General features: G+C 37.1%; 1 protein-coding gene across 1 annotated transcript; it reads right to left on the bottom strand.

Annotated features, from left to right (window-relative positions):
- Positions 1-65719: 65719 nt before the first annotated feature.
- LOC145682424 (uncharacterized) lies at positions 65720-141117 on the bottom strand. The gene is made up of 7 exons (XM_081754055.1): positions 140832-141117; positions 133424-133582; positions 126177-126553; positions 85674-85779; positions 79294-79494; positions 76382-76591; positions 65720-74633 (listed from the first exon to the last, which is right to left on the bottom strand). The coding sequence occupies exons 1-7, from the start codon at positions 141003-141005 to the stop codon at positions 74079-74081; spliced, it is 1782 nt and encodes a 593-aa protein (XP_081610181.1). The 5' UTR covers positions 141006-141117; the 3' UTR covers positions 65720-74078.
- Positions 141118-144179: the final 3062 nt, after the last annotated feature.

Below are 144179 nucleotides of genomic sequence, written 5' to 3'. Positions count from 1 at the left end.
TTCAAAAAATCCGGATTTCGAAAAAATTCTGGAATTCGGAAAATTCCGGAATTTGAAAAAATCCGGATTTCGGAAAAAATTTCTTTTTGTAATCCTAAGAATTTTGTTCAAATGCAAACGAACAAATTTCCTTTTTGTAATCCTAAGAATGCATGATGCAAGTTAAGCTGAAACTTACATCCTAAAGTATACACTACTCAATCTTTCCATGGTTAATGAGATGTAGTCCAAAAGTACGATGTACTCCTAGTATTTAATTTTTGTTTTACTGCGATATTTGCTATACTGCTGTTACTTTTACTATTAAAAATAACTACTTCCAAACTAAGGTACTCTTTATTTACGGACAAGGGTACATGCACACAACTTCAAAAGTACTTTACTAATTTTTATCCCCACGCTACTAAATAATATTCTTCACGTTACTTCTAACAAGCCCACTTGCATACTTCAACTTCATTCTTGCTCCCACGAACTCTGACTCATGCCAAAGCCGGCCATCCTCTTGCCCATCACAGACTCTTGACAGTAGTCTCACACTGTTCACAGACTATTTGCTATTACACTCTTCCACATTCTTCACATATTATTGACTATTACACTGTTGTTAATGGACAGTTATTCAAAATGAATCCAAGTGTGGAATGTAAATTCAACGACATCATCTGAAACTAAACAAAAGTTAGACGAGTTTTTTCAAATGTTCGGGTATCCAAAGACTTTAGTATCAGATAACGGACCTCCATTCACATCATTTGAGTTCACGACAGACCTAAAGGAAAGAGACATCAAGGCAGTGATAACCCGACCATACAACCCAGAAAGCAATGGAATCGCTGAAAAAGCTGTGCAGACAGTAAAGCAGCTCTTAAGAAAACAGTTTTTAGACAATAAATATGCATGGAACCGTAGATTAGGAGAGCATAAGCTGAAAGAAATATTATACATGCTTCGATTCACACCGAGTAAGGCAACAGGGAAACCACCAGCGGAATTGATGTTAAATTTCCAACCACGCACAATGTTTAATGTTGTACAGAAGGGAGTGTTTGAACGCGGCAAGAAAGACAGGAAAGAAGTGGAGCAACAAGCAAAGAATGAAGTGGTCTGGGTGAAGAACTATCGCGATCGCTTTCCTAAGTATATCAAAGGTGAACTGGTCAGGCAGATGAGCCCAGTCGTGTTTTTGATAAGAATACAAGGAAAAATACGGAAGTGCCATCGACATCAACTAATTTTTCCGCAAGCAAAGGGAGACCAAGAAGATAACATGCCAAGAAAATGTCAGCAGGATATATGGTTTCTTTGCCGAAAGAACCCGCTCGCAGACGCAGCAGTGGAAGATATACAACACGTACAACTGCCTAGAAGTCCAACCATAAATTCAGAAAGTGACAGAACATCAGTCAGAGAGCAAGATCAATACCTACCAAGACAATACCCAGAAGATGGCAGAACACCAGTACGAGACCCAGATAGGCAGCTACCAACAAGATATCCAGGAGATGGCAGAACATCAGCAGAGCAGCAAGATTGGCAGCTACCAAGAAGATCCGGAAGGATCAGGAGACTACCTAATAGATTGTAAAAAAAAAAAAAAAAAAAAAAAAACGGGGAAGAGTGTATGGAAGGAATAATATGTGAAGAATGTGAAAGAGTGTAATAGCAAATAGTCTGTGAACAGTGTGAGACTACTGTCAAGAGTCTGTGATGGGCAAGAGGATGGCCGGCTTTGGCATGAGTCAAAGAGTTCGTGGGAGCAAGAATGAAGTTGGAGTATGCAAGTGGGTTTGTTAGAAGTAATGTGAAGAATATTATTTAGTAGCATGGGGATAAAAATTAGTAAAGTACTTTTGAAGTTGTGTGCATGTACCCTTGTCCGTAAATAAAGAGTACCTTAGTTTGGAAGTAGTTATTTTTAATAGTAAAAGTAACAACAAACACCTTTACATAATGAAGATGTTATCATACGTAGTTTTCCAGAAAATCGTGAGAAACGAATTTTTATGAAGTTAAAATATGCGTTGCTTGTTGCCAGTGTGATGCAATTGATAACTTTTATGCTGGAATAGTATTATTATTATTATTATTATTATTATTATTATTATTATTATTATTATTATTATTAATAATAATAATAATAATAATAATAATAATAATAATAATAATAATAATAATCGTTTATGTACTGTAAAAGAAAAATATGAACCGTTAAGTAGTAGATTTAATCTGTTGTTTTTTGATATCTTCTAACAGTAATAACAAACTGCTTGTAAATACGCAATGATTATCAAGGACAATGGCATATTAATGTAAGGACTACTCTGCAGACTAGCAATAAATAACAGACAAACAATAGTTGCAAAAAAAGTAACTAACTTGGGCACGTCAGGGGACATCCATATTGCGCATTATGTTCGCGAGAATATAGGGACGCATTGAGACTCTAGCAAAGAGCGTGGTGTTATCATGTTCATTTGGCTAATTTTAATAAGGTGAGCCTGATGTATAAAGTTGTTAAAGTCATATTATTACTCCAAGGGCCGTACGATGGAGGCATTAACGTTAATGGCAGTAATGAGCACTTACTTGCTCTAACGGTTAACCTCATTTTTGAGATGATTCTCAGAAGTGGGCGTGTTGGCATGCAATTAGAAGACCTATATCCATTATTTAAAAAGCACACGTTATGTGTGGAGTACTAACGATTTGCGTCACTATCGAACACTAACGTAGCACTTGCGATGTTTAAAGTCGAAATTGAGGTCTGACATAAGTCGCTTGTCAACTTCACGGACATTATTTTTCCTTGAATGCGAGAATTTTGCGCCCGGGAAATTTGCGCCCAGGAAATTTGCACCCTACCACAAAAATAGGGGAAAATGCGCCCGCAATATATTTGCACTGGGATGTTTGCGCCCTACCCCAAAAAGAGGAAAAAATGCGCCGGCTATATATTTGCACTAGGATGTTTGCGCCCTACAGTTCAATTTATTTTTGTATTGTGTAAAGTAACTTCCACTCACACTTGAACTAGGCTTGCCTCTCATCGTCTCAGTGAGTTACTCCATCCGTTATAATATTCCGAACAAATGAAAAAAATACAATTTTAGCTCACTAAAGGGCAATCCATACAAATACAATTTTTCATTATACTACAAAATTTACAATAAAAGTATAAATGACTGATATACAATTATTTATTAATATAATCAAAGAGTATAATTTAATCTACAAAAGGCTGTTTGGCTCTATCCAGATATCTCTGTTCACAATCCTTGCGAGTTGTTTGGCTTTCCAGGACACAAAATATAGAAAAGAAAATGTAAAGTGTAAGTAAAATCAGTTCAGTAATATCAAGAAAACTATGCACAATGTGTTTACTTGCTGGAATTACACTTCAAACACCCAATTGCGTTCAGTCGTTCTTTCAGAAAAAATGTTCCGGGGGCACACTTATTCTGGAGGGGTCACTGCTGGTACTATTCTATTTATTATTATATATAGACGTATTACTTTGGTCTCCTCCGAGGGGGCACTCTGAGAGCTCTGGGGAGGCCAGTGTTCCCCCAAAATCATCTCTGGAAGAAGCAGTGATTGCGTTGATCCGTTGTTCTTTTGGCTTATATTGAAGTTTATTCTCCCCTTATATAGCCACAATGAAAATAAATCACAAATGGCATGGCTGTGGGGGGAGGATTGTTTATGCTGTAATGTCAGCCCCTCCGAGCAAATGCGTAAGCTCGAATAGGTTCTTTTATTTCGCAGGGCTCAAACTTCCCGGGGGAGGTACATCGCAGGCGCAATTTTCCCTGTTCTTGAGGTAGGGCGCAAATTTCCCATGCGCAAAATTCTCGACACTGTTCGAATGACCTCGGAAGACTATATCTTTTTCAATACTTTTTTATATTCTTTTACTCGATATTTCTTCATAGCTTCTTATTAAAATACTTACTAACATATCCTCATTTTATTGTACTAACCAATCAATATGGGTATGTTGTCAGTAAAATATTTAGATTGATCGAGCCCCTGGTGTGTAACCACAGTATTTCATATTATCCCCCCACTAGGAATCTTGGCTAAACGAACCAATGTTGCCAATAAAATAGTTTACAATGATTGAGCCCCTGGTAAATAACCACAGTATTTCGTGACAGACCCCCCTTCCTATTACCATATTCTAGTTACGTGCCTGACTCAGCTAATTCTCTACATTCTTTACCAAGCACGCATTTTCTAAAGCGGAAAATGCTCTCTAAATACCTAAGCTCATTATTTTCAGCAGATGCACAAATTGGGTAACATTCTATCTACATGAATGTTATATATGTCAATTACTGGAAACCGCTTCTCGCTATCTATTACCATATTTACTATACAATGATTAACGTTAAAACCGGAAATGGTTGATTTGTACCGCTTCCGGTTTGAATATTACATTCATCAGGGAACTCGATTCTTAACTATTGACTCTGTACATCGTGGCCAAAATTGATGGTAATCCAACAGATAGTTCTTGAGACTGTTTCACTGACGGACAGAATGAATATATGGCTATAGAGTTTTGATAAACTAAATTCGTTAATGAGTGATGATGGAACAAATACAAGAAAGGGAACCAAGAGTACCACCGGAAAAATGTTCGAACACAAAATTAGTCATCGAAAACCCACATGTCCTGGGTTAGAATACCATGGATGAAAACTCTACCACTGAGTCATCAATCACCCGCTTATTAGTTTTATTAATTATTATATTAATATAAATTAATGAATGCCTGCTTATGTTAATTATTGAACAATTACATTGTATACTTCGTAAAGTCAAAAATTATAAATTTGTATTTACTGTACATAGGTATGTTGACAATAAGCGAATGTTATTAGAATTGTTCAGATTTCTTTTCCTTCACTGCCTTTCGTCTGGTTAAAAAGCAGTTTGCAGTGCTTTGGAGCAGCTGCAGGTAGGAACACGATAATGTTTGAGATATACCGGCGACTTTTTTGTGTGTGAAAATAAGACCTTCCTCATAAAGCAGTAAATAACTGTAATAAATATACTCCATAGTTCTGGATAATCACAATAACATTTTAAAACATTTTTCTAACCAGAACAAAATGAATTATTTAATAACTATACTATTTAATAACTGTCTTTTCTCAATGTCTGATGAAGAGGACGTTAGGTCCTTGAAACTGTAACAAAACTCGTATAGTTATTAAATAATTCATTTTGTTCTGGTCAGAAAAATGTTTTAAAATGTTAAATAACTGTAGTAGCAATTGTCTACGTAAGTGATAAAAACATATCCAACTACAAGAAACTAATACAAGTATATATATTCATTATTGTGTTTTTCTTTTAACAGCTACTAGTAGGGATGGCCAATTCCAGAATTTTTACTGTCCGGAACCAGGGGCGTCATTTCAGACCGCTTGGGAGGCAAGAGCACCACCGACATAAGACTTTCATGTTTTGTAAAGTATATGTGTTCCTCAAACTCTTGGGGGGGGGCCAATTGCCCCCTCCTGCCCCCCTAAATGACGCCCCTGTCCGGAACCCAGAAAGTAAAATCGGAAAAATTCCGGATTTCTTCTGAATTCCGGAATTTTTCCGAATTCCAATTTTTTTCTGAATTCTGGATTTTTTCCGAATTCCGGAAAGTAAATTTTCCGATTCCGGAAAACAAAATTTCCGGAATCCGGAAAATTTTGGCCATCCCTAATATATATATATATATATATATATATATATATATATATATATATATATATATATATATATATATATATATATATATATATATATATATATATATATCAATATCAATATCAGATAGATATTCATTTAATGGAAGTTCCAGTAATAAGATATAATTGTTTGTTTAAAAGTTGCTGACAAGCAAAGGAATTATTATTATTAATGGAGAATTGAGAATAAAAAATTTTTGTGAAGTGTATTAGATGTGTCTAATTTCCAGGCTATGCAATTGCTAGTTCTCGTGGTGCATGATAGTGATGACTTATCTTATTATTCGAATTGTCGGCATAAATGTAACGTATAAAAGAGAAAATTATGCATAAAGTAAGAAAAATATTTATTAGTAAACTGTTACAATGAAGTAATATCAAATTTACAGAGACGTTGTAATTCCGAGTTATCTCTCGTCCTCGTACCGTCCCTCCTTCCTATGTACGTGCAAAGTGCTTTCCATTATTCAAAATTGTCACATTTTACTTAGATAACTTATGATTTAAATTTGGAAACTTTAAAGAACTTTAGCTTACCTCGTCGATTATATGGCTTCTTGTAAATGTTGGCTACCAGTTACAATGACATAACATGCATTTTTATAACTCAATCGCAATTTCTATTTTGAATGAAGTCCAGGAGCAGGCATGAACATTTGTGCAATTCTTTTATCCTTCATTTGATTCGGATTCCATGTTAAACAGTAAGTCCACGTCTCAGATAGCCTCGCTGCTGAACGAGACGTTAACTCACAATCTCCTCTCGTCCTACATACAACGTTCTCGAAAACGGGACAAGCCCGTTTATTGAAATGTGTGTACTTTTGCTCTACAAAATTATGAAGCACTTTAGAAATAAATAAATGTTTTGTAACCTAATTTGTAGATTTCTTTCATGCTATGCGGGAAAATTGAAGTTTTAAGATAGATTTTCAAAAGTCGCTACATTTTTCATATTTTTTGTCCGTCGCCACTTTGTCGCCAAGCAACGAAAAGTCGCTACGCGTAGCGTAATTTTACTAGGGTTGGCAAAACTGGGAACAGGACAAAAACAGGAGAGAAGTTCAGACAATGAAGGAGGGCTAAATATACAGATGGTCGGGGCTAAATAAAAAGGTGGGAAAAGTAAAAAGTGTATATGAGAAAAGGAAAAAAGTGTAAAGCAAGAAGTAGTTCCATGAACGAGGAAATGTATCCTCGTCGCCAAAAGTGCCTTTACATCGCCGTGACGGGTATGTGACCGCGCAGTACTCCAAGGAAGGGATGGTTGCATAAGAAATTGTGATTAATTTTGAACAGTTTTTATTTTGACTAGGGAAATAACGTAGATATAGGGAGCAAAGGAAAAGATTTGAAGCATCAGTACACTATCATCTCTGAAAAGATTCGTATTCTCAGTTTTTCATTTTATTCTCTTACATGTTAAGTTAATAACTGCTGACAACTGCTACTACCGCTGTTCACTCTTCAGGAATTTAACACGACATGTTCGCAGGACACTTTTCTAAGTCCTAAATGTATGCGTGAATTATTTCATTCGTCTCACTGTCCTTATGCTGAACGTATGTTTCGCTGTCGTCAAGCAAGGGTTGTAATAAATGTAAATAAGGTTCTTATTATTAAATAAAACACAGAAGTATCTATTCCATGTATAGCACAATATAATAAGTAATTAATCAACACGATAATCACTAACGCCCGCAGGATTTTTTTCGGACGGGGGGGGGGGCAAAAGACCGATATACAGTTTTTTGATTTATTGTCCTATATACATTAAAAGTCATAGTTTATCATTGATAGTGTATATCCTCTTACTTTTTAAAATCGCCAGTTTAACCTATTAGTCAGAACATACATCTCCAGATATAATGTAGAGGGAAAAGAAGGAAAGAGATATGAAAAGTGGCTTAAGTAATTTTACTGCACCCTGGATAATCCATTACTCATACCCCTCCTGTCCCACGCATTTCAACTGCTGCGTTATATATATATGTTTCCATGTCAGAAGGGCCCGAAAAAGGGCTAGGATAGAAAGGCCCGAGTCAAAACGGGGCTCGGTTTTAAAAGGCCCCGCGTCAAAAGAGCAAGTTCAAAAGTGGCCCCGCGACAAAAATGCCCGAGTCGAAAATGCACAGTGTGAAAATGTTCCCGTCGTCAAAGGGGCCCGGGTCAAAGATCATCGCGAGAAGAGAGTCCGAGACAAAAGGGCCCTATGTAAAAAAACGGACAAAGTGGACACCGCCTCAAAAAGACACGGGTCAAAAGATCCTTGCGAGTAAAGAGGCCGAGTCAAAAAGGCCTTATGTCAAAAAAAGCCGGGTCAAAAAGGACCCCGTTTCAAAAGGGGACAGATCAAGACGGTCCCGCGTCAAAATGACCCGAGTCAAAATGACCCCGCGGCAAAAGGCCCCGAGTCAAAAAGGCCTCGCGTCAAAAGGAGCCAAGTCAAAAGAGCCCCGCGTCAAAGGGGTCGGCAAATACAATTCTACGCCTAAAAAACCTGAGATCAGGAGTGAAAACCAGGAGAAAGATACATATGACCAGTGGCGTAACTAATTTTATTGTGCCCTGATCGTTCATCCAACTCATACCTTCCCTCTGCCGCCCGCATTTCAGCTCGTATATATATATATATATATATTTCTATGTCAGAAGGGCACGGACAAAAGACAAGAATAGAAATGCCCGAATAAAAAGGGTCGAAAGGGCCCTGCGACAAAAGGATCCGAATCAAAACAGCCCCGCTGTCAAAAGGGCCGGAATCAAAAGGACGTCGCGACAAAAAGCCCCTATCAAAAATGTCCGAGTCAAAAGGGACCTCACCAAAAAAAGGACACGGGTCAAAACGGACACGGAAAGGGCACCGCGAAAGGAAGCCCGAGTCAAAAAGGCCTCCGTTAAAACGGGACGAGTCAAAAGACCCCTGAGTCAAAAAGGACTGACTCAAAAGGCTCCGCGTCAAAAGGGCCCGGCAATATAATTTCACGGCGAAAAGGCCTGAGATCAGGATTGGAAATCAAAAGAAAGAAAGAGATATGATCAGTGGTGTAACAAATTTTACTGCGCCCTGGTCATTGATCATGTATTTGATCATACCTGCCCCTGCCCTGCCCCACACAGAGTTGATGTATATATATATATATATATATATATATATATATATATATATATCTGTCAGAAGGACGCGGACAAAAAGGCGAAGACAGAAATGCCCAAGTAAACTGGACCCCGGTCAAAAGGGACCGGCGACAAAAGGGTCCAAGTCAAAAGTGCCCAAGTCAAAAGGTCGTCGCGTCAAAAGGGTCGTATCTAAAAATGCCCGGTGAAAAAGGACACCGCATCAAAAGGGCATGGGTGAAGACTGTCTCGTGTCAAAAGTTCCCGAGTCGAAAGGGCCACGCTACAAAATGTCCCGAGTCAAAAGAGGCCCCGCGTTAAAGAGGCCATGTTAAAGAAGACCCCGGGATAAAAGGCCCGGTAAATACAATTCCACGGCTAAAGAGCCTGAGATCAAGAGTGGAAATCAGGAGAAAGAAAGATATATGACCACTTACGTAAGTATTTTTACTGTGCCCTGGATCGTTGAACATCTATTTACTCATAACTTCCCTCTGCCCAAAGCATTTCAGCTGGTGAATATATATTCTATGCCAGAAGGGCGAGGACCAAAATGCCCAAGTCAAAAGAGCCCCGGGCTAAAGGGCCCCATGACAAAACTGCCCTAGTCAAAAACGGTCTCGCGTCTAAAGGGCTCGGCGACCAAAGGGGCCGAGTCAAAAGGATCCAAATCAAAACGGCTCCGAGTAGAAAGAGCCCGGGTAAGGAGTCGGCGACAAATGAACCCGCGTCAAAAGGGCGCTGTTTCAAAAGTGCCCTGGTCAAAAGGTCCGGAGTCAAAACGGCCGCGCACCAATACCGTTCGAGTCGAAAGTGCCACGCGTAAAATAGTCCCGACTGAAAAAGGCCCCGCGTCAAAAGGGCCCGGTTCCACGGCTAAAAAGCCTGAGATCAAAGCACGAGAGGAAATCGAGCATGCACAAGTGTATATTGTCCCTTTGGTAAGTTGATGGTTTTGTGCAAAAGAAGGAAAAATATATGTAGTTATTAGTAGCAAATAGGAAATTTGAATGGTGATATAAGTTTTGTTTGATTGTTGATTGTTCTGCAACAAATGCTATTACTTAAGTTATTCTCCATTAAAGCAACGTTGCACTCCCGTCTTTCGGAGTCTGTATTCTCGTTACTTCATATATTATTCATTTTCCCCTTAGTTCTAAAATTCGATTTCTAGCCCTAGATCAAAGTATAGTATGAAAAATATTCTGTTAAAGTGATTAGTTTAATTTTGCAGTCAGAAGGCACATGTGGAGCTGTATACAGGGTTAGTGAAAAGTATTGGGACAGAACAATAATAACGACGTGCGTGGATGGAGGCAAAAAATGTTACAATTGGCATTATTGCATTCACTTGGAGTGGGGTCACCTTCGAACCGATCTTGAATTCCGCCATATTGCATATCACACAATATTATTAAATATAAAAGGTTATGTTTTTAGACTAACTTATACCTTAATATTCCTACAAATGAGAATGTGAACTCGTTTGTGACACATCATCTGTTTGGGACAGAGTATGCTCTGTTTTACAGGGTGTCCGATGTTTAAAAGTAAATTACAGACATTCAGTAAAGTGACATCAACATCATCCCTATTTATCGTATGATCATACTTCAGGTCTCGTTTTATCACAATACAGCAGCCTTTTAAATGGTAAACTCCGCATAAAACATTGCGACAGCTAACGCCGTGCAGTTAGGCCACCAAATATACATCTTCTTATCACATAGTCGTGTCAGGTAAAGAGACCCCTCTCTCACCTCCTTTCTTCTCTTCCATACTAAAATTAGCTAACAACATGAGCGCAATTCTTATTTCAAACTATACATGTATTAGTATAGATAAAAAGAAATAACAAAAAAGAGACGAAACAAGATTCATAGGTTGATGTAGGGAGAAACTGAAACACCCACAATGAAAAATTGAAACCAATGAATGTCTATTATACAGATTCAGAAATGAGCAGACAGAGAGAGAGAGAGAGAGAGAGAGAGAGAGAGAGAGAAGAGGAAAGGAGAGGAGAAGAAGAAAAAGTAACGGGAGAACAGATAAAACTGTGGAATTCAAACGTAGTAAGAAAATAACTTAACATTATAAAGTTCCGTTTCCAGAAATCCAACAGTAATATAGAAATAATGTTTGTTTTTACATAGTTTTTCAGAACTATTCGGACATATAGACGATCCTTTAAATATTTATTATGTTACTTTCATAATGGATAGCATACTCAATTTCAAGTAGAACTGTAGATCTCCGAGACACATCTAGGATAATGTCAAAGGTTTAACACACATGCTTTGTTTCCGCGTGATTCGACTGCAAATTCGGTAGTGTTCGTTGGACGTAATGATCCAAAATACATTCTAATATACCCAGTAGAGAGCGTTGGTCATATCTTCCATTTCAGACTACTAATGCGAACTGAACGAAAAAAACGAAACCAAAAGAAAAGAGAAAGAAAGAAAAAAAGAGAAAATTGAAGAGTGCTATTTTATTGCTAAATATCTATCAGATATAACCTATATTAAAAGTCCAAACTGTATCGTAATGGAAAGCTACAAATGTTGGAAAGGAAAAGTTCATGTTTCTCATAGATGTAGCATCTTTCAAATTTCAACATTAATAAAACACATTGAATTATAGGACGGGAACAAATATTGTGTCGAACTAGTAAAATAAAATTTTGTTTTCAAATAACCAGAGAGGTACCATTTTCTAGTCTTTTCCGAAGAGTTATCTGTTCCGAACATCCAGCATTAATTTAATCTCTTCCGAATATAACGTAATTTGCACAGAGAGAAAGAACACGCTAAGAGCTCATACGCATCATCGTGTCAGTCGTATGATGTTGGTTAGGTTATAGACCACCACTGGATCGAGGAATTTAAATCCGTAGTGAACCAGTAATTCGACTGAGATTCGGTAACCCAGAGGATAAAAAAGAGATTTTACTTATTTCCTTGCGTTTAAACAGTATTTCTGTCAGATATGACTAAGGCCGTTGATGTTATCCCCAGAGCACGAAAAACACGACGCCGAAGTTAACAGTTAATTAGATTCCCCGGACCAGGCTTCTGCTCCGTTTTAACTTTGGAATATGAACTGCATGTATGTGTGAGAGGGAGAGAGCTAGAGAAGTGAAATATGCAAAGACAGATAGGAAAACATCAAGAAAGAAAGCGAGAGGGACGGGACGAATATAAATATGAAGCATACTTACTATTGCAGTGTATGATATAGAACGCACACACTATTTACTCGAACTATCGCTAGTGATGCCTTGTAAGTTCTCCATCAGGAGATGAGTCTCTGTTTGCAGCCATTATTTTATGCGAAAAAATCATACTACCTGATGGAGTATCGAACCAAGATTTTTCATTTGGAAGTCTGACACGTTACCACTACATCACCGATTGCTTTAGCCAAACTTTGTTTAACAAATGGTGTAATGTTTCTTTCTGAGAACGATAACATGAAAATTGCATACTGCAGATCAATGATGTCTTTGGAATGTCCTGGTAATTCCTGTCCTCTTTCCCATCCAACATTCGTAAATCGTCTCTATCATGATACAGGTGTTTGCTTTCACATTGTTATGTATTGCTTGTCCAGTATGATAAGTCGATTCTTCACAATCACTATGCTACGAGGGTCATCCGGAAATTGGTACCCGTTTGTGCAATAAAGACACAGCAGTACATATTAACAAATATACAGATTTTTATTGGAAAGAACATACTTTACACTACTTCTCCACATAATCACCAAGCAAATTTAGGCATTTGTCATACCGTGTGACGAGTTTTTGTATTCCAGCGTCATAGTCCTCCGCCACCAGCGTATTGAGATACGTAGTCACGCCTCCTTTAAGTTCGTCATCACTGTCAAATCCTTTTCCCACCAGAAAGTCGAGACACATCAGGAAAATGTTCACAGAGTTCATCAATTGTGACGCGCCGATCGTTCCTCACTCATTCGTCTACTGACCTCAGCAGTTCGTCTGTAATGATAGATGGTCTCCCTGAACGCTCCTCGTCGTGTGTACTACCCCTCCGCAGGTTGAAGTTGCGACACCAGCGCCGAACAGACGACTTGTCCATCGCATTGTCTCCATACGCCTCCTTTAATTGGGGATGAATTTCACAAGGTCGAACGTTTCGTGCATTAAGAAATTTAATCACGGCCCTCACTTCACAACTGGCGGGGTTCTCAATTCGTTTAATCATTATAAATGAGCACAAACATAACACAGGCACTGCTAGCATCACGCAACCTCGCACAGAGCAGGCAGACAAGCCACTGACACGTTATGACCTTGCCCAGCGGCTTTCCGAGTCGTCAGCGCTTCAAGCGGCGAAAACGGGTATCACTTTCTGGATGGCTTTCGTAGATAGCAATATTATTCATAATGCCATTGCGTTACCCCTACACTATCATGCCATCTAAAATTTCAAGCCGAATATTACTTTCTTTAGCCCTGATCTTTGGAACGAATCGGCTTCTTCCTGTAACGTTATTTGCAACAAAGTGCACAACAAAATTGATTTGTTCGACGGCCTAGAGAGAAATAAGTGGCCACTGATAAAAAAAAAAAAAAAAAAAAACTTACAATCGAGTAATCGAGAAAAGAATGTGAAATTAAAACATTTTGCAGTAAGTTCTCCGTGCAAGTTCAAAAGTAAGCAAATAATAATAATAATAATAATAATAATAATAATAATAATAATAATAATAATAATAATAATAATAATAATAATAATAATAATAATAACCTATATTATAAAATTGAAAGTAACTATGTGTGTGGCTCCTAATCTCTTGAACCACCCAACTGATCTCTATAAAGCTTTCAACATAGATAAGTTTCGGATCTGGGACTACTTTTGTCATTTCAGTTTGACGGTGCAACGTAGGGGCCGGTGAGAGGGAGGAACATGTAAAAAAAAAACTGAAAATGAAAGTGGCTGTCTTTGTGATTTCATCACTCTTGAACCACCCGACCAATCTCGATTAAATTTTCAACACAGATCAGGTTCGGGCCTAAGATAGCATTTATCTATTTACTTTGACGATATAACTTAGGGTTGAGGAGAGGGAGAAGTTAAAAAGTGTTAAATAAAAGTTGATAACTCGCGAAACAAATGATCCATCACGATCAAATTTTCAACCTGGATGAAGTTCGAACCTGAGATTGTTTCTGTCATATCACTTGGACGTTGGAACTAAAGAGATAAAGAGGAGGAGCGACATTTAACAAAGAACGAAAAATTACTGGTATAAGTGGTGTATCTGTAATTTTTGGATTCGCTGAGATTAATAGTGACACATCTGATGCTGTTTAAACCCAAATTCAGTCCCTCTAGTGGGAGGAGGGAGAGACATATAAAAATTATCGAAATAACCAATATCAGTGTCGAATTCACAGTTTTCCGGCTCGCTGAGATCAACAATGACACTGCAGATGCCGTGCCCCACAACATAGGGATGGGAGAGGATATAAAAAACACAACGAAAATGGCCGATATCAAAGAGGGCTTTAGTAACACGAAACAGTGACTGAGTAACGGACCATATTAATATTTTTTCTCAATTTAACCCAATGAAGCGAGTAATTGATGCTAATAATAATAATAATAATAATAATAATAATAATAATAATAATAATAATAATAATAATAATAATAGACTACTATAGTGTGAATGTACACATTTATTATTATTATTATTATTATTATTATTATTATTATTATTATTATTATTATTATTATTATTATTATTATTATTATTATTAGTCCCGTACTTTTGAACTTGCACGACGAAATTACTGAACATATGTTTTGTTTCTGTAATTTTTCCTGGATTGTATGCATTTCCTTCATTTATTAGTGGGCACTAATTTCTCTCTAGGCCGTCGAATAAATCAATTTCGTTGTGCACTTTGATTCGTTCCAAAGATCACACCTAAAGTAAGTAATATTTGGCTTCAAATTTCAGGTGGCATGAAAGTGTTCGGGTAACGCAGTGGCTTTATGCATAATACAGCTATCTAACATAGGTTCAAATCTTATTCACGTCAAAGTTAATATTTTTACAATGTGATTGTGAAGAATCGACTTATCATACTGGACAAGCATTACGTAAGAATATGAAAGCAAACACCTGTATCACGATAGAGACGATTTACGAATGTTGGTTGGGAAAGGGCAAGGAAATTACCAGGACATTCCAAAGACATCATTGATCTGCAGTATGAACTTTTCGTGTTGTCGTTCTCAGAAAGAAACACTACACCATTTGTTAAACAAAGTTTGCACGGCGTTAGCTGTCGCAATGTTTTTGAATCGGAGTGTACCATTTACACTTCCCTATTTTGTCCCTGAAGTGAGAAATTTTGAGAGAAATCAGAATTTTTTCTGAATTTTAATTTTTTTAGTCCCTTTGGAGCCCCGTGTAAACGTAGACATCTTAAAATCAACTGCAAAATACTGTATGTGTGTACAAAATTTCAATTTTCTATCTTGAACAGTAAGGGCAGGAAAAGTATTTCATTTATCAGTAATCCCCACAGTGCCCCAGACTACCGCAAAAGACCCTGATGGCAGGTAAAAAATTTCCTGAGATATCCGTGTTTATTCTAGGATCATGGTTTGCCATCATTCTCTTGAGAATAGAACTACCTTTCAAACGGTATTATTCACATGTCTCTATCATGTATCTAACGCGGGAAAATCGCGAAGAAAGAAATTTTTCATCAAAATATCCTTTTAAAATTTTGCCCCTCTGGACCCCTCTGTTTTAACGCAGGGATCTGAAAGAAATCTGATAAATACTCGTACTATTCAGTGGAGTGAATATTTGTCCAAATTTCAATCTTCTAAGTGCAAAACTAAGCCTGCCATATATATATATATATATATATATATATATATATATATATATATATATATATATATATATATATATATATATATATATATCCATAATACCCCAGATTCCCGTATAAAACAGGATCTTGTGTAGAAGTTTCCTTGAGACATCCCTATTTATCCTAGAATCGTGGGTCGTACATAATTCTCTTCAGAACTGGCTTTCAAACGATACCATTCACATGTCTCCATCGTGTATCTAAGGCGTGAAAATCGCGAAAAAAAAAAGAGATTTCTTGGTTAAAAATATTTTTTACTTTTTGCTCCTATGGACCCCCAGTGTTAACGCAGAGATCACCTGAATAAATCTGATAAATTTTGTTGGGTGGACTGCATGTTTGTGCAAAATTTCAATCTTCTAGTTGCAAAAGTAAATCCGCCAAAAAAAGAAATAAATATCGGCCTAGTAAAAAAAATATTTTTTAAAGTTTTGACGTCATCACCTCCTATGTCTCGACGCAGAAAGGCGTGAAACCATACTTAACGTGCTCTACAATGCTTCTAGGCTTGGAAAACAGAAAACCCAAAGTAAAAAGCTTTATTTGTTCTTTTTAAATCGAATAATGAAGACACTCATTTAGTAGCTAAAACATATTAACAATCCACAAGAACTGTCACTTGTTGAAACCTTCATATCGAATTATGAATGGATTTCAGGTGCTGTACTCAACAAACGAAAGTCAAGCCTGATGTGTGCAAACACAGCTGACCAACTCATGGCAGACACGTAGACTACAACTTTCGTGCCACAACATGCACTGTGGTAGTGGTTGTCCTTATTCATCAAAGTAAAGCCCGCCATGTAAGTCTTGCAGGCCGAGTATACCTTTTAAATGTTTTTATATTCAGTCGTCTTTGGTTCCATACAAAACTATTTTCCTGCCAAAGAAATATCTCAGTATCATACGGAAACACACAATGCAACTGCTGTGGCATACTCACTCCCTAAGGGTGAATCACGCGACAGTGTACTTATCAAAATGTGTTGGTGGCCTTGGCCTTGAAAACATTCAACTTCAGAGCTGCTCACACATAGCTTGTGCCAAAAGGACTAGATCAGGAGAGTAATGCTCTCGGAAGTACGAACGAGAAACACAGTTCGGATTGGTTGGTGTTATCAATTTCTTGCCAGTTGGTGTTATCAAATAATTGTTGTTGTTAGTCTTCGTGGCCGAGTGGGCTAGCGCTATATGCTACTAATGAAATTCCTTTTGGCGTGAGTTCAAACCCGGCTCGAGGATTTTTTTACATTTTTAAAATATTTTATAACACTTTTTAAATTAAAATAATGTGAAAATAATATTCAAAAAAGTGATTTACTTACTTTTGTGCAGATAAGTAGTAGTAGCAATGGGTTAGAAACCCCGCAGGGCTCGTTTTGTTCCCCTTGTACTCCTCCATGATATAAATTTTGTGACCAACTTAAAACAACTGGCTAGGATAGCGTTTAGAACAGCTGGCTAGATTAGCGCGCGAAAAAAAAACGTACTTCTGGGAGCATTACTCTCCCGAGTGGGTCGTGTGCCAAACACTGCTCATGGAGTCCCTTTCCAGCACAATAAAAGGGCGAAAAAAATAAAAGAAAAGAAAAAATAAAGAATACAGAAAACTGTTCCTTATGCAAAGAGCGTTTGAAAACATTTCAAAAGGTACGCTATGACTATTATCAGTTAATTGGCAACAACCGATATCACGGACAGATCCAGGAAGTTTTGAGGGGGGGGGGGAGCATGTCTGAAAAATAAATTTGAGACATTTCTTGATATGTGGTTGGCTGACCAAAAATGTGAACTGGAGTGCTTCATAATACGTATTTATCGCCCTTCTGGAGGCTGCATTGAGGAAAGCTATGTTGTTCAACACGAGAGAATCCAGGATTACAATAAAAAACTTTTTATTACCATCTTGTTATTATTGCATTATTTTATTTTATTATTATCATTATTTTTCTTAAATTAGATTATGTAAAGTAAACTATTTTTAATTTAATTTCCTATTAACATAATTCATATTAACTCTTTACTAATATCCTTATTTTTATACTGCATAAGTACTATCGTGAGGTCAGATTTAACACCATTATTTGTTTTGAAATTAAAATATGTTAATACGTGTTACCATTGGCAGTTGATTGTGGACCGTTTACTAGTGCTATACTTTAATAGACTTAACTAGTTTTGGGGACAAAAGATATTTTCAAAATATTTTTGACTAATGGTCTTTTGGTAATAGATTATTACGAAGCGAAAGAACATACTTAAATGAAATAAAGTTTTTTGTTATCCGAAAATAAAGTAAAGCATTCAATTATTAGTGCTGAGAAAATGTAACTTGTCATTCAAAAAGCTGACAATTGATGCTTTTGTGTTTGATTAGTTGCTTGGCTGCAGGCCCGTATCCACAAAGGAACTAGGGTGCCGGGCCCCCTTAAAGTTTTATTGTTCCCCCTAACAAGGACGTACCCAGAAATTTATTTCCGGAGGGGCGTAAAGCGTTTTGGAGGGGTTCAAATACAATTTGAGGCTAAATTATATGAAAATTTCTAAAATTGCCCCTAAAAGTAGATTACATTTTTTAAAGTCGGGATTTCGGGGGGCGGACCCCCAGGACCCACCCTGCGTATGCCCCCTAAAATATTCACGGTAGGCTTGCAAATGAACTGCTATACTATAATGATGAACTATAATATGGTTGGATCGGCCCCCTAACTTCTACCGCCCCCTCATATTTTTGGGCTGGCTACGGCTACCTACTAATACACACAATGATTAGTCTTAAGGGGCCGTCCACATATTACGTAACGCTACTTTTGACCAATTTTTATCCTCTCCCTCCCCCTTGTTACACTTCGTAATGCAAGGATGAACCCCTCCCCCGTTCGTTAGGTAACACTTTTGGATTTTTGTTTTCTCACCAATTTTCCTTATTTTGGGAGTTATTATAATAAAAACTATTTTTAATAGCAGAAATTTTATTACAAAATGCTCTTTTTCTGAATATATTTGTAGTATTTTTCACTAATAAATCAAAGTACCGACACGTATTAGAAAATGGTAGGATGGTAATAATATTTTAACCCCATAAGATTGCTTAATTAACAGTCCTAATTCTTCAAAACTGCATACTGTCGTTTCCCAAGGAGATCATACCTATCCTTTTCGGTCAGATGATGACAACGAGGGTCACTACGAAAGTTTTGAGATACGCATTGTTGTGGCACAGTATTTGAATTCCAACAATTGCGTTCGGTAGTGGTATCCAGAGCAAAGAAGCGAAGCAGGTTTCAACGGCGTATCGCCTTCACTTGTTTGCTGATGTGAGCAGTATTCGGCTGTCTAGAATGGAGCTCGAAAGGGAACCTTTTCGGGCAATGATCCTTTACGATTTCAAAAGTGGTTTGAACGAGACACAACGCCTTGACCGTTTGCAGGGGGCATTTGGGGTCCTTGCTAATTCCCGTGCTACAATTTTTCTGTGGTTTGGTGAATTCAGAAGAGGCCGGACATCGCTTAAAGATGGAGAGAGAGCTGAACGTCCTGCAAAAGCTGTGTCAGATGAAAACATTGCCGCTGTGGAACAAATGATTCGAGAAAATCCTTGAACAACTTTCAACGACATTGAATCTGCAGTGAACATTGGATCGCCAGCAACAAAAATTCTTCATGTTCATCTTCGGTTCATGAAGGTTTCATCTCGTTGGGTGCCGCACACTTTGACTGAACAGCATAAGCGCATGCGTGTGTAATGGTGTGAAGAAATGCTTGCAAGATTTGATGGAGGCATTTCTCGACGCTTCTCTGACATTGTTACTGGTGATGAGACTTGGATCTATCAATTTGACTCTGAAAATAAACGCCAGTCTACAGTTTGGATCTTTCCAGACGAAAATTCACCCACGAAAGTGAAACGACCGCGAAGTGTGGGGAAGAATATGGTCGCAACTTTCTTCTCCAAATCTGGCCATGTTGCAACTGTTCCACTTGAAGAACAAAGGACTGTTACTGCTCAATGGTACACTACTGTTTGACTAACAAAAGTGTTCCAGAAGGTTCGGGAACGGCGTCCAAGAACTGGATTGCGTGGGATCCTGCTTCATCATGACAACGCGTCCGCACACACGGTCAATTTCACAATTCAGATTTTAGAAGCTAGGGAGGTCCAACTTATGTCTCATTTGCCGTATAGCCCTGACCTGGCCCCGTGTGATTTTTTTCTGTTCCCCAGGATCAAAGATCGCTTGCGTGGGAAGAGATTTTGCAGCCCTGAAGAAGCTGTAGTGGCTTACGAGAACGAACTTTCAACACTTGAAGAAAAAGGCTGGCAACACTGCTTCCAAAAGTAGCTTTCGAGGATGCAAAAGTGTGTACAGTGTAATGGTGAATACTTTGAGAAAATGTAAGTGTTAAATTGATTTTAAGTAAGTTATTTCACATCTGAAAACTTTCGTAGTGACCCTCGTAGTGACAAGGAAGATGAAGGTGGAACAGGATCTGAAGAACTAACATCGATCTCTTTTTCAGGGATCAAGGATGCTTCGTGAATTTGAAATTCGCGAGTTTCGACGATGCAAAGTTGCCTTCCTCGTCGACCACAGATTCAAAGTGGCTGCGCGTGTGAAGAAGTAGGGACATCTCGTTTGTGAAGAAGCTCTCGAGCATCTTTTTTGGACTTAGGACTTCAGTTTACCTCTTTTCATATTCTTCTTGTACTAAATCAGTGCGAGAATGCGAATAAACTCAATTTCTTCAGAAATATTCAAATTCAAAAATCAAAAATTTAGTACGAGATAATATCCGACGAATTAGGCTTTTTAATATCTTATTTTGATCTACAAATCCTGGATCGTTCTATCGCGGAAAATATAATTTCACGAAAAAGAATTTCTTCTGTTTCCTATGCAAAACCCCTTAGAAGAATAGAGTGAGTAATGAAATCAAAGGTTTCAGATAGCATTCTCAGAAATAGAAATACTAGTGGGAACATGAGGGCATTTTCAGGTGGTGGTTACGATCACTAACAACTAACTCCGGAAAAGTGTGTTCCCTAAATCCAATGCTGCGATAGCCACAAAACGGAGTTTTATTGTATTGTAATACATGCAGGATTCGCCACCATTTACGCTGGTGTCTAGTGCGTCTTCGAATCTCTTCTGTATGATTCAATTTATATAGGCTATAGTTCGCAATTTTTCCAAAACAATAGGAATATTTATTTATCTATATCTATATCGATATATATATACATATATATATATATATATATATATATATATATATATATATATATATATATATATATATATATATATATATACGAGGGTTGGAACTTAAATATTGGCAACACTGCTGTGGAGACACTATGCAATGAAATGTACTAGTGGCGCTGATAGCGCACGTTGTTAACATACCTACCTAATTTCTGAGCAAGTAGACTCGCCCGTCCCACGTCACCGGCAGACTCACAAGCGAGGGATGCACAGTCACTTGTGAGCGAGCGGTCTAACGTAAAGGTGTCACTATGTTTTCGAAACAGGAACAACGGAGTTGGATCAAGATTGAATGTGCCATAGGTCGTACAGCACGACAGTGTCATCAAGGGCTTCAAGAGGCGTGTTGGGAATCGGCATTGCCGTACAGAACAGTGGCACGGTGGGTAAAAACCTTTAACGAAGGTCGGCAAATTGTGGCGGACATGCATCGGGCAGGTCGTCTTAGCGTCTCTGAAGAAGAAGTGCAAGCTTTTGCCGCGTTAGTGAACAGTGATCGACGCATGACGATTCGTGAGCTCGCCCACGAAACCGGATTAGGGCATTGACGGTCTGCCCTGGAGGAACGTAATGCGTTAGGATAACACACCATAACTTTCACCACACTGGGGCTCTGACGCACTTTCGACTTTCGCGGCGACCCATAATGACGCCATTCGTTGGATTGGCGTTTCAGTGTTGGCTCGTAAGATCTGGCCCATGTCTCATCCAGTGTTATGATACGGCGTAAGAAAGCCTCGCCTTCGCGCTCATACCGCTCCAAGCGCGTCTGAGCAGCGTCGTAACGCATCCATTTTTGCATTTCCATCAACTCATGCGGAACCCATTGTGATGCAGTTTGGCGCATGCCCTGGCGTTCCTTCAGAATGCGAAGCACAGTCTTACGCGCTAATCCGGTTTCGTGGACGAGCTCACTAACCGTCAGGCGTGGATCACTGTCCACTGTCCACTAGCGAATTTGACACCTTTACGTTAGACCGCTTGCTCACAAGTGATTTGTGCTTCCCTCGCTTGTGCGCCTGCCAGTGACGTGGGAGTACTATTTGCTCTGAGGTTAGGTAGATATGTCAACAACGTGCGCTATCAGCGCCACTAGTACATTTCATTGCATAGTCTCTCCACAGCAGTGTTGCCACTATTTAAGGTCCAACCTTCGTATATATATATATATATATATATATATATATATATATATATATATATATAAATGAAAGTGACTATGTTTGTAACTTAATAACTCTTAACCACCCGACCGATCTCGTTCAAATTTTCAACATAGATGAAGTTCTGACCGGGGATGTTTTTTATCATTTTACTTTGAAGGTGCAACTTGAGGGAGGGGGAATATATAAAAAATGATTGAAAATGAACGATGTTAGTGTCAAATGCATAAATTTCGGCGTCGCTGAGATAAACAGTGACTCTTTCGATGCAGTTTAAATCCAAATTCACCCCGCAACTTGGGTAAAGTGGAGGATGACATATACAAAATGTTCGAAAATGACTGATATTAGAGTCGAGACCATGGTGTTAGGGGTCGCTGAGATGAACAGTAACGCTTTCGATGCCGTTTAAATTAAAATTTGGCCATGCAACTTGGGGAAGGGGAGATATATATATATAAGTGATCGAATATGACCGATATTTGTGTCGAATCCATAGTTTTTGGAGTCCGTAAGTTGATGGTGACAGTTTTGATGCCCTATATATCCAAAATGAAACGTATTCTCCCCGTATGGAAAACGGGTATTCTAGCTAATTTATAAAAAAGAAAAAAAACAATAAAATTATTTGATTAAATATTGCATATAAATCTGAGAATAAAAATAAAAAATACAGCAGAAAAACTGTTACGTAGCGAAGACCTAAAGCCCCTCCTCCCCCTTATCACTCTTCATAACGCAAGGCCGAGCCCCCTTCCCTCCTTGCCTCGTTACGTAATATGTGGACGACCCCTAAATGTGTCTTAATCACATATCCATTAGACACAGAACAAATATAGACACTTTAGTTCTTCTACTGACAGTCAGTACATATAGTGATTTTTCTTTATTGACCCTTATGCACATTTCGGTTGCACATAGAACAAATCCAAGAACGTTTTATGTCATCAATTCAAGGACAAATAGCACATCTCCTTCTTTTAGCTGGAGAATCTGTTTGCGGACAGTCTTCATTGATGTTCCTATCAGTTAGTCGTAACAATGACTGCCGAAGCCTACGAGAAAGTATCCCGCATTCGCCCCTTACTTTTAGGTGATCTTGAGCGAGAGTCATCGTAAGACTCCTCATGAAGTCTCGTCTCTGAAGTCTTCTTGGTTCGTTGGAAATATGGTAAAAAAAACAAGGCTATTTAAGCATGCAACGTCCAGTATTCTGTAGAAAATTGCAAGAAACCACCTTCTGCAAAATCTGCCAGTTGCGAGTTCTGCACACATCTCCGTAACACTCCCGAAGAGAACCACAGAAAAAAATGTAATGCAGGAAACGTATAGCGCAAGTACTATCCTGGGGAAAATTTCGACCCCAGAGGTCCGAAACTATCGAAACAACAAAGTGCATGGACACGAAGAACAAGTCGCTACGAAATATCAAGATCAACTGAAAAAATGCAACCGTTAAGTTTTACGACCCACGATTATGCCGGCTAGGCTAAAGGAGGATAATGAGAAATGATAATGAGAAATGAATGAAATGGTGGAATGAAGAAAGTGGGACGAAATTGGAGAACACCGAGAAAACCCACACACACAGTATTTATCCAGCACAAGGTTCACTTTGCGCGGGCTGGGATCAAACCCAGGTCCCCATGCACCAGAGGTGAATACTCTATCACTGAGCCACCGCGGCCCCCTAGCAAGGTCAACTGAGAATAGACGACTGAAGCCACATTGTCCACATAGCCATATATATATATTGTCCACAGCTAGAAATGTGTTTGCGGAGGTCAAATTTGATCCCCCACGATAGTAGTTACGAGTTAAGTATGTAGTGATAACTTAGGAAAAAGATAAGTAAAAACTTAGATTTCTTAATAAAAATAACTTTGTATACTGTTAGTATATATATATACATATATATACAGGGTTTGTCCGGGAAGTAATAGGACTGATTTTATTCCGCCATGACTGCACTTCGGAGCGTGCGCGCACTGACTGAATCCAGTAGAGGGCGTTCCTAGCTAACGAACGATCGGCTGGTCAGTTGTCTCCGAGCACACGGAGAGCCAGGACAGGCTTTTCCGCGCTACGTGTTTCTGTGAGTGGTGCAAGCCGAAAATGCAGCGTTCGTTAGAGCAGAGGTACGCGATTAAATTCTGTGTTAAACTCGGTAAATCTGCGACAGAGACGTTTGATATGATCAAGCAGGATTACCCAGATGATGCTTTAGCAAGAAGTGGTGTGTTTCGATGGCACAAGGCCTTTTCGGAGGGCCGGGAAGAGGTCGCCGATGAAGACCGTGCTGGAAAACCTTCGACTTCGACAAACACCGACAATGTGACTCGTGTGCGCGAAGTTTTGAACTCAGACCGTCGACTAAGTATTCGTTTAATTGCCCAGATGTTAAATTTACCAAAAACTGTGGTTCATGAAATTGTGACGGAGCATTTGAACATGCGCAAGGTGTTCGCGAAGTTTGTCCCAAAAGTGCTCACTGACAACCAAAAATTGCGACGAGTGGAATTGTGCCAAGAAAATTTGAACATATGTGAAAGTGACCCCCAATTTTTGAAAAAACTAATCACAGGTGACGAATTATGGATCTTTGAGTATGATCCCGAGACAAAGAGGCAATCTTCCGAGTGGCACACGCCGGCGTCTCCTCGCCCAAAAAGAGAAGAATGAGCAAATCCAAAGTGAAAACGATGCTCATTGTCTTTTTTGACATCAAAGACTTCGTCCCATATGAATTTGTTCCTCCTGGACAAACCGTCAACGCCAAGTTTTACGTGGAAGTGCTCAAGAGACTCAAACAAAGGGTCAATCGGGTTCGACCAGATATCGGAGCTGACTGGAAGCTGCACCAGGACAACGCTCCGGCTCACACCGCCTTTCTTGTGAACAGCTACCTGACCAACGCCGGCAACCCAACGCTTCCGCAGCCGCCCTACAGCCCAGATGTGGCCCCCGGACTTCTTTTTGATTCCTCGCCTGAAACGCCCGATGAAAGGCAAGCATTTTGAGACGACAGAGGGGATCCAAGCAGCTTGCACCGCGGCTCTCAAGGCTATTCCGGAGAATGACTTCCGTGACGCCTTCAACGCTTGGAAATCGCGCTGGCAGCGCTGCATCGACACAGGAGACTATTTTGAAAGTTTTCAAAGAATTGTAACGATTGGCTCAATATTTTTTTAAATCGACTCAGTCCTATTACTTTCCGGACAAACCTTGTATATATATATATATATATATATATATATATATATATATATATATATATATATATATATATATAACGCAGCAGCTGAAATGCGTGGGGCAGGTGGGTATGAGCAAATCGATCACCAATGGAATGAATCGATCCAGGGCACAGTAAAACTAGTTAGGCCACTGGGCATATCTCCTTCCTTCTCTTCTCTTTACATTATATCTGGAGATGTATGTTCTGACTAATAGGCTACTATATATATTAAATGACTTTTAATATATATAGGGCAATAAATCGAAAAACTCTATATTATTGTTCTGCCCCAATGCCCTGTATAGAGATCCACATATATCTTCTCAGAGCAACATTAAACTAATCTTTTCCACAGAATATTTTTCATTCTATACTTTGATCCAGGGGTGGAAATGGAATTTTAGACCTAAGGGGAAAGTCAATAATAGATAAGGTTTGATTCAGAAAGTCGGAAGAGCAAGCGAACTTTGATGGAGAAGCGATAGAGATTGTTGCAAAACAATTAACAAAATTAATATCACCATTCAAATTTACTATTTGTTAATAATAACTACAGATGGTTCTCCTTCTTTTGCACAATTACTTCAACTTACGAAGGGGATATTATCCCCCCGTGCATACCTGATTTTCACTCTTACTTTGATCTCAGGCCTTTTGCACGTGAAACCGTATTTACCGGGTAACTTTGACGCAAGGCCATTTTGAATCGTGCATTTTTGTCGCGGAGCACTTACGCCCAGACCTTTTCCATGCTGGGCCGTAAGACTCGGGCATTTTTGAGGTAGGGTTCTTTCGACCCAGTGTGCTTTGACGCAGGACTCTTTTAACTCGAATCCTTTTGACCCGGGCAATTTAGACGCGGGGACATTTTGACTCGTGAATTTTTGTCGCGGAGCACTTACGCCCAGACCTTTTTCATGCTGGGCCGTAAGACTCGGGCCCTTTTGAGGCAGGGTTCTTTGGACCCAGTCTGCTTTGACGCAGGACTCTTTTAAATCGATTCCTTTTGACCCGGGCAATTTTGACGTGGGGGCCGTTTTGACTCTGGCCTTTTAGTAGCGGGGCTATTTTCACCCGTGTCCTTTAGAGGCGGGTCCTTTTGACCCGGGCTCTTTTAATGTACGGCCCGTTTGTCGCGGGGCCCTTTCACCAAGCCCTATTGGCGCGGGCTGTTTTGACTCGTATCCATTTGTAGCGGGGCCGTTGTGACTCTGGCCCTTTTGTTGCGGAGATCTTTTGACTCGGAGATTTTTCTCGCGGGGCCTTTTGACCAGGAGACCTTTTGACCTGTGCTCTTTCTTTACATTCGTTCAGCCGCGTAACTCTCAGCCGGTGTCTTAAGCATTCAAAACCGGCGAGGTAACATTATTGCGAATGTTTCTTTATTTTTTCTAGGCTTTCTTGACGCGGGGCTGTTTATACTCGGGCTCGTTTGATGTAGGGCCCTTTTGACTCGGTTCTTTTTGTCGCGGGACCATTTTGACCCAGGTCTTTTTCACGCTTGATCGTTTTATCCCGAAAAATTTTAACTCAAGCCTTTTCGACCCGGGCCATTTTGACGCGTGGTCATTTTGACTTTTTTTTTCGCGGAGATTTTTGACTTGGACATTTCACACTGGGCTATTTTGACCCGGGCCCTTTTCACGCGGGATCGTTTTGACTCGGGTACTTTTGTCGCGGAGACCTTTTGACACGGGCTGTTTTCTAGCGGGGCTGGTTTGAACCGTGCCCTTTTGAGTTGCATCCTTTTGACCCGGCCTCTTTCGAAGTAGGGACCATTTGTCGCGGGGTCTTTTGACTCGTCTTCTTTTCACGCGGGGCCGTTTCTACTCGGGGCCTTTTGTCGCTAGGCCCTTTTGACCTGCGGACTTTTCGACTTGCGCTCTTTTAACGCGGGGCCGTTTCTTCTCGGGTCCGTTTGACGTAGTAACCTTTTGACTCGGGTTCCTTCTCGCGGGATCTTTTTGAGCCGGCTCTTTTGACGCAGGGCCCTTTTAACTCAAGCCCATTTAACCTGGGCCCTTTAGACGTGGGGCCATTTTGACTCGGGTCCTTCTGTCGCGGAGACTCTTTCACACAAGTCTTTTGACTCGGGCCCTTTTGTTGCAGAGATGTTTTGAACCCGGGCCTTTTGTCGGGGGGTTCTTTTATCCGAGCCCTATTGACCTGGGCTCTTTTCACGCGGAGCCCTTGTTACTTGGGCCTGTTTGACGGCAGGTCCATTTTGACCCGGGTCTTTTTGTCGCAGGACACTTTTGACACGAGCTCTTTTGACGCCGGGCCGTTTTGATCCGGGAACGTTTGTTGCAAAGAGCTTTAGAAACGGGCCTTTTCGACTCGGGCATTTTTGTAGCGGGGCCCCTTTTGGCACAGTTCGTTTGGCATAGAGCCCTTTTGACTCGAGCTCTCTTAACACAAGGTTCTTTTTTACTCCGGTCTCTTTGTCGCAGGACGATTTTGACCTGAACTTTTTCACGCTTATCCGATTTGACCCGGGCCCTTTTGAGGCGGGATACTTTTGACCGGCGCTCTTTTTACGCAGGCCCCTTTTAACTCAAGCCCTTTTGACGCGGGGTCGTTTTGAGTCGTTCCCTTTTGTCGCGGATACCCTTATGCCCAGACCTTTTTCACACTGGGCCGTTTTGACTCGGGTCCTTTTGAGGAGGGTTCTTTCAACCCAGGCTCTTTTGACACAGGGCCTTTTAACTTTATCCCTTTTGACCCGTACAATTTTGACGCTGGGCCATTTTGACTCAGGCCTTTTCGTAGCTTCGCTCTTTTGACCCTTGCCCTTTAGAAACCGGTCCTTTTGACTGCGGGATCCTTTTCACTTGTGCCCTTTAGAGGCCGCTCCTGTGACCCGGCCTTTTCTGACCCAGGGCCAATTTGTCCCGGGCCCTTTTGACCAGGGCCCGTATTGACTCGGGCCCTTTTGGCTCAGTTCCCTTTTGTTACTGAGATCTCATGACCCGGGGCCGTTTTAACTTGGGGCCTTTTGTCGCGGTGGTCATTTACCCTGGCCCTTTTGACACTGAGACATTATGACCTGGGTTCTCTTGACGTGGGGCTGCCTTTTCTTGGACCCGTTTGACGCAGACCTTTTTGACGATGGGTCGTTTTATTCCTGGCTCTCTTGACGCGGGATAATTTTGTCTCGGGCCTCTTTCACGCCGAACTGTTTTGACCTGGGCCATTTTGAGGCGGGGTCGTTTTGACCCGTACGCTTTTGACACAGAGCCCTTTTTCTCGAGCCTTTTGGACTAAGAACCTTTTGACGCGGGGTCGTTTTGACTCTGGCCCTTTTTTCGCGGAGAGTTTTGACCCAGGCCTGTTTGACGCAGGATCTTTTTCACTCGGGCTCTTTTGTAGCGGGGCTGTTTAGATCGGTCCCTTTTGAGGCGGGTCCTTTTGACCCGGCCTTTTTTGAACTAGGGTCCTTTTGTTGCGGGACCCTTTGACGCGGGGCCGTTTCGACTCGGGCACGTTTGACGCAGGGCCGTTTTGTCACGGATATCTTTTGGCCCAGGCTGTTTTTACTCGAGGCTCTTTTACCCGAGCCCTGTTGACTCGCAGACATCTTAACCTACGCTCTTTTAATGCGAGGGCGTTTTTACTCTGGCACGTTTGACGCAGGAACCTTTATACTCGAGTCTTTTTGTCACGAAATTCTTTTGACCCAGGACCTTTTGAGTCGGGGTCCTTTTGACGCAGGGCACTTTTGAACCGGACACTTCTGATGCGGGGTAGATTCGACTCCCGTCTTTTGTCGCGGAGACCTTTTGACCCAGTCCCTTTAGACTCGGGTCCCTTTTGACTCGGGCCCTTTTGTTACGCGTTGTTTCGACCCGTGCCCTTTTGACCCGGCTCCTTTGATGCGTGGCTGTATTGACTCGGGCCCTTTTGGCACAGGGCTCCTTTCGCGCAGAGAGCTTATGACCCGGGGCCGGTTTTACTCGGGGCGTTTTGTCGCGGAGGCAGTTACCAGGGCGCTTTTAACCCGGGCTCTTTTAACTCGGAGCCATTTTGACCCGGTCCCATTTGACGCTGGGCCGTTTTAACTCGGACACTTTTGTTTCGGAGACCTTTTGAGCAGGTTTCTTTTGACTGGGGCCCTTTTGTAGCGGGGCTCGTTTTGACACCGGTCCATTTGACGTAGGGTCCTTTTAACAAAGCCCGTTTGATGCGGGTCCGTTTTGCCTTGAGCTCTTATGTCGCGGGTCCTTTTGATCGTTCCTGTTTTGACTCCGGCCCTTCTGTCCTCGCCCTTTCGTCTTGCCCTTTTGACATAGAACCATATATATAACGCAGCAGCTGAAATGCGTGGGGCAGGCGGCGGGTATGAGTAAATCGATTATTAATCGATCCCTGGCGCAGGAAAATTAGTTACGCTACTGATCATATCTCTTTCTTTCTCTTCTCTCTACATCATGTCTGGAGATGAATGTTCTGACTAATAGGCTACAGTGGCGATTTTAAAAAGACGATATATGCTATCAATTACAAATGTCATGAATTTTAACTTAATATATATAGCGCAATATAACGAAAATCTCTATATCGGCCTTTTGCTCCCCCCTCCAGTTGGAAAAATTTTGCTGGTGTTAAGGATTATCATGTTGCTTAGTTACTGTATTATATTGTGCTATACAAACAATAAATACATCTGTGTTTTTTTTAATAAGAAGAACCTTATTTACATTTATTACGGGCCTTGCTTTACGACAGCGAAACATATTCACGTTCAGCGTAATCAGTTTCCATTCTGAAATAAGGACAGTGAGACGAAAGAAATTATTGACGCATACATTTAGGACTTAGAAAAGTGTCCTGCGAACATGTCGTAGTAAATTCCTGAAGAGTGACATGCGCTAGTAGCAATTGTTAGCAGTTATTAACTGAACATAGAAGATAATAAACTGAAAAACTGAAAATACGAATCTTTTCAGAGATGACAGTGTACTGATGTTTTAAATCTGTTCCTTTACTCCTTATACATACGTTATTTCCCTAGTCAAAATAAAAACTCTTCAAAATTATTCACAATTTCTTATGCAACCATCCCTTCCTTGGAGTACTGCGCGGTCACATACCCGTCACGGCGATGTAAAGGCACTTTTGGCGACGAGGATACAACAAAGAGATGTAAGTGTAATGTAAACGTCATAATCACACTTGACAGCTTTTCTCTATAACGCACCATGAGAAGAAGATATGCACTAGAAGGTTGTCACTGGCGAAACCCGCATTATTCTTTTTCTTCAAGCCCACTTTAGCCAAATATTATTGACAAAATATCGATAAAATTCGGCTCCAAAGGTCATAGAAAGTCCATAAAGGAGATATTTGTCGTATTTAAGCCAAAAAAAAACGATGCCCCTTTTCTTCCTTTTTGCGAAACAACATAAACATGTATAGTTAACATAATCAATACAAACAGAAAACACATAAAATGACTTACCTATTCGCAAAAAAATACCCTGGCTCTTTTTTGGGGTACCCAAGGTTAATTAAAAATACGGCACTTTTAAGGGAGGCACACTTTATTGACTAATATATCAATTACACAGATTATGCATTACACAGTACTAGATATAGTCAAAAATTCATTAGAAATGTCCTAATTCAGTGATAGGCATATTACGGCCTGCAGGACAAATAGCGTTTCTTGAAAGGTTCTATCATCCGTCCTGCGATATGATGCCTAATCTGGAGAACGAAAAGAGGAATGAGGTTTCTTCGAAAGAGCTGTATTAGAAACAGACCAACAGATGAGCTTTTAACTTCACTTCTACGGAGGGGTCATTTCAGACTTCGCCTGAGAGGGGCAAGAGCATCACGGGCATAAGACTTGTGCGTTTTGTATTAGTATATTAGTAGATAATCGATTAAAGTATATGTATTCCTCAAACTCTTGGGGGGCATTGGCCTCTTCTGCTCTCCCTAAATAACTCCCCTGCTTCTAAGAATCAGAAAATGATTAAGACCTCAATCATTAATAGGGATTAGTATTATAAGAATTATATCAAATGTTCCATTAGTAGGAAGGGAAAATCCTGACTACATTGCTGCTTGGGTAATTTGTTGGGTTACCGCACGTATATATCTGGTAAAATGTAAGTAGGCCTGCTATTGTCCTTCGTCTACTTCCTCTCACACTGAAATTTTTCGCGAAGACTCGTTCCATCTGTCCTCTCTACCAGTAGCACACGTGAGTATTAAAATATGTATACAAAAAAATTGCGCCTATTCTGAAATGATACGAATTTGGGTGTTTGAACTCCTTACCATCTTGAAGAATGTCCTTGTACACCAGCCCTGGCCACGGCGAGCAGATAGTGGAAACTCTCCTCGTGAACGCTCACGAGCATTCTATGAGCAAATACCGTTGTTCGTGCTTCGTGAATCTTCGGGTTTTGTCCTTAGAGGAGCGGAAGTGTTGTCAACCTTGGCGGTAATCACTAGCTTACCAAATAAAAAAAAAGTATGTATGGTAACTGATTGCCATTTAGTGTATAGTGTTTTTTACAATGTGGTAACCGTTAACTATAGACAACACAAACTGGTAACAGCAATCACATGATAAACTATGTACGTTCCTTTTCTTCTTTTTTCTTTCCTTTTGTTAAAGAAGGATGTGGTGGAACCAAACCATCACTTACATTTATAAAAATTTGCCAGTTTGCCCAATGGAAAACCAGTTTTCAATTGCCAGTTTTGCATAATAATTCCCTCGCCCTCCAAACTACAGGAACGAGTAATGAAAATGATACGCCCAACAAAATGTAAGAACTACACGGGTCTAATAGTCAAATCAATTATGCAGTGTTGCAAACCCCGCACACCTTTGGTGTATCACGAAAACGGTTAGAGATATCGCTTTCGAACAAACGCTATTAGGATTCCTGAATCTTGCATAGATTTTCTATGGTGTTTCCAGCATTATGTCATATGGGCACTTTTCCTCCTATAGCAACTGCAAAATTTTCAATTTTTTCCCCCTTTACTGTGGCAACCCTGTTACTCACTGGATGCTGTGCGTTCTTTGGTTTACTCTTTCGGTTACTCCTTTTCATTCCGTAGTATTATTTTTCTTGCCTTTTTGCTAGTTTTGCTCTACGGACACTTTAATTTCTTGATCTTTGAAGCTTTATAACTTCCTTATTTGACAACACTGACAGGTGCGGTTTCGCTTGTTGGTATTCACATTCTGTACTAATTCTTTTGATGGCATAAACTTCTATATATTCGATTTAAAAAAATACAACTTTGTACTGAGCTGGCAACACTGTTGACCTGGTAACATTGTGTGGTACCTCAAAAGACGTCCCCCTTCCACAAGTATCTGGATCCACCACACTCTTGCTAATCTCTCTTCTGGTTTTCGATTTATTCAGGGCTGTCCAACATTACTGAACCACCCTGTATATATATATAATATATTATCAAGTTCTTAATCCGAGTGTAGGTATGTTGTTTCGCTTTATAGGAAAAGAGATAATCTATTGATACGGAAAAAAAATACTGTAGCACTTGTTTGTAATTATCTAAGTATTATCTCCAGAAAATTAGCTTATGCATGTATGTGTGTACGAATAGGCTTAGCAAGGGGTTGGTTGTTGAGATTAGAAGCCACTATTACACTATCAATAGGAAGAATAGTATTTCTTACTCCACTTTTAAAGTGGGGCCGCGGTGGCTCAGTGGTAGAACGTTCACATCTGGTGCTTGGGGTCCCGGGTTCGATCCCAGCCCCCGCCAAGTGAACTTTGCGGTGGACAAACACCGTGTGCGTGGGTTTTCTGGGATACGGACAAAATCTCGCGGCCGAAACATCGCCGCCCAAAATCTCGCCGGCCAAAACCTCGCGGGACAAAATCTCGCCGGGCCAAAACCTCGCGTGGCCAAAACCTCACCGCGAATGAAACTTTTCTCTAAAATTTACCCAATGTGTTTCTTAATATGCAAGTCCACATTACAAATAATAATAATAATAATAATAATAATAATAATAATAATAATAATAAGAAGAAGAAGAAGAAGAAGAAGAAGAAGATACAAAACATCGTGTGCGTGAGCTTTCTCGGGTTATTCCCGTTTCCTTCCATTTTCTTTATTCGATCATTTCCTTCATCCTGGTCATCTACGTCTCCTTTAACCTACAGGACATAATCAAGGTACGTCGTAAAAACTCATATATTATTTCATACTTTCATAAATATTATTAAATTTTTGTTAAAATTTTAAGTTTTTGGATGTTCCAAAGTTCACGAAACTAACCTCGTTAGTTGTCATTACTTTCCTTATGCAGACTTTCTTTCCCTATAACCAGTTTAAAAACATCCTGTCGCCCTACCTTCACATTGTAATCCTCTAATACAGAAATAGAATTTTCATATGGCATCGCGGGACTTGGTCAAACACCCGTGATACTTCTTCTGAAACAGCGTCATTTATACCGTCATCCTTATCATCTTTTGGAACATTTAATTTTGGTGAGGCGAGATTTTGGGTATGGCGAGATTTTGGGGCGCGAGGTTTTGGCCCGCGAGGTTTTGGTCAGGCGAGGTTTTGGCTCCGCGAGATTTTGGCCCGCGGCGTTTTAGCCGGCGAGGTTTTGGCCAGGCGGGGTTTTGGCCCGGCGAGATTTTGTCCCGCGAGGTTTTGGGCGCCGAGGTTTTGGCCAGGCGAGGTTTCGGCCTGGCGAGATTTTGGGCCGCGAGGTTTTGGGAGGCGAGGTTTTGGCCAGGCGAGGTTTTGGTCCGCGAGGTTGTCGCCGCGAGGTTTTTGTACCCAAACCGGGTTTTCTCGGGGTTCTCCAATTTCCTCCCACTTTCTTCATTCTATCATTTCATTCATTACTCATCATCACCGTCTCCTTTAGCCTAACCGGTATAACCGTGGGACGTAAAACCCAAATATTTCATTTCATTTTTTCCACTTTTAATGTTACTTTCATCGCAAAGAATCAAACAGAATATTAAGAGAGCCAAAGAGATTTTCCATTTTTAAGAGTGACCATTAGTGGGTACCATTAGTTTTTTTTTTTAACAAGGAGTGTCTTTTTAATAAGGAAAAATATATTGTCCCTGGCTGGTTGCTTGCCGGTAGCTTGTTAAAAGTGAAAAAGAATGTTAAATCATATCAACGACTGAAGCTACACGCTTGTCTTTCTTCGATAGTTACTGACTGGTTTTGAAAGTCACGATGTTGTAGGCCTACTGTAACAGCGTAAACTTGGAAGGGAACGTTCCAACTGAATGATACGAACAATTATTCCCAATGTCTTGAACATGAAACGTGGATTGCACGGATAACGCTTAAAGTGGGCTGGACTGCACTGGAATTTCCTTCCGGCAAATTAGTGTTTGGTCGGAACTCAGTTCTTCTGTGTAATTGTCTCTTAACAACATTTGAACATTTCTTTTAGATAATAATATCTAACTAACTCTATGGCCTATGGAACCCGAAGGTTCAATGCGGCGTTTACAACATATTTCCACTAACTTCTGTCCTTAGCCAACTGGATCCAGTTTTCATACTCTGTACTCTTATTTCTGCAAGATCCATCTTAATATTGTCTTCCCATCTACGTCTAGGTCTTCCTAGTTGTCTTCTTCCAATTGGGTTTTCAGTTAAAATTATGAAAGCGTTTCTAATTTCTTCGATTCTGGCTACACGGAATGGCCACCTGAGCCTTCTACACTTAATGACCCTAACAATGTTAAGTGAGCGGTATAAACTATGCAATTCCTCGTTATGAATTTCCTCCAATCCCCATTTTCATCCGTCTTTGGTCCGAATACTACTACTACTACTACTACTACTACTACTACTACTACTACTACTACTAATAATAATAATAATAATAATAATAATAATAATAATACGCATTATTATTATTATTATTATTATTATTATTATTATTATTATTATTATTATTATTATTATTATTATTATTATTATTATTATTATTATTTTCAACCTCCCGTCGTTCTGCTATCAATCTAGCAACGAAAGGCGTTCACAACTTAGCAAACGTGAAGCGAGTGACAAGTTACAGACCGAGTGCTAATGTAATACAATGTCACGAATTGTGTAAGCAAGCTAAAAAAGGCCTGAAACAATTCGTTTCCGATTTTTGCAGTCGTTTTTACGTCTGTAAGCTGACATGTTTAATATTAGTTTCTTTCTTTCTTTCTTTCTTGTTCATTTGTTAGTTACTTCAACGCTAACTGTAACCTCTATCATGCGTCTTCCTCGATCAAAAAACGTACCAATTTTATTTCCTGCAGTGTTTTCGCGTCACTGCTTTCGAAATGGGGAGGGGGAGAGCACACCTGCACATTTCACGCTTGCGTCTGCTCAATGCTTCAACATCGTGCGAATTTGTGACCAGGCTTGGCCGTAGGTTTTTTACCATCATGTGTGGTTGGCAACACTTATCGGATGCAGTGGAAGGGGCGGAGCTACCAACACCTGTGCTCACCTGTTCTTATCTCCGGTCGTTGTCGCTCACGCTTCGGCTCCGGGAGCCAATTCATGGGCAGGCCTGATGTACACCATACACGGCTAGGAACTATATTATGCTAGAATAAGGTTGCCAGATTTAGTAAACGAAAAACCGGGACATTAATCTCAGGCTATATATAAGATGAGGGTTTCTGCTGATTTGGTCAGAATCAATTAATTATCTGTCTTTCCCAGTTACCAATCACAGTTTTTAAGTTCATTCTACACACAGTTAACACAAATGAAGCCCCACAAGGGATATATAAAGAATGTGAAAAGGTAACATAAGAGATACCTGGCGTCCCTTATTGCGAATTCAAATTTGTTCTGTTTAACACGTCCTAAATATTATGCGAATTACGACACACTCTCCCATTTATGATTGAAGAGATACTATTATCTTTGTTGCGTCATCACCTGACACAGAAACATTATCCTAAGAGAAATACAAAGGACACCGCACAATTCTTACGGAATTTGGATTTCGGTGGAATTGCTTGAAACCGTGATATGTTTTAAATATTGTGATTCTGAGGAAAAGTTTCAATGGACACAACCACCAATCACTGAGTGTTTGGCCACTACACTGCCACTTTTTTGAAAACAGCAGAAGGTAACAGTATTCTGGATTTCGGTGGATTTGCTTGAAAACGTGATATGTCGTAGATATTATGACACTGAGAAAAAGTCTCAAAGGGCACAACCACCAATCACTGACCGTTTCCTCACTACAGGGCCACTTTTTTGAAAACAGCACAAGGTAAGAGTATTCTGGATTTCGGTTGAATTGCATGAAACCGTGATATGTTGTGGATGTGATCCTGGGAAAAGTCTCAATGGGCATAACCACCAATTACTGACCGTTTGCTCACTACAGGGCCATTTAAAGAAAAACAGCAGAGTATAACGATGTTCTGGATTTCGGTGAAAATGAATGAAACTGTGATATATTGTAGATCTTGTCATCGTTAGAAAAAGTCTTAATGGGCATAATCATCAATGGTTGACCGTTTGGCCAGTACAGGTCCACATTTTTTAAAACATTCGAGTATAACGATATTTTAGATTTCAGTGAAAATGTAAGGCGAAATCAGTATATATTTATATAACTAAGGCTACTGATATACATGAAAATCCATTTTACATTTTGCATCAAGATATTGCCTTTTAATGTAGTACGAAACAAGTTAAACAAGTACACTCTTTAAAAATTGTACATGTAGAAAAATTGTAGTTTTCACGAAATGGATCCTTTCTTATACTTTATTTTTCGTTGCTATGACAACTAAACTTTCATCGTTGGATCACTATTATAACAAAAAATATAATCGCATAACAACAGAAAAGAAATTACTTCTATTTCTCTTTACATATTCTTCTCCTTCCTTTCTTGAACGGCTTGTGCATAATTTAAAAGTACATTTTACTCATAAATACAAATAAAGATACAATAAAGATGTTAAAATACAAGTATCGTTGTATGTGGCGCCTGAACAATATGAGCTTTCTTTAAAAAATAAAAAAATAGAAGTTCTGGACCGTTAACTATTACAAACTAATTACTTGAGTCTTTGAATGACCCTCGTATATTTAAAAATTACAATTCATATAATCATATATCATATTTTATTTTTATATCAATATTATTTTCATACTTTATCTTAATCCTCTTAATTAATTTCATTTCAAATATTTATACATCTCAACGTCGATAATAGAAGGTACATTCAGATAACGGCATATAAGTTGTTTAATTTTAGGTCTTTTTGAGGCCATTGATACGTATTATAAGTTGAAGGTTAACAAAAACTGTTATTTTATTGCGCAAAACTAAGAACATTGTGAAAAGGATATCATTATGGCATTTACGTAATTGCTCTTTTAAACAAGACAGGATCAAATATATAATATATTCCAACAAAATATAAACTAAAATTGAAATATTGACAATATTCAGAACAAAACACGATAATTAACATCACAACAAAAACTAGTGTTACGGTTTGAACAAAAGAAGTTCTTGAAGTTTTACGTCTCACGGTTATGCCGGTTAGGCTAAAGGAGACGGTGATGAGTAATGAATGAAATGGTGGAATGAAGAAAGTGGGAGGAAACGGGAGAACCCCGAGAAAACCCACGCACACGGTGTTTAAAAGAAGTTCTTATCAAGATCATGAATGTACGAATTGTTCCATTTGTTGATTCATTGAATTATCTTCATAGAATTCAAATGAAATGTAAATCATAACGGTATTTACAGTGAAGTTTAACAAAAATCAATTGGATATATTCTTTCGGACGCCACAACATTAGCTTACGTTACATGGCCAATGAATTCATTTAGGTTGCTCTGAAGGTCATAAACTGGAATAGAGTCTTGCTTGTTACTTACTTCTATAGTTCTTTGTTTCCTATTTTGAAAATTTGTGCCATCTATGAAATTTCTATGAAGTACAATTCGAGGAAAATTAGATCTAATGATTACATGCTTCCTAAGTGTAGTACGATTGCTATTTCTGTTGCCACTAGGATTAGGTTCGGTTACGCGATTACTATTACTGTTACTACTAAGATTAGGTTCGGTTACATTACCGGTACACGTGAATTTAACATTACTTTTCACATTGGAATCACACTTTATTTTCATATTGATATTTGGAAATTGGTTTCGATTAAGGTTAGTGTGGTTCAGGTTATTATTGTATTGCACCCTTGAGGGATTTTCAAAATTTTGCAACTTGATATTTCTGATTTTTTTCCACTGCTTAATAAAGTATACTCCGTTTTGATGTTTTTTAAAAGCAAAATCATTACTTAGCCTTGAAATCAATCTGCAATCCTGGAATTAATTACCTACGAGATTTTTTTACTTAATTTCACACAAATCTCCTAAAATCCTGGGCGGAACCACCAAATTTATAAGACGAAATCAGTTCATGTATTTAATACCTCCACAATATCAATCTATCGTTGCTGCTTCTAGACGCTCTTTCCGTGACTTCCAACATACACGTAATCCTATATCATTAACACATCATCGTCGCTGGAATCGCATGCTACACAATTACTTAGATGCCTACAAACGAAAACGTTGGATCCCAGCCTGCAACACTCTATCCACTACCTCGCACCCTACCAAATTCTGGCAAAAATTTCATCAGTTAACTGGCAAAACCCGTCATACTTCATACCCAATCATCTCACATAACAATCCGCTTCAAACCGATACTGACAAAGCAAATGCTTTCGCCTCTTTCTTTCAAGACATTTTTACCCCAACCGTACAACCACTTCATCCAACTCTCACACGCCGTGTGGAACATCTCGCAACCCGCACGCTCCTCAACTTCAACCCAATCTTCACCACCAACTTACCGCTTCTCCTCTTAATGATCTCATAACTCCTGAAGATATCTCTTCCGCCATCCGATCAAAACGAAACACAGCCCCCGGCTTTGATCACATTACCTATAAACTCATCAAATCATCTCCTCCCATCCTCTTTTCACTTCTCGCAACATCTACAACTTCATTCTTCGCACCGGATTTTACCCTCCTCAATGGAAAATCTCCAAAACTCTCCTTTTTATCAAACCAAAAAAACCTCCTACTGCACTCTCATCATACCGACCAATCCAACTAACATCAGTCCTTAGCAAAATCTTTGAACGCATTCTAGTCAGCCGTCTGCATACTCATCTTTCTGACCATAATCTCATCCCTCTACATCAAGCCGGCTTTCGTCCCCATATTAGTATTTCTGACCAGCTTCTGCGCCTCACCATTGTTATAACAAATCATTATAATACCTCAAAACCATCTTGTCTGTTACTGTTCGAGCTGGAGAAGGCTTTTGACAAAGTTTGGCATGCCGGCCTCATCGCAAAACTTCAATCTTCCTATCTCATACATCCGATGTATACTTTTTTTTCTTTCCAATCGTATGACTTATATTAATATCAACCAATCCCTTTCCTATCCGATCTTTCTTCACTGTGGCGTCCCTCAGGGATCTGTCCTTTCACCTCTTCTATATATTTTATGTCGCCGACATGCCCCCTCTCCCACCAAATGTCTCAGTATTCCAATATGCAGATGATACCGCTTTTCTTGCCACATCTAATACTGTTCAAACCATAAATAAAACACTTCAGCAGGCAATTGACGCCTTTACCTCCTGGTGTTCCAAATGGCGCCTCACTATCAATTCTCTCAAAACACAAGCTCTTATTTTTCTCCCACCTCGTTGCCGCTCACGAATCCATCGCAATCCTTCCCTTCTTCACATTAATGTAAACGGCACTTTCATCCGCCCATCATCACAAGTTACCTACCTTGGTATCATCTTTGACTCTAAACTCAGTTGGAAACCCCACCTACAAAAGATTCGATCACAAGCAACGAACCGCTTAAACCTCCTCCGACGGCTAGTGGGCACAACCTGGGGCTTACATACCGACACCGTCATCACGACCTATAAAGTATTCCTCGGACCTGCTCTCACACATGGCCATATCTGCTGGATCTCTGCCCCTGATGAACTATATAATAGACTCGCCATCTCCGAAAGACATGCTCTGCGACTTGCTTATCGTATCAAACTACCAGCACCGACTGCCGACCTCTATCGCCGAATCAACTTTCCAACAATATTTCCATACTTAGAAACACTTCGCACTAAATATATTATAAAAGTCATTGCAGACGGAAATCCGATATTCCCAGACACCTTTCAACAGGACATAATACATGATACGCCCCCACGTCACCAAGCCACTCCTCTCCAACATCTTCTCACTCTATACCATAACACTCTAGACGACGATGACCCTCAAAAGGCCGACTTTGCCATCTATCATCCACCTCATCTTAGTCCATGCATTTATCCATCTCTGCACTAGTGTTCCATCAATGTTGCTAGCAGCGGGCTTCATCTGTCTACATCAGCCCTGTGACGCCCCAGGGCAGAAGATAACCATTCACTCGTCCATACTAACATATACCCTCGTGTTTGTGACGTCAACCTGCACTTCACCTCATCTCTCATAAAAAAAATAAATAAAAATAAAAATAAAAATAAAAAAATTAAAAAATAAAAAAAATTTAAAAAATAAAAAATAAAAAAATAAAAAAAATAAAAAATAAAAAAAGATGCCCACAAATAAGAATGAAGTAAAATAAAATAATGCTCCAAATCCTCAATGCCCCCTATAAATAAAGAAAATTCCCCATACCTATAATCCTCGTCCCGAAGAAAGGGCGTAACCCTTTGATCGGCTTAACCTAAAAAAAAATTCATGTATTTATATAACTAAAGCTACTGATATATCAAAATCCATTTTAAACACTGCATCAATCATTTTATTGTAGTACGAAACAAGTTAAACAAGTACACTCTTTACAAGTTGTACATGTAGTTTTCACGAGATGATCCTTTCCTATACATTATTTATTTTTCGGTGCTATAACAACTAAACTTAGCCTACATCGTCGGATCACTATTATAACAAAAAATATAATCGCATAACAACAGAAAAGAAATTACTTCTATTTCTCTTTTCATATCCTACTTCTCCTTTCTTGAACGGCTTGTGCATGTTTTAAAAGTACATTTTGCCCATAAATACAAATAAAGATATATTTTCTAATAAGGATGTTAGAATACAAGTATCGTTGTAAATGAATGAAACAGTGATATGTTGTAGATGTCGTGATTCTGGGAAAAAGCGTTAATTTGTGGCTACCGAGAAACTTGAGGTCAGTTGGTAGAGCATTTGTTCTTATGGTGCTTCTGGGAAGTTCGGCCCAGGCTGATCATCTTTTCTATGATTTCCAGGGCTTTCCTTTGTTCTGCATGACGAATATCGGGATGTAACCTATGCTTAAATGGTGCTAGCTACTACTCACCACCTTCCTTTACCGGATTGTGGGATAGAAGAAGATATAAATATTTTCATTGTTTCATACAATCCCACAAAAATCGCAGAATATTGTTTCCTTCTCGTGTTTAAAAAAATGGCTTCGTAGTGGCCAAACGGTCAGTGCTTGGTGGTTGAGCCCATTGCGACTTTCTTTTTTTCAGATCACAATATCTAGAACATATCACACTTCAAGCAATTCCGCCGAAATCCAATTTCTATAAGGATTCTGTGGGGTCCTTTAGCAAGAAAAAATATATATTTACGCTAAACTCAGAACGATAAACAAAAAAAAAATCTCTTTAAAGATTCACGCAGGCTCTCCAATAGTATCAAAATTAAACAAGACACATACCTTTATGTGCGTAACTGCTACTTCTTGTACTAGATAAGTTGTTACGGAATTTTAACTTGAATATTACTGAAAATTTGACTTCCCTCTACACTTACTGGAATGGATAAAACGCTTAATTGTAAAATTGTTCGTCAGAAGACGGCAGACAGAACGGAATACCTGTAGTTTAAATGCGGTTAACATGCAGCGACAGAGAACAGTACCGCCATTGTTCATTAAAATTTCAACAATGAAGCCGTTCTGCGCTGCTGATTGAAGTATAAAAGAACTAGTAGTTAAAGCCCGTCACCGGGAAAAAGATTTTCTTTTCTATTGAAAGTGGCATTGAAGAAATTATTGCCATAATATATTCCCTCTCTTGAATATTTTTTAATCTTTCTCTCTCTCTCTCTCTCTCTCTATGAAAGCTAAACAACCAATAGGTCGAAAGAATAGATATGATTTTCAAACTCCTTGGAGTTTGTTTAGTAAAATTAATTAGCTAATACACAAATCTTCCGAAAACCTTCCGTTTTTAGGTGAAACATACTAATTCTTCCAGATTGTTTTTTTTTTTTTTTTTTAATCTGAAGAAAGAAAACCGGGACAAAAAGGCATCACGAAAGCCTTTCTCGGGACATTTAATTCTTTCATTGAAAACCGGGACGTCTGACAACCTTATGCTAGTAATACTAGACTAATTTCATTTTTGGATCTGGCACGAAATTACGTTGCACCAACAAATAAACAACGTTTTTGTATGGAAATGAATAATTTTCTGAAACTAATGTAAAAGATTGCCGCTAGGTGACAGCATAAATACGGAACCATAAATTACTGGCCTATTATCAAAAATCATTTACACGATTTGCTTTTGTTATGAGAATTAACATAAGAAATCAAATTTTATAAGAAGGTTAAACCAATGTCAGCTAATAGGATTTTAATTTGCCACAAACTTTAATTAATAACCTAATTCTCATTCCCTTACAACGATATATTGCTTTTATATACTCCCTCAACGACCCGCGAAACAGAATGCAAGTCGTCGACAATTGCTGTATTTTTGTACTAGCTATTGTATTTTTGTACGAGCAATTATAGGTGATTTATGCCTTTTGCTCAATTAATTGTGACAGATTTGAACTAAGTGTATGTAGTGGTGGCCAGTTTGGTTACTTTCCCGGAATTAATTCCTTTGGATCCGTTCCGAAGAAGGATTCGTTCTTCCGGACCCAATCCTTTAGTTTCGCAAAGTTAAATGATTTCCTTTTTTTTTTTTTTTCGATTTGATTCCCCCAAACAAGGATTCGTTCCTCTCTGGATCGAATCCTTTGGTTCCGATGAGTCGGAATAATTGTGAGTTCTCATATGGCTCTCCAATTCGATTCCTCCTTTCACCCAAAGGCTTCAAACCATTCTTATTGCCTGAGAAATTGCTGCAGTGTGGCGGTGTGGGAAATTGGAATGAGTAGAAGCAAAAGGAGGGATTGCGATGTTTTGAAACATGTTCACAAGGTTCCATTTTTTCCTGATAAGGCAGAGATAATATTGCACATAGGACAAAAGCAGATACAGATATTGTTTGTTTCTTTGAAGCTTTCTGTTTTATTAAAGCGTGTTGCTAAGAGTTCACGTTGAAACTGTTAAAGAGTAACAGATGGTCTTCTTTTTCTTCTTCTTCTCATTTTTTTACATGACTATTAAATGCAAAAAAAGTAAATGTTCTGTAATTTTCATTCTGATTATTTATTTAAATACGTTATACCAGCAACAACAAACGATGTCTCGGGTTTCCTTGTGTATGAGTCAATCGTTCTTTCAGAAAAAAAAAGTGTTCCGGGGGGCCACACTTAGTATTCTGCGGGCATTCCTGGTATTACCTGACCAGCGAACGAGTGCGGGCGGCCGGTTTTGGAACTAAAATGCAAGCAGCAGTGTTTCTAACCGGATTACTTGTAATCAATCTACCATAGTTCTTTTTGTCCTGTTCGTAATAAACCACTTCACGCATATGCTCAAGTCAGGGGCAGATTCAGGGGGTGGGGCGATCGGGGCGATTGCCCCTACAGAATAGGATAATTTTTATTTTAAAAATAAAACCTAAGAATTTTCACCTTTGTATTATAAATGCAAAATAAAACTTAAAATAGGTAGGCCTTACTTTTTTTGTTTTACGTTGCAGAAGTCAAATAAAGCAATAAATTACTTACATTGGCGTTCTTGCTAAAAAAAAAAAAAAAAAAAAATATCCACCTTCGAAATCGCAGGTGGCAATTTCTGTTCTAGAAATTTAGTTACTTCTCCTTTTCTAAAAGTTTTTTTTTTTTCTTTTTGCAATACACTCTTACCTTGATTTGACTTCGAACGACCGCCCCCCAAACATTCAGCCAACATCCGCCCCTGGCTCAAGTTAACATAAACAGTTTCAAAAGTTATTGAAGTTATTTGCAGAACATCTTAAGTAACAAGAAAAAAAACTACAACAAAAATACACTCTCCATATTAACTTGCGAAAAAACTAGGAAGCAGAGTTTTACGGGCTGCTCCTGTTTTATAATGACATCGAATAAAACGTAATCAATTTTTATACAATCTGCTTAATACACGGTAGAAGCTCACTGAATTGTCAATTGTGCTATGTTGTTCTTAAATTGGTAATTTCCATTCATATATCACTATTCACAATACATCTGCATTACTGCACGAATGGTTCACTACAACCACATAATTTACGGTGTTCTTTATTAAGCGGAAAGAGATTAGACTATGCATAACATCTAAACTGCAATTTTTAAAAACCATTGGATATACTGCGGAGTGAAACTCTCCGCTCCCCTTTCCCATCGCGCTTGCCAAGAAACTGAAGTAAACACAACAGCAGCGCTTCCTCCCAAAACCGCACTGCTATCCTGGTCAGGTAATACTATTCTATTTATTATTAAATTATAGACGTATTATTTTGGTCTCCTCCGGGGGACCACTCTCAGAGCTGCGGGTGGCAATGCCCCCCCCAAAAAAACATGTCTGGAAGAAATACTGGTAGAAGTGTCATTTGGAGAGGGCAGGGGGCAATTGTCTAGCCTGATTTTGAGAATTACATATTTTTAAATAAATTGTATAATAATAATAATAATAATAATAATAATAATAATAATAATAATAATAATAATAATAATAATAATAATAATAATAATAATAATAAACGTTACGTGGAATTTTGGTTCTCCTCGCGGGAGACTCGAGTTGTATTTCCAGTGGCAACTCGCGTGGTTCGGGGGGGAGCGATGGCTCAGTGGTAGAGCGTTCACCTACGGTGCTTGGTCCCTGAGTAGTAGGGGTCCCGTTATATCTCGCCGAGTCAGCAAAAAGTTTAGTGACATCATAGGTCAAGGGTCAATGACCTTGGTCGGCGGTTAATGACCTAGTAGTACTTAGGACCACCCCTCTAGATTTTGGCAGGGGTGCATAGGACCACCCGCCTTAAATTTTGGAAATTGCCAAATCTAAAAATTGGGTATGATAGCTTATGACCAGGGTATGTACCTCTATTAGTATTGATGGTCCACCTCGTTCCCTTTCATGGGTAAAAAATTGCCAAAAATTCAAATTTTGGGGGTTTTTGACCTAATTTATCCCCTTTGATGATGTTTAATTACCTTATATAGTTATATGGGTGTATACAGGGTTCCATTCCCTTTCATAAGACATGGGTATATTGATGCACCTCTTTAAATTTTTGGGAGGGATACCTTGGACCACCCCTTCAGTTTTGGAAATTGCCAAATTTAAACATTTGGTATAATAGTATAGGACCTCAATATGTATCATGATAAATTTGGGTGGTCCATCTCGTTCCCTTTTAGGGGTGCAAAATTGCCAAAATATAAACGTAAGCAATACGTTGTACCACGTGTTTGGTTTTTGGCCCAATTTATCCCCTTTTATGTGGTCCTATTATCTTATATGATAATATGGGTCAGTATAGGGGTCAATTATCTTACATAAGACAGGTATATTAGTGCACCCTTCTTAAAATTTGGGAGGGGTACCTTGGCCCACCCCTTAAATTTTGGAAATTGCCCAACTTAAACACGTGGTATAATAGTAGGACATCAATATGTATTACTATAAATTTGGGTGATCCATCACGTTCCCTTTCATTGGTAAAAAAAATGCTAAAAAATTAAATTTCGGAGGTTATTGACCCATTTTATTTCATTTGATGAGGTCTTATTAACTTATATGATTATATGGACATATATAGGGGTCCATTTGATTTCTTAAGATATAGATACATTGGTGCATCCGTTGAAAAATTTGGAGTTCATTAGCCCCCCTTAAATTTTGGAAATTGCCAAATTTAAACATTTAATATAGTACTATAGCACCCTAATATGAATTAGTATAAATTTTGGGGTCCATTTTATTCTCTTTTATGGATAAAAATTGTTAAAAATTCAAATTTCGGAGGTTATTGACCCCTTTGATGCGATTTTATTACCTTATATGAATATATGAATGTGTTCAGGGGTCTATTTTCTTTTATAAGGTATGAATACGTCGATGCTTTCATCTTAAAATTTGGTAGAGGTACGTTGGCTCACCCTTAAAGCTAGGAAATTGCCCAATTTGGTATAATAATATAGGTTCTTAATGTATACCATTATAAATCTGGTGCACTTTCATGCGTAAAAATTACCAGAAATTAGTATGACCACGTGATCGATTATTGACTCAATTTATTCCCTTTGATAAGGATTTAGCACGTTATATGGGTATGTACAGAGGTTTATTACCTTTATATTTTTATGTTTCCTTTTAAATTTGTTGGGGTACATAGAACCATTCCTTAAATTTGGGAATTATCAAATAACAAAATTCGATAAACGTTTTCTAGGACCCATTGTAAATGTTGGTGTCCCTCTTATGGCCAAATATTCAAATTTTAAAGGTTATTAACCTATTTTATCTTTTTTGATACGGCTTTATTATTGAATGAGTACAGGATTTATTACTTTTTTCATAAGATATAGGTGTATTTGTGTACCAATCTTAAATTTTGGGAGGATACATTTCTTATTGTCATATCAATGATTGGTAATTGTTCTTAGAATTGGGTAGTATCTCATTCTTTGGGTAAATCATTGTCAAATATTATATGGTCAGGTGATCAGTTATTGACCTATGATGGGATTAGGAATCCAGGACATTGGTACATTGATACGTTCCTCTTAAACTTTGTACGATAATTTGAGAATTGTCAAAATCAAATTACGTCATTGGTTTTGATTATTCTCGCCTATGGGCCAAATATAAACGTAAGCAACACGATGTACCATGTGATTGACTTTGATGAGGTAGTGTACAGGGATTCATTTCCTTTCCAAGATTCGTGGAAGTTATCAAATAACACGTTTCTAGACAACAGTTGGTTCTGCTAAGGTAAACAATTGACCTAATTGAGACCTAACTACACCATGCAATTATATGATTAATTTTAAGACTTAGATATATCGAGAGAGGTATGTACGACCATTTTTTAAATTTGGGAATTGTGATAAACAAAATTTTAGTATGAGGCGCGAAATTTGAAACAATACTTCGAACTTTAGTCAAAGCTCATAGTCTAAGATCATTGGTGTTGGTTGATTTGACCTTGAATTTTCAGAACTCTAACAGGTAACCTTATTGAATCTTATGACTCATAGTCTAAAGACAAAACGTGCGACAACACTGAAATTTAGTCACAAGGTGATGTAATCTGACACTGGTAAAGTTAATGTTGATGGAATTTGATTGGATGATCACTATCTTTCATGCAATCTGATTGGTTGATCGCTATCGTGCAATCTGATTGGTTGATGATTTTCAAATCTTTGCTGCATTCAGTTTTAAGTTTTGATTTATCGATTACTGTTTAAAAATCTTGGTTTGAATATTTTCGTTCAACATTTTGCACTCAAAACCGTTTATTTGTTAATCAAATAGTTAAAAACCGGATGAAGTTTGACGGTTAGCCGTGAAATTTTTAAGTTTGAAAGTTTTGTTTCAGAATTTTTTGTTTCAGTGTTTTATTTGATATTTAATTTTTTTTCAACATTTAGTTTGAAAATTTTTGTTTGAAATTTGTTTTCAATTTTGTTTGAAATTTTTGTTTAAACTGTTTTGTTTCAAAATTCATGAATAATAATCACTCTAGGTGTTACTCTATAGCAGGGGCGGATCCTCCCCCCCAGAAGAGGAAATTTTCTTATTTTATATATATAAATAAAACCCTTTGGAGCCCTTAAAAGTAGCAGTATGACAACCCCCCCCCCAGAAGTCGGTCCTGGATCCGCCCCTAGCAGAATGAAGGAAAAATACATTTCCCTGTAAGAACAGATCTGAGGAACAAAGATCCAGGGTGTTTCTTTCGAACTTTTTTTTTTCACCGTCTAGGTTTCCATGGCAAACGGCGCCGACTTTCCAAAATTTATGTGGATACATATAAATGGCAGGGCGTGTTGTGTTTTCAGATGAGTCTCGATAATTTTTGATTCATTTCCTTCTAGTTAAAATCTTTTATGAGCACTGTCATAAAGGGTTGTGCTGTGATAAAGTAAAATATACCGGTGATAAACTAAAAGGTAAGTTGGGCTTCCCTAGCTCAGACAGTAACACAGTTGACTTAAACGGAAGAGAAACAGGTTCAAACCCAGGTCCAAGGTCAAGGATAAGTTATTATAATCACTATCCTCAACATGTGTAATCGTAACATTAAGTGTATACTTTAAACAACTTACATGGTACACAATGATTGCAAGATTCAATTATATTATCAACCCGTTACTAAAAGAAACTACCACATTTATACAAATTAAATGAAAAAATCTTCATAAAAGCATACAATTTTAATGGTATTGGAGAAGGAACTTGCAAGGATTTTGTTGTGAACATAAACTAGAAAGTAACTAACTTAAGGGGATGTCTACCCATCATCACAGGCTTCAGAATCTCCATAAGGTAACATGTAAAATTTAATTCACAAATATCTTACAAAATATTGCACATAGAAACTTGCAATTTTCTATACGAATGCCAAAGAGCAATACAAAGGAGGTGGTTATCTCAATTTTAAACTTAATGACTTAGATTAATTGTAATAATTAGTTCCGCAATGACGGAATCACTACCGGTACTTCACGTAAAGGATCAAAAGACCACTTTCATACTTCATAAATTATTATGGGTGACATTCTTTCAAGAACAAATGCTGGTAAGGAATGCATTGTGGCAATTTGGGGAGCGAAACTCCTGTCTACCACCTCCATTTTCATAATCATTTACGCCTTGAGCAGCCTTCCTTCCAACCCCTACCCCCATTCGGCAACTATAGAACAAAGATAATGATCTTTGAAACCTCAGTATCGAACATATGTTTCCGATTGCTTTTTTACATCTTTTGTTGCTTCAAGCGGACGGATTGTCCGAACGGCTTTCACGTCTGCCACTAACAACTATAGTACTATACATCCAAAGAAAGTTTATCTGGATGGATAGGTTTCAGGGACGTACGCAGGAATTTATTTCGGGAGGGGTCTAAAGCTTTGGGGGGGTCCAAATACAATTTGAGGCTAAATTATATGTACATTGCTAAAATTGCCCCTAAAAGTAGACTACATTTACAAAAAAGTCGTGATTTCGGGGGTGTCCGGAATCCCAGGACCTACTCCCTGTGTACGCCCCTGATAGGTTTCTTTTCGTTTTATATTATTCATCACAGAAAACCACAGTATTTTTTTCTGCGGTTAGAACGAACTAATTGTATGCAGAGGTGGCAAAAAAAAGTTTTCCTTTTTTAAAATAACTAGTTTGGTTTACCAAAACTCCTTTATATATTTACCATACCTCTGCATGCATATCCGTCCGTGTGTGTGACAAAAAAAAAAGTTAAAGAACCACTTCCTGGATCACCAAATTTGGTCAAAATATAGAGTCAAGAGTCAGGAATTCAGTTTATTAAAACCATGTACTCAAACCGAAAGTGGTTTAAATAAACTATTTCCAGTTTGACCATTGATCACCATAAATCGAAAACGATAATATGTAGTGAGATCCGGTTTTGTGCTTCGTAAGAACACATTTATTAACTCTCTACTATAGTACTCGCGCCCAGTCGTGAAGCTTGGGCTCTAAACCAATCACGACAATATTTTGTTTGAGTTTCGATGCATCGGAAAACTTCGGTACAATTCGTTGAGCCGCTTCCCGAGCGCACGTTTGGGGAAATGTCAAACAGCTGAAATTCACCAACAATGTTGCCAAACTTTGAAGACATAGTAAACGAGTATATAAGAAAAAGGCATTTAAAATTACCAATAATAATATTGCACAACAATAACTACTGTAACAACTAGTCTAAAATGGTAACATTAGCACAAATAGTAACAACGAAAACATAACGCAACAAAAAATAATTAACAAAACGGAACTTGACGTCAATCCGACAACACTGTACTCTCGGGAGATGTTTTCCGTGTAGCGCGAGAGAAGACACTGACAAAATTTGATGGGTGGGGGTTGACGACTGGAACACACCTTCGCGTTCTATTGGGTGGTGAAATCGGTAGATCTAGGTCAAGCTTCACGAGTCGGCGCGAATACTATAAAACCGAAAATGATTCAAATTAACTATAATTTCTGGTTTCAATAAATATTGATCTGCGTAGAGCAAAAACGGTAAAAAATAGATGAAAGCGGTTTCCTCCAATCGAGTAGCTCTCAAGCGTCTCAAGTCTATCTTTCACCTCCTCTTTTGATCTTCAATTGAAACCTGAAGTCGTAGAAATTAACTACTTCCGGTTTCAGTAGTGATCTTCATAGAACAGGAATGGTAAAAGCGAGAAGCGGTTTTTTACTTTCTATTCAGCATTCTAAAAATAATTACTATCTTCAGTCTTAAGCCTCTATTCAAAACAAAGGAGATGGAAATCAACTACTTCCGGTTTTAACGGTGAAAGCTTCAGAATAAAAACTATAATAGAGAACAAAGGCGGTTTTCTGTAATCAATTAGGCGTCACAAGAATCTATTTCGTCTCTAGTTTAGTTTCTCTACTAAAACCGGAAGTGGTAGAAATCTACTACAATTTCCAGTTTCAATATTAATTGTGAAAATATCGTACCACAGAAACCAAACTCTTTTGCGTGGTGTATACGTGGCACTACTACTTGTTTTTGAACCATTATGGATAATCGTGGGCTCTATTTTTTAAACCAAACTCGATGTCATATGTAAACTAGCTGCCAGTAGAACACAAATTAATCCAATGTTCTCGGGATTGCTGCTAGAGTGAGTGTTGCTGTGCTGAGCTTTCGTTACCATACAGCGGCAACATCTTCAGAGCTATGTGTTGGAGTGTGCTGGTCGTACAATTTATATTGTAGTCTTTAGGAATTACTGCATTTCTATTGGTTGTTTTTGTTGGCCAATGGTGTGCTCTGATTTTGCTGGTGGAAACTGTTCTCTAATTGGCTGATGGTTCTTTTCGTACTGAGAAGCTGGATCCAGATGTCAGGTAGAGGATAGTCTCAGATCTCAGGATGACATCTGGATCCAGCTTCTTAGTACGAAAAGAACCATCAGCCAATCAGAGAACAGTTTCCACCAGCAAAATCAGAGCACGCCATTGACCAACAAAAACAACCAATAGAAATACAGCAATTCCTAAAGACCACAATATAATCTGTACGACCAGCACACATCAACACATAGCTCTGAAGATGTTGCCGCTGTATGGTAACGAAAGCTCAGCACAGCAACACTCACTCTGGCAGCAATCCCGAGAACATTGGATTAATCAGGGGTGCCCACAAGGGGGGCTATGACGCAAAGTGCGTCATTGAAATATTTGGGGGGGGGGTAAAAAATCTGTACAAATATGTTTGAAGGAGTGTAAAAATTAATCGAAAAGAAGATTTTTTTCATGGAAGAACACCTATGGGTAGACAATTAGGGGGGTGCGTCATGGACATAAGGGCGGGTGGGCACCACTGGATTAATAGTAGACGCCAGCAAAGCTTCAAGATCATAAGAACACAAATTTTTACTAGTCTGCCCATTCATCACTGTTTTAAGATTGACTAAGCCAAACCGAGTAGCGCGTCTGAACAAGGGATTGAGAGTTATGAAAACTAATACATAAAATTATTTGCATGAAGTTAAATCTACTTTAGATTTGTAATAAGGGATAAGAAATTGTAAACATCTGAGAGATTATTTGGTTCATATAGTTACAGTTAAGAAATAGATGAGAGCCTAAGATAGATTGGGTTAGAGCTAGGTTAGGATAAGGCTGGAAGTATAAAACCTTCCATTATGCTATTCTATGACAACCAATTAGGTTACATAATCTTCAATAAAATTCTGTAAACGCTTACACATTTTTGTAATGAAAGTCTTGATTCTGAGCGAAAAGAGCTACTTGACCTTTGATCTCGAGTTGCACCGGTTTGCGGTTATTAATAAAATATTTATTTAACAAAGCTGATCATGATTTTCAGAAAATCGAAACTTATTTCCAAAAGTAAATTACCCCGTGCATTTTTTTTTTTTTAGGACAAATGAGTTACTGTGTGTTTCAAATGTAAAGCATCACGGGCAGCAGCCAATGCAGCGTGATTTTTCGCGCGGTGTTGCCGGATTGCGGACTCCCCTTTCCCTTCTCGCTCTTCCTCCAGCTGAGATTATGACACATAAATTTGCAACATTATTCACAGTGTAACAATATTATTTCAGCAAAGTCTAGAATTTTGACTGTACATTCTAAAAATTCTTCTTTTGATGAATATTTCTTAAACAAATTGTAAATAAAAAATAATTCTCCAAGCTTGACTTCGAAGCACTTCTTTTTTTTTTTTTTTTTTTTTTTAGAAAACCCGCACTTGCACTCGATTTGCTTAAAGGGGGGCGCGGTGGCTCAGTGGTAGAGTGCCCAGCTCGCGCCGTGTGGACTTTGTGGTGGACAAACACCGTACTCGTGGGTTTTCGTGGGGTTCTCCCGAACCCTCCCACTTTCTTCATTCCATCATTTCACTCCTTTCTCATTATCACCGTCTTCTTTAGCCTAACCGCCATAAACGTGGGACGTTAAACTTGAAGATTTCATTTTCGATTTGCTTAAAGACATTGTCAATTCTAGTTTTCGGAGAACAAACGAACTACCACGAAAAAAGCAACCCAGATACTTATGAATTCTGTTTATGCTAGAAGAGAAGTTGCGTTCCTACACAACTAGCCCTTTGTTCCTTATCAATTTTCATAACAATTAACACTTTTGGGCTTGGTCTATGTCTCACGAAAACAATCCGTCTGATTCTTAAGCAAGTCCATATGATCGAGTTTGTTTTGGGTTACGATAATTTACGACACCATTCAGACGCCTCGTGCTTTTGAATCCCTGCTTGAGGGGAAAAGAGGGAATAAGTGGTCGCATATATGTAACGTAGTGAAACGTGAAGATAAAAATAAATAAACAAAACATACTGCTTTTTCTTCTGTTGAATAGGAAAAATCTATCTGGAAGTGAACTTCAAACCAATACTACGAACTTCCCATACTTTATTCTTACGAAGTGTATATATATGCATGCCTAGCATTCATATATGGAGTAATTCTGATATATATATATATATATATATATATATATATATATATATATATATATATATATATATATCAGAGGCTTGATATTTAATTCGCTCGCTTACTATTCTCAGGGGTGTAGCCACGGGAAAATGAGACCCTGTCTTTCCAAACTATTTCCAACCCCGAATTGAGGTTATTTAATAGTTAATGTAAATGAGGGACGTTTATAATAAAACATGAAAATTAAAAAAGAAAACCATCAGTACGGTTTCTGTACCTAATTAAAACAGCTAAAATTAATCATGTGCTTTATTCTCATTTCCCTTTCTGGGTGCACACCGTGTGAACTCTCTATATTATTGCATAATAATATCTGAGTTAATATTTTTTTCAAGTTTTTTTCTTTACTATTTTAACCCACATAAACACAAAGTCAGATAAACAGATTGCCATAAACAGCATTTGTTTTCTTATGAATAGCTTATTGATTCATCTTTTACAACCCGGTTTTGAACTTCAGTACTGTCAAGATCTGTCTTTTGATAAGGTAGCATTGTATGTGTATATTGGTGAGTTAAAATGCTTTCATGTTGTGAAAGAGGTAATTTGTTCTGCTTTTAATATGTGAAAAGCTTGCCTTCCCGTGAAAGTAATGTTCCCCCAGAACAACCTGCTCGCTACACCCGTGATTATCCTGTAATAAAAGTTGTGAGTTCTATTTGCAAATCGAAACAAAATCCAGTGGAAATTAGACGCGGGACTCAACGCTCGTTTTACTAATTGTTTTATATGGAAACCTTTCAAAGCGTGTATCATGACAACCAGTTGACATGGAAAGATGTAGTTTTCACGTATCTGTTCGTAATTTTTTTCTCTACTTGGTAAAGTGAGCAGTTAATATGCTAATACAATATTTCTAAGTAGCGCCTCTGATATTGTCAAGATTCACAGTAGCGCGAGAAGTCAACGTGCAGAACTGCTTGTCGCGAACTGTCAACACCGCTCTGCCAATTGGACGCCGTGTGAAGCCAACTCAAGGCCATGTCGTTTCTCATTTGAAACCTGCAATACACTATACTGTCAGGTTACAAACAGAATGGCCTAGGTCTTTTTTTATCGTCAGAAAAGAACTCAGCCCAAGACTGAAATACTTCTTGTTTTTTTAAAAAAAACATAACACAGTATAGGGTTGTAAATACAATATTGATATACGAAACATAAACAAAATCCGTTGGAGACGTTTCCGAGAAAATCTTTTTCCCCCTAATTTTCACCCTTCATGAAACTACTCTTATTTTTAGATGTACAAGAAAATGCAACCCCTTTCCTGGAGAATCCTGGAAAACTGACACACTTCCTATATCCATTAGAATCTAGGCTGAAAATAATCACTTATCCAACATTTCGCTCTCTAGTTATTTCTTTTTTGTACCATTACAATCAACTTTCTGCGGACTATACCTCTGAAATAACGCATTTGTGCACCAAGATTGGTCTGTAGGCTTTTTCATGTTTACATATGAGGATTCACTTCCCAAAGTTATTTCCTAACACCATGTGTATATATTACACTTACTTTCGAGTAACAAGAACTAGAAATGTTCGAAGCCCTAGTTCTACTTATCTTTATGACCATAATCTGAAACATTATAAAATCGCCCACGTAGTCTAAATTATGGTGATATTACTGCGTCCGTCCTTTATTAGCTTGGTTGGCTTTGTGGGTTTAGAGTTTAGCTTCCCTTTCTGCACCAATGTTTTAAGAGACGGGTGGTTACGGAGCCTTCAGTGGGATCCGTATCCTTAGTAATGCATTGAAATTTCAAGGCTCTTCCACCGGGTATCGAACCGGAGATCCGTGCTCCAAAATGAGCGAGCTAGGTACTATACCAACGGGAAGAGCTGCTGTATTTTTGAAATGTTACTTACGTATGTTTATTCACAGGCAATTTGGTTTATGGCTTTCAGTCCATCGTTTCTGTTGAATGGATCTTGAAGTAAAGTTGAACAAATAGGATGAGGGTGGCACCCCGGGGCGTTCTACCACACCCATTGGAAAAGAACTTGAGAGGGGGAAGGAAATCCCTGCCTGTCAGCAGCACATCTGTTCGTGAAGACCAAATTGGAGCAGATATATTCAACCACAATGTAATATTCCACTACAATGTTACCAAAAAATGTTCATTACTCGCGATTACGTCATTAAACGTGAAATTGAATCAACTATTTAATTTCTATTGAATTTCTCTATTCATATGGAAGATTTCAAGTTGTTACGTGCCATATTTCGTTAGATATTCATGAAGTAAAATTTACATGTTATCTTATGGGGACTGAGAAACCAGTGGTAAAAGGTATAAGATCCCTTTAAGCGTGTTGCCTGGTTGCCTTTGTACAAACATATTTAAAACAAACAATTATGTCTTAGAAGTTACAAATTTTAACTACCATCTCAATGTTTTAATTATTATTATTTATTTATTTATTTTTGATAATAGCGAGTGAGAAATATTTATTTTATTTTTTTTAAACTAAAAATCTTGTGGCTGTGCGGCACCACAAGATTATTTGTGTGGTGCTGGAGTCCCGGAACACCCATGTAGTCAGCGCGCATGTCCTCGCCATTAGTGTACTTCTTTGCTCAGCCTACTCTCGGTAAAAAATCTTTGAGTTTTACGTCCCACGGTTATGCCGGTTAGGCTAAAGGAGACGGTGAAGATGAGTAATGAATGAAAATGGTGGAATGAAGAAAGTGGGAGGAAACGGGAGAACCCCGAGAAAACCCACGCACGCGGTGTTTGTCCACCACAAAGTCCACTTGACGGGGCTGGGATCGAACCCAGGACCCCAAGCACCAGAGGTGAACTCTCTACCACTGAGCCACCGCGCCCCTCTACTCTCGGTAGTTTTTCCTTATCTAATAAAATTTGAGCTTTATTTCACTGTTTCTCAGTTAGTAATGAACCAATTGTTACAAAAAATTGCATGGATCAATAGTAAAGGATTTGACCCACAGATTTATAATTTCACAACAAGCCTTCAATATATATATATATATATATATATATATATATATATATATATATGGCTAATTCCATTTGTGACTTACACGACAACAGACGTCAGACGGCAGTAAATATTATGTATTACAAAAATTATAAGATATTTTGGGGCAACAAGTCCTTCATTCATTTTCGTTTGCAGCATTTAAATATGTAAACAAAATGGCTGAAACAAGTCTTTAAATATATACGTGACTTACACTACAGTAAGAGACATCGTGTTTTGAATAACGGTTAACTATATGAAAATTCTGTTCTTCTATTGCTGCAAGGAAACTAAAACTTTTTACATATATTAAGTAGATACCAAGCTACAAGACCAAAAGAAAATTATTATATTTTCTGTATTTATTTTAAAATATACGCCACAAATATAACGTGACGTACACGACAAAAATTTGTGACTTACACGACAAGTCTAACATCATGTCTTCGTTTAATTACACTTTCAAAATCTATTGGCGAATAGAGTGGCACTAATGATTAAGAGAGATAAAAGGAAGTTAACAGACAAAACAAAAAGTTAACAGTTCTTTTATTGGAGCAAAATTTGTCAAATTCTAATTCTAATTTATGTCTGTGATCGACGTCTGTTAATGTAACATAGACCTAATCTTTCTGTTGCGGCCAATAAAATTCTTTATCTTGATGGTAATGGCGAAGAAATGTTACATACAGTTGTTCTGATTCTTTTCTCCACATCTAACAAATATTTAATAGTTCCTTTTTCGGCGAAGGGTAATAATACCGTGTCTCCAGTAGAGTATTTCCATCACTTCTTCGCTGCGTTTATCCCCTTCACATGCGCCAATGAACAGTTCTGGAATGAAATCGAACTTTCTTCGTGGTGAAGAAATATCTTAGATGAGACAACATTCAATAGTATACGCTGAAACACAATGAAAGTAGTGCTAGTTTCGTGTTTTTGTTTCCATTGGCGCATCAACTCAAATTTTTGAAGTAATACTCTTTACTACAGTATATTGCATTATTGTTCCGTCATAACTTGCGTGTTCTCTCAATAAATTTTAAAGCAGATTGAGGATCAATTTGTCTTTGAGAGCCTTTTCCATAGTTCGTAGCCGAGACATTTCAATTTTCTGCAATGTTATTGAACAAAGTGAATAATGTTGTGCACCATCATCCGACTGATAATTCACATTGTTGATCGGAAAACCCGGATGACGCCCTTCAAAATCTTCCATAAGTGTAGACTTGAAACAAGCAAATGGAAACATCTTGATGCATTGTTCCAGAGACAGTAGATACTTCCTGTCACGTTTCTTAAAACTTCTTTCAAGATCACATTGTTTCATATTGTTTTTCATTCATTTGTTACATTATAGTCCAGTCGAGTACATTTTACACACATACTCCATAATATTGCTTTTATCCTCCTTATCTTTCATTCTCTTACACTAAACATGGCACTTAATACATAAATTGAGTTATCAATTCATTATTTATACGTTTTACTGCAGTTAGCAACTATTGGCAATGTAGTAACATTGCAACAAAATGTGACTTACACGACAAGGAAAGAAATGTGACTTACACGACATTTGCCGCCTTATGCAGAGTCGTTTTGAAGAATGATTAGCGTCATGCTAAAAACCTAACTACTGCACGAAACATATGTTAGTCGAACTCTTTAGTATGATACTAATCACTCGTCGGAATGACTCTGCATAAGGCCCATTATATTTTGTATTTAAAAGAGTTACACGTATTATTTCGGGACTTTCTGCACGGCATTTTATTACCGTCTGTCCAAATGAAGAAAATTTAGAATAACAGCTTTTTTGTTTAATTATGTATATAAATACATAAACTTATTTATGTTTTCTTGTGACTTACACGACAGCCTACTTGAATAAATCAATTATTATAATTTTCTTGCTATTGTTAAATTATATGCAAAACAATGTCACTGATGTAAACAAAAAACATTATCTTAATAAATACCATACGCGATCTTCACTTACCTACAGGAATTAGCAAGAAAAAAAAATTCGTGTTAAAATCCATATGTAGGTACGATATTCTGCGATATGAAAGTGGCCATGTTTTACCTCCTGCAGAGCCATCTACAAATCAACCTTGGTATCATCTTGTTCGTGTATGAAAAATTCAGCATTCTTAAAAATGAATTTTAATACTTATGTAGGCCAAGGTGAAACTTTAAATTTTTCCTTCGTAGGGTCACTTACCGCGGAATTGACCATATATATATATATATATATATATATATATATATATATATATATATATATATATATATATATATATATATATATATATATATATATATATTCCCCCTTTTTTTTTTACCAGTTCGGTCTGTGTTTCTATCAAAATTGCCGGTAGATTTCGAATCGACCAGAGAAGAACAAATCTGCAAGTAACATCCAATCTTGGTGGTTGAAATAATTGAACAGAACCCAAGAATACGATTCGACGTGCTCCATTCTATTTAATAGCAACTGCGGAGTTGATTAGAAGTGCGACTAAGCCGAATAAGTGAATATAGGGCTAAAGACGGATTACTTAGATTCTTTAATAGCTTTTGCTCAAACTTGGCCTTCACACCCTTATTAACCTCATAAAACCCTTTTCACTAATCACAGAATACTCTACTCCCATCTGGAATATGGATGCACCTATTCCGAATTAATATCGTCTTCCATTTCTTTCTTTCTCCGGTTAAGGACGCCATGCTTCGTTCGCTATCAAACCATGAGCTGAGGAGATCCCATCTAATATTTTGACCTGAGGGAGGCTGTTGCACAGCAAATTTTATATACATGTTGGTTTGATATTCCCATTACGTTCAATAGGTGAACCTATGCTCATAAAAAAATATATACTGGTAACAAGCGTATGTACATAAACGCCCAAAGCAACTCCGTTCTGCGTTCTGAGCATAAAAAAATCTTGCAAAATTAAACTTTGACCCGCGTATGTTCACTTTTGACACACGACTCGAAATAATTCTTGAAAAATTATAATTCTTTCACTAATTTCCTTCTTATTGTCCCCTGAAATATTTACACCGGCGGACATGAAAATCTCTCACTTGGCATAGATAAAATTCAAGGTGGCCACCAGAAGTAATTGTTAAAAAATTACAATTCTTTTATGTTTTGCGTATATTTATGTGTATAGATGTATGGCATAAAACTAGAGTGCAAAACATGCAAACCAACCTGTGTTAGGTGGCCACTAAAAGCACGAATGCTAACCGAGGGCACGGCGAAGCCCGTAGATGCATCATTGACGGCGTGTATACACGTAAGCGAGGGTAGTGAAAAGAAATGTGTCTTGGCAATGATACTAGTTTCAACAGCACTTGTCATCGTTTCATGCTATTAACGCTGAACTTGTAAACGTAAAATAAAGCTTCTGTACAATGTGCAAAAATACACCGCCGGTGGAAGACAGACAGCATTTAATAGATTTATCTTTTATACGCACTTACCTGTACTTATTTTATTTGTCGTAAGCACTTGTATTGTTTTCACTAGTAACCCTACACTTGTAAACCTAAAATACAGCTATATTACTTTATATTTAATTCTGTCGCATGTAGAAATTTGTTCCTTATAAATAAGTCTTTTCATGCAAAAGTATTGACATTTTCCTGTAAATCTTCCAAAATGTGGTGTGCAAGAACTAAACCAACAATCTTTGACCTCTACAGCGGAAAACTAATAATCATAAGGCGGTTTTGAAATGTACAAATTTATAAAATATCTCATTTTTACGTAATTTGTACATATAATTAAATAAAAAAAGTTTTACTATTCTCTTGTGTCGACTGTTTGTTCTCCTAGTGTATCGTCCATCTTTCTTGCTACAGGCTTCATCGGAGGAACAAAATGCAGTGAAGTACATCTCTTTAAAGTGAACGTAAAACTGAGTAAAATTTAAATATGTTGTGGAAACATTGAAAAATATTAATGACTGTTACTACAAACACTAGTAAAATGAGCTTCTCGTTCAGAGTCGTGAAAAGCCCAGGTTCCCTTAAAAAAAAAAAGAAGGGTTTTATTAAATTTCGTATGTATATTTACAGTCATATTCCTACTTAAAATAACATTTAAACATTCATGTGCTATTGTACACATGAAACTATGGAATTCCCTTGTCGGGAAGCGATAAATCTCTCTCTCTGGCGCGTGTTCCTGGTTCGATCCCAGCTCCCGTCAAGTGGGCTTTCTGGTGGATGAATACAGCGGATTTTCTCGGGGTTATCCCGTTTCCTCTCACTTTCATGCTACCATTAGCACTCATCACAGTCTCCCTTAGCCTCGGTGCATAATCGTGTGACATGGAACTGAACTTGAAAATAACAAGAAAAAAATGTCGCACAAGAGGATCCGTGAACCCCTATCCACGTCTCGTGGGACACACTTTATAGCACTGACTTCGCTTATGTTTCGATTTCAAGAAAGAAGAAGCTAGACAATGTTGTAGAGTTAGAAAAAAAAAAAGTGGGTAATTCTATATAATACAGAATAAAAATAAAATCCCCTACTACAATCAGGATTCAAACTCCTGAGCCAGCTGTCCTGACTGAAGATTCCTTTAGTTTCCCTCAAAACACGACAGGCAAATACTGGGATAGTACCTCAACTTCAGGAGCCAGGGACAAAAAAGGACTTTATTAAATGGATCGTCTTCTTAAAAAAAAAAAAAAAAGTTCTGTTTCTTTCTTTTCAAGAAATGAAATGTTGGAAATCGATTTCATTTTAAAAGTCGATTTGCTTTCTTACAAACAGATTTTATAAAGTGCGTTTGTAATATACGACAACTGCACTGTACGTCACATACTCCAACAGATACGTAAGAAGAAAAATGAAATTAAATGAAGTATTTGTCTAGCGTCCCACGGCTGTGCCCTTTAGGCTAAGGAAGACAATGATTAAACCAAGTGAATGACAATGGAAGAATTGGTGGAATAAAAAAGCGGGAGGAAACGAGAGTACCCCGAGAAAACCCACGGACACGATGTTGTCCACCACAAACTTACTTGGCTGGGAATCGAACGATGGACCCCATATATCAGAGGTAAGCGCTCTACCACTGAACCACCGTGTGATGTATAAAGCTCATCAGACACAATCACGATGTTGTTGACCAATTAGACTTGTTAGACACGAGCCTAAATTTATAAAGAAAATGCCGAGGCGTGGTTTTTAATTTGCACCATAGTTAAAATTTATGACGTAAACCCACTATTTGCCTTCATCCAAGTTCAATTTTCGTTCCTTAGTTCTGATGAAATAGGATACATAGACTAGTTTCAAGGGAAAACAAGGCTTCATGTGGGATGTTTACTTCCGTAACGGTGTGTTTTTTATTTCATTCAAATATCTCGACAGCTGTATCTTCCTCTTACGCGTCCGTAATACAGTATATTCTTTTATTCTGGTGTCTATATTTTATTTTGTCATACCTATGTATGATTACTGGTGATCGCAAATAACTTCATACATTGCTGAATGACACCTGTAAAATAACATTTCCTAAACTGTTTGGGGTTTTAAGAGTTACACGAAATTCGAAATTTCGTGCCACTTTTTGTAATTTGTAGGCAAATCTAGACCATAACAAACGAAATCTATTTATTAGGATTTTTTTTTTTTTTTTTTTCAATTTGAAGTACTCTGTCGTTTCATTTTCCTAACAAATTTTTAGAGTAGCCATTTTTAACATTAAGTATCAATTCTAGTTGTTTGATCATATTTCTTTGTTGTAGAAAGCGATTTTGTATCCTCTAAGAAAAAGGTTTAGAAATACGTTGGTTTTCCTCTGAAATGGTATGTCAATTTCAGAGTGCAAAGGAAGTTTCAGCACAGTCTATTACTTGTACTGAAATTTTATAATAAGTTATTTATTTACAAAATTTTATACTGGTATTCATTTCACCTTTCATTAAGAATCCTAACGTTGTTTCAATAAAAATGTTTTCAGAGGACACAGCCTACAACAGAGTACCACAATTTGAAAGAAAATTCTTCATCACAAGAAATACAATTATTTTATTTGTTGATTTATTAATAATTTTGTGGGTCGTATACATATATTTGTATAAAATAGTATATAACACGATAATATTTAATAAAAATACATATAATATTTGGATTAAATACGTCTGTTTCACAACTTTTGAATGATGCAATTAAGGACACAATCGTTAACACACAATGATATACAATCTACACAATACAGAGTGGTTACAAATTATTGGATGATTTCAGAATGCTATATTTTCAATAATACTGAAGAAATATATGACCTTTGTGTCATTGGAAAAAGCAAGGTTTGAAGTTTTATTCCGACTTCAGATGCATTTGGTGTGAACCCCATGTTTAATATGGCAGATGTCGTCTCGTAATATTCTGATGTTTTTGACGTTCTCACGTTATTTTGTCATTTTAATGTGATTTTTGTTTAATTTTTTTACCTTTCTTTTCCTAGCGCTATTAAAGATATAGCTGATATACCATTCGATTGTAGCGATTGTAGCTGAGGTAGAACGTATACCTTGACATTTTGGGAGGTTGGTTAATGCTACAGCTCACGAAATAGGAACAAGAATTAATTTTCGAACAAAACGAGGCCCCTCCACACTGGCATACTTAGGAATGTCCACAATACCTAAATCTACATCTGCCAGAAGTAGGCTTGGTCGTGCAACGGCCGCAGACAACACGTTCTGTATATAATCAACATGTTCAGTAAACTTCACGGCGTGTGGTTTCTTCCTGTGGGATTTCGTCAAGAATAATGTTTATATCCTTTAATTTCCATCTACACTGCCAAAATTGAAAAGTCGCATTACCAGAACCATCGAAACCATCACATCAAACATGCTTGAGAGAGTTTGGCAAGAACGGAATCACCATTTGGACATCTGCCGTACTACTCGTAGCAAGCGCATCTAAGGTCAGAATAAAACTTCAAACTTTCCTCTTTTCAATGACATTAAGATCATGTAGTATGTCTGTTCAGTATTAGTGAAATTAGAACCTTCTGAAATCGTCCAATAATTTGTAATCCTTATATGCTAGTTATCAACACTAGTTCAATTACTACAATTATCAGATCTCTTATGTATCAGAAATAAGTAATCACATCACTTTTAGAAGTCACACAATAAGTAGCTTCGGTATTCGTCAACTGTATAGAGCACGTTACTTACTAGTAGTTCGAGCAGTAAGGTCATGGAAGAACTCTTTTTATGATTATCCTTTATGTAGTCAGGTAGTTTATTATACTATTTTACACAGATCTTCCATACGTAGATTTTTGGTCATGTATAGTGGATAAGTTATCTTTTCCATGCGTAAGATAGTTGTGGGTATCTCCGTTTCTTCTACAAATATACTATCTCGATTATATCTTTAATTGTGCCTTTCAAATATACTCACAACCCATTACCTAATTGTATCTTTCAAATATATTCACAACCCATTATTCAATTTGCATAATCCAATAAACTTCATCGTAAATACATCAGTTTCCAGTGAAAGCACCTGAAACATTTATAGTCCAACATAGGATTGACTTTGTGATCAATATTTTTATTCTTCTTTTGATATCGTCATATTTGCCTTTTATAAAGACTTTGTGATCAATATTTTTATTATTCTCTTGATGTCGTCATATTTGCTTCTTATAGACTTTGTAATCAATACTTTTATTATTCTTTTGATGTCGTCATATTTGTCTCTTATAAAGACTTTGTGATCAATACTTTTTATTATTCTCTTGATGTCATATTTGCCTCTTCTAGAGACTTGTAATCAATATTTTTATTATTCTATTGATGTCATGTTTGCCGCTTATAAAGACGTTGTAATCAACATTTTTATTATTCTCTTGATGTCGTCATATTTGCCTCTTATAAAGACTTTGTGATCAATACTTTTATTATTCACTTGATGTAGACATATGTTTTGGTTAGGTATGGATTTACCTCTCATAAATTCATGCTACAATTCCGACATCATGTCTTATTCTTAGCGCCGTTTACACTCTCGACGCTTACGTTCTCGTTAAACGCAACTATCAATGAATCATAATAAGCAAACATTAGCAGACCGAAAATGTACTATAATATTGTAGATGGTTACAATTTAGTTAAGTTACAGCAGAAAACATTTGGAAGCAATCGCGGTATGCGTAAGAGTTAATACCAACAACAGTATCATTAGTCGTAAGATGGAGATCCTAATGTATTTCTAAGTGTACTGGAAACTCTACTTAACACAAATCAGTAACAAGGAAGAATTACAAAATAGTAATAGGTGTGGACATAAATTTTCATTTTCGTGTGAGAACTGACAAACGGTGTAACTAAATTTTTAAACCTATTAAAAAATTTGATCTCTAAATTGAAAATTATAAGCCAACTGATGATTTGTAAAGTATAGATGCTTCTTTAATGCTACATATGGTTTAATGAAATGAGGATGAGATAGATATATATGCCATCAACTAAATTTATGACAATAGATGTTATGGTCACACAGGCACAAAATATCCATAATGTAATTTAATGACATGTACTTCATAGACGTATGTGTTAGGCTTAAAAGAGCTATTTAATTACCTTTGCATATTTATCTTACGTATAATAGAAACATGAAATACGGTGTTCCAAAATGATTCTTCCAACTTTGATCGTATGTAAGTCAAAAATGAGGATAGATAGAAAGGTGTGGTTTGTGGCATAATGCTTACACACTCCTAAAGTTTTGTTCTGTACCAACACTTCCAACAAATCACTATTAATTTATTTTGGTTTTGGTCTTTGTAGGTGAGGCACTGACGAAAATGGCCACCCCCAGGAGATGGCACAGTGTGTGGAATTGTGTATAGAGACCGGATCTGCCAATCAGGTCCAGCGAAAATTCCGGACTCGTTACAGACGCACACTCCTATCACGTTCGACCATCCAGCAGAGGTACACGAGGTTCAAGGAAACCAGAAGTGTCATCAAGAGGACGAGTTCTGCAAGTCCGAGGACTAGTAAAGTAGATTTGGAACGGATGCAACAGGCATTTCTCTGAAGCCCAACTAAATCAATCTTTAAAACGTCTCGACAGTTGCAGTTGCTGCATGCACTTCAACCTGATGACAGCCAAAGCGCAAAGCATTTGCAATTGAGATTCTGAATCGCATTGACGAGGATCCAAACTCTCAAAGGTCTCGGACGAAGTGTGCTTTCATGTGTCTGGGATGGTAAACCGACATAATGTGCGGATATGAGGCTCGGAGAACTCCCACGTAAGCCGTCAAATTGTGCGCAGTCCAAATATAAACGTGTGCTGTGGTCTGCTTCATGACTGTATGGTGGGACCGATTTTCTCTACAAAGGCGACTGTTTATCTGGACATGTTGGAACAGTTTGCATTTCCACTGATCAAACACCTGGAACCTGACATCCTGGTGCAGCAGGACGGTGCCCCTTGTCACTGGGCCGCGGTTGTTAGGAGAGATTTGGACGACACATTCCAGGTCACTGGATTAGTCGAAGACAACCCACTGCCTGGTCCCCAACGCTTCTGGACGGACATAACCCCCACTAGATGTTTTTTCTCTTTGGGACTTTGTGAAGGATGTAGTCTACAAGATCCCAGTGCGGGACCGCGTCAGCGGAGCACACTTGAACATGTCACAGAGGACATGCTAGGCCGGACGTGGGCGGAACTGGAATATTGCTTAGGTGTCTTGCGTGCTAAAGATAGCGCACATATTAAACTCTCTTAAACAGCTATTAAAACTTTAGGTGTGTGTGAACATTATGCCGCAAACCACACTTTCTATCTATTCTCATTTCTGACTTATACGCAATCAAATTTGAAAAGATTATTTTGCAACATCTTGTACATAAAACATTACGTGTGCTTGACACCATACATTTTCTTGTATATTACCATATAAAAACCACTAAGAAGCATTTACAAATAAAATTTAGGATAATGACTACACATGTAAGATTTGCTCATCGTAGACCTAAATTAATAGCAACAGCACCTTCATAGCCGATTCTTCTAATTCTTAAGCATCATAGACATGAACTGTATTTAACAAAACGTTTCTGATCAACTTACTGATCATTACTTTTCGTTCCAACTTCAACAAGTGGAACTGCAAACTCAGATAATATAAATTACCAATTTAAACTAAACTTTTTGATGTTTTATTAACTTTTCGACCACAATTCTATTAAGAGTGTCAGTTAATAGTAACAGAAACAAGATATGTAGAAAACAATTTACTTGTTCCAAAATAGTTAAAATCAAATGACACAAATGATAAGTGATAATTACACAAACGTTAATGCAAATCGTCGCTGCGCCTCGAAGAACCGCTATGTGACATGTTTGTCGAAAATGAGTTATGTCGTGCAAACAAACCTCAAAGCTGTCAGGCAACGTCTCTTATAATGTGTTAAGTGAATATCCAATTGTTTCCCCACAATAATGAAAAAATAATAGATTGAAATTAAGGGCTTCAGGTTCTCATTACGTACATATTGATTAGTGTGTACCAGTGGCGGCCTCTGAGGCAGTGATGCCGTGACATGTCACTGCCTTGAGAGGTAGAAGATTCAGAATATTAAAAGAAAGCGAGTTAAATATCATAACTGTTTCTGAATTTCTTCCTTTTTCTGCCCGCTGCCGTACTATTTAGCCGCATGACCTAGCGCGAAAGACCTGACGGTGGCAACTCTGCTTCGGTGACTGTCACCAGACCCTTGCTTCTGAATGCTGCTTGGAATGGTGATATCACCATATACGCGCCCTATCAGCTGTGTACGGGAAAGGCTTTCCATTGCTTCTAGGTCTTGACAATGAAAGCTTGTCACTCAGAATCCGAAAGCAACCGATATTTCACGATCTCATATACACTGCTTGGGACGAGGAAAGTGTTCATACCGCGCCGTTCTAGAGGAATGAAACTTTTTGCTGTGTAAGTGAGTGTTGTCGTGTTTGAATTTATATCCTTAAAATTATAAAATAAATTCAATAGCCGCTCTTCTGAAGACTCCATTTTCGAAGTTAAATATGAGGATAAACTAAAGATGAAAGAATTAGGTAGACCCATGCCAGTATTAAACATTCTATATAAACAACAGAGTGCGAAGGTTGACAGGTGGCGAAAATTCAACCCAGAAGTGTACAAGAAAAATAAGTGGATAGCAGACTGTGACGAAAGGAATGCATTTTTTTTTTGTTTTCCATGTGTACTTTTTCAAGGAGAATCTTACTGATCTAAGAACGGTGTTACAGATCTTGTGCATCTTGGTGAGAAAATGACAAAACACGAAAAGTCAAGAGCATATGAATAATGTGATGAGTTCATCTGTGTTGGGGAAAGTAAACATACAAACCCAATTGAGTTCCCACTATCAGCAAACCATTGCGAAACATAACGAGCAAGTTAGTAAAAAAAAAGTATGTGTTAAATCTAATTATAAATTGTATTCGTTTTTGTGGTGTTTTTGAGTTGACTCTAAGAGGTCACAATGAATCGGAAGAGTCTACAAATAAAGGTATCTTTCGCGAGCTCATTAATTTTAGTGCCGAGTTAGATAAGGACTTAAAAGAGCATCTGAGCAAATCATTAGCGTTTGCAGGAACATCAAAGACAATACAAACTGATTTACTTCAGTGCATGCTGGAAGTATATCACGATGAAGGAAGGAAAGAAATAAACAATGTAGATTATGTAGCAATCATTGCAGACGACACAACGGACGTGTCATCTCAATTTCAACTAGTTTTGCTTATACGTTACATCATTGGTGGGAAATCTGTAGAAAGATTTTGGAAGTTTTTGAATCCCGAAGCTCATGACGCTCGTGCTATCGCGGACTGTATTTTAGCTGAACTTGAGCCATTAATCGGCAATACACCGAATAAACTTATTGCGCAGGGTTTTGACGGTGCTTCTGTGATGAGGGGAGGATTGAATGGAGTACAAAAATTAATAAGAGACAAATATAAGTATGCGAATTTCATACACTGCTATGCTCATCAGGTTAACCTAATCATGTCTAAATCCGGGTCAATAAACCGGCAAGTACGTATCTTTTTTTTTTTTTTTTTTTCAAATTTGGGCGGAATTTGTGCCTTTTTTTTTTCAAATTCATCGCAATGGACACATATTCTAGATACAATTGTTCAAAGAAGGTTGCCGCGGGTTTCTCACACCAGGCGGAATTTTCAGTCTCGTGGAGTAAATACAGTTTACGAGTATCGGAAAGATCTAATTGATGTTATGTTAGCAATAGAAAACTGTGAAGATATAACATTACAAACCACCTTAACTCAAGCTTCCGCGTACAAGCTATTATTAAATGAAGAAAATTTCGTATTTTGGTTGACTTTTTCCCCACAAGATTATGCCACACGTAGAAATTATTTTCAGCCAACTACAGAAGAAATGTATTGATCCTGTCAAGGTTCGAGAACATCTGCATAATTTTGAACTTGGTATGCAGTCAGTCAGAGAACAAATTGACAACATTATTCAGGAAGTAGAAACCGAATTAGAAACTGCAAGAGACGAACGATGTTCAAAAAGACGGCGAAGTGAGGCGTTCTATAACGACAAAAAAAAGACAAGCATTAGAAGTTTGTGATGCAATCCTAGTGGAGAACAAATCTAGATTTCACTTCACTGAGCACCTTGTAGCTACGAGATTATTTGCTGTAGGACAATTTGACAATTACAAAAAGGAGTTCCCCGATAATTATCTCAGTGAGATGCTTAAAAAATATCCCTTCTTGGAGGAAAAGAAATTAAAAAGCGAACTTCAAGTGTGCTATTCGAGACGCGAACTGAGAACGGTGTCTGGTGCGGTGTCATTCTTAATGTTCATTATAGACGATGAATTGTGCGACACGTTTCAAGAAACAGTTAAGCTCTTAAAGTTATTGATAACTATGCCAATGTCAACAGCAGAAGAAAGAGAGATTTTTCTCGATGTTGAACAGAATAAAAACTTTCGTAAGAAATACCATGAAAGAGGAAAGATTAACTGCGTTAGGCATGTTGTCATGTGAAAATACATTCGTTAATGAGATAGATAATTTTAACAAAAAAGTTATCGACGTCTTTTCCAGGAAGAAAAATCGTCGCATGGAGTTTCCGTATCGAGCATCTTAACTAGTCAACCAAACGTGTTCAGTTGAAAGTTCGAAGAGACTAAACAGTGCAAGTGAAGTATTTCTTTTTAAACAGTGTACTCGTGTTTTATTCAATATCAGTGGGTTTTTTTTTTTTTTTTTTTTTTTTTTAATCAACAAGATAAATAATAAACTTTGTTAAACAAGAGCATCTCAAGATTCACTTCAATATATAACTGACTGGCAAGAAGAAGAATAGAACTTCTGTGAAAGGAGCAAGAGAACCAGTAACTACCTGATTACTGATAATGTAAGCACAATCGATTATAATTAAATTGAAATTCTATATATGTTCTTCTTTTTCTTCTTCTTCTTCTTATTATTATTATTAATAATAATAATAATAATAATAATAATAATAATATAGTTCTGTCACTACCTAATAAATTGTCACCAGCCGCCACTGGTGTATACAAATCCTCTATGAGCTTACAAAGGCGTAAAAGGTAAACCGACATATGTTACGTAAACACAAATATTGTTGAAGCAAGCTACAACAATGTACAGTGAATAACATAAGCAGAACCAATTTTATTATATTTTTCAAGAGTTTCCGTGTATTTGGCAAAATTTTAAGACTTTGGAACAGTGACGTATTTACGATTTTCTTTCGGGGGGCGGGGGGGGGGGCTTTGCCTGAAAATGTGAAAATTCTGCAAGATATTTCATATACTTTACTATAGTTAAGTAAGATTTCGGGGGGGGGGGGCTTAAGCCCGGAAGACCCCCTTCCTAAATACGCCACTGCTTTGAAATGTTTTTTTGCTTCTCCTTAAAAGTTGTGGTTTTAATACATAACGGTACTTCGAGGCGCAGCGACGAAAATATACGTTCAGTTACTTTTTTTCCACAACGTTTTTAAATGAAACATGTTTTCCCGAAAGAACAATCAAATTATAATTTAAACAAGACACATAATAAAGCAAAAGATAATTTCTAATATATTACATTACTGTTTAAAACGAAAAAAAAAAAAAAAAAACACCTGTACAGACATGAAATACACTCGATAGCATATATTTTTTAAATCACGCCCGACTCTAGCCATAGGAGGTACATACACGGTTCTGATTAGTTGGAGTTATCCATTTTTCGTCACATAGAATACATATAGCACAAAGCAAACGCCAGATGCTGTCGGTCCTCGTAGCCGAGCATATTAACAAGCGGGCTACTAAAGAAAGTCGCTTCTAGCGTGGATTCAAACCTGACCAAAGGAAAGTTTTTTTTTTTCATAACACTTTCATCTTCAAAATAAGATGAAAATAATACTCATTATGCATAAATTGTACTTTTTCCACAATTTATTTAAATTTTTGATAGCCCTTATACATAATGACGTTATAAACCAACAGGAGAGTAAGAAGTAGGGCTCTAGCGAAGCGAGAAGTTGTAGGGAGTAGTGAAGAGACGACCCGCTCGGGAGAGTAATACTCCCGGAAGTACTTTTCTCCGCGCGCTACTCTAGCCAGTTGTTTTACGCGCTATCCTAGCCAGTTGTTTTAAGTTGGTCACAAAATTTATATCATAAAGTACAAGGGGAACAAAACCAGCCCTATATCATAAGTACAACTACTTATCTGCACAAAAATAAATAAATCACTTTTTTAAGTATTATTTTCATATTATTTTAATTTAATGTTATAAAAATGTAAAAGAAAATGTAAAAAAAAAAAACTTTCCTCGGGCCGGGTTTGAACTCGCGCCAAAAGAGATTTTTAATACTAGCACATAGCGCTAGCCCACTCGGCCACGAAGGCCGACAGTAGCAAGCGTTTGATTTCTGCTATTTTAAGGCAACGTGGCAAGAAGTGGATAACGCCAACCAATCAGAACTGTGTTTCTCGTTTCATATTCCGGGAGCATTACTCTCCCGAGCGAGTCCTGTGAAGAGTTAGAGAAGAGGAGGTGCAGGAGACGCCAGGAGGGGGAAAGGTAGCCATACGCTTCCTTGAGATGTAGTTAAATTTACATTGAAGTTACACCATCCGGTCGTGACGTAATGTCACGTGGTAATTAGTCTACTTTGCACACACAACTTTATTGTTTTTTTTAAAAAAAAAAAAGTGGTTTGCTTACGTTATGAAACGTAGCTGAGCGAGCGAAGGCGGTTAGAAGCCTCGCAGGGCTCGTTTTATTCCACCATTGCCCCCATGATAATACCACGTGACATTACGTTACACTCGGGTGGTACAACTTTGATTAATATGTGTACTACGAAGGTGGGCTAACAGATAACTCTAATCAATCAAAAACGTGTATTTAGTTCCTATAGCCAGGATCGAGTGCGAGAAAAATATGTCACTCAGTAACATACACTATCTACAAACTACGAAAAAATACAAAGCTGAATTGGTTTGAGCTAAATAAACAATCACAACCTTTACTACATCGTAATTCTGCAAGTAAATACAAGCAAGTATGAAAATTATAAATTACTTAGTTAACGATAATAATTTTTTTTGATAGTTTAAATTAATAATTTATAAATTCATTCGATAAAATCAAGAGACAGTAAAAATTTAAAGACCGTCAAATATATCAACAAACCAATTAAATAAGATGATTTTTTTTTTTACTGATCTATACAAGCAGTTAAATCAAGTAATATTATATTGTCGGTTCATTTCCGTTTGTTTCAATAAATGTCGTGCAGAACATTTCGCAACATACTAAAAATAACTATTTTTTTTTTTTTAAGTAACTCTCTGTGTCTCATCGCCCTGTGCCATTAGTAGGTATTGCCCCCTAGTGACAACTCTGGTGAATTTTACGCGTTAAATTAGCTACACTTTCACCATGACTATCGGGATATATTAATATTTTTTTCCTTCAACCTTACCTTTTTTTTTATTGTTCTGAATTTTTGGTCATACTTACATTATTTGGTACATCCACCGGTAAAAGTGAATCCGGAAAGGTAGGGGGACGCATGACGTCACACCGTCTTCCGTGCCTATCTTTGCCCATTGTATTTTTTAGGAAGTGGGGGCATGGGCGGAGTTAGGAATTGTCTGCTGGGGGGCAGACCTTTTGTCTGTTGTGGGGCACGGTAAACATAAATGAGAATTAAAGGATCTTATAAGTGGCATTTTTACTTTTTATCAAAAAGTTGGGGGTGCAATGCCCCCATAACTCCGCCCATGAGTGGGGGACGCCATAGATATTTTCTTTAAGTAGGGAAACGGCGTCCCCCGCACTTTTACCCCGGGGTACATCATAATTTTTTTCTGCTTTTTGGCACAGAGTTTCTACTTGTCACCTTATTGCTTTGTGATCAGGTACTTCCCTTGCGAGTATTGAATCTAACTTTGCTTTTCCAACCATTCACCGTGTATGTGAACTACCCTTTTGTTTTCGCTGCTGATTATTAACCATAACTTCTCGTTATTTGAACTTTGGTATCTACTGAAAAGTAGACCAGGTGATTACGACATGCTACTCCTTTCACAACTGATGCTCTCGATGGCATGTTGGTTGTAAGCTGCTACTTGTTGATATTCTTCGCAAGACCCCAAAACATTCTTGATTGATATAATCAGGAAGAAGGTTGATAATTTCTTTCTTTAAAGCTAGTTCGGAAGAATGAATACACCTTCATTCGATAGATCAACGTTGCTTCTTGATCTTTATGGACAATTTTGGATGAGAAACCTAGTAATTATTTCTGATGTCACACGCAGAACACAAACAATTACTTTTCTAACTTTTACATAATATGTCTGTCACGTTTATTATACAGTAGATTTCCTATACTTACACCTTGTGTGTTTTACTTCACTGTTTATAGCACAACCCTGTTTTAATCGATTTTACGAAACGTTTACATATAGAAAACTTGCCTTATGTTATGCTTTTGCGAATTTCTTCACTTGAAAAATAGTATTTTGCAAGAGTTTTTGATTTACCATAAAGCTTTAACACTGATCTTTGTACTATTACATACCTTCATAGAATTCACGACTGCGTGAACGGATTGAATATACGACTGCTGCAAACCACTCCTGATGATGAAGTTGTACTGTTCACAATAAATTGACCTGAAGACACTGGTGCCAGAGTGAAACCTTGCGTCATTTGATTGGTTCCTACGTTTGAAACCACACTATTATTAACTACAGGCTGCAAAATTAAAAGGTTTTGCATTTGCTTCTGGACTGTAATGTTTTGTGGGAACAACTGACCAGTCGAGGATGGACCTACCAGAATATACCCTTGCGTTTGTTGAGCTCCCCCTGTCTTAGGAATTACCTGACTGATGATATTTTGTGTCTGCTGAGTTGCCACCATCTCTGGAATTACTCGACTGATGACACTTTGTCTTTGTTGAGTTGCCACTGTCTCTGGAATTACCTGACTGATGATTCCTTGGGTCTGTTGAGTTGATACTGTCTGTGGAAGTGCCAGGCTGATGATATTTTGTTGTTGCGTCCCTGAATTAGGTTCTGTACAACTTACAGGGATTAAACTACTTGTTCCATACGACTGTTGTTTCCCTGATAGCGAAACCACCTGTAAGTACATATTTTCGTGAATTATGAAAATTTTATTTAAAAAAAAAAAAAAAAAAAAGATTGAATATAAGTGTTGCAGACTAAATTTGACTAAATGTATATTTACATTTTGGTTTTTACAATCATGTTGAAGATAAAAGTAAATTGGCTTTATTTGTACTCAAATAAACATTACCTCCTTTCATTACGCTTGACACAATCTGATAGTACGCAGAGCTAGGAACTTTCTTATCTTTGCTGAATATTGAATATACGACAGAAGATAAGAATAAAGTCAATGGCTCGCTGAGCAACAGTACTGTTTTCAAGCGAACACAGGATAAAACTTACAACTTGCTGATCCACTGTAGTAAATGTATTAGGCAAGACGTGCTGGAAGATAATCAAATAAGTTATAAACGGCTCTTAGTAATTAGATTATCCAATCTGTTAATCAACAACATGTTATCTCAAGCATTACAATCATATGACGAAGTCCAACATCTTATCTCAAGTATTACAATCATATGACGAAGTCTTGATATCTGAATTGAAGGTGAGCAGAAACTAAAGATTACACTGTGGCCATCCATTAGAATTTGAATGATCTTTTCCATGTTCAAGGAAGACAGTAAGTACTTCCTTGAAAACGATTGAAAGATCAAAAGCTGTAGAATACCCTAAAAACGCAAATGTCAAATAACGCGTGGGGGCCACGATGGCTCAGTGCTATCTCTGGTATGTGTGGTCCTTGATTCAATCCCCGGTCAAGTACGTATATGGTGGACAACATTGGATCCGTGGATTTTCTCGGTGTACTCCTGTTTCCTCCCACTTACTTTAATCATCGTCTCCCTTAGCCTAAAGTGCATAACGTAAGACGCTAAACTGAGACGTTTCCTTTCATTCTTTCCAAATAACGCGTGCCAACTTACCCTTTCACGGTACTCGAGAATATCACACATTTACGTCCACCTGCTTCTTTTGATATATTTCATTAAGAGATTCATCAAAATCCACAAAACAGTAATCACACTTCTTGCACAACTGAATTTTCACTTCTCACACTATTTTGTCAGCTTGAACCTGACCTTACCCGGTAATCTCACTGTCGGGTAACATATGTTTGAATACTTGGACATCTTGAAAAGCAGCACGAATTGATATACACTTTACATTACATGATATCAGTACACTTTAAATTCTGCTTTTGTAATGCTACCTTTCACTTTACAGGGATTTTAGTCCCCGAAGACGTACCCACTAGCACTGTAGAATCCACACTTGAGCACATATCATCAAAAACCTTTACATTCTATACAGAAGAGGTACAAACAGAAGGACAGAAGGGTGACTCCCTTTTTTGATTCACAAAGATGCTAACTATTCCATATTATGATGGAAGGGACCATCTGCATATCCCGTCGCTTTTTCCCCTTCATGCGACTTCTTACCCCTTTCCTTTCATAGAATTCATGACTGAGTAAACGGATCGAATATACGATTTCTGCAAACCACTCCTGATGATGAAGTTGCTGTATTTACAATAAATTGATTTGAAGCCACTGGTGCCAGAGTGAAACCTTGTGTCATTTGGCTGGTCCTTACGTTTGAAACCACACTATTATTAACTACAGGCTGCCAAATTACAATGTTCCGCATTTGCTTCTGAACTGTTATGTTTTGTGGGAACAACTGACCAGTCGAGGATGGACCTACCAGAATATACCCTTGTGTTTGTTGAGCTCCCCCTGTCTCTGGAATTACCTGACTGAGGGCACTTTGTATCTGTTGAACTGCCACTGTCTCTGGAATTACTTGACTGATGATTCCTTGAGTCTGTTGAGTTGATACTGTCTGTGGAAGTGCCAGGCTGATGATATTTTGTTGCTCCGTCCCTGGATTTGGTTCTGTACGGCTTACAGGGATTAAACTACTTGTTCCACGCGACTGTTGGTTCCCTGGTAGCGAAACCACCTGTAAGTACAAATTTTCGTGAATTACGAAAATTTTGTTTTAAAAAAGGTTGAATGTAACTGTTGTACACTTTAAGTTTGTCTAAATATATATATTGAAAGTACTGTAAAACAAAACAGTAATATGCCGGTTTGACTCAGAAATAAGTCATAAGTATTGATATATTATGGAGTAATATAATATACTAATTATAATATGCTCTCCAAATACTAAGTTTGTTTTTTACAGTCATTTTGAAGATAAAAGTAAATTGACTTCACTTGGACTCTATATAAACAAAATAAGCATTTTACCTTCTTCCATTATACTTGACAGTCTGATAGTACGCACAGCTAGGATACTTTCTTATCCTTCCTAACACCTTCAATATACGACAGACGATACAGATAAAAGCCAATGGCTCAAGTTAAACACTACTGCTTTCAAGCCAACACAGGACAAAACTTAAAAATTTGCTGATCCACTGTACTAAGTGTATTAAGCAAGACGTGCTGGAAGATCTTCAAATAAGTTATAAAGAGCTGTTACAAATTCGAGCAGTCCGTTAACGCAAAGTGTCAGATATTAAGTACTACAGTCATATGAAGAAGTTTTCATATTTGACTTGAAGATGGGCAAAAATTTAAAGTTTACATCGAGGCCATCCATTAAAATTTGAATGATCTTTTCCAAGTACAAGGAATAAAGTACTTTGTAGAATGCCCTAAACACGCAAATGTCAAATAACGTGAGCCAACTTACCCTTTCACGGTACTCTAAAATCGAACATTTATGTCCACTTGCTTCTTTTGAGACATGTCATTAAGAGATTTATCAAAATCCACAAAACCGTAATCCCAATACTTTAACAATTGAATTTCCACTTCTAAAGTACGGTAGCAATCCATAAACTAAAGCGTACACTATTTGTCAGCTTAAAGCTACCTTTTCCCGGTAATCTCACTGTCTAGTAACATATGTTTGAATAGTTTGACATCTTTAAAAGCAGTATGAATTGATGTGCACTTTACATTGCATGATATCATTATCAGGCTTTCCAATACTAAAGGGAAAAAAATATAGAAATCACGACGAAAAAAATACAGGATCGAATATACGATTTCTGCAAACCACTCCTGATGATGAAGTTGCTGTGTTTACAATAAATTGATTTGAAGACATTGGTGTCAGAGTGAAACCTTGTGTCATTTGGCTGGTCCTTACGTTTCAAACCACACTATTATTAACTACAGGCTGCAAAATTACAATGTTTTGCATTTGCTTCTCAACTGTTTCGTGAAGCTGAGAAGAAGGAACATTTCAATTATTTTCTGGAATATTTTGAAGGAACATTTGTGCATTTGGAACATTTTGAAAGAACAAGGAACAAAGAAACTCATATAACAATATTTCTACTTATTAGAAGGAACTTTTTTTTTTATATCTACCTATTGGGTATTTGAAATTACATGGAAAGTACACCAATCGTTATATGAACATACATTCTACGCTAAATATAACCAAATGGGTAATTAGCTCGTTGCAAAATTTTATACGAGTTTTTTTTTTTTTTAGTGTTTTTGTACGTAGCTCACCAGTACTAAGCAACGACCCTTCCTAAAACAACTATATGAAATGTAAAATAAAATCTAAAATGTAAACATTCTGGCGCTTTTAACATAAGATCTGACTATGTGTAACATATTCTACAATTATTTACCTACAGTTAATGCAAAAAGTATTGATACACCTAAATAAATTATTTATAAATCTTTAAAATCCCTACTCCATAGAACTTTTTAATGAAAATGACGAAACTAGTTTATTTTTTGTTCCATTTTGTAGGTGTATGAATACTTTGCGCTAGCTATATATTGTTTAGTGTAATTATCTTTAGACAATAAGCAGGAAAGGACAAAAGAGTCTCCATTCAACCATCGTACTGTGGAGACAAAAGGCCCTCCAACCATCCACACTTTATTTCCTTACGTTATTTTCAAAGTGGAAGTAGCAATGCCACAAAAATATTGAAAGTTTCGTTAAAATGTAGGAAATATAGGAGTTTATAGCAAGAGACGCAAATATATACGAAAAATAGAAAATATAGGGGCATTGGAAAGCCTGCATTATACTTTGAATACACCGCAGTTATTCTGCTTTTGTAATTCTATCTTTTACTAAGAATCTCTGTAAACTGCTTTGGTTTGTCCCCGAACTCGTACCCACTAGCATTGTAGAATCCACACTTGAGCACGTATCATCAGAAACCTTTACATTCTATACAGATGAGGTATAAACAGAAGGACAGAAGGGTGACTCCCTGTTTTGATTCACAAAGATGCTAACTGTTCCATATTATGATGGAAGGGACCATCTGCATATGCTTTTTCCCTTTCATTTAACTTATTACCGCTGGTCTTTCATATAATTCACGACTGAGTGAACGGATCGAATATACGATTTCTGCAAACCACTCCTGATGATGAAGTTGCTGTGTTTACAATAAATTGATTTGAAGCCACTGGTGCCAGAATGAAACCTTGTGTCATTTTTTTGGTCCTTACGTCTGAAACCACACTATTATTAACTACAGGCTGCCAAATTACAATGTTCTGCATTTGCTTCTGGACTGTAATATTTTGTGGGAACAACTGACCAGTCGAGGATGGACCTACCAGAATATACCCTTGTGTTTGTTGAGCTCCCCCTGTCTCTAGAATTACCTGACTGAGGGCACTTTGTGTCTGTTGAACTGCCACTGTCTCTGGAATTACTTGACTGATGATTCCTTGAGTCTGTTGAGTTGATACTGTCTGTGGAAGTGCCAGGCGGATGATATTTTGTTGTTCCGTCCCTGGATTTGGTTCTGTAGGGATTACACTACTTGTTCCACACGACTGTTGTTTCTCTGTCAGCGAAACGACCTGTAAGAAAATAGTTCCGTGATTTACAAAAATTTTGTTAAAAAAATTAAATGTAATTGTTGTACACTTTAAGTTTGTCCAAATATATATATTCAAAGTACTGTAAAACAATTAATAAATACAACTTGAAAACTTAAGGGTCGAAAAACTTAAAGAATAATACAATCAGAGTAGTATGGTTTCAGCTGAGCAATAAGTATATTATGGCGTAACAATTCTATGTTATCCAAAGTTTAATTTTGCTTTTTACAATCATTTTGTAATTAAAAGTAAATTGATTTTAATTGTACTTCGCCAGACTGTGAAAACAAAATGTGATTTTGTATTGAATACACAGAATAGCAGGGAAAAAATAGATACTATTTCACTTTGCAAAATTCTGAAAGCAAGGGGAATTAAAAACTATCGTGATACGATCTCCCTGCAAAAGACGTACAACTATAGTATCTATTGAAGCTTTCCTGGCGACGTATTGTGAACAGGTCTTCTCGGGCTAGCAGCCAGGTGAATACTGTTATATCTTGCGACGTTTCGAGGGCTGACATCGTCCTTATCTTCAGGTGAATATGATGGTGCAATGGAGTGTATGGAATATATATACTCCAACTGAGTAAAACATGAACACCAATCATATCCCGCCATTTCAAGCACCAATCAGAAGCCACCATTTCAACCACCAATCAGAAGATTCCAATCATACATACATTAGTATATATATTCCATACACTCTATTGCATCATCATATTCGCCTGAAGATGAGGACGATGTCAGCCCTCGAAACGTCGCAAGATATAACAGTATTTACCTGGCTGCTAGCCCGAGAAGACCTGTTCACGTACAACTATGTTTTTAAATCTTCCTGGATGTTTTCAAAGTACTTTTGCGATTCTGTAAACGATGAATGGGTTATTGAGAAGAATGCTTTTTCATGTTCTTCAAATGCCAAATGTATGGCTTGGCGCGTTCTCTCGAAGAAGTAAAGTACAGAATTTAAGTTTTTCACACTACTTTGATTTGATTGGCTTATGTACTTTTCATGGAAGTTTGGAGTAATACTCAGGAAGGTAATCAAGAGTATACGGAAGGATACGGAGTAATCAACATTTATATATATATATATATATATATATATATATATATATATATATATATATATATATATATATATATATATATATATATATTAGTTCAAGGTATACTCAATTTAAACCATGAATGTAATGAAAAGTATACGGCGTAATCCACCTATTTTTTTGATAGTTCAGCGTACACTAGGGTGACCATAATTTTAACAGCTAAAAACGGGACAACTTAAAAAGAAAGTAACCACTATATATAATATTCTGGAAACAGACATGATCATATAAATCTGTAAACGTATTTAGTAGAAACGAAATTTTTCACTAAATTCGAAGTGTAAACGAACACAACATTAAAACTGAGTTTGCCCAAGTGGGCCCAGACCGCACCTGGGTTTTCGAGCTTTTTGTTAATATATTATTGGTACAACTAAAGTGATCACATTGGTAGTGATTTTTAACAGATTTTGGACTTTCCTTGGGCGAATCAGATGCATTCACGTTAAGGTATACAATAACATTCAACATAAGATCTTCATAAAGTTCTGAATGCACTGAATGAATAACAAAAACGTATTTTAGCTTGGGATAATTGTACAACAAATTAATGTATGAATTATGCTTATAGCCTATTTCAAGTAAAATATTCAATTTTATATTTTAGTTTCCGTGAATAGCGTCTCGCTGACTCTGCCACGCCGAGGGACGTTATCGTTTATACGTTTGACGGGTTTAAGGCCATAGGTGCAGGTAGTACCAGTAAATATGTAAATACATTAGTAAAACTATTGGTATTATTTCTTATCTTTGATGATAGCTCAAGTATTATTCAGTGAAATTTGGTTTTCCAACAACAACAGTTTAGTTCGATCATTTGTTGCTACTTTTCAAATAAGCATTCTGTAGAATCAATACCAGCAATAGCGAAAAAATTCTTGCCAAATTTAAGAAGCTTAAGCTCGGAGTTCCTAAGACTATGTAATGCTTGCTAGTTCAAGTGCTGAATTCAAACTTCCGTACAAGTGGAAGTTTCGATGTATAGTAAAGAAAGCTGCATTTTCGGGAAAAATTCGTTGTGAAAGTGCTCGGGACATTCCTGTAATTGAACTCATAAAGCATTAGAAGTGAATACTTCAATTATTTATTTTACGCTGGAAGATATTTAATTTCATTTACGACATTTTGAAACATTTAGGCTACTCTATAAAATATGAATTATATCTTTGTTGTTTTAAATTAATTTTCGGGAAAGAACCGTCTTGCAACAAGTGCTCGAGAAATTCCCATAATTAAACGCACAAAGTGTCGGAAGTGAACTTCAACAATAAATCCATTTATTTTAATCTGGAAAATATTTATTTCATATAAGACATTTTGAAACTCTTATTTTATAAAACTTGAATTATATCTGTTTTAAATTAATAGAAGCTCAACCTGCGCCCTCTACGCAGCGCATCTACCTCTACGCTTCACATATGAGCATGAATCTAGTTGTCATTTCTCACTTATGTGCTTGTCCCTTCACATACACAAGTGAAAGACGTTTTAATAAAAATCGGCAAGGGGTATCATAAAGGGTTTTTTTTTTTTTTTTTTTTCGATTGTCTTTTCAATATCTCGCACTGTTTGCAAGATTGAGCCTGCTTCCGGTTGGAGTTTCTAATTCATGTATGATTAGTGTTTTCTTTCTTCTTGCATGCAGTATGTAAAAAGTAAATACATTACATACACAATTAATTATAATGTCAGTTATATATGATGTTCGTTGTGCAAAACACTCCAAACAATAAAGATTCTTCTTAGCCTGGAGAAATGGTTATCCTTTGTCTTTCATTATCATTTGGCCATGAAACAAACGACCGAGAGGTATACAACTATGTTGTGTTGGAATGTATAATTCATAGGATATGATGCTTTTCTAAAAATTTCAACACTTTTAGTGAACCCCTAAAAATATAATAAAGAAATAACGGCCACTTTTTATTTTAATATTCAATTAGAACTGGACAATCTACACAAAATTTGGAATCGATCAGTGAAAACGGCACGTTTCTAGCACTGGTGGTTTTCGAGATCTCATTCTCGAAAGGAATAGAGACAACCATATAAATCTAGCATTTTAATATATACTAGCTGAACCTGCGCTCTTTACACAGCGCATCATTTGCATATGAGCATAAATCTCCTTCTCATTCCTAACAACATTCATGAAATGGTTGTACGAGTCGTGTGCCGTTCTTTGGTATATTTTCAACCATTACGTCTTTGCCATTTGTCATCCAACTTACAGTGGACAATTTGTCTGTGAATGGACCTTAGTGATCAAGCAGTAGCATGTTCAAACCATCAGCCTTTGCCATGGGAAAGAATACTTAGGTTATATACTTCTGGTATCCTTTCTTCATCATGCATTTAACATTGCATCCCTCGAACAGTTTACAACCGTAAAGGAAGTTTATTAGTTTGTTGTAATCAGCAGGAATCGGTCTTTCAAATGCCATGCTTAGCTTCTCTGCAGGCGAGTGCTTTCTCCCGAACTTCCCTTGTGAGCTCATGCATGCCTCCCAGCATGGCATTGAAAAAATATAGGACAGTTTGGTTTGTACAATAGAATATGCTCTGAAGAACAGAAAAATATACAAATGTATTGTAAGAAAAGGTCATCCTTCACCCCAATGGGCAACTGGAAACAAATTTTAGATTAATATAGAATAAGAATATATATAATCTTTTACTTTTTAAATTTCTGGTTCTGGAAATTATATATACATTTGTAACAACTGTTATACAACATAAATTTCAGGACTTTTCAGTTCATAAATAATTTACAGGACATTTCCTAGATTTTTACCATTTTTCTACTTGCCATGGCTTCCAGGGAGTTTCCACGACACATTTTTGTTTCCCAGATTTTCGAGGACGCGTGGGAACCCTGCATATTATATACAGCATTAGTGAAAGGCGTTGGAATATGTCGGTGAATACCAACATCTTTCAATGCCTAGCCAATACTGCTGTACACACTGCTGAAAGAAATTGCTAACACAGCTTGCGTTATAAGAAACTGCAGCACGGCAAGGTTCCTCAGCTAAGCTTCAATAGGGAAGAATAAGCACATAGGAAACAAAGAAAAAATGAGCGGGCATGGGAGGATAGGAAAAAGAAAATAAATAAATAAATAAATAATAGTGAGGATTAGTGACTATCCCCCAAAAAGGTGCTAAGACAAATTTAGCATATTGTTAATATGTAGCAATTTAAATCACCATTGGAACTGCTCTTGGCTTGTATTTTAATAATTCAATCACTGAAAAATATAGGTAAGAAAGGACAAGATTAAAATATAGGACATATATACATAGGTTTTCAAAATATAGGAAAAAATAGGAAAATAGAACAGCTGAGAGCCCTGCTTATGTTATGGTTTCCCTGCATAACTTTGTGTAATACGATTTGATAACTCTTAGCTCTTAGAATCTGCCGATGTTGTAATTTTCTTTTAGCAATAATTTGTATTTTTTTAATTAATAAATTATAATTTGAGCAATTAGAGGCAAATTGGTTCTTTTACTTGAATTCCATAGAGAAAACAATAGGACCTACCTCACATACTTAAATAGTTCAGTCCGGACAGTTGGAATACAGTTTCCCTTTAAGTTTAACTTTATTTGACACAATATCTACCCCATAAACAACCCAAAACTTTTATTTTCATTAATTAATCAGTAGGCAACTCATTTTATTTCTTAGAATGTCTTGTGATATTTAATGTAATTTCCTTGTACTAGAATCCTCTTCTTCTAAAAGTCTTACGCGTAAAAAAAAAAAAAGAAAAAAAAACGGTTTTAAAAAAGAGAATTCCACTACAAGGAATTTACATGAAACAGCGTAAGACAAAATCCTAAGAAGTAAGATTAGTTGCACATGAGTTGTCAACATATGCTGAGGAAGGTGTTACGGAACACCGAAACAGTACGGTCAACCCTTTTAAGTTCTAGTACCTATATATAGGCACTAAAGTAGTGTCTTTATTCTTCGATTAAGAAAGTACAAATAAAGCAGCTTTTTACTTCGATTTTTTTTCACGCCTAGAGGCATTGTAGAGCACGTTACGTATGGTTTTACGCCTTTCTACGTCGAGACATAGAGGTGATGACATAATAACTTATAAAAAATATTTTTTGTTGGCGCCTATTTTTATTATTTTTTGGCGGGCTTGCTCTTGCACCTAGAAAATTGAAAGTTTGCATATATATTCAGGGCACGCCTTAGTATTTTCTCAGATTTTTTTTAGATCTCTGCGTTAAAAAAAGGAGGGGGGTCCAGAGGGGCAAAAAGGTAAAATCCCTTTTGTCGAGATTTTTCTGCCTCTGATACACGATGGAGACATGTGAATGACACCGTTAGAAAATCTGTTCTATTCTGAAGAGAATGATATATGAACCATGACTCTAGGATAATTAGGGGTGTCTCATGAAATTTTTATATTACATCCGGGTCTCTTGGAGTAATTTGGGGCATTGTGGGGCTCATTGGTAAATATTTTTTCCCGTCCTTACAATTCAAGATAAAAGGTTGAAAGTTAGTACACCCCTTACTACTTTTCAATTGATTTTGAGATATGTGTGTTAACACGGGGGGGGGGGGGGGTACAGAGGCGCTCAAAATTAAAAAAAAAAAAATATTGATTTTTCTAAAAATTTCCCGCCTCAGGAACATGATAGGGAAATGGCAATGGTACCGTTTAAAAGGGTGTTCTATTCTAAAGAGAATGAGGTACGAACCATGATTGTAGGATAAATAGGGATGATGCTGTAGCTGCTTGACTGGAAGTCTGTAATTTACCTATAAAAAAAAAAGCCAGAACTTAAAAGGGTTTATAGTACATTAAATATTAGAGGCGGGCCAAATACTGCATTCAATGTGGAAGTAATAAGCGTACGACGACTCAAACATTTCATTTATATTACATTAGGCCTACTTGCCGGTCTAGAAAAACGGAATGTACCATCTACTATGTGGAATCCAAACATGTGCGCCTTTAAAACGGTCAAAGTTAGGATTATGCAACCAAGAGAACCTTTAATTTCGTTTACTCACTTGTGGTTGGCTCAATCGGGGCCTCTTCTCAGGCTCATGTGTTCTCCTAGGAACGTCTGGACCTGTCGCTTCATTAGATATCTCTTCACAGGAGCTTGATTTCGACCTGTTAATTGTATTAAAATATGATGCTTATGTTAGTGATTAATTAGCTTATAAAAGCACGTTAACTTCATCAAAACAGAAAAAATAACATTCATGGCAATAAAATCATAAGGGTTCAAAATAGCAAAGATAATCAAGAATACACACATTATCGTTTCGCTCTAAACAATTAATTTAATCTTTCATTATTAGTCATAACCATTTAACAATTTCCAGGGCTTATAGAAATAAAGAAATTGTTCCAATATCTTTACGTAAGTGGAAGGTTTGTAAAAATAATTTTCTTGATATAAGTAGCATTTGTCACTTTTTTTTTTTTTTTTCAAGTGGGGAACTACTTTTATCAGTCAGGATGTTCAACGGACTACCCTACTCCTTTTCCTTCGAAAGCAAGTTTATTTATTTATTTATTATGTTTTGAGCATTCCAGTATATCAATATACTAATGTTTTTCAAAATATGTGAGTCAGTCAGAAAGTTAGTCGCACTCCTTCATAAATATTTTCGATCAAAGGCTATTTTGATGAAACTGTGCGCAACACTGCAGACATGTGGCTATATCGTGTGACGCTTTCACGAGGCAAGTGGAGGTGTTCTGATAATCAGTCGTAAACATGTCTCGACAGCTGCAAATAGTGTCGAAATTGGAAATGTGTGCAGTGATTTTTTTTTTTTTTTTTTTTTGTGGGCGAAAAGGTGTAACTGCACTGAAATTTATCGGCACTTAAAAATCGACGGGTAGGTAAACTGTCCAAAGGCATTGTGCTCCTGCATGATAATGCAAGACGGCATGCAGCACAACAAACGTGTCAACTTCCGACAAAGTTTAGGTGGCAAGTGTGGGATCATCCTCCTTATAGCCCAGACCTTTCACCGTGTGACTTCCATGTGTTTGATCCCATGAAAGACGAACTTTCAAAGCAACGATACCACTCGGACGACGAGGTGAAAGCTGCAGCCCAAGAATGGTTATCAAGCATTAGACGGGATTTCTCTGCAGAAGCCATAGAAAAACTTGTACCACGCTTCGACAAATACTTAAATGACGGAGGTAATTACGTTGAAAAGTATATTATGAGTGGAACTTTACGATACAAATAAAGTTATTTTAAAATTTCTATCCTGTTTTATTTTCTGAAGCAGTGCAACTAACGTTTTGACTGACTCTCGTAGTATAATTACAATTAATGATTAATTTGTTTAATGAGGAATTATTAATTAAAATTACCGTAAATTTTACATTGGTATTAACAGTAGAAAACACATATTAGCTTGTTTAAATAATTGAACACTATCAAGAAAACTTTGTAATAATACATTTATACAAGCCACTAAAGTTTGGAGTATGGTTCGGAGACTTTGACATTACGGAAGTTAGAGAAGAAATATTTAGAATGCTTCGAAAAATGTGGTGTTGGCGGAAGATGGAGAAGATAAAATGGACAAAGAGAATAACAAATGAACATGTTTTAAAACGGATAGGAGAGAAGAGGACGCTTCTAGCCAGCATCCTTCGTTAGAAGGCCAATTGGATTGGTACGAAGAAATTGTCTTCTTCATACCGCCATAGAAGGAAAGATGGAAGGAAAACGAGACATATCGAGAAACGTGGAAGAAACATTTCCAGGATGGAACCTTACAAAAAAAAACTCTAGTCCTAGGACGTCCCAACAGGCAAAAATTATTATTATTAATAATAATAATAATACTCGAATTTGTATAACCTTTTATCTATAACCGTTTGGTAAAGTTCACTTTGTGAATACCGGTGGTATAGCTGGAACGTACAGAAAATTGCGTTCTTTTTCATTTACTGAAAACTGTATTCAAATTGTCTCTCCATTCCGAAGTTACTTACGAAACAAATTTCATCAAACAGAAAAAGCTTTTGTCGCTGACTGTACAATTGTTTGAGATTCTTAACTATAGTGTGGGTGATAAGGAATTCACTTGATTTTTTTCTTTTTTTCCATTTTTTTAAACTAATGTTCAATTTAAGAAAAGCGAAGGACATAGTCTCGCGGACCACAGTTTAAGAAACGCTAATATACGCAAAATAAATATCTGAAACAGAAGTATGACTTTTTCTTTTCTTTAATTTACAGACAAAAGAGTCTACTATCGTTTCAAAGGGAACAAATCAATTTTTAGGGTATGCTTTTCCCGCTATTACATGAATGAATCAGAAAAGTAAGTCTTCATGTTGGATTCTGAAAGAAACCACATCTCTCTGTAATGCATGCGCACAGAATATTTGAAAGTCTCGTAAAGCATTTTCATAGTAATTCCAAATCAATATCTGAACTCGAAACCAATTTTTCGGTTCAACAAAAATAATGCCCCTATTTGGTCTTTTTTTTTTTTTTATTGGATCAAAAGATCCATTATATTCCAGTCAAAAATTTTATTGTAGGTCTTATATTTGGAGAACTACATACAGAGTAGCCAAACCCAAACTATCACTTAACTCAGTATGATGTGCTCATTCCGTAAAAAATACGAAAACTCGATTTAGAGACCGTTCAAAAATTTTGTGGCCCCTGATCCAAAAACGAATTAAAAGATCCAATATATTTCAATCAAAAATTTTCTTCTAGGTCTTATATCTGAAGAACTACATACAGAGTAGCCAAGCCCAAACTATCACTTACCTCAGTATGATGTGCTTATTCCGTAAAAGATATAGCTCGAATTAGGGGTCGTTTAAAAATTTTGAAGCCTCTGATCCAAAAAAAGATCGCAATCATTTGATCCATTTTTTGGATTACTCCTAAAATTCTTGGCCAAGATTACATTGGATTATTCCTAAAATTCTTGGCCAAGATTACATTGGATTATTCCTAAAATTCTTGGCCAAGATTACATTGGATTATTCCTAAAATTCTTGGCCAAGATTGCATTGGATTATTCCTAAAATTCTTGGCCAAGATCGCAATCTTTTGATCCATTTTTTTTTCTGATCATGCCTGAAATTCCTGTTTTCCTTCTTCATTCATTAAGCTTTGCAATGTAATGGAAACAAGCATCAGATAAATGCTTTCAAAATGGAAAAGAATAAAAGTCGTTAAAAAGGCTAATTCCACAGAGGATATTTAAAACAAGATATTTTGCAGTAATTGTTGTCTACTAAAAGTGTAAGGGGCTTAACATTGCCATGCATAAGAAAAGCTCTATTCCGCAACAGACCAGAGTATCCAGTCAGATAGCTTCGCGTAATCTCCTCTGAGTAGCGTACAGATCAGGTTGATGATGCGTGAATGTTCCACGAAGTACACTTTATATTCAAAAGTGTGAAGGCGGGACATAGAGCCCGGTTCCTCTATTTACACCTAGCATTCTTTTCCTTTGCTTCAAGAGAGCTTGGTTTCTCCTTTATACCAGCGTTTGTGTGCAAAGATTTATATATACATATATTTGTGTGAGATGTATATAAAATCAGAGGAGGCTTTAGTTTTCCTCAGTATATCGTCCTTTTTTTCTTTCCCTTTTTTCTTGTTTTTCGTTATTATTGGTATTATTACTGTTATTATTATTATTATTATTATTATTTGTTAAATAGTTTGGTTTATGCCGATGTGGCCACACGTGTGGTTGTTTCACTATAAATGTGGTTATTATTTCTGTTGTTTTGTAATTTTGTTGTTGTTCTTTCCGTTTTCTTTATTATGTTTCATCTTCCGTGTCTCGGTATTTTTTTCTGTTATAATGGTTGTTTCGCTTGCTTTTAATTCTTGTTTGTTTGATCTTTCGGTCTACATTAAAGCCTTTTTCTGTGTGTGTGTGGTTTGTTTTCGATCTCTCTTTTGTGGTTTCTGGTTGGGATATTTGACTTTTTTCTCTTTTTTTCTTTTTTTTCCCATGTGTTCTAGCTTCAATTTTTTATTCATTCTGGGTTTCCAGTTTCCTTGGTTGGATAGGTTTCTGTTTATCCCTTCGTTTGGTATTTTTCCGTTTTCTATTTACTTCTCCTGATTTTCCTTTTTTTCCGTTTTTTTTTTTTTTTTTTGAGTCCTCTCCCACAGTTTCTTGTTTGTTTATGGGCTTGTGATGTATTTTTGTCTAGGACACAGCATTGCCTTTTATCTTGTTACATCCCGGTAGTTTGATCGGGTTTGGTTTGATTCCATGGTGAGTCCCCACACATCTATGATTTTTGGCAGGTTTTTCTCTTTCAAGACTTTGTTTTGTGCCTAGGATTATTTTCACGATGTGTTTCAGTTCTGTTTTCGTATAAAGGTTTCTTAGGGCCCGTTTCTGTCTGAGTTAGTTCCATGTGAACGTAGTCGTTCGCATGGGTAACCGACAACCGATCCCCCTATGGCTGTATGTTTGCGTAGGAGAAATGTTTTGTCACCAAGTCTAACGTAATAATATACATAAGACTATCCAGCCCTCTCCTGTCTAGTGATGAGGCTCGTGGTTACAGAATTTCTCCCTCACATTCTTTTTTTGACCAGCATGTCTCGAGGTGTGATGGTTTGGTGCGAGTGCTATTCTTTTTTGCTTTTCATCCTTGGTTGTAGAATTTTGGTGTCTGTGGGATTTATTTTTCTGAGCTGTCAGTATTTTATTGCTATTTGGTATAATTATGTTTCAGTTTCTGTGAGAGTTTCTCGGGTTCCTTTTCAGAACAATCTGAGTTGTTTCGTGTGTTAAGAAGTGGAAAGTCTTTTCCCAGTACTTTCAGTTGGTTGCGGGTTGGAGTTTTGTTTGAGAGATTGCGTATTCATGATTCTTTTCATTTTTTGTTTGTTTTCTGGTTCTGCGTGCTTTTCCTTTCTCTTCTTTTTCTTTTCGTCGTTATTTCGTTGGGTTTGTTGTTGGTGGTTTTTCAGTATTGCTTGGGTAGGGTACGTAAAATTTTAACTCTGTTTTGAAGTTTTGGTGGTGCTGAGAGAGACCCTTGTTTTTTGGGTATTAGCTTTTTTGTTTAATTTTAGGGAAGTTCTTCAGAAACTCGTAAGGTCTTCTATCGATTCTCTTCTAGGTTTTCTTTGTGGGGTGTTTTCGTTTCCGTCTTTCTGTGGTTTGGTTCTTTTCGGTTGTGGTTTGTTCTTGTTGTTTGTTGTGTTTGGAATATTTCTTTTTGGGGAGTCCAGAGCTACTTGTTTTTCTCTGGACTGCCTCTTTTTGTATCATGTGGGCTGAAGCGAGACTTGCGCTTCTCCAGGGCAAGTTTCTCCTTTTTTTTTTAATTGTTGGTTCTAGTTGTCTGTGGTGTTCAATGACTCGTCTGTTTATTTTAATTTCAGTTTTCTTTAAAGTATATTTTGTGTGTTTGGTTTCGAAATTGATTGGTATTTTGGCGTATTCAACCAAGTTCATATCTGATTTTTGAAGCCGTATTCGGGGTTTTCCAAGTTGGGCCCCCTATTTTGTGTTTGGCTTCGTAGTGTTGCGCAAGGCGTCGTAGTAGACTAGCTTGCGTAGTGTTTTTAAGGTTCTCTTTCCTTTTCCCGCTCAGCCTTTATTTGGGCCAAGGGGTTCTGGGTTGTTTACTGGTTTTGGAGTATTGCTCCTTTACTCTTCTCTTCTTTTCTTGTTTGGCCTTGGTTCACTTCCTCCGGTGTTTGGCTTCTCCATCGTGTTAAAGGGTATTCTTTGTTTTGGGTTTTCCGGAGTTTCACAGTCTTGGAGGGTTCGTATTAAAAAGTACGTTTTCACACAGGTCTTTACGAGGTATAGGAGTTTTCGTGGTGAGATTGTTCTTTTGTACTGACAAGTACAGTTTTGATTTTTAATTTCTGGTCTTAATAACTGCTTGGTGTGCGTTGCCCCATAATACAGTTCATTCTTAGCCAATATCCCAACCAGTTACTCTTTCTCTTTTTAATATCTAAAATCGCTATTTTCTCCCCCACAATTTCTAACATTCTCTCATGCGTTTTACGCTAGACCCAGCTCTCCATTCTTCTCCACACGCACATTTCGAAAGCTTCTAGTTGTTTCTCATCATGTTTGTGTTATGTCCATGTTTCTGCCCCATACAACATTCCACACGAAGCATTTTATGAGACTTTTCCTCAACTCTTTGTTCAAGATCCCATAAAAAAGTATTTTCTTTCTCCTAAAGACTTCTTTCGCCGTACCTATCTCACTACTACTATCGAAAGACGCAAAACATAAAAATTCAAACTCCAAAATCATTCAAGTTAAAGGTAAAAATGTGTATCTGTGTGATACATCAAAAGAAAGAGATTTATTTAATTACGTATTATAAAAGGAATAAAAGAGTAAATATTTATTGAATATAAACGACTAAGCCATTTACTCGCACCAAACTGTACAGATAAATACGGGAATCTTATATAGTTAAGTCGTTTTCCTGATGTTCTGTTTTAGAACCACAAAGGCTTAATCTCATTCCGTTTTACCCAAATGAAAGCAATAGCCATCCCTCCCGCTGGCACAATCTATCCGTCAATGTGTCCTCTGATGTAGCCTTCGTCAGGAAATTCCTCAAGCAAAACAAACTAGTTTCAAAATGAAAATGAAATCTTTCAGTTTAACGTCCAACGATTATGCTCTTTAGGCTAATAAGGGAGACGTTGATTAAAGCAAGTTAATGATGATGGAAGAATCGGTGGAATGGAAAAGTGGGAGAAAAAGGAAGTACCCTGAGAAATCCCACGGACACGATGTTGTCCACCGAACTAACTTAGGGGTCGCAGTGGCTCAGTGGTAGAGCATTCACCTCTGGTGCGTGGGGTCCCAGGTTCGATCCCAGCTCACGCCAAGTGAACTTTGTGGTGGACAAACACCATGTAAGTGGGCTTTCTCGGAGTTCTCCCGTTTCCTCTCACTTTCTTCATTCCACCATTTCATTCACTTCCCATCATCACCGTTTCCTTTAACCTAGCCGGCATAATCGTGGGACGTAAAACTGAGTATCCAGTTCACGAACTTACTTGGCTCGAACGAGTGACCTCACGCACCAGAGGTAAGCGCTCTACCACTGAGTCACCGTGCAGAAACTCGTTTTAAAAACTAAGTAAATAGTCACACAATTTTCAAACATCATTTCGACCTAACACGTATAGTAGCATAGTCCTGTTCCACATTGTTAAATTTTCAAGGCTGTAAAATTAACAACACGCTTTCATGACCCGTTTGTTTAATAGTAGAATTTATTGTTTAGTTTTCTCAGGCAAACAAAAGAAAAAAATCGAAATGTCTTTCAGTTCAACGTCCCTCGTTTATCCACGTTAGGCTAAGAGAGACGGGTAATTAAGCCAAGTGAATGATGATGGAATATAATTGGTGGAATGAGAATATGGGAGGAAACGGGAATACCCCGAGAAAACACGCGGACACGATGTAGTCCACCACAAACTTACTTGGGCGGGGATCGAACCTGGGACCCCAACGCACCAGAGGTAAGGGCTCTACCACTGAGTCCCTGTGCTCCGCTCTCAAGACTGAGTCTACCATGCATATACACACACACACACACGCACAGAGAGAGAGAGAGAAAGAAAATGCTACAAAACTGTTCCCAAAACATGACACCACAAACACACAAAAACTATCAGCTTTATTGACTGCCGTGTGGCTAATCATAAATATGCTTAACTTGATCGAGTTTGAGAACGTTTCGGCCACACGACATAACTGTACAGGGCGCGAGGGATAGCATGAGCTACGACCTTGAAATCCGCAACCAACACACTTGAAAGGAACGGGCAATCCTAATAGTGTTACTAACTGCCACAACAGTGAACTAGAATTTGGCGATTTTTGAAGCATTTCTGGGAAGGGATGACAGAGACACTTTGAATAAATCTGCAGCCTTCCTTTTCTCATCTTCATTTAGAAATATCTGAACAATAAATTAGCCTATTTATTTAATAAGATGTAAAAGTGCACTCGGTGCAATAAAGGTTTCCTTAGTCGTTCAATGTTTTTTTTTTTTAAATTTATTTTTTAAATGAGTAAGCTAAAGTAAGTAAAACTTACATCACATAACACAACCTATATTTGCAATTCTGGGGACCACGACTCATGTCATCGCCTTAGTGAAATCGTGGCTACAGACCTGTCAACTGCTCCCCCCCCCCCCCCTCATACAAGGAAGTTTGTCATTTTCGCTTGTAAAACAAAGTGGTCCTATTAGTACCCTTCCTCCCGGGGTAGTTATTTATGACACAGATGGGGGCGTCTTGAGAGACACATGAAGAAGCCGAACCGGACACAGTGTTCTTGTGTTCAGTGAAGTGTGGTTCTTTGTGTATAGTTCTGTGTTGTTTTCACATATGTTGGAGGTTAGTATCAGCATGGGTTGAAACACTACCAAAAAATCTTCCTCCTCTCTCCACTGTCACACTCGCAGCGAATAGCGTTCTTCCTACCTCCCACTTCTCATAGCTCATGCTATCTCTCGCGCTCTGTACACGAGGAAACCGTTCAGATTATGCATGTTCTCCATCTGTCTGAAAAACAAAAATGGTCAGAGATTTTCAGAAATACGTTATTTCCATGGATACAGCATTTAGCATTCTATAAGTTTTATCTATGCCTTTATATTACTGTTGATATCAGGAACTGGTACATCTACCATTTAAGGTTTCGCTCTTGTATCTCTATCATTAGGATTATCTCTATCATCAGGATACATCTCTATTGTATCTCTTTCACTTTTAATCTCGAAAACAAAAATAAAAAGGCAGAAAATAAATAAATTAAAAACAGATAATAAATTCTTGCATAACGTTGTTACTCGGTTCCAAGAAACGTCCATGCTCTGTAAAACTACGTCAAACTAAGATCTATTTATAATGCGTTTTATAATGAAAAAAAAAGGATAAAAAACAAATTCAAAAATAAAATTAAAAAAAAAATATATTTATTTTTTGAACTGCAAAATTACAGAAAATACTTTTATACATATAAAAGTTATAATATCAGAAATATAACTAATATCAAACCTTTATATCGAAAAATGACTAATACGGATTACACACTTTTATATACGAGACACGTCCACAAAATAAGTGTACTAGGGCCCTCGCGGACAGAGGGAATTTGTTATTGCTATGTTTGTCACACTGCCGTCTAGTTTAGCTCTTACTCTTTCCAGCGAGCCCAATCACGCGGTGGCCACAGTAACGTCTTCCGTAAAAGATGTCGATAAAATGTGCCGCCAAGTGCGAGATTCGCAGCATTATCCGTTATCTCGTTGTGAAGAGAAAATCTTCATCTGAAGTTTTCAATGAGATCAAATCAGTTTATGGCGAAGGAATTATGAATCGTATGAGTGTGTTTAAATGGTGTCGTGAATTTAAAAACGGTCGCAGTGATGTGCCCGATGAGCAAAGGAGTGGAAGACCGTTGATTTTAACTGATTCGCGCATTCCCCTGATCTGGCGCCTTCAGATTATTATCTGTTCATCTCCCTGAAGATGCAAATGGATGGGGGAAAAACTCAACTGAGGAAGAAGTGATGGTGGAGGTGAAGAATTGGGCAAAAGAGGTGGCGGCTGACTTCTCTGATTAAGGCATAAAAAAAAAAAAAAAAACTGATCCCTCATCTTACTAAGTGCATCGAGAGGGATGGCGACTACACGGAAAAATAGTTCACATATGTACTGATGTTAAGGGGACAGACTACTAAATATTTTTCAAAAGCTAACAATTTTTCTTTTGCCCATTTTTCGTAAGTGAAAAGAGAGTAATAAATAGTACAAAATAATGTAAAATATATAGTACAAAATAAATAAATTTGTAATAAACAGCACAAAATAAATACAAATATTATTTAAAAAGTAGTTAACAAAGAACCTAGACAACATGATAAGTCATCAATTACCGTTGAGTTCATTTTTCTAGTAGCTGCCTTAACCTAGATTTTTGGGTAATTCACATTCTGATAACATTGTAATTTCTATGGATGGCAACACTGAAAATTCTTCCGATTCGTATTTTCGGATATAGAATAACATTATCTATTATTGTGGTAAGTTACATTTCATAATCTCATTTCACTTACGAAAAATGAGCAAAAGAAAAATTGTTAGCTTTTGAAAAATATTTAGTAGTCTGACCCCTTAAGCATGTAAAAGTTTTTTCTAAATAAATTTTTTGAAACCTACAAAAATCTAGTACACTTATTTTTTTCTGGACATGCATCGTATATATATACAAAAATCATATTGAAATAAAATATACTGAGCAATGCGACTTTTGACTAAGTCGGCGATGAATACTTGAACAGAAACAGCTACATAATTCTTAAAGTTTTAACTACAACTATGTTGTTAAGGAAAAGACAAGAAAGAAAAAAAAAGTGCTTAAACAGTGAATAATAATAGAACCATTCTAGGAATATACTAATAGAATATAACTAATAAAAAATTCTAGCAAACAGTGGCACTTAACTCAAGATTGAACCAGAACAAAAATAGACAAAGAAACTATTGAACAATGAATAATAAAGATAATAGAACAGATCTAGGAATATACTACAGGAATACAACTGATATAAATTGCAACCAACTATGGCACTTAATTCAAAACTAACTAGAACAAAAATCATATTTCTCTATAGAACTATATATATATATTAACAAAAAGAGTCAAGTACATTCTAGAGTAACTCCGAAATAGGAACATCAGAACATATAAGATGTGATCTATACAATAACAGATCATAACATTATCCACGGCTTTCGATTCGATATTGTAACAAAAGAAATAACGACCAAAGCTTCAATCTTTAAACTATAATGTGTTATAATTACGGATATCTACCATATCCTTCATCAAGACACTATAGAACATAATTAAAGATAGACACATATATATAGTCATCCTTATGAAATGGTCTTCCTTATGAAATATATAGTCATCCTTATGAAATAGTCATCCTTATGAAACGAAGCCTTCAGCCAATTCCGTAGGTCCCCATGTTCATTTTCCAACCAATCATTTGCCGCCATTTTTGGTCCTTATAAGGGCCTTTTTCAATTTCATCTCTCTTGTCTATCGTAGCCAAAATTCTCTGCCATAATTCATTAATAGGTAACACGTTTCAGTTTAAAATACAGTGTGTGTGTATGTTGAAGCTCTTGTCAGTTATTTCTTTTGTTACAATAACAGAACATAGTTAATGAATAATCTCACAAAACAACTTAAATATGCACCTTCCAACATTAAAGAAATCTTAGGAAATAACAAAATGAGATATACATTATTTAGTCGAACATAAGCACCCTCTTCACAAAATTAATGTTTTTTTGAGAATCCGCTTAATATGTGGATATAAGCACCCTCTGTACGACCTCACAAAGAGTTAGGTAGTAAATCTACCCATTCTGAAAAATATAAGCTTGGACCCATACATGCAGGGTCATATGAACTGAAACATTTCACCTTTACGTTGTTAATATTTTTGTTTTCGTTCTCCATCCTTACGGTATTTCGACACAGAAAAATTAAACAATGACGAATTCTGTGATTGATAATGGTGTTACAGTAAGTGTCACCACTCGTTATCAACATTCTCAAATCACTGTTTATAGTTTCCATTTCCTTTCCCCGTTTTGACGGGAAAGGTAAAACAGTGGCATTACTTTGTGATTAACAATGGAGTTAAGACAAAATAACAATTAAACAGCAACTATGCGTTTATAAACACCCTCCCCCCCAAATAAAAAAGGATTGAAATTTTAAAAAATTGGGGTGCTTCTATTCGAGTAAATACGGTAGTAAACTATTAATACGAGAGAATTACATTCAACTGTACATATAAACACACTTGATTAAAAAGAAAATAGAAAAAATATGCTTAAACGCCTTTATAACAAGTATTTAACAAGGCACTGAGGTAAGACTCCAATCAAGAGTTTTCATACATATACATAGTGTTTCAAAACAACATTAACAACATTTGGTAGATGATTCCTGACACCAAGATAAGAAAAAAAAAAAATCTGGATGCACAAACGCTTCCTTTCGAAGTTATAGGCTGCCGAAAACATGAATTTTAAAGGTCCAAAGCTCCAAAACTATGAGACCAACCGCAGTCGGGTCAAGACTTCACTTAGGAAGTAGTATGTGCCTTATTCAAATATACAAATTTCAGATTCCTGCGGTACTTCCACAACTATTTTTTTATAGAGGTAGTTGGTGAGTACTTTAAATTATATGTCTGTAGCCCAACTCCCTCTACAGAAATTGTTGCGTGAGTGAGAACCTTAGGATTCTGAAACATGCATTTTTGGATAGCGCACGATTAGTTTGTAAGTGAAGTCTTGACCCGACTATGGTAGGTCCCATAGTTTTGGTGCTATGAATCTTTAAAGTTCATTTTTTCATATTTTCGGCAGCCTATAACTCCGAAAGGAAGCATTTGTGCACCCAGGTTGGTCTATACTTTTTGTCTTATCTTGGTGCCACAAATCACCTCCCAAACGTTGTCGGTATTGTTTTGAAACACCCTGTATATTTTGGAAAGAAAATAAGAAATAAAAATGCAACATTTTTAAGATATAGGCGACTAGAATTTCTATTTGCACCTGAAGAAATTACCTTTAAAGAGGCCAGAAAGAAGAACATTTTTACACACACCAACGCAATTAAGTAATGAGAACTAAAAACAGTATTTCTTTTAAACGTTTACATAGTTTGATATTAAAGGCACGAAATGGTTATGATAATGCTATCAATATTATTGTCGTTATTATATTATTATTTAAAATACCTATAGATATTTTAACCAATCTTCTGTAATGATCGAACTATACTAGGCGACAGAACAAGGCAAGGTTATCCTGTTGTACTTCGCACTCGATATTTGAAAAGCACCTACTACCGGTATTCCACTATCTGCTCACCGACCGTAGTTAGCTATCATCCTACACAATAAAACAATACACTGTTCTTTAAAATCGATTTATGTGTGTGCGTGTGTGTGTCCCATAACAGGAAGATCAAAAGAAAGGAGGGAAGTTCAAAATAAAAAAAAAAAAAAAAGAGAGAGAGAGAGGGACAAGTTTTAAAACTGACTTAAGTCTCAACTTGCATGAACATTTTTCAAAGTTTCATGCGAAGTGTCACATGTTTCGGCCAAGCCCCCTCTCTGACACGATGGACATACAAGGAAAACAGGCAATGGAAAGCATATCACAAAAATGAGCACCATTTTTTCTTTTCCATGCTCGTACCTTACTCTCTCATGTGCATGCAGACGCTTCGCTCAACATATGGTTTCCTAGCTATGGGACCAGTAGGAAAGTTACTTTCTGGATGCGCCTCGCAAAAGTGGAGACCTGTACCTAATTAAAATGAAACGAGTAATTTTATTAATTGTTGAAAGTGACCTACTCTCATTTTCTGAAAGGTTTAAGCCGTAGATTGTAGTTTTATATTGTGTCTGATGAAAGAAATGCTACATTGCCAAAACTTTAACGCAAATTAGTGATAATAATTGCTTTCTTTGGTCAAATTTAACTTTTTATTTAAGCATTGCAAAATCTCTTCCCTTTATTTATTCATTTATTTTTTAACAGTCAGAACATGCCAATGGTGTTAGAACCTTCATGTATTATGAATCAAATGTACCTTTGCAAAATGCTTCAATAACTGAGTTTTCAATCGAAATCTACTAATACATTTGTTGCACTGGAAGGGTTTCTCAGATGTATGTGTTGAATAATGGTTTTTCATGTGTGAACTCTGACGAAATGCCTTTTTGCACACATTACACACGTAAGGTCTTTCGCCTGTGTGTATTCTCTCATGTGTAATTAAATTACCCTTAGACGAAAACACTTTGGAGCATACATTACAACCAAATACACGAGTCGAAGAGCTTACATCAGAAGGTTTCCTAATAACTGAAACATAGTTCCATGATGGAATGTATGTCGCAGGTTCAATATAACGCTGACTAAGCATATTTTCAAACATGTGGTTATCCAACTCAGCTCTCCTAAAACGAATGAAAAATGGCAATATCAAAGTGATGTATCGCGATATGCAGTGACTAATTTTAAACGTAAATTAGTTACATGCGAAGCACCTCAGATTTATTTTCAAAGTATTACGAGAATAAGTCGATAATAATTAAGAGATTAAGATATTAAATTACTACACCATTGTCAATCTTAAGATCCGCTCTTTCCCTCCTTAATATTCAAGGATATTTGATACCACTAGAAGAGCTGGCTGATTGATTTAGCACAATACGTACCAACAACAACATTTCTGTTCAGTAGAAATTTTTCATTAAACTGAAGCATGGTGATATACTTTATCATGATCAAAAAGCAATGAAACACAAATAAAAGTGATGCCAAGATAATGAATTTCTATATCCTAACACTCACTTAAAAGTTTTTTTTTTTTTGAGTTTTACGTCCCACGGTTATGCCGGTTAGGCTAAAGGAGACGGTGATGATGATTGATGAATGAAATGGTGGAATGAAGAAAGTGGGAGGAAACGGGAGAACCCCGAGAAAACCCACGCACACGGTGTTTGTCCACCACAAAGTTCACTTGGCGGGAGCAGGGTTTGAACCCGAGACCCCTAGCACCAGAGGTGAACGCTCTACCACTGAGCCACCGCGGCCCCCTTAAAAGATCTTAACTACTGGTTCAGACAATGACATGCAAATGATACCAATATACATCTAACCACACGTGGTTTCAAATTCTGATTTTAAAAAAAATACCTACTAAGCTTAAACTGTAAAATTAATACTCGGCAAACTAAACATTTTCCAATTACTTTGCCTTTGACTATGTCGTAATACCTAAAAAAATTACGTCACAATTTTGGCAGAAGAAGAAATAACTATAAAATATTCTGTAAATTGGATTACATAAAGCAACAAAACATTCAAAATACGAAGTCTACAACTAATATGTAAATAAGTAAATCTTTATACAAGTATTACTCAAAACAAAATATATACGTATATATCAGTTTATTATTATTATTATTATTTAATACTGTGAATACTTTCTATGCATCAGAAACAAGTATGATAATGAAAAGCAAAGTAAGGAAAAAGTAACAGCAATTATACTTTTACAACGTTTTAACTTTGACATTCTACAGATTGTTTATGCTGGAAGTTGTTTTCGAATGTGTCTATATAATAATAATTATTATTATTTAAAATTATCTGTTGAATTCGTAATGACTTCGAGAAACGGGTAATTGGAATTATGCACCACGAAGTCAACTTCGTTTATTGCGTTAAAACAAAATAACTTATTTCACATAAAGTCAAGTTTCTAATTATAGCCAATTGCTACTCGGATCCAATTTGTTTTCCATATTTTAAACATTTTAATTCGAACAATATTTATTTTTTTCCTGTAACTTCAATGTAAAAGAAAAAAAAAAGGAAGACAGAAAAGAGTACTGCTAAGGTTCCTATTTTATCTAGTAATGTGGTTTTTGAGATGTAAGCTCGAGTCTTGGATTTGGAGAGTCGGTTGAGCCACTTTCTTTACAGATAGAATAAAGTGTCGATCTTTGCCATCTGTTCTAAGGACTGTTTCCAATAATTTGGTTTGTAGTCAGTAGTAGATTGTGTTCTTGACAGCCAACAGACACCTAAAGATAAACGTCGGGTTTCCAAGAAGACTAATCACTGAGCCTTAACTGTATGTAAGATCGAAAAAGAACTATTCTGTCATAAAGGAAAGATAATGATACACTGTTTTCTGTTGCAAAAATAGACCACTTCGGTGATAAATTATGATCATAGATGCATCGCATTTCTAGGATTTTGTGTAGCAGACTGCGATGCGATCCCGCTTAAATAAAACGCTGATATATATATATATATATATATATATATATATATATATATATATATAGATATAGATATAAACTATCTAAGAAAACACTGTCATATATGTTTACATGTATGTATATTCTTCAGTAGTTAGGAAAGGGGTGTGTTTGTTTTAAAGGCCAAAGTGACAATGGTCATTTCCCAAGGTCACATATGATATTTTTGAGTTGATTTTAGTTTAGCGTCCCTTTCAGCAGCGAGGCTATATGAGACGTAGATCTACTGATTAACGTGGAATCCGAACCACATGAGCTCCCGCCGGGAATCGGACCCGGGTCTCCCACGCCAAAGGCACGTACGCTAACCGCTCTATGATATTTTTGAATAATCCTAATTTTTGTAGTTATTTTATAGTTACTAATTACATTAAGAGCATGAAAATATTATATATATATATATATAGTAAATATCTTATATACTATATTATATAATATTATATCTGATATAGGTAACTTAAGCTCCATCGTGGCTAAGCGGTTAATAAACGCGCCTTCGGCGCGGGATGTCCGGGTTCAGTACCCAGCAGGTGTTCATGTGATTTGGATCCTACGTTAAGCTGTAGGTTCATGCCTCATATAGCCTCGCTGCTCAAAAGGGACGGTACACCCAAAATCAAATCATATCATATATATTTATTTTATTTTATTTTATTTATTTTGTGAACAATGCAACAGGCAAAGCCCAATTATAGTGTTGATGTACTACAAAATAAATTTACAATAGGTTTCTTAAACATTTAGTTCATATTACAGGTGTCAATTTCTTTGTGTTCGATACATATTTTGTTATAAGAAGAGCATATTCTCCATATTGGTGAGTTCAATAATACGTTGGTCCTCGCTTTCTTGCAACAGGCAAGAGTTATCAGCACGAGTTTTAAGTGTCGGGACATGAAAATTTAGTGTCGATATCATATAAGTACAATTAAACTCGTTTTGTACTATTTTATGGAGAAGAATCAGATCTATTACGTTTCGCTTTTGTCCAAGTGTAGGGATACAGAAGTTGTCTATTAATGTTAGATAATTTTCGTAAGATGGATATATTCCAGTTCTCATGTATGCCAAGTATTTGATAAATTTAAATTACACTTTTTCCAGTTGGTGTCGGTATTGCTGTTGTGATAGGTTTTAAATCACAGCAGCATATTCCAGTTTTGATCGGACATAGGAATAATACATTTTTGTTAGTGTGGTAATATTGTTAAGCTCCTTGCCACTTCTAAATATGAGCCCTAACATCTTGAGACATTCATTAACTATGTTCTCTATATGGTTATTAAATGTCAGTTTCGTATCAAACGTAACTCCAAGATCTGTGACTGAATTTAATCTATTTAGTAAGATTTGATTAATTGAATAAATTCTATTTGATTTTTGTTTCTAGTAAATGTTACATTTTTTTATGTTTACATTAAGTTTGTTACGAGAACACCAACGAGCAATATTTTCCATATGACGTTGTAAATTGAGACAGTCATGGATGATCTTTATCCTACCGTATATTCTGAGGTCATCCGCCAAAAACCAATTTGTCACTTAATAATATATGATAACAGACGGAACAATAGAACAATAACGAACCTAGGTTAGAGCCCTGGGGAATTCCAGAATATGCAATATAATCAGTTGGTAATTATATTTATTATTGGAATACGGACATTATTTCTTCCTTATAAGCACATCTAAGAATACATAGATTATCTGTAACCATCATATTTGTTCCAAAATAAACATCAGACAGCTTGACAACAATATCTTTCGGGTCTTTAATGATTTTGAGCAACAAAGTAAAATGTGTAGATAATGTTGCTGCCTCTCCCAAAGTAACTGGTATTAGCCATGACTTCCAAGAATTTATATTTATCCAAACTGGATTCAAAATACTCTTCATGAACATCGTCAAAGTGGTTGTCAGCCTCCTAGAATGACTCTACTTTCGTCTTATTATGGGTTATAGAAGAAAAATCTCGTCCAGTTCTTTGCCAGGAGGTAATGTGCCTAAGATCGATGACACATTCCCGCGCTAGATGGCGATGCTGATACGTTGGAAAAGGAATGCAGTAGCTCGGGGATCACCAGTTTTGATTACTATTCGATGACCAACTTCATTAATGAAATTAGATCCTTCGTGACCCCAGGACCCACTGGTTTCTATTGCTACTGTTACAAACCAATATTTGTCCAACAGGTTTGAGTATTTTAGCCTTTTGTCTGATTCTCTGTGAGCGGCGACGAGACCTGCCTGAATTGAAGAATGGGGTTAAGTTGGAGGGAGCAAACGTATCGGAACATGTGAAATCCCAGCCTAGTGCTTTTCCATTTTTCCACGGTACCAAGGTCATGCCATCAGGCCTTTTACCATCAGAGTGGCAACTACCATTTGGTTCTTTTACTGAAGGAGCTCCCGCTGATACGAGGACTCTACAAATAATGTCGAGATTGTCTTCCCGCACTTTTTTTTTTTACATGAAAGAACATGTAATCCTTTATTATCAACACATGCGTTGCAAGCAGGACAGTAGTGAGGGTCACAAATATTAGCACCTAAGCGCAGAGCTGTAGCAATACGAAAGCTCTCATTAGAAAGGTGTAGGCTGAGTGTGTAAGAAGGTACGGCTTGAAAGCCATGCTCCGTTTTTGGAGGAGGAGACAGCTAACAGCCTGGCTTTGTCATCTGGGTTATTAGTTGATGATAGGAGTGAAGATAAACGAAGCCTGACTATAAGTTCATCCCAAACAGACTGGGCATGTCTTTTGTCGTTAGGTGGGGGATCCATTCCAACCAGACTAGTCCATTTATCGATGCATTCTTGCCCGATGACAGAATTTTCTGCGATGTGCTTTTGTAAGTGAAAAATTTTCTGCAGGAATTCCAAAATAAATAAAAAATCAAGATGATACTATCATGTTTTTATTACAGTATTACATGAAGCATGGTAAACAGTTTTGAGCGGTATCCCTAGTTCGAGTTACAACGTGTGAAGTCACATTTTTTTAAAGAGTTTTGCTAAATGAAGCAGATGTAAAATATTTATGATAGATACAGTGCATTTTATAATGAGAGGAGCTTTAAGGATTGTTTTTTCTTTCCTGATGGGGGTCCATTTAGGATAATGTATGTAAGCTGATCTGTTGTTCTAATATCATCACTCAGTCCATCCTTTTCTGCAGGCCTTTTCTCCATCACATTTGTAACCACTGAACTCCAGGTTTCACATATGGCCTCAGACAATGGTATACTCAAACAAAACATCATTAGCTTGACTGCAACAGAGTGTTTGCCTCGGAAATCAGTTCCAGCAGAAGGAACAATTGTGATTGTTAAAAATACGCTTTACGCAAGGTTAAAAAAAATGTTCAAACTATATTTAAAAGAGTCATCCGTGCATTTAAGACATCTACACATAAAAGGCGTGTTTCTATACTTTTCTGTTGGCTATTCTTTCCCCCCTGGCAATTTTTCTGCACGAGCGCGGCGGCAAAATTTCTGCGATCCCACCGCAGATCGCTGCATGTTCTGCTATGGGGCATTCTTGTACATCTCGAATCGAGTCTAAGTCAACCTCCTGTTCAAGAAGACATCCAATTAGTTCTCGTGAGCCATAGAATGATGCGAGGAAAGAAGGTTTGGTGATATCCCAAGGCCTCTATTCTTAACTGGTAAGGAAGCTTGTAACCATGAACTGTCTTTCAAAGAACACTTTAGAATGGATTCTAGTAATGTTCTAAGAGTGTGGTCGAATTTGTCAAGTAATTTACCATCCTGCCAAGAAGGGGAGTAACGAAGGAAATATAGTAATCTTGGAAGTGAGAGTGAAGCTCGTAGTAAATAATAAGGGGAGTGTGCAGAAAGTTTTGATCAGTTGGTTTATACTCTTTGTAGATAACAGTTTGTTTACGATTGCTTAAATATGATAAGAAGAACTTGATCGAGAGAGAAGAGAAATCATATTCATCTAGTTTATGCAATAATACTCTGTAATTGGCCTTTTAAATTCAAAATTATATTTCTCGTATATTTCATATTCCTTATATAATTTAGCACAGAAGGTCGTACTGGCTGAAGGCTGCAGGGTCCTCATCCCTGAATTACGCAAGGATAAACAAAACGACAGAAAGAAAATAAAAAGAATGTTTTTTAAGATCCTTTTTCATGCTCTGTTGCGTTCTCTTTCGTACATTATGTACAGGAAAATAGAGAGGAAAAGGTAAGAAGGAAGAATACAAGAGCCAAAGAGGAGGAAAATTTTTACAAAAAGATCGATATTTATCTTCACAAAAGCTCTCCATTGACTTCTATCCTTCGCCAACTGGATCCAGTTTCTACTTTGTATTCCTATTTCTTCAAGATTCATCTTAATATTGTCCTCTCATCTACACCTAGGTCATCCTAATGGTCGTTTTCCGATTGGATTTCCAATTAAAACTTTTGAAAGCGTTCCTACTTTCTTCTATTCTATCTACATGACCTGCTTACCCAAGCCTCTTAAACTTGATCAGTGACGTAACTAGCGGAAAGCAAACGGGGCTTGTACCCCGAGCGCCGGATTTGGAGGGCGCAAAACTGGGCAAATATTTATTTACACTGTAAAGCAAGGAAAGAAGTTTCAGCAAACTAAAGACTTACCTCAGAAACGTAATAGGACAACAACGACTCACTAGCCTTAGGATCATATCCATAGAGCATAAGTTAGCTACAAAGCTATCTTTTGAGGACATTGTAAAAACCTTTGCAGTCAATAGAGTCCGCAAAGTTAAATTTATTTCCAGCTTTTTATGTTTTCATTTATTTTACATCGATTTAAGGGTTTTGTAAACTGTCCGAATATAATACTCGAGAGAACACCTTGACTATTTGTTATAATTAAATATTATATTCTAAATCAACAGACTGTTGATTCATTCTACACATATGCACATCCCTATATAGTTCCAAAAACATTGTGATTTGCAGTTATTATGATAAGACTACAAGAATATGGCAAGCATGCTACTCTCACATGATTTGGCAATCAAATACTAATTAGTTTGGTGTTATATTTTCTACTAAAAATTAAATTATGTGCTGCAATTTTGAAATCAAGCTTTACCACTTGAAGGAAAAAATGAAATACAGTGAAACCTCCCTTAACGGACACCTCTATAATACGGACAGATTTTTTTGCCCCGGCAAAAATATAGAAAAACAAATATATATATATATATATATATATATATATATATATATATATATAAACATATATTTATATATGTAATATATATAAAATATATATATAAAAACAAAACTCTCCACTTTACGGACACTCTCAGATACGGACGCGGACAATCCTTTTCTTCCCTTCATAGCGGACAGGAATTATTCTCAGTTCTGCGATATATTACACTAGACAGAAAAATCTTTCCTCACAAGTGTATATATCATTAGCCTAGACGTGGTGAACCACCAAACAGAACAGCTTGAAGCTGAACTTGAAAATATTCTTATTATTTGATTTAAATGAAAATCACTTTCATTCCCGCTTTCCCCACCCATGTAGGAAAATATATCCAAACATCTTTGGTATATTATTCTTCATTAGTTGATATGTGGTATACGCGGTAGGGTCTATATGAATTAATGGATTTTTTACAGGGTGATGACATGTAGTTAAGAAAATTACCATACATACATTATCTTTTGTAGTATACGAATATATTAACATATCCCCCAGCAATAACATTATTTAACAAAAATGAATTTCTCCTTCAACCCTCCCAGTAATTCAAATATGTACTAAATAGAATATTTTCATATTAAATTTTACATATTTACGCTCACACACAATAACTGCATATAATTACTGTTGTGAGAAATTAAACTTCTGTAAACTCTCAGTAACGGACAAAAATTCATGTCCCATTGGTGTCCGTTATTCAGAGGTTTCACTGTATTAAAATCGCTGTGTAATGTCAATGTCAGGTATGGTCTGGGAGCATTTTGGTTTGGTTGGTCAGGGGGAGCGGGCGCTAAGGCGAGTTCTTTCCACGGGCGACAACTAGCTTAGTTGCGTTACTGGACTTGATGACCTTAACAATGTTTGGTAAACGGTACAAGTTATGAAGTACCTCGTTATGAAGTTTCTGCTATTCCACATTCTCGTTCCTCTCGGGTCCGAATATTCATCGCAGGGTTTTATTACAAAGCCATTGCTTATTTATTTCAGAAAATGAGAGGTCACTCCTAATAACCAACAATATTCTTCATTTTGTTTTTACATATTTTAATTAGGTACAGTTCAACTTTCAACAAGGATTAGAATTTTTACTCTTAAGCCTCAACTTTTAAGTAGGCCTATAGGTCCTCTCCTCTTCTTGTCCTGTAGTACAGCAAAGATATGAGGAGAAGATAACGCAGGTGTCTGCCTAATTAAAAGTTGAGATTTAAGAGTCAAAGTTTGAACCTAATTACGAGGCGCATTCAGAAAGTAACTTTCCCATGCGTCCCATAGCTTGGAAACCGTACGTTGCGCGAAGCGACTGCGTGCACGTAAGAGACTAAGGTCCTAGCATGGCTCATACGCCAGCGGAACTTCCCTCCTGCTCTTGGTAGCGTCGTGGTAGTGGCTGAAGGTGGACGTTCCTATTCCAGCTCCCGCCGCGTGTGAAGTGCGAGCAGTCATAAAAGTTTTTGAATACACAAGACAACGCATTGATTGAAATCCATCGTCAATTATGCCAAGTCTATGGGCCTAACGTCATGAGCTAGCAATTCGCGCAGATTTTTCGCTCCTCATTGCACACCATAGTCACGGAGCGTCTATTGTTCAAGAAGTTAAATGCCAGATGAGTGCCGAAGCAACTGACTACAGAACACAAAGCAAGGCGCATGGAATCAGAACTGACATATTTGCTACGATACAGCTGACGATGGATGCCATACTAGGACCTTACTCTCTCACGTGTAAGCAGTCGCTTCGCGCAACATACAGCTTCCTAGTTATGGGACGCGTGGGTTTTACTACGCTTCGTAGAAGTGGAGCTCTGTACCAAATTAAAACTTAGAACCGTAAAAATGAAACGAATAAATTCAATAATTGTTAAAAAGTGACCTACTCTCATTTTCTAAAATATTTAAGCCGTAGTCTTAGATTGTAGTTTTATATTGTGTCTGATGAAAGAAATGATATATTGCAAAAACTTAGGCGGGCTATACACTACGAGATCAATCCTAGGAAATATCTCAGGCTTTATCTTCGGAAAAATCTTACGACACATCCGGTAGGAGATCGTATTGTTTTGTGCCATACACGTGAAGAATTTTCCTGTCTGACCGAATGACGTTTATCAACCTTGTGAAATAGTTTATATTTAATAAAAGTACAAGACTAATGAATTACTCTGCTAACTACACTGCTCATCGCACTGATATTAATACCAGGCGCCATATTGTTAAATTGGATACCTCTAAAAAAAAAAAAAAAAGCATAAAAGTCAGAATGGTGCTGGTATACTTTTGGCGCACCACATTTTAGAAGACTTACAAGTACGAATTCAATATCTTGCATGAAAACACATGTTTATAAGAAACAAAATTCTGCAAGCAACAGAATTAAATACAAAGTAATACACCTGCACTTTATGTTTAGAACTGTAGGGTTACTAGTGTAAAATCATTATAAATGTTTCAACGACGGATAAAATAGATGAGGGACAATGTTTAGCAGAAAGAGTCCAGCTAATTTTTCTAAGAAATGTTACAATTTCGGTTGTTTCTATTCACATTAGTTTAGTTTAGGTTGGTTCAGATTAGTTACGATTACGTTAGGTTATGTTAAATTATATTAGTATATGGGTCTAGCATAATTTTCAAAAAGTGATAGAATTTCTCTTCCTTCGGGTTAACTGCTGTATCGCCAGACCAATTTTAGGAAATTTACCGGGTCGATTGGAGAATTTATTTAAGTTTATTGGGAAGAGTGAGTGAGTGAAAATCAGGTAAGGGAAATAGTAAAAAGTTCAGAAAGTGATTGTATTTGCTGGTTGTTTTTGATGTTGTAAGCGGCGCTGTATGTGGAGGTGGATGGACTATTTCGCGGATAGGTACACTTGTTTTACTATACGGATCCATAGATTGTAAAATGTACAGAAAAATTTTGGCAAGTCTTTAACTTGCCAATTTCATGTCGAGAACAGAACTCAACCAACCCCTGCGTGGCTCCGAACCCGTTCCTAGTACTAGTACTACTACCGCTACTCCTACTACCACTCCTACTCCTACTCCTGCTACTACTTATACTATGGATCCGTATAGTAAAGCTGCACACCTAATAACATAATCTAACGTAACTTAATGGAATCCAACCAAATATAACCGAATGTAGTATATTTAGGTCATTTTTTTCGATTTTCAAATTGGTCCGGCGATACAGTAGTAATGCCCTTACTTCTATTAATATTAGATTAGTTTAAGTTAGATTTGGTTAGGTTCTGTTTGGTCTAAGTACTTGCATCTTCCATTTCTCCTGTAAATTTTGTATGTTTTGCCTACTTCTGGACCCCTTCTGCGAAACATTTACCTATGTGACTGCATATGAAAGATGGCCGGTGATACTATTTTCCAGCAACGGTTTATTTCTGTATAGTTTATAGAAGCTATAGTTCATGTTTACAAGTGGAGCGCTACTACCACGATACCATGACAATTGCTATTCAAACTCGTATCATTGCCGAAACCCACTCGATTTCACTACATTCACTGTCGCGCCTGCTTCCTTCGCTCGCACCCCTGATTGACGCTCGGGCCCCGGCTTCACCCTGCTCTGACTCGGTTAGATAGCTTTCGTATTTTCCAGAAGCCACCTAGCACAACTTGGTTTGTGTTTTTTGCACTATAGTTTTTATACTATACATCCGGACCTCGTATTTGTACACAAATCGTAAAATGATTGTAGTTTATCAACAATTGCTTTTGATGACCCCCTTGAATTTTGTCTATGCTATGCAAGATATTTTCATGCCAGTCAACGCAAATCATTTAGGAAACAGTGACAAATTATAATTTTTTAACAGTTATTTCGAGTGGTACACCTAAAGCAAACCTGGACAATCAGAAGATACCTCATCAGTTGTGTTTTCATTTGTTTTGCTTTCACTTTCTCTCACCTCATGTCGCTTAAAGCGAAATTTTATGAATTTCCTTTCCGAAATAGAGCATGCTCTAAACAAGAGAAATCTCATAGGGTCGTTCAGAACACAGGAAATGACATGCAATCTGATGCCATATACGTTAAGTTTTTGACTCTACGACAAATCGTAAGAGATTTCCTAGGAGCTATCCTATAGTGTATAGCTGGCCTTACATAAATTAGTGATAATAACTGTTTTCTTTGGTCAAATATAACTTTTTATTTAAGCATGAAAGAAATGATACACTGCCAAAACTTTAACACAAATTAGTGTTAACTGTTTTCGGTCGTCAGAAAGCACTGTAACAGATTCGTAATAATAAATGTTTAATGAAGGAAATGATACATTGCCGAAACTGCAACACGAGTTAATAAAATCTCTTCCCTTTATTTACTTATTTTTTTGTGAAAAAAAGTCAGAACATGGCAAATAATAGTAATGGTGTTAGAACCTTCATGTATTATGAACCAAATGTTTCTTCGTTAAATGTTTCAATAACTGAGTTTTCAATCGAAATCTACTAACACACATTATGCACTGAAAGGATTTCTCAGAATTGTGTATGGAAAAATGGGTTTTCATGTGTGTATACTGACGAAATGCCTTTTTGCACACAGTACACGTGTAAGGTCTTTCGTCCGTGTGTATTCTCTTATGATTAAATAAATGATCCTTCCTCTTAAACATTTTGGGACACTGGTCACAGCCAAATATACGAGAATCATCAGTCGAAGACCTGCCATCAGGATTTTCCCTCATAACTGAAATATATTCGATTGATGGAATGTTTGCCGTAGGTCCAGTGTAGTGCTGATTATGGATATTTTCAAACATGTGATTCTCCAACTCAGCTCTCCTAAAACGAATTAAAAATGGTAATGTCAAAGTAATATACTGCGATATTCATAGACTAACATTTACATGCAAACTAATTGCGTGCGAAGCACCCCAGATCCGTCTTCAGAATTATACACTGATTACCATTTGAATATAAGGCCCATACCTAATACCGTGTAGCACCACCGTCTATCGGTTGTTACGATGCGGGCCATTAGGCGCCTACCCCTGTCATCGACCCGCTCCTGACCGAGTCAGTTTGCCCGTGCGGGTGCGGTTTTACCGGAAGCCAGTTACTCACGATACACCCTTGACACAGTTGTCTTTGAAACTCCGAGTGCTGCAGCCACCTCCAAAATCGAGCCACCCAGTTGTCTGCCACCTACGATTTGACTATGGTCATATGCACTCAGGTCCTTCGTCTTGCCCATCACATTTTGTACTGACACGGATACCGAGAGATGAAGCACAGTACACGCAGCAGTACACGCGCGATGCGCTTCATTCACATGCACTGGTGGAGTCACTGCAAAGCGGTTTCTGCAACTGTCCTGCTATCTCTAATTCAACTGGTGATCAGTGTATTTTTTTCTGAACTTGCCTCTCCTAAAACAAAATAAAAATGACAATGTCAAAGTGATATACCGCGATATGCACGCACAGACTAACTTTTACATGAAAACTAATTAATGCAAAACACCCCAAATTCGTCTTCAGGGTTTTATTTTCTCTGAACTCGGCTCTCCTGAAACGAATTAAAAATGGCAATGTTGACGTGATATAACGCGATATGCATAGACACATGTAAATAATTATGCGAAGCACCCAGATCCGTCTTAAAGGATATTTTCTCTGAACTGTTTTATTATTCAATTGTTAATAAACATCGATTAATAAAACAATAGAGTACAATTAAACCAACACATTCCTACCAATCTTAAGATCCTCCCCTTCCTTCTTTTAACCCTCCGACTACCAATGGGGGGGGGGAAGTTGTAGCTTGTGGGCACCACAGTATATTTTTTTTTGTAATTACTCTTCTAATTGTTTCTTTAAAATTGTAAGAAAATATGTTATTGCTCAACGTGTTTAATACCTACACGTGTCTAATACCTAAAGCGAATACCTTACGCTGGTTCATATTGAACATTACTGTGCCTCAATTTGCTATTTTAAGTTGATGGGCACAAAGTATCCTGCTCCTCCCGTTGGTAGGAGATGTGACTGATATTTAGTAACGTCTCTTCTAGATGCCAGTATAATAAATAGCTGTATCCTGTCTTTTCTGAATTTGGCGTTTAGTCTTATCCCATGTACTGTTGATTTTGAGAGTTTCACGTTAGTCTCATAAATTTGCTATCTTAAGTTGGTGGGCACAAAGTGCCCTTCTCCTCCGTTGGTAGGAGACGTGACTGATATTTATAAGTGTCACTCCTAGATGACAGTATAATACATAGCTGTTAGCCTTATCCTCTGTACTGTTCACTTCAGTCATTGTAAATTTCTGTGAGAGTTTCTGATTTGCTTCTTTTGCGACATATATTTAATGACAGGGTTCCTATTTAACAAAAATCCCGTACTTGGTACTGTTGTATTAAATCGATCAGCAAGTTCCTCCAATAGTATCGAGTGTCCATGAATATTAACCCTCGCACTACCTAGGTATTTTTTGTAACGCGGACTGCCAAGGGGGGAGGTCATTTTGTGCCCACCTGTTACGATTAACCGATGAAGCATAGTGACATCTTTTATCATAAAAAAAAAAACAAAAACAATGAAATACAAATAAGAGTGATGTCAGGAATTATTGAATTCATACATCCTAATACTGATATGACAGAAAATGAACAGGCAGGAAATAACAAAAACTTACATGTATCCACAACCGAGTACGTAGACTTCGATTTTTTTTAAATATCTGCTAAATTTGTACTATACATCAATATTCGACTACTTCAAAATTTTCAATTACTGTATCTTACGTTTTCCAGTAACACCTGAACTAAGTCATTTTGCCAAAAAGAAAAATCCTACAGATAGAATATTTGGTAAATTCAATTACATAAAACAGAAGAACATTTGTATGTAAGACGAAGTTACAGTTAATGCATAGATAACAAAATCTTTGCAAGTGCCCCATTCACCAGCGTTTTTCCACATAAGAAAAAATACAATCATACACGTTTTTGATGTACGGAGATTTTACAGTACAGAATGTTGTTCGTTGTATATCCGATCATTATCCACTCGGTGCTGCCACCTGGCATATCATGCTGGAACTGCAGGTTTGCTGGCGGGAGAAATGTTTCGTCTGACCCTGTAGGTAAGTGAATGTTAGTAGTCAGTGTTACCAAATGGCGCTGATCATCAACTGGTATTGGGAGCGTTAAGTAACGATCCTTTTCCATGCTAGTTTTCGTACGTACGCATTGTGAAACAGTGTCGGCAGAATGGGTCAACACTCAGGATGACAACTGCAAAAAACTATTGTGGCCTGTTACATACAACAGACTCCAATTGCGAAACATTCACTCACAGAAACCACCAGTAGAAGGACTGCAGGCAAAGTGATACCCGTAGTGCTAAGGGGAATCAGTCCATAGGCGTGCCAAGACAATCCGCGACGCAACGTGATATGGACCACAAATTCCACCTCGCACCGTCAACTGTGAACACAGCGATTTGCAAGCGCCTCGGGTTCAAGTAAGCGGAAGACCGGTGTACACCACCTGCTACCGCGTCGCATTGACGAACGTAAGACGAACTGCAGAAAACTGTATGAAAGTACCTGGAGGGTTCCAAATGGAATAAAGTTGTGACAATGGATGAATCATATTCCTATTTCACTGCTGGTGGTCACATTCGGGCGATAACATACCATGACATTGATGGCAAGCGGCGCAGCAACTTTGTTCGCCAGTGCAAAGAAAGTTTCTTTTGTGGCTTTATGTTTGTTACGGGATTCGGATATGAAAGTAAGTTGATGATGCACAAGGTGGACAAACACGTGACGGTGAATGCAAGATATTTCCAAGAATCCATTCTGACACCTATCTATCGGAGACATCCCAAAATTGTATGGAATGGAAGCGAATTAGTGATGATCCATCTGGACATTGCTTCGAGTCATACCACCAGAATATCACTATGTTTTTTTATCAGGAAATAGCAGAGGAATTAGGAATTCGTGTCATTCCGTACGAAGACATTCCTGTGAAAAGCCCAGATGCCAGTCCAATGGATTTTTTGCACATTTGAACTGTTGAAACGACGTCTTGAACATCGCCGCCCGCGCATCTTGGATGGTCTATGGAAAGCTTGCAGGAAGGAGTAAGACAGAATTTCCATGCTTGTTCTGCGCCGGAGCTTGCTGCAATGGAAACTGTGACGCCGTGTGATAGTCATCATGGTGGGGATCCAACAGAACATGATCGGTGGTGGGAACGCGGTATCTCTTAAGGTGAGTACCCGTCAAAAATGGTCAGATATAGACCGAACAACCTTCTGTGCTTGGAGCTCTAACATGGCTACGAAAAGAAAAGCTGAGAAAAAAAAGTGGAACGAGTTTTCAAATTCTTTCTTCTTCTTCTTTTTTTAAGCCCAACTCCTGTTCTCTCTCGTTTTCTATCTACAGTGAAAGATCATATGAAAGAAAAGGAAATAAGAAGAGAACAGGAAAAAGGCAAGAGAGAGAAGACGAAGACGAAGCTTTCTTCAGCTCTATACATAAAAGGGAATGCATGTTCCTGCCGGCTATTTCTTTAGCTCCAGCTGCCTAAATGGATAATCACTCCATCAAATCACCATCACAAAATGGTGAAGGACATTAGAATTAAGTTTCCCATCGACAAAACTGTCTTTAACTTTACTGTGATGGTGATTACTAAAGGAGATATTAATCTACTTTGAAAAACTGAAACTGAAAATTAATCGAAGCAGTATCTCCATAGGCTGGCAGAAGCATGTTCCCTTTTGTATCCATACACTAGTGTCTCTCCTGAACCATAGGTCGGTAGGCAACATGGAAATTTTAAAACTTTTCTTTCCGTTGGGACAGCTGTTTTATACTTTGATAAGGTCTCTTCTTCGTAACTGCATATAGATATTCTATCCTTGGTCTATCCTCGTTTTCCTTCTATCAACACGATGATCCAATCGGAAATGAAATGAAATGAAATTTTTGAGTTTTACGTCCCACGGTTATGCCGGCTAGGCTAAAGGAGACGGTGAAGATGAGAAATGAAAGAAATGGTGGAATGAAGAAAGTGGGAGGAAACGGGAGAACCCCGAGAAAACCCACGCACACGGTGTTTGTCCACCACAAAGTTCACTTAGCGGGAGCAGGGTTTGAACCGGGGACCCCATGCACCAGAGGTGAACGCTCTACCACTGAGCCACCGTGGCCCCTATGATCCAATCGGAGTATTTGAATAAGATGGCCAAGCATACTGTTTCTTCTTTTTCTTATTATTTTCATGATCTGTAGTCCTTCATTAGCTTCTTTTAGTACGTCTTCATTTCTTTTCCTTTCTGTTCATGATATGCGCAGCATTCTGCGCCAACACCACATTTCAAATGCTTCTAGTTTGGATATTTCAGCTTCTCTTAATGTCCACGTCACTGATCCGTAAAGCGCCAAGGGAGAGATTAGTTTTAAAATTTCCATGTTGCCCACCAACTTATGGTTGAGGTGAACCAGAAGCACTACGTAATTATACATGCAACAACTAATAATTTGAATCTAAAATGATGCAATTGGACCTATTCTAAGCTATTTTCCGACTCGAATTAAACCTGACATCAGTCTTCACACTGTTTCCTTTCCTACACTGCCTTTTTAATTCATACTTAACCCTTCCATATTATATTGTCTCTTCTTTCGTAGTTCCATTTCTTCCAGTTTTTACCTGTATGAACTGGTTTCCACCTGCACATGTATTTAGCTTTCTCCTGTGCGGTATATCTTTATTAATTTACCACATTCTCCTATCTGATTCACTATTCATTCACTTCACTAATCCACTACTAAACACTAATCCACACTATTTTTTTAAAAAACGGACACTAGCACACTATCACACTTGTGTGTGTGAAAACACACTTAACAACTAATATTAATTCCACTACATTCACTACATTTGTTTACATTTCCCTGAAGATCGTGTATTCTTCGCTAGTCCTTTATTGATATTATTATTATTATTAATGTTCATCGGTTGTTTTGCGAACATCTGTGGTTCTTAGTACAACGGCTTGGGGTCCAGGACCCACTCGGAGCACTTGGTGCGGGTCCTGGTCAGTTGTGTCCCACTACCGTGTGTACCGGAACGGGGAGGGGCACGTACGCAACGGTCACGATGTTCTCTTTACTTGAGAGACACGATACTGTCCACCACAAACTAACTTAACCGGGTCGAACCAGGGACCCCATGCACCTACGGTATGCATTTTATCACTAAAGAGAAGCAGCTCCAAAGGTGTCAGTCTGCGATTTTGCTCAAATTTTGCACATAGATAGTACCCCACCGGAAAGCAATAAATCTAAAACGGTTCACGGTACCACCTAATAGAACTGGAGATATAGGGGGGGGGGGGGGGTTGTATCTGAAAAATACGCGAATAAAGAAGCTTGGTATCCCCCAGAAGCGAATAAAGAAGAAGAACGGTGAAACAGATCTCAAAGCCGGAAAACACGTTTAAAACACCTTTACTTACAGTCTAAAATAAAATATTATTCGCCACTATGTAACGACCACTTACACACGTGTTTCATTTCAAAAGTACCCCATATCGAGAAAAAAAAAAAAACATTTGTCCCAAGGTCCCCTGGAGGGTCCCAACTCAAAATTTGCAAATGGCAAGGGGAATTAAGTAGTATACCACTTAAAAGTTGTTAAAAGAAGGAAGATGGAAAGAGCCTCAAGTCTCTTACATCTGTTTCACGGTTTCAGAGCCAATGGACTTCATAGATACCAAGCTTCTTTATTCTCTCTCTCTTTTATTTTTTCCCCCAGATACAAACCCTTATATCTCGAGTTCTATTAGGTGGTACCGTGAACCGTTTCAAATTTACTGCTTTCTGGTGGGGTACTATCTATGTGCAAAAATTGAGCAAAATCGCAGACTGACACCTTTGGAGCCTCTCCTCTTAAGTTACTGTGCCCCCACAGATCCGGGATCGATTCTCAGTGGAAGCTCATGTATTCGTGTTCTACTTTACGCTATAGATCTATGTCTCATACAGCCTCGATGTTGAAAGGCGCGATAAACTAAAGTTAAGCTAATCAACATATAAAAGTGTAAACCTTACACACACACACAAAAAAAAAAAAAAAAAAAAAAAAAAAAAGAAAAAAAAAACGTAATCTGGTTATCATTTAGGTCTATGAAATTCTTTAATATTTGGAGCTACGAAACTAAGCAATGCCAAAACTATGTCATATTTACATTCACATTCAACAGTGCATGGTCCGCTTACTGTAGGTTTCTTTATATTATGTTCTTTACAGTGAACTTGCTGAAGTTATTGCTTTTAATATAACTCCTAATATTGTTCAATGCTATTGTTTGTGGTGAGAGAAAAATAAAACTTCGTTTTGTTTGAATCGCATCACATTTGGCATTGTAACAGCGTTTGTATAAGGATAGCTTTGTATGCATTCAGGTTGGTATTAGTGAAGCTATCAATGTACAGGTGCTGGACGAATTCCAAAGTTCGATTCCCGAGCTTGGTTATCACGTTGATCTCTTCTGCCATCTGCGGTAATCTTAATAGCTCTATGTACATCATAGGCTCGGAATGCTAATGCAGATGTTCCTCCATAATAAGCAGCATAAATCTAAAGAGTACCAAGATATAATCAAAGAAAAAAACTACGTTTTACGTCCCGCGATTATGCCGGCTAGGCTAAATGAGACGGTGATGATGAGAAATTAATGAAATTGTAGAATGAAGAAAGTGAAAGGAAACGGGAGAATCCTGAGTAAAACCCACGCACACGGTGTTTGTACACAACAAAGTGCACTTGGCGCGAGCTAGGATCGAACCGAGGATCTCGTGCACCAGAGGTGAACGCCCTACCACTGAGCCACCATGGATATAATCAGAGAAAGTAACAATAGTTATGGGTCTTGGAGTAATCTAAAATTAATAACTAGTAAATTTATTCCCGATATCAGCTACAACGTCATTTGGATCCTCGAAAAAGGTTGCTTTACAGTTTCATGTTTTAAATGTTTTCACTCTTTGTATTTCAATACTCTCAGGTATTTACAGTAAGTTTCGTAAATTTGCTTTTTAACAATATTCTTCAGATCTTGAAACAAAGCTTCCTATAATCTATCTATATATACATAAAAATGAAATTGACTACGTTTGTGACTTAATAACTCTTGAACCACCCGACCGATCTCGATCAAATTTTCAACATAGATGAGGTTCGGGCCTGGGATGGTTTCTATCATTTCACTTTAACGGTGCAACTTAAGGGAGGGGGAGACAAGAGGTATACAGGGTGTCTCAGAACAAACTCGACAATGTTTAGGAGATGATTCCTGATACCAAGATAAGGCGAAAAGTATAGACCAACCTGGGTGCACAAATGCATCCTTTCGGAGTTATAGGCTGCCAAAAACATGAAAAAAAAAATGAAGCTTAATGGCCTATAGCTCTAACTATGGGACTTATCGTAGTCGGGTCAAGATTTTACTTATGAACTATTATGTGCACTATCCAAAAATCCATGTTTCAGAATCCTAAGGTACTTCGGCAACAATTTTTATAGAGACATTGTGGCTACGAGCATATAAATGAAAGTACTCACCAACTACCTCTATAAAAATTGTTGTGGAAGTACCGCCGGATCCTTAAACATGGATATTTGGATAGGGCACATACTAGTTCCTACATAAAGTCTTGATCTGACTACGGTAGGTCTCATAGTATGGGAACTATGAAGCTTTGAAGTTCATTTTGTCATGTTTTCGGCAGCCTGCAACTCCAAAAGGAAGCATTTGTGTACCCAGGATGGTCTATGCTTTTCGTCTTATCTTGGTGTCAGGAATCACCTCGCAAATGTAGTCGGTGTTGTTTTGAAACACCCTGTATAAAAATAAATGAAAATGACTATGTTTGTGGCTTAACTCTTGAACCACCCGACCTTCAACATAGATGAGGTTCTGGCCTGGGATGTTTTTATCATTTCACTTTGACCGTGTAACTTAGGGGAAGGGAGAGAGGAAAGATATTTTAAAATGATCAAAAATGACCGATATTAGTGTCGAATCCATAGTTTTCGGGCTCGATGAGAAGAACATTGACACTTTCAATGCCGTTTAAATTCAAATTCAGTCCTACATGTCCAAAAATGAAACGTATTCTCCCCGTACGAAGAACGGGTATTCTGCTAGTTATAAGAAAATAAATAATTTCCATGTATCTTGCGTATATTTCCTTTAATTAAATCCAACAGCACTTACGTAGAAATTATTATTTTCATATTTATATATTCCAGAATTATAGTGTGTTTCTGTACAGTAAGTTATACCTTGATTTAAGTCTTGGTATATCATTTTACAGATGAAGACGACGTCACAATATAGTGACATATAAGGCGATGGGTAATGTAAAATAAAACATGAAGTTCCTCAGAAATGAAAACCAGTCATGTCACGAATAAAAACAATGTAAGAATAAAACATGCATAATCACATTAAATAAATGATAAAATAATAGAATGTACAAGTTGACAACAAAATAAGTGAAGCAGAACAACAAAAAGAAATGAAGTAGGGCACAGATTTACAAATCCGAGGTCTTTGATAAAATAATAGGTTTATCAGATATAAACAATAAAATAACAAATGGAACTCAAATGCACTTAGACTGTAACCAATGCTCGCGATAAAATCAGGGCGTTTCATGTGCTCAAGAGAGAAGTATTAGAATGTTAAACGAAGCTTTTCAATTTACGTCATGCATGCGATGTACAGGATGGAACTCAAACAACTACACTATTTATATTTAAATTTGGCGCCACGCCAACATCTTCGTAGATGACGCGATGAAACACATATCTCTGACTAAAACAGCACAAAGCATTTAATAATTCATGCAACGCTTGGCTGGAAGAGCTTCGAGCTTCTACTGTGCAAGCGTTCAAACACAACGATTTCAATACTGTGACGCAGCTAGTTTTGGTAAGGTTTCGACACGCCAAACGATACTAAATTTGGTCACACAATAAGATTATAAGCTTTCAATATTGAACTGAATTTTGAATTCCAAAAACTCACGTCTGAAAATCTTACGGCTCACCAAAATTTGGATTGAACCACTTCAATGTGGTGCAGAATAAAGGTGAATTTAAAATAAAGCAAAATTAGCAAAAAGGTAAAAGAAGAATTATAAATAACTAACTAATTAATACACAAATAAATAAAGGATAATGTAAGCTGCTTTAAAGCCACAATAAATGTAATTAAGAATGCTTCTATGGCTGCCTGCAGGGGGGAGGCAATAGCCCCAACCCTAGATTTTCGGATTAGGATAAAAAATTAGATTTCTGGGCTTTCGGCATTGATGGCCATGTTAGGCCGTCACTAGGATTAGGATTAGAAATTAGATTTCTGGGCTTTCGGCATTGATGGCCATGATAGGCCGTCACTAGGATTAGGATTAGAAATTAGATTTCTGGGCTTTCGGCATTGATGGCCATGTTAGGCCGGCACTAGGATTAGGATTAGAAATTAGATTTCTGGGCTTTCGGCATTGATGGCCATGATAGGCCGTCACTAGGCTTAGGATTAAAAATTAGATTTCTGGGCTTTCGGCATTGATGGCCATGTTAGGCCGTCACTAGGATTAGGATTAGAAATTAGATTTCTGGGCTTTCGGCATTGATGGCCATGATAGGCCGTCACTAGGATTAGGATTAGAAATTAGATTTCTGGGCTTTCGGCATTGATGGCCATGTTAGGCCGGCACTAGGATTAGGATTAGAAATTAGATTTCTGGGCTTTCGGCATTGATGGCCATGTTATCCCGTCACTAGGATTAGGATTAGGAATTAGATTTCTGGGCTTTCGGCATTGATGGCCATGTTAGCCCGTCACTAGGATTAGGATTAGAGATTAGATTTCTGGGCTTTCGGCATTGATGGCCATGTTAGCCCGTCACTAGGATTAGGATTAGAGATTAGATTTCTGGGCTTTCGGCATTGATAGTTATGTTAGCCCGTCACTAGGATTAGGATTAGATTTGTGGGCTTTCGGCATTGATGGCCATGTTAGCCCGTCAGTAGGATTAGGATTAGAGATTGATTTCTGGGCTTTCGGCAATGATGGCCATGTTAGCCCGTCACTAGGATTAGGATTAGATTTGTGGGCTTTCGGCATTGATGGCCATGTTAGCCCGTCACTGGATTAGGATTAGAAATTAGATTTCTGGGCTTTCGGCACTGATAGCCATGTTAGCCCGTCACTAGGATTAGGATTAGAAATTAGATTTCTGGGCTTTCGGCACTGATGGCCATGTTAGCCCGTCACACATATGAGAGGTGACGTCCCTCGGCGATCACACTATCCCAGGGAATTGAAGAGAGAAAGGAAAGAACTGGCATGGGACTATTATGTTCGGTACAATGAGGAAAACAAAGGAAAAACCTCATTCAGGATGACTATCCTTAAAAAGCTGTTATACCTTTTTGACCAGTGACAATACAAAGTTGTCCTATAATTATATAGGAAAAGAAAAGGGGGAAAAATATCTAGTCTATCTGTTGCGTGATTAAATTTGTTGATAAATTCGCATGTTTCTTCATGATCACATGGAATCATACTTGTGATAACGCTCGATAGTATCTTCTTCTTCTTCTTGTTCACCTCAACCATAGGTTGGTGGGCAACATGAAAATTTTATAACTTTTCTCTCCCTTGGGATAGCCGTTTTATACTTTGATAAGGCCTCTTCTTCGTAACTGCATCAAGATATTCTATCCTTGGTCTTCCTCTTCCTCGTTTTCCTTCTGCCTTCCCCTCTATCAGCACAGTAATCCAATCGGAGTGTCGAATAAGATGGCCAAGCATGCTGTTTCTTCTTTTTTCTATTATCTTCATGATCTATCGGCCTTCATTAGCTTCCTTTAGTTCGTCTTCATTGCTTTTTCTTTCGATCCATGATATGCGCAGCATTCTGCGCCACCACTACATTTCAAATGCCTCCAGCTTGGATACTTCAGCTTTTCTCAATCTCCACATCTCTGATCCGTACAGCGCTACGCTCCATACCAGTGTCTTAATAAATCGTTTACGAACGTTCAGTGACACACTTCTTGATGTTAGTAGTCATCTTTTCCTATTGAATGCTTGTTTAGCCTGTGCTATTCTGAAACTTACGTCTTTTTCACTTCTTCCGTTCGAGGATATTAGACTTTTTAAATAGGGGAACGTCTTAACGTCTTCGATTTTCTCTTTATCTAGCCACACATTTGCTCCTTCGTGTCCTGCTCTTGTGCACTTTATCACTTTCGTTTTTCTCTTATTTATCTTCATTTTGCATGTTTTTTCCAGTTGGTCGTTCAACTTTTGAAAGTGCTTTCTACATATCCTCATCGTTCTCCGCTATCAACGCTATGTCATCAGCAAACCTTACACTTGGAAATTCCGTTTCCTGTTGTTAGGTGGCGCTGTCTTACGCTAGTCCTAGTGCTACCTGTTGGTCTACTTGCCGGTTGTGCTCTCGTCTGGGATTCCTGTAAAGGACAAGGGAATCAGCGTGGATCTTCAGTTGGTAGTGGGATAGAACCAAGGTTAGACCAAAGAATCTAACCAGAATTGAAAATTCAAATTCGGCATCGAAATTAGTTATTTGGACTCTTTAACCGTCGTAAATTTTTAACCTAGTTTGGTTCAGTGGAAATTAAACAGTGGTTTGCTTCTGAAAATGGGTGTTTATTTGGACCAATAAGGTTAAATTTCAACCTATTGCTTTTTCGTCTAAACATTGTGTAACTACTACGTCAACATCAAAGGGAGAGACTATGTGCTTTGAACGATGAAATCCTGAGGATTACATATCAAATATCTAATCAAATGAGGATTTGGTAAAGTATACGTTTTGCAAGATGTTATACGTGTTTGGATTTAAGTGCTGATAAAAGAAAATTGTGAAATTTAATTCAGGCAAATATTTCTGATTCTATATTATTATCCTTAGTTGACTGACTATACTTCAGTGGAGCTCCTTCGTGGCTAAGCGGTTAGCATACGCAACTTTGGCATGGGAAACCCGGGTTCAATTCCCGACGGAGCTCATGTGATTCGAATTCCACATTAATCAGTAGGTCTGTCTCATATAGCCTCGCTCCTGAAAGGGTCGTTAAACTCAAAATAAAGTCAAATATACCTCAGTGGTTTGTTACGTCACGAGTAAAACATGCTGTGACATGTTTAATGGTATCTTCAAAAGAGACCAAAATTACAGTTAACATTTGCTCGTTATATTTAGTCGTTGTGTTAGTTTACAAAAGTTATTTACACAAGGTTGCTACTAATCTACAGAAATCTATTTCCCTGACTTTTCCTGATCTTTTGTCAGGGATTCCCTGACTTTTATAACAGGTGTCGGATGATGGTGACATATAAATAAGGAATAACGGTGAATAATTATATATTATTCTATAGAGACAAATAGTAATCAATTACTCATACGTACAGCAATAAAATAGATAGCAATACAAATCAAATATGTATTATAATGGTTGGCTAAGTTGAAATTCGTGTACAATTAATGTTAGAGAAAATATATTTTACAAAATTCCCTGACTTTCCTTATTTCCAGCTTTTCCCTGACCTGCATAATTTTCCCTGAGTTTCCCCAACTTCCCTGTTATACAGATTTGTTAATTATATAGCATTTTGTGAAAATATACACATATCAAAGGGGGGGGGGGGGGAAACATTGTTTGCTTCCAATTGCCGCATCAGCCTAATATTTGGTCGAGACCGAGTCTTACTAATTTATGTGCATATTGCAGACCGAGTGTCCCCAACACCCTAGATTTTCGAAATACATATCAAAGTGTACTAATTTGCTCTCATATATTACACAACTTAACACTTTATACTAAATACTACACTAGTATACTTTATTTAACGTAATTATAATTACACGGGCGCATGGGAGGGATAATCCAAATTAACAAAAAAATTGGAAAAAAATGAAATGAAATCTTTACGTTTTACGTCCCACGGTTATGCCACTTAGGCTAAAGGAGTCGGTGATTATGAGAAATGAATGAAATGGTGGAATGAAGAAAGTGGGAGGAAACGGGAGAATCCCGAGAAAACCCACGAGCACAGTGTTTGTCCACCACAAAGTTCACACGGCACGAGCTGGGATCGAACAAGGGACCCCAAGCACCGGAGGTGAACGCTCTACCACTAAGCCACCGCGCCCCCAACAAAAAATTTGCTACTTACCAATGAATCCTCCTTTGGAAAGTCTAAATACTTTTTTGACATTTCGGAACTCACAGCTGGTTCCTTCCTCAGTGGCAAGGTTAAAAGGATTAAAACGGAAAGGAGGAATACATACCACTAAATAAAAGTAACGTACAAAGTGGATCCTGAGATGAGCAGAGCAGAGTAAAAAAAGGAGTGAACTGAATTAAAGAAAATTTGTTGATCCATTAAATAAGTCAGGTATTTACCGCGTACGATGCGAATATGACTCCTCATATATTGGCCAAACGAAACGCAATATTTACATACGTGTTAAGGAACTTGTTAGACAATCAAAAAAGTCAAAAGAAGAAGGCATGTCAGGTTTGGCGCTTCATTTAAAACAACATTCACATAATATAAAACAGGTTAAGGTAATAGGCTCAGCAAAATAAATAAATAAGTAAATAAATAAATAAATAATAAAAAAAAAAAAACGAGAAATGAAAAAATCGTTCTTTATTCAAATACGAACCTGCATTGAACCTTGATCGAACTTGGGTACCTACATCTGATGCCTACTTTGAATCTGGCAAACAGTGACGTAACATAGATACCACGTTTTCTTTGATTCAGTTCATTCCTTTTTCACTCTGCTCTGCTCATCTCAGGATCCACTTTATACGTTATTTTTATTTAGTGCTATGTATTCCTTGTTTTACACCTTTTATCTCCTTTCCGTTTCAATCCTTTTAACCTTGCTACCGAGGAAGGAACCAGTTGTGAGTTCCGAAACGTCAAAAAAGTGTTTAGGCTTTCCAAGGGAGGATTCCAAGGGAGGTAAGTAGCCAATTTTTTGTTAATTTATTTAACGTAGTTAATAACGAGATGTGGTAATAATTGTTGATTTACACCATATGTTATGTGTACGAGTGCATCGAAGTGTGGTATATTCGCGACAGTCCCTGTCTTTCAATTAATCAAATAATTCTTTTCTTTTTTCTTACTTTCTCTTTCTCTCTCTCTCTCTTCACTCCTTGGAAAAAATCCTGCAGCGTACCTGGTTTTTACATGAACGATAAATCACAGAAAGGTGATGCAGTACAGATAGAAAGTAAAATAAGTACAAAAAATTAAAATTTCCTTACCGTTCTATGATTTTCCCACCCGCAATCTCATTGTTTATGCGACCACTTACACCAACTGAACTTATACCACTGAAAGCATTGCGGTCACTACAGGGCATTTCACCACTGTTTCTCTCTTGCAACGGCACAAGATTGTCACTACTGTTTGCTGCTTGTTTAGTCCTCTCTGGTGAAGCTTTCCGTTTAGAACGATGCACGTTTTCGATTGTGAATCTATCCGTTTCTTCAGCGTCACATTTGTCCAGTGAACCTGTGTTATCATCGGTATTCTCGGATTTAATTAAGACACCCACAAATTCAGGTTCCGCAACTGACCTCAACTTATGGGCTGTTTCCAAGCGTTCCTTATCCAGCGAAGAGCACTGCCCATTGAAATTCTGAAAATAAATTTTGCACATCAACTTATAAGAAAACTCTCATGTTATATTTGCATATTTTCACCAACATTCCATATTATTTCCAATTATACTGTGTTTTATCTATATACATCAAAATGAAAGTGACTTGTTTGTGACGTAATCTCCTGAACCACACGACCGATCTCGATCAAATTTTCAACATAAATTAAGTTCGGGCCTGGGATGGTTTATATTATTTCACTTTGACGGTACAACTTAAGGGAGGGGGATATATATATATATATATATATATATATATATATATATATATATATATATATATATATTATATATATAACTAGAGATGCAAGGGCTCGGAAAAAAACCGGCTTTTTTGGAAAAAAAAACTCGGTTTTTTCTGCTTTGCTTTTTTGCTTCGGAAATTTTGGGCTTTTTTCAAAATACTGCTTTAAATTGATAAAACAGACTTTGTATCGCTTCTCTATAAAACAAAAAATCATTTAATTAGTGGTTGATGCTGATAATAATATAAAACATCGAAAATAAACTATGAATTTCGAAAAAATATTTCAAACAATTTTTCTTCAACATATTTACATTATGAATTCCACAGGATTAACCAATGTATATAATAAGAATTTTTTAACCTCCTATATACAAAAGTAAGCAGAGTTGGCAAGAACCATGGTTGTTTTTGAATATGCCAAAACCCCGTTTTTGGGGGGATGTTTAAACCAGGCTTTTTTGGTTTAAACCAGGTTTTTTTGACTTAGATTTTTTGCTTTATGTATTTATATTACATATTCACAGAAATAGCCTAAGTTTGTTTCGCCTTGATGTTATTATGCAACAGCGGGGTTATGCCGGAAGAACTCCCATAAGCTTAAAGAAGTGCGGTCAGTAAATTTCTTAAGTTGAGAATCTCCCGCCCTAGCCACTGGGAAAATCCCGTCATTACTTGAAATGTAAGACAATAACGGGAAAATCCTGTTATTGCTTTGCATGTAAAATTTAAAGGTCAACGTACCATAGTCTGTACGCTAAAACTGAGGTATTAAATTACAAATTTAGTACCGGTACGTAGATATCACTGAAAGTCCAATCCAAGCTAATGTTGGAAGCTACGTAGGCAATCGATAAATTTTGCCAATTTCTATCAATATATTTAAGCAATATTGGCTTCTTTATAAAACAACACGCATTTAGGCATGTAGAAATATACAATTTGGTTTGTTTCGTATATTTAGGCTTAACATCCTTACGAAATACCGAGGTTATCAAGGAGAAGACTTTCGCTTAAACTGACATCCGAACCGCTACTTGGGTTACGCATGAAAAAAGGATTGTGGTTCGACCGAGAATTGAACAGAGACACCTTGATTAAAAGGTGAAAGGGAAATAAAACTATTGCAGGTGGTTTGATATCTGGAAACGTTACCATGAAGTTCACACGATTCGCATTTTTCATTCTTTTTATTTTTGTGGTTTAAACAAGTTATTAAAAAAAAAAGTTGGTGTAAATCAGCCAACCCTAAAAGTAAACACTTCTTTTTAAAGAATACACAAATAACTAGCAAAATAGTATGTAGTGTTTTTACTTCAAAATATTCCATACCCTCTTTTTGAAACAAAATAAAATTAAAATAAAACATAAGAAAATACTTAGATTTATATGATACACTTAAAGGCTGCACATCTAGAGCTTTTGGTTCTGTATATTCTTGAAATTCTACAGTTAAGTTTTATAGAACCACCATCACAGTTTACTCAATCCTCAAGTTTTCTGAATTTTTAACAAGAGGGATTCAACATATCATTACGGACCCCCCCCCCAAAAAAAAAAAAAAAAGACTACGGAATATATTTAAGTTAAGCTAAATACAACTGCACAACAAACATGACTGAGTGATTAGCTTTTGCGCTTCTATCGGGAAATCCGGGATTCAACCAGCATTCGACCATTCTGACAAAGCTTTTCTTCATTCCATCTGTGAATGTAGAAATAGTGCGTGTACTGTGAGTTGGGCGACTTCCTTTTTTATTGTTTTTAAATCGTTATTATTACTAATTACCAGCAGTGACGGTTTTGCGAAGGTTAGGGGGCGGTCTTTCGGACTGAAGCCTGTTCCCCAAAGTTACGGAATGTCTGCAACAAACGAAATATCTATTATTTATGCCTTTACTCATAAACTTTAAGCTCCCGTCAAATAAAAATTACAAATGTTTAAAAAAACTAAACATTAGTAAGAAACCCTTCCCAAAATACTTTTCTAAATCCGCCACTGATTCTCAGTATAAAATGATTTTTAAAGTTGTATCCGGAAGATTATTGCTAAACATATAAACGAAACGAAATATTAGTTATGCCTGTACTCATAAACTTCAAGCACTTCCCAAATAAAATTAGGACTTTTTAGGAAACGAAACAATCAGAAAAAACCCTTCTAAAGTACTTTTCTAAATCCGCTACTGATTATTTGTATAAATTGGTATTCAAGGTTGTGTCCGGAAAATTATTGCTAAATCACTTCACAGCTACAGTATAACAGAAATGTGGAAGTACGGTTTGACGGATATATTGAAAATCGTACGCTTTGACGGATAAATAGAAAAACGGGCAAGTTTAACTTTTGCGCTAGAAGCTAGAGTACTAAAAGCTCTTAGAAATGAAACACGGATGACAAACTAGAGAAGAAAAAAGATGTCGAAAACTCAAAAGTTAAAATAAAGTTAAATAGCCTCTAAAATTACCCTCAAATACTACATTCTTCATGTTAGCTTTAATTCGTAAAACATGTGCTCCATCCATCTTGATGGTGAATTTCAGAGCGAAATATCACATTCAGGTCATGGAATTTTTATCTAACTATAGAATATACTATAAGAAAGCTATTTAGATAGAAAAATCATGAAGTTGAAAAAAGCCAAAATTTCCAAAATTCTCGTTTTTTCCCCAAAAAAGCCGGCTTTTTATGTGAAAAAAACCATCGATTCAAAAAAGCCGGCTTTTTTGCATCTCTATATATAACTTAATAAACCGAAGGTTTTATTTCTTCCTGAAAATTTAATTGATTTCAAATGGAATGGCTCAATTTAATGTAGTTTTTCAAGCAGGGTGTCTACTAAATGTTCATTTTCAAATTCCAGGTTTTTTCAAGGTTTTCAATGTTTATTTTTCCTTTTTTTTCCAGGTCTATTCAGTAGAGTGACATTTATTGTAACACGTATAAGTTACTGCAATTTTATATAGTTCTTAACAAAAACTGGTTATAATTAGAGAATGCATATGGCAAGTGATAGTTTCTTTAAGTGACAAGATGGAAAGAAAAAACTGACTGAAATGTAGGTTCTCAAAACATTTTACACAAGAAAATGTTGAATTAAAATCTCCCCTACCAGAAGGCCGGTTGAGAAAAATGTGCAGTAGCTTTAAATATCCTTATGTAGGAATACTATACAAGGGTGAACCTTAATTAAACCGACAAACTTCGGGAAATGATTCTCGGCACCCAAACAAGAAAAAGAAAAGTCCTTTTAACTCTTCTCCAGGGAGCATAGTTTCCGAGCTAAAAGGTGCCGAAAATGTGGAAAAATGAACTTCCGACGCCTGCATTTCATAAATTATCCAAAGTAGAGAGTGCTGCTTAAAATCTCACAAAGGAAGTCATATGTTCAGAACAGATAAGACTTCCTTAAAGAGATATTAAGCTGCACTCCCTACGTTGGATAGGTTTGGAAATATAGGTATCGGAAGTTCATTTTTCCACATTTTCGGCACCTTGTAGCTCCAAAACTATGTACCGTGGAGAAAAGTTAGAGGAATTTTTTTGTTTCGGATTCGGGAATCACCTCCCGAAGTTTATCGGTTTAGTTAAGGTTCACCCTGTATAATAGTAAATTTCCGTCAAAAACATTACTTCAAATAAACTAATATTATAGTAGTAGCACGTGAGTGTTGATGAACAATGACAAAAATGGCGGGAAAATAGCTTACTCACCGCTAAGTTATGGGATAAAATATTACAAGAGTATTTTACTACAAGCACACCCTTGTACTTGTACTCTTGTACTCTTGTGATATTTTATGCTAAGTACTGGTAGGACTTAGCGGTGAGTAAGCTATTTTCCCGCCATTTTTGTCAGACTAGTATTAGTTTAGAAGTAAAAAGAAAATGATCATATATAATACAAATTCTTAACGCAAAGTAGTCCATATTGTTAAACGTCACTGCACATTCTTCATGGTCATCAGTTACATTTTATTTAAAAATTTCTTGTAACATGAAAGTTTAAAAAACTGAAAAAATATGGAACCACACACATTATATGAACAAATATAGAAAACAACTTTCACAGTGAGCAGTTTTTTTACATTTAACTTCTCGAGTTCAACATCCCTTTTAACTTTTTCGCCTGTTCTTCCAACGTATCTACTTCTGCTTCGGCGTCAGTTAGTATTCTTTTCTTCTTCCAATTCTTTTATTCCAACTCTTTTATTTTCTTCTTAATATCTTTCTTTTCTCGCGCTGCTCTGTATTCTTTCTCACCATGGTCTTTCAGATATTCATTTCTTCTGCTTGATGCATTCCTCACATACTGGATCATACCCTTTGTGATATTCATATTACGTATGTCACCAGCAACACGCACAGAATCCAACACACTTCTCTGGGCAATCAAGCACTCCTCTTGGAGATTTTCAACAATGCACACTTTACTAATGGAGAAACTCCTTTTCACTGCTGCGTTGCTATGGAAAAGTACAAATCTTATACATGAATGTTTTAAACGCATTGGAGACACCTTCTTTACTTAACAGATCATGGAGAAAAACGTCTAATCTGTCATTTTTGTAACTGAAATTTGACAGTTTTCGTGCTGTGTCTTGGTCTGAACAAAATTTTAAATATTGCCGTTTCACCATACCAGCATTTACAGGTGTTATTTGCTCCTTCTCGATAAATATCTCCAGGGCGAGTGTCATACGTGATTCACGAAGGGTTTCGTTGGTCATAGTTTCTGAAGACAAGCAATTTGCGGCTCTTGTTACACTGTATTTTAAAGGACATTTTAGCATAAGTTTTTTACACGGTTCTTGCAAGAATCTTCTGCATTCTTTCTTAAAGTTCAATATATCAACATTCTTCACTCTTTTAAGCGATGTAACAGCAGAAAATCCAACATCAACTAGATTAAGTGGTTTTAAGATGTCCTTATTTAAAAAAAACTGACCTCAATAGATGTTTTTGATAAGTTTTAGCTACTTTTAAGACATCATCTTTCACGAAGCGGCTTAAACTACGAATCAACGTGTTTAGGTCATTCCATAAAAACGGTAGTAATGGACTGTCTGTCTGGTACTTAGTGAGGAATTCTTCTAGTTCTACAGATACGGACTGAAGGAACCCTAATCTAGCAGGCAAGAGTACATCAGAGATGTGGGCTTTTACTTTCAGACAAGTTTGATGTTTCAGGAGGTTTTGTTTTCACTGCATCAACATAAACTTTTAAGGCACGAATCATAGTTATGGCACGGTTGATAACTTTAGAATTTTCCACCCACCTAATAGAACGAAATTTAAGAGGGAAAACTGTTGTTCCAGATGCTGCCATGAAACCTGCTCTTCTTGAAGGGAAGTCCTTGAATAAATAGTACAACGCTCTCAAAAACTCTGCCACATTCCAACCAGCTTTGGTATGCGCAGTCTTAAAAGCCCCATTAACAATATGTAAAGAGCACGTTCCTGTCTCCAAAAGCTGTGGACCTTCACCATTTTCTTCACTCAGATAGGCCTTCAAAATCACTCAGAAATTTCAAGTTAACGTTGGGGCTATCAAGAGAAACCTAAAGTAACTTACAAAAATCGAGACCCTTGTCCCTGAAAGTATTTATAAATGCACTTAACAAATCCTGGGCAGTACCATGTCCGAGGAATACTAATGTTAAATAACGTGTTAAAACTTTATTTCCGTCACTGTGCTAGAAATGAACTACTAAGTCCATTTGACTTTTCTGCGAGATAGTGTTTACGCTTTCGTCGAACGATACTGCAAAAAATTCACATTCACCGCCTGCACTCTACTCACGTCTGTCTGTCTTTCTCAACTATATCTCCACTGAATAAGTTATTATTGGCTTTCAACTTACGCTATAGTATATAACTTTCTTCTATTTTACAAAAATATACTTATTTCATACCAATCCCAAAAACAATATTTTAAAAACAATTTTAAAACTTCCAGGTTCCTCGTCCAATTCCAGGCTATTTCCAGGTTTTCCAGGTCCAAAAGTAAATTCCAGGCTAATTCCAGGTTTTCAAGGTTTTCCAGGTCAGTAGACAACCTGTCAAGTATAGTCTTCAGGGTGTGAACTGATGAACTCGATTTAATTGACAAAATAGAGCTCCTCCGTGGCTAAGCGGTTAGCGTACGCGCCTTTGGCGTGGGAGACCCGGGTTCGATTCCCGGCGGGAGCTCATGTGGTTCGGATTCCACGTTAATCAGTAGGTCCACGTCTCATATAGCCTCGCTGCTGAAAGGGACGCTAAACTAAAAAAAATCAAAATCAATCAATTGACAAAATAGTCTGCTACCAGAAAAATGTTTTTATCATTTTAACAAAACTTCTTTTTGTTTTTCTTTCTTTCTGGCGGGGTTGTGACAAAGACATAAAGATCATTATATTTTGTGGTGAAGTGTGGTAAGCATATCATTCTAATGTGGATGAATCCATATTATGCACGGAGTATGTAGTACTATTTTTATATTGCACACTATATTCTCAGATGAAATAGTATTAAGCAATTATTACTTTCAAATAGCATAGTATGGTCGGAAGATATTAAGATACCATCATTATTTATATAAATAATATTAGAAAAAAATTACCTGAACGTTTGGCGGAACAGAACCCTCTTCTCTTAATAATACATATGAGTTGAAAAGTTCTTCAGCTTGGTGACACATTTCTTTGAAATCATAAAACGCATCCAACCTCGCAACGCAGAAAGTACATATATAATTTGGTAAGGAATCCTTTTCCGACACCTGAAACAAAAGAAGAAAAAAAAAGTCACAAAATCAATTCTGATACTTCGCTCCAAAATGTTTGATCACTATTTGTGGTACCAGAAATTTTTCGTTTGAGTTTCTCTTAATAAAAGCAATGCGTTAACTGCACACTGTTGCCAATATGAAACCAAAATGCATGCGTCTTACTTAACACTATTTCCCCACGGGTCCTGACAATTCTATCCTCGCAAGAATAGCCACTGCCTTGCGGAATACAGTAATATCTATTAAAGGAGTCATTTGGTTAATCTTTACATCTACGTACATTAATGTTAGAATATTATCCAAAAGTCAGAGTTACGTTAAAGGCGTAGCAGTCTGGAGTATTATGGTAACTTGTATTAAACGGGTAGCAGTCTTGAGTAATATGATAGTTTGTATTAAAGGCGCAGCAGTTTTGAGTAATATGGTAGCTTGTGGAGTTGAGTAAACGGTGTACTCAACTAAGTAAGTTAATTTATAAGAATCCAGATCAGGGTGGATTGATTTAAGTCAGTCTGAATTAAATCAAGATTTAAATCCCTTAATTTTTTAAAATAAAAATCGTTGATCTAAATCAAATTCCCAAATAAAATAATTTAAAGAGAAGTAAAATCCCGTTTCTGTTCTGTTGTTTCGGTTACGGGAGACTCAAATGTACAGTATAGTATGAAAACAAGTGTCATGCACTGGATGATTAGGGAAAATCCCGTTTTGAACGGGTAACAGAGCAATCCTGCTTTCTTCTCTTCGTAACAATGGGTTTGGGTTTTTAAATCGTTAACTATTCCAACGGGGAAATCACCACCGACATTTAAGACGAAAATCCTTTCGTGTGTGCTTCTGCTTGTTTGTTCTCAGATAATAGGGCGTATTTAGAGGGGTCCTATCCTTTCTCTCTCTCTTTTTTTTTTTTTTTTTTTAAAAAAAAGATTTATAACTTTAGGCAAAATGTATGTATTTCGTGCCTCAAGCTAGTTCCAATTTTTTAAAAATATGCCCCTACCAAATATCAGTAACTTTTGTAAAAAAAAAGTGTCATTTTGATAAACGTTGCTATACTTTTTCCTTAATGCTTAACCTTTTAAATTATACTAGCTGAACCTGCGCTCTCTACACAGCGCATCATTCGCATATGAGCATAAATCTCCTTATCATTCCTTACAACATCTGTACATGTCCCCTTACAGACACAAGTGAAAGACGTATTGATTAAAGAAAGCAAAGGGGTATCATAAAGGGAAGAATTTCGATTATTTTTCTCAATATCTCGCATCATTTGCAAGATTTGAGCCAGCTTCCGGTTGGAGTTTCTAATTCATGTATGACCAGTGTTTTATTTCTTCTTGCATGCAGTATGTAATAAGCAAATACATTACATACAAAATTAATTATAATGTCAATTATTTATGGTGTTCATTGGGCAAAACATTCCCCCCCAAAAAAGGTTCATCTTAGACTGGAGAAGAGTTTATCCTTTCTTTTCCATTATTATTTGACCATGAAACAAACGACTGAGACATATACAACCCCTATATACAACAGTGTGGTGTTGGAATGTATAAAGCTTAGGATGTGATGCTTTATTTTTTTTAAATTTCAACACTTCCAATGTACACGTAAAAATGTAATAAAGATATAGTGTCCATGTTTTTTAAATATTCGATTAGAACAGGACAATCTACATGAAATTTGCAATCGATCAGTCAAAACGTCATCTTTCTAGAGCCTGTAGTTTCCGAGATCTCATTTTCGAAAGGATTGGTCACATACATATACGCGTAGTTTAAAAGAGCTCCAAAGATGGCAGCAGAATTCATTTGCATTTATTTCGGAGGAGGCTTATTAAAGGCAAAGGCCTCCGAACAATAATTTAAAAGTATAAAAATTTTCTGAAAAATATTTCTTTAGGTAATTTATTTAAAATACACTCTTTTAAAAATATTTGTCTTTGTTATAAACGTGAAATCACAAATAACCGTAAATCAAACGTTTGAAAGCTAAGGTTATAGGTTAGAGCTCGGTCGCTCTTAATTGGTACTGTAGCATTTTAATATGTAGATTACCTATTTTTATTCTATTAAAAATCGAATCTTCATTATTCGATTAAAAAAGTACCAATAACCTTTTTACTTTTTTTTTCCCAAGACTGGTGGCATTGTAGAACATGTTACATATGCTTTCACGCCTTTCTGCGTCGAGACAGTGTGTGATGACATCATAAATTTAAAAATATATTTTTTGTTGTGCCTATTATTCTTTTTTTCCTTTTTTTATTTTTGGCGGGCTTACATTTTCCATTCAAAAGACTGATATTTTGCACACTCGTTCAGTGCACCCCTTAGTATTTTTCAAATTTTTGCGTGAAAACAGGGGGTCCAGAGGGGAAATGTAAAAAAAAAAAATAACAAATTAGCTTTTTTCGCAATTCAGATGGAGACATATGAATGGTACCGTTTGAAAGGCTGTTCTATTCTGAAGAGAATGATGTACGAACCATGATCCTAGGATAAATAGGGATGTTTCAGGAAACTTTTACCTGAGATCCTGTTTTATACGGGAATCTGGAGATATTATCTTTCGCGGGCTTACTTTCGCACCTAGAAGATTGAAATTTTGCACATTTATTGAATGCACCCCTTAGTATTTTTCAGTGTTTCAGATCTCTACCTTAAAACAGGGGATTGGTCCACAGGATATAAAGTAAAAAAAGGATATTTTTAACAACCATTTTTTTCGTGGTTTTTCCGCCCCAGATACACAATGGACACATTTGAATGGTACGATTGAAAATATTTTTTTATTCTGAAGAGAATAATGTACAAATCACGACCCTAGGATAAGTAAGGATGTCTGAGGAATTTTTTATATTACATGAGGTTTATCTGCGAGATTGTGGAGATGTTCTTAGCTCAGTGTTAAATATTTTCCCCGCCCTTACTAGTCAAGATAGTTTGAAATTTTATACACACATTTAGTACACCCCTTAGTTTTTCCCAGTTCATTTTGAGATATGTGAATTAACACAAGGGAGTCCAGAGGGGATCAAAATTTGAAAAAAGAAAAATCCCACTCTGAAAATTTCCCGCTCCAGAAACATGATAGGGAAATGTGAATGTTACCGTTTCAAAGGCTGTTCTGTTCTGAAGAGAATGACGTATGAACCATGATCCTAGGATAAATAAGGATAATGTAGCTGCTGTAACCCATAATTTAAAAGGGTTAAGGAAGATTGTTTGCGATTGATATAGGTTAACAATTGAGGATTAACCCTAAATTCAACCCTAATACTTTCACTTAAATGGCATAATTAGCATTTAATACTAACTCCTAATGTTTTTTCTTCAGTTTGCGACTTGTAATTTACGAGAAGAATGATTTGATTTAAATCAAAAAAATCGATTTAAGTAAAAAAAAGATAAACAAAAATGATTTTTAAAAAAAAACTTAATTTTTTCCACCCTGATCCAGATTATACAGGGTATCTGAAAAGTTCCCTAACATAGGGTAACTCTGTTATTATCTGAATTAGAACAAAAAAATGTAAGAGCGGAAACCGTCTCCAAATATGATGTTTTCAATCTAAAGTAAAGGAATTTTTTAAATCGGAGGAGACGTTTCGGCTGTACACTCTTGATACGCCTAATGTTAAATGAAAATGCAACGTTACCATTTACCTGGACCCACAATATGATTGAATGAAGTTACTGTCTTTTATGCTAACGTGTCGATGGCCAGTCCCCATTTCAAAAAGTAACTTCATTTACTTACGTTTTGGGTCCATGTAAATGGCAGCGATGCATTTTCATTTAACATTGGGCGCATAAAGAGTGTACAGTCCAAACGATTCGTCCTATATATATATATATATATATATATATATATATATATATATATATATATATAAATTTCACTTTAAATTGAAAGCATTATATTTGGAGATGGTTTCCCCTCTTTTTGTTCTAACTTAGATAATAACAGAGCTACTCTATGTCAAGGGAATTTTGAAACACCTGTATATTTAGGGAGAATAAGGTACCCTCTAACAATACTCGCTTCAGAAAGTCAAAACAATAAATTACCAACTGTGAACAATCTTCCACCAGATACAAAACAAAACAAAAAAAAAGGGGGGGGGGGTTTCCCGATCTTCTTTTAATACAACTATTACTGATTTTGTGATTACTATTACTGTGTAATCATAAAAAAACAAAGGGAACATTGCTTTTGTCCCAGTTCACAGCTGAATACCATAACAGCGAATCTGATCGAGTGGAAACTAAATTCGTTATGAATGATTCCCAAACACATTTTTTCACCGATGTTCTGTTCTGGATACCTCTTTGCGGTAATACATATTTACAGCCAATTCTGAAATTAGACATGTTCTGAGAAACACGATTGAAAAAACTAATTATGATCACCTTAAAGTTGTCATTTCAACCCAAGTTTTAAAGTATATTTTTGAAGGTGCATTTTATTATGGGTACCCCAATAAAACAGTTTCTTTTTAGCGGTTGGAAAAAATTCCAAAAGCTTTGTTTCAAACACTGTAATATTATGCCCTACAGCCCTATTGTCTGTTTATCTAATATCGCATCAATATGTGAACTCGGACAATCCAAATCATAGCCCCGCGTAACGTAGTCGCTAACGCTCTTGCCTTCGGTGCGAGCGGTCCCGAGTTCGATTTCCGGTGAAGCCACTCGGTCGAAAAAGTGTAAAACGCTTTTTCAGTTCAGCCACCCTAAATGAGGTTTTCCTCATTCACACCAGGCGATTGCTGGGGTGGTACCTAATTTATAGGTCCCAGGCCGTTGCTCGGCGAGGAATGTCATCCCTCAAATGTGACAGGCTAAATGGCCTTAACTGCCAGTAATCTAAATTCTAAATCCCTAGTATAATCTAGAATTTAGCTTTGTTTTCTCCCCTAATTAATCATCCTATACTGATGAATTTTCTTACGTTTCTTATCACTCATTCTGACATTTCATCTGATTTTGTTCATTTCTTCGTAAAGTCTGTGTTTTGGACTGCCATCTGTGGGAGTTAACCCGTGGCATCAGCAAAACTTAACCTATTATTTATCAACCTGTACGCAATTATCTATCAGTCTGGTACAGAAAATAAGGGTTTATTCGAGCAGATGGTTTTACCAAATAGAAAATAAATAGGTAAAATACGATGTGACATTTTTTGGCATTACTCGGGCAGACGATTCTATCAAATTTTCATACATTTATTGCATATTCTGATTTCTACTTGCAGAGCATGCACTAAATGAGCAGCTAATGCATAAACCACGAACCAACTTGTGCTAGGTGGCCACTAAAACACGAACGCTATCTAACCGATTTAGAAAGCGCAGCAGGAAGCCCGAGCGGAGCGAGGGGGTGTGTTCGTAGGGAGCAGGCGCGTCAGCGACGGGTGGCATACGCATAAACAATAGTGAAAGAAAAGAAAATATCCGCAATAATTTTCATCTTCAAAAACACTTAAATAATCGTAGTAACTCTTAAATGGCTTCACTGGTTTCCTGGGTACAAATGGCCCGCTGCGAGGAGAAATAAGTCAGTTTTGAATTTTTACTTCTTTTCCACATTTCGCATACTTGATTTTACGTTTCAACATACCATGACGCTGCAAAAACTATATAATATGATGCTCTTTAATCTCACAATTCTTTGTAATAAAATCATATATTTGCATTATATCCATTGCTAACACGAACATAACATTGCCGCCGTTTATTTCTACCTTTTTCGCATTCTTGTATTCTTCCGCTTCAGTAAATAGTTACACTTAGAATACGTACACTTCCATTCAAAATGTATTTCAATCACACTCTACTCCTTTTACGAAAAGTGTTTGACATCGTATTTTACATATAAATTTTGTTTTTGGTAGAGCCGTCTGCTAGAGTGAACTCCCATTTATTTTTTTGAAGGGATCAGGGTGTGAATATAAGTAATCACCAGACCTTGAAAAATCCACTCGCCTGCTTGCCAGTGGCGAGTACTTTATTATATTTGGCGAGTAAAATCTGGTCAATCAAAAACGCGAATTCAAGAATAAATAGCAGGTATCACCTTTTTTTTTATTTGTAAGAGACATATCAATAAACAAAAAAAAAGTATTGTTATGTTTACTGTGTCACAAAGTTACTTTTTGTTTCTTTGTATAAATACGGTGATAGCAAAATGGTATGGTACTAGATTTTTGGCTGGCGAGTGCTTGTAACCAACACTTTTCAAGGCCTGATAATTACTGCAAGTGGGCAGCATATTGAAATGTATTGCATATGTAACAGCTCTTCGTTTATGCGTATACACTACGTCACTGACACACCCGCTTCCTACGAACGTACCCCTCGTTAACACTCAGCTCCCACTGCAGTATTCATGCTTTTTAAAAAATGAAATGAAATCTTTAAGTTTTAGGTTCCACGGTTATGCCGAGTAGGCTAAAAGAGACGGTGATGATGAGAAATGAATGAAATGGTGGAATGAAGAAAGTGGGAGGAAACGGGAGAACCCCGAGGAAAACGACGAGCACGGTGTTTGTCCACCACAAAGTCCACACGGCGCGAGCTGGGATCGAACCAGGGACCCCTAGCACTGGAGGTGAACGCTCTACCACTGAGCCCCTTCATGTTTTTAGTGGCCATCCAGCACAAATTGGTTTGTTTTATTTATTGTAGTTTTTATTGCACATGTCCACACCGTATTTATACTGAACCCTCCTGAAGTCAATCTGGGCAAGGTTCTAGATTACTGGTCCCCCTTCTAATTGAGCAGTAATAAAGACAGAAAACAACGTGCCCTGCGGGGCTCTAACCCGCCTATCATCTTTTGCAAAATTATGCAGGACTTCTACACTAATATAACATAAACTAAACTATCCTAACGTAACCTAAACTAACCAACTCTACCCTGAACTAACCGAATATGAACAGAAATTACCAAAATTGCAACATTTTTTAGAGAAGAGCTGGACCCCTTCTGCTAAACATAGGCCGAAAATTATGTAAAAAGAATGAACCGCCATATAGGGAAGAATTATTTTTGTATTCAACACATTTTGTTTGTAAGTACGCGCGTTCTGTATTTAAAGTTACGGTACCAGTACATTTTCTTTACTTTACGTTCCACCGATTACTGTAATCTGTTTATGTGGCAATCACTTCTAATCAGGACGTAGAAATGAATCCTTCATGCAATGTTATCCTTTAATCCATAATACTTACCATGAGAGTCACACAATCCAATATTTTGTGTTTGATTCGTAATTCCTGACCCTCATCACTAAATATATTCACTTTTGATGTTGTTTTCAGTAAACACAATCGACACAAATTAAGGTAATCATTCTCTATTCTTCGTTTTTTTAACATATGTGTATATATTCCCGTCGATTCCATCTCTCGTAATATTTCAATTCGTTCGTGAGGAGGAATATTGTTTTGTATACCACATCATTCAAATACTTGTTCCTTGACTAAATCTTCTTCTTCTTCTTACAAAGATTACTAAAATCACTTCTTCTTTTTTCGTCAGGTATCCCCATACATTCTCCTAGGCAACGGCGCCGACTTTCCAAAATTTATGTGGGTGCATATCAATGTCGGGGCGTGTTATGTTTTCAGGAGAGTCTAGATAATTTTTAATTGATTTCCTTTTACTTAAAATCTTATGAACACTGTTATAAAGGGTTGTGCTGTGATAAAGTAAAATACTTGTATACCGGTATTATAAGTATAACGAGGGATTGTTGTAGCTCAGTTGATAACACGGCTGACTTAAACGCAAGAGAAGACGGGTTCAAACAGGACTAGCTCGGGAGAGTAATGCTCCTGGAAGTAGAAACGAGAAACACAGTTCTGATTGGTTGGCGTTATCCAAATCTTGCCACGTTGCATTAAAATAGCAGAAATCAAACGCTTGTTGCTGTCGGCGTTCGTGGTCGAGTGGGTTAGCGGTATATGCTAGTAATAAAAGTCTCGTTGGCGCGAGTTCAAACCCGGCCCGAGGAAAGTTTTTTTTACATTTTTATAACACTTATTAAATTAATACTTAAAAAAGTGATTTATTTATTTTTGTGCAGATAAGTAGTTGTAGTACTTATGCCCTTGTACTCCATGATATAGGGCTCGTTTTGTTCCCCGTGTACTTCATGATATAAATTTTGTGACCAACTTAAAACAACTGACTAGGATAGCGCGTAAGACAGCTGGCTAGAGTAGCGCGCGGAAAAACGTACTTCCTGGAGTATTACTCTCCCGAGCGGGTCGTGTTCAAACCCGGGTCCAATTTTAAGCATAAGTTACTGTAATGCATAGATATTTTAACTTCCATCTCAATGTTTTAATTGCTTATTATTTTTTGATAATGGCAAGTGAGAAATATTATCTTATTTTGTTTCTATCAAATTAAAAATCTTGTAGGTGAAGCACAAGATTATTTCTGAGAGTGCTGGAGCCCCGGAGCACCCACGTAGTCGGCGCGCATGCTTCTAGGTCCATCCTCTGAGGGTTATCAAGCCCTATTTACGTGAAATTCAAATAGGAAGCCTGCATAGGATATTTAGATCGCTGGTCCTCTTATTTCAATCGAATGAGATTTACAAACTCATATCAACTGCCCCTGAATTTATTGCGAATGCGAATAAAATCAACGCGTATCTTTTAAATTTCAAGCGTTGTTTCAAAATAAGTTCTTGGGAACGTAAATAAGATAAACAAGGATGATTTTTCTTCTTAGAAAATTAAGAGAAATGACTTTAAGTTACTCTCGAAAGCGGGACAATAAGAAGTACAACTTTTGAGCAGGATGGGTAGGTCTGCCGAGTTAACACTCGGTGTGTTGCACCTTTCTCTATACGGCGCTGCTAGAATAATACATTTAGGAAAGAAAATATATTGAATGAATTTTCTTCAAACATTTAGCTCCAAAAATACACAAAATAATTTCTGTATCTGAAGCAACACACATTTATAAATGGTATAAAACCTAAGCAAGAACGAAATTGTAATGTAGTCACGAACTCACGTGCCTTCTCAATAACTATTAAAAATAATACTGGGGAACATTTTTTTTTTTTTTAAGTTTTCTGTTACATGAAATTTTTCAGCTGTTTCTCTATTTTTTTGCCCACTGATTCGAAATATGAAATCCGTTTCAAAGTGAATGCCATAGTTTCCATGCAATTTGAAACTTCCGTATTTTATAAAGGCCATTTTCCATTTTATTTTCCTTTTTTTTTTTTTTTTTTTTTTTTTTTTTTTTTTTTTTTTTTTGCTTAGACCTACTCTAACAACAAAGCACATAATCTCAAATATTGATGTTTTTCTATTCTTGTCTGTGTTTCAAATCATATCATGGCTTCTTCAAGTAGAGGGAATCGAGTAAATAAATCTGACGCCTTTTGGTATGAATGGGGCTGCTTCACACTTCACTACCAAAGGCGCAGCATAACATCCTTTCTTATGCGTGCCTACAGAATGTATTTTCAAGTTTCCCTTGGCGAACAAGGCAAAAATAGGCTCCTTGTATTGTGTCATAATTGTGAAGAAATGTTGCGTGATTGGACAAAAGGAGAGCTAAAAAGTACGTCTTTGGGAGTTCCCGCTGGTTTCACGAGAAACAAAGGCCCATGTAGTGACTGTTATTTTTGCATGGTCAATACGAAAAGTGTTATTGGTAAGAAAAAAACGACATTCTATTTTGTATCCGAGTAATTCACTCAGCAATTCAACCGATCCCGCAATCGGATGAACTCCTGGTTCCAGTTTTTAATAGTTTCGGCTCTTCCGAAGATGAAGAAAGTGAAAGGGAGGGCCATCGCACGGCTTGTAGGCGCATGAAGAAACGGCGATGGAATCCGAAGACTCACCTGACATTAAACAGTCATCTACACCTTAACCGTTTATTCAGCCTAAATTAAATGACTTAGTGCGCGATTTGGGTCTCTAAGAAAGCTGCTGAAATATTAGCTTAGTCTGCCAGAAAAAATTGGTTGCATCATTCGGCACCAGTCGGGAAAAGGGTTTTGTAAACTACTTTTCAGAAAACAACAACTTTGTTTACTGCCATGATATCCCAAGTCTTCTAATTGAATTAGACATTTCCTCATAGTCCAACAAAATTGAGGTTATTTACCGAGAGTTCGAAACGCAATCTCAAGTGTGAACTTTTGCAAAGCTTGCCGATCGGTTCCAATTGGTTATTTGGTGCATTTGCAAGAACAACTTAATAATATTAAACTTGATTGACTTACTCAAGTAAGAGGATCATAACTGGATTATTTGTGTTGATCTCAAAATTGTCAACTTTCTGCTTGGACAACAAAAACATTTCACGAAGTATCCGTGTTGTCTATGTATGTGGGACAGCTGAGCTCAAGAGCAGCATTGAACACAAAAGAATGGCCTTCCGTGACACTCTGAAAATAGGAATGCCAAACATTGTAAATAAATCAATTGTCAGCTGAGATAGCATCATTCCCCCCCCCCCACTCTACATCAGGCTTGGCTTGACGAAACAGTACGTAAAGGCACTAAATACTGATGGTGACTGCTTTCAGAATCTAATTTCTA

The sequence above is a fragment of the Thermobia domestica genome, chromosome 3 (assembly GCF_964235325.1).
Source record: "Thermobia domestica chromosome 3, izTheDome1.hap1.1, whole genome shotgun sequence".
Classification (NCBI taxonomy): Eukaryota; Metazoa; Arthropoda; class Insecta; order Zygentoma; family Lepismatidae; genus Thermobia; species Thermobia domestica.
Note: the sequence above shows the minus strand (reverse complement) of the source record. Positions and strands in the feature narration are given on the sequence as shown.

Excerpts from the sequence above, each read along its gene's own strand:
- LOC145682424 (XM_081754055.1), bottom strand. The coding sequence starts at position 141,005 with ATGGAATCGACGGGAATATATACACATATGTTAAAAAAACGAAGAATA. Across the intron at positions 79,495-85,673 it reads CCCGATTGAGCCAACCACAA|GTCGTTTCGCTGACAGAGAA; the intron begins GTGAGTAAACGA and ends ATTTTCTTACAG. Across the intron at positions 74,634-76,381 it reads TACAAAGTGCCCTCAGTCAG|GTGGTTTCGCTATCAGGGAA; the intron begins GTAATTCCAGAG and ends ATGTACTTACAG.